This window comes from Varanus komodoensis, unplaced genomic scaffold (assembly GCF_004798865.1).
Source record: "Varanus komodoensis strain SLA01 unplaced genomic scaffold, ASM479886v1 scaffold43, whole genome shotgun sequence".
NCBI lineage: Eukaryota > Metazoa > Chordata > Lepidosauria > Squamata > Varanidae > Varanus > Varanus komodoensis.
Window position 1 is genome coordinate 6869796 of NW_025335985.1, and position 140788 is coordinate 7010583.

The following is a 140788-nucleotide window of genomic DNA, read 5'->3' on the forward strand; positions in this document are numbered from 1 at the left end:
GCTCAGCTCCCTGGGCTGCAGTCCCCTGGGGAGGGGCCCTGGGCCGAGCCTGGGGTGAGGGTGCCCGGCTCTTGCAGGGGCTCACCGGGAATCGCGCCCCATCTGCTGTGCAGGTGGTGCACCTGTCACGCATCAGGTGCAGCCACCGTTTGCGCAGCTGCCACGTCCTGGACCTTGGGTTCCCTGTGGGCTAAACAACCCACAGTTGTTCTGATAACGAATGGTTCAGCCCGGTGAATCCATACTGACCAAGTTGCCGGTTGGGTGTGCTCCGGGGGATGGCCGAGGGCAGGAGAACTGGAGGGATGTTGTCCGTGGGCTCACAAGGAGTCGGGCACGGCTTTGCAGCTCAACAACAACAGCATACAAATAGGCCCACTGTGCTTGTGCAGAAGGCACTCGACAAAGGGCTGGTCGCAACCTCTCTGGCCCTAACTGGCTTGGGACCAGTGTGTCCGCAGGAAGACCCCAGCCCAAATTTAGCCAGACGGGTATTCGCACTGCAGCCTGCAGCCTTGCGCAGCTGCCCCAGAAAGTGTGTCCAGGTGATTCCGCTGCGCGCCCTTTGCAGGCGGCGCCCCAGATGTGGAACGTTTTCCCCTTTCCTGCCCTAGGTGCCTTCTGAACCGCTTCTGGGACTCTTTCCTGCTGGGGGCTTCTGCTTGCTTTTATGAGTTTGCGATGGCCTTACCTTGGTCGCTGGTCCTCCGTGCGGCTTTGCGGTTGCGTTGCAACGGCCACTCCATTTCTCGAATGCTGTTCGCTGCCCAGAGAACCTCGGCTGTGGGCTGGCTCTGCGAGAACCCCGGACACAGTCACACCTGCACACCTGGCCGGCCGGTGCCGACTGCCGGCCCGTGCGGTGCCTGCACACCCTCTCTGGGCGGCCGCATGAGGCCGCGGCTTGTGCTCCATCTCTTAAGCCGCCCCGCGACGGGAAAAGCTCCGCTCTTGGATTTCTCCCTGTTGCGCATATATTAAAGGCCTCTGTCAGAGAAAGTGATATGAACTGTAAAGCTCATTACATTGTAAAGCTCCTATAGAGTTATAATAATGAAGTTAATAATGAGAAGATAATAACGGGATAAGAACTGGCTCTCCTCTTTGAACAAAGGAAGGCATTCAAGGAGCGGAGAGGCAGCTCCGGGGGCTGCCGGTGCGGGCAACCGGGAAAATTTGGGCACGAGGGCCCCCCAGGGTTCTCTGCTCGTTGCGTGGCTGCCCCCTCCCTCCTCAGGAGCCACGCGGAGCCTCGCCGCAGGCAGGAAGGGCTTCCAGGCACTAACCAGCTCTGCCCGGGACCAGAAAGGGCCACGGCAGCTGAGGCTGGTTCCTTGCCTGGGCCGGTGGGAGAGGCCCACCTCTGCTTGGGGCTCCGGCGTGCTCCCCGGCTCTGCCCCCTTGATTCGGACCGCTGGCACAGCGCGTGGCTCAGCCCTGCAGAAGGTGGGCTGCTTGGTTAAAATGATCTTGAAGCTGGCTTTGCCTGGAACACTCTTGGCGCGTGCAGATGCCAGCCCACTGCAGGGGTGCAAGGGAAATCAGCGCGGATGTATCCAGCAGCGGAAATCCAAAGTCACTGGCAGCAGAGATTACCTGCAGAGACCAGTGAAGAGCGGAACTGACCAACAAAGCTCGCTGGTCGGGTGGACGGGTCCCCGGAGCCTTGCGGGGCCCCTTGAGGAAGAGACTGCCCAGCACTGGCGGGGTGCAGGGCCACCACTCAGAAGCCTTCCTGTGGCCGGCCGGCCTGCTTTTGATGGTGTGCAAGTGGGAGGGCGCTGTCCGATGACCCTGCAGGGTGGCCGGCTTGGGAGGATCCCCCGTCGAGGCGGACAGCTCTGTCCCGCTGCACAGGAAGGGCTCCCGAATCAGCCCACTGAATTACAGCACTGAAGCAGCTGCCCACTTTATTTATTTTCCAATTTATAGCCTGCCTGTTTCCTGCAAAGGGCTCAAGGCAGCTTACATCATTCTCCTCTTCCACCTTATCCCCACAACAACAACCCTGTGAGGTAGGCTGGGCTGAGAGCCTGTGACTGGCCCAGAGTCACCCAGTGGGCTCCATGGCCGAGTGGGGACTTGAACCCGGGTTGTCTGAGTCCCGGTCCCAGGCTCTTCGCCACTGGGCCACACTGGCCACACTTCCAGCCTGCTTCAGTGGGGCTCGTGCAGGAGACCTCTGCGCTGGATCAAGCCCTCTTAAAGGGTGTGCATCCCGGGAACCCCTTGGATTCCCACTTCAGGCACCAAAATGTGCCGGGCCAACCCGGCCTCGGCCCCACTCACTGAGGGTCCGTCTTCCTTCCCGGCCTTCCGGATATTGCGGAGGCGCCTGTAAGCGGGAGCCCACGGCGCTTGAGTGCAGCGCAAATAGACAGAGCCCCAAATCACACATTTTACCAGAGGGCTTTTAGCTCCGCGTAATTAAAACCAAACAACAGTCGCCCCGACGGCTGCAGGGATATTTGTACAGCCTAATAGCTATCCGGCAGATACGCGCGGAGTCTGGCGGGAGAGCGAGCGCGCTGGAGGGCCCTCTCTGCCACAGCGTAAGCGGGCGATCAGCAGCGGAGACAAAAACAGCGGCCCTGGTGCTTGGGGGGGGGGGCTGAGAAGGGGGGCAGCGCGCCCCTGCTTGGCCCTTGCAAGACAAGCACCGATGCGCAAGCGTGTGTAGACGTGCGCCTGAGCAGCACTCCTCACGCTCGTGAGCACCACCGTCGCTCATCTGAGAACGAGGAGGGGGAGCTGGAACAATCTTGGGGTCAGCCCACGGTGAACGCGCCTGCTGGGACGAGCCAGCGAGATCCTGGCGGACGAGAGTTGCTTCTGCATCTTTGGGTTATAACATGCCTGCACCCCTTTCTCAGGAAGCACCCAAAAATATTCAGCCAGGTTTCTGTTTGGCATTTGCTGTTCCTTGAAAAGGGGGACCTGATGGCTCCCCCCAGAAGCTGCCAGGGCTGCTGTTTTGCAGACCAGTGAGAGCTGGTCAGGCAGCCTGGTTCATGGCATTGCAGTCCCCCTCATTGGCATACAAGACCCACAGAAGTCCCATGATCCTTATCTTCATATCCTGCCACCAAATGCCATTGGATTCAGCCCCCCTGCAGCCCCCTCGCCTTCTTCTGACTGTGTTCCCCTTATTTCGTCATCTGGGCCCATGTGACTCGGAATCTCTAAAACACTCTGTGTATGCTCTGAAAGCTTGCAGTTGCCAGTGGAGACCACTACCTGGTCGGATGCTGTCGTAAGTCACTGCAGGGGGCCTGGAGGGTCTCATCTATAAAAGCTCAGGGTTCAAGGTGCTCCCGTCTTCCCTGCGGGTGCTGTTCGCTCATTCTCGCCATCGGTGAAGCAGCTCGGGCTCGGCCTTCCCTACCTGTGACAGTTCAAGAGTTGGGATGGCAAAGAGGGACCGAACTGGCATCCAGCCTCAGGCCATGCAGGTGGGTGGGGATGCTGGCCATCTGCATCAAGAACTGTGGCCATGTTGCATGGGGATGCTGGGGGCTGTAGTCAATGCACCTGGAGGGCCGAGATCGAGGAAGGCCAACCTTCCCTTGGTCATTTTTAATTTTATTTTTAGCAGAAATGGTCACCATGCTGTAGGCTTTCATTGCAGAGGAAACTCGCCCTCCCGTGGCAGCCAGTTGTGGGGTGGTGGGGCGGGGCGGGGCGGGGCGGGGGGGCAATGGGGCTCTGGGGCCAGCCCTGTTGCCTCGGACGGCTCGGACGGTTCCTCTAAGGACGTGTGCAAAAGGGCCTGAAGCAGCAGCAGACGGAGGGACGCGGGAGGGCAGGACGGGGTGGGCGGGCGGAAGCGCAGGACACTCTCCCTGCCTCTCAGCACTAATTTCACCGTGCCAAAAAAATCAAAAGAAAGGAGGCAGGCCCTTGGTGCCGCCTGCCCGCCCGCCCCTCCGTTCAGTGGGCAGAGCTCTGCAGGTGGGGCACCCGGTCCCTCTGCAAGGATGTCGGGGCGGCGACTGGGAAGGCAGCAGCTGAGTCGGCAGGATCGGGCCGAGAGCGGCGGGACGTTTGCCTGAGGAGAGGCTGCCAGGCTAAGCCAGGGAGCAGCGCTGCCACGAAGCTCCGTGGAATCCGGCCCCCAGCATCCACGCCCTTCCTCCGGAGCGCGTCTTCGCCTCAGCAAGCGAGCCAAGTGAGCGGAGGCCTGCAAAGGGCCGGCGGCCGTCTTGCTCCGCACATGCAGCACCAACCGGGTTGCCGCACGGGCACAGAAGAGGGGTGCCGCCGGGGCAGCATTTCGGCTCACGTGGCACAAACGCTGGGAGCGCGTGCCGTGACCGAGCAGAGCAGGGCCTGGGGAGCCGAGCCCGGGGAAGCCGGTGGACCCCCACCCGCAGAGCAGACTCCCCCCAAATCCCTGCCTGTCGGGAGTGGGGACGGTGGTGCCTGCCGGGGCGCACATTCTGAAGGGCTGCCTGCTGGTCTCCCGAAGAAGAAGGGGGAGATGAAAGGGGGGTGAGGCTGGGCACGTTGGTCCTCCTAAGGCCCTGTGGTGAGGGAAGGGGCGCCGCTCGCCTCGAGGCCAGGCTCCCAGGAGGGCAGGCAGCCCCCAGGGGAGCCGAGAGGTGCAGCTCTCAGGAGAAGGCTTGGCACAGGGAGCTGCTCAGGCTCTTGACCCCACGAGGCCTCGCCGGGGGAGGAGGGCCCCCGCTCAGAGACTGGCGCGCAGGGAGGCGGCAGCCCTGCTTGCAGAAGGCCCTCTGGGATGCCCACAGGGAAAGCGCCTGGAGGTGAGCACTAGATTGGGTTCACCAACCGCCCTGTGCAAGCTCAGAGGTTCACGCTGGGCGCCTTGTGCTCTGGGTCGAGGAAAAGTCGGTGGCTCTGGCTGGCAAAGGAGGAACCCGGGCTCCCAACAGACTGGAGGTGATGCCTTTTTCGGGTCTTTGCTGCACCGTGTGATCCCGGCTGAGCTGGCCGCTGGCATGCTGCACCGGTGCTGCTGCTGGGCAGAAGGGACCGAGCAGCGGGCCCGCGCCTTCCGCAGCTCTGGCCACGGTTCAGGTTGTCAGGGACGCGCCTCGGAGCCCCGGGGAGCCTCCTTCGGAGCAAGCTGCGGGGTCTCCGCAGAGGAGCCCTGTCCAGCCGAAGACGGGCAGCCTGCGGGACTCTCATCGATGCCCTCGCATGCCGGGCCTGGGTCCCCGGACGGGTGCCAGATCCCTGCCTGCCCGGCGGGCGCCTGCAGGCCCGCTGCCTTTGGTGGAGGGGGTGTAAGCTATAGAAAAATATATCCAATAGAATCCAAGCAATGACGATACGGGAGGCAAGGTACCAAGCAGAGAAGTTGAATTCGTTCTTGCAAGAGCAGGCGCCCACCACACAGGCAGCGTGCCGTTCACACACACAACATTTCTTTTTATCCCCTTTTCCCGGCTCGCAGATCCTACCTCCTTTCCCCCGTTGGCTGGGCTACTCAGAGGGCAGTCTTCTCCGTCCGCCTCCATCATACGACCCCTTGATGTGCTCCCCCTCCCGCTCATACATCCCATGTTCATGCTAATGAGCCCATTACCTATGAGAGGGGTGTCAGTTACTATTCATGAGCCTATTACACGTGCATAGTAGGCCTGAGGGTTCAAACAGTCAAGATGGCCTTGAGGACTCTTCCTGGATGCCAATTTGCTCCTTAAATCAAAAATGGGGAGGATGAGATAATGAGAACAGGCCCTTCTCCAGGCTGTTATCACCAGCTGTAAAGTAATCCATTGTCTGCTCTCCTCCACTGAAGGGGACAGTTTTACCACTGTCCCCCAATTTTACCCCTCCTGGCATTTTTCAGGATGTTGAAGTAAGAGACATTATCAGTACAACTGTTGACACGTTTTGATTCTCAGGCTTTTTGGCCTTAAGAGACTTCAGTGACCCCGTCCTGATCCCGTATTTCACCTTAACACTTAGTAACAGTCGCGTTTCATTGCTCACAGGGGCAGCCCGTGCCTAGCAAGACGAGCAGCCACGGAGGCCCTCCTCCTCCCCGAGTCTGTCCAGCCCCTTGCAAAGCCGTCCGAGTGGGCGCCGTGGCGGTGAATCCCACCGTTTGACTCTACGCTTTGTGCAGAAATCCTGCCTTTTATCTGTGCTGAGCCGCCCACCCATCGGCCCCATGGGATGACCCCGGGTTCGAGGGTTATGGGAGAGGGAGGGAAATGCCTCCCCCTGCTTTCTCCACTCCAGGCATCGTCTGAAGAACTGCCACCCCGGGTCCTCTGCGTTGCCTCTTTTCTGAGCCAAGCCGTCCCAGATGCACCTGCCCGGCACAGGGGAGCCGCTCCAGCCCCGGGGTCGCTTTTGTCGCCCTTCTCCGCACCTTTTCCAGCTCAGTCATGTCCTTTCACATGCGTGGCAGCCAGAACTGTACTCAATATTCCAAAAATGGTATAAAGGGAGTTCTACCTTGGCCTTTTATTTTCAGCGCCACCCCTAATCGTAACGCTCAGAGGCTGTGCACTGGGCTGACGTTTGCATCGAGGTCTCCGCCCCACTCCCTGCCAGATCCCTTCCTGGCTCACTCACTGCTAGCTCAGATCCCATCAGCTTATACGGCAAGTGGGAATTTTTTACCCCAACTTTATGCTCGCTTCCACTGAACTGCATTTTCCAGTGTGACGGCCAGTCTTCCAGCTGGGAGGGATCCCTTTAGTTTAATCACTCTAAGTAGTTTGGCATCCTCAAAAGATGTAGCCACTTCCCTGCTTACTCCTAGTTCCCGATAACGTATGAACAGGCCGCAGAGCATTGCTCCCAGTAGAGAACACGGTGGAACGCCACTGCTTGCATCCTTCCACTGGGAGGCATTTCCCTTTCCCCCCCTCTGCTCTTCAACCAGTTGCTGATCTATAAGAGGCCTCCCTGCCAGCCACATGCACTGCTTAGCCTTTGGCGGGGGGCTTCCTCAAAATTCCCCTGGAATCCAAGCAGACAAGGTCTAGCAGCTCGCCCTGGCCACGTGCTTCTTGACACTCTCAGGGGACTCCGACAGGTTCCTGAGGCAGGACTTCCCCTGGTGCAAGCCATGCCGATCCTTTCCCAGCAGGACTTGTCCCTCTGTGTTTTTACAGTCCCTATCTTTGATCATGCTTTCAATCAATTTGCCCAGGACAGACATTAAGCCAACCAGCCTGTCACTCCCTGGATCTCCCTAGCTGTCTGTTTTAAAATGGGTTTTTACATTGGCCACTCTCAAATCCTCTGGCACAGAGGCCATATGTCTGAAATGCTTCTGAAATGCTTTGATAAGAATGCCAGCAATTTCATCTCTGAGATCTTTATGACCTCCAAGATGGATATCATCCTGGCCTAGTGATGTTTAACTTTCAGTTTACCAATGAGGTTGAGAATTTCATCTTTTGTCACTACTATTTACCTTAATTTCCTAAAAACCTGTCCCATAACATCTGCTGTCAGGAAAAATGAAAGATATGGCATTTTATAGTATCTATCTACTGTTTTTATGGATTGTTGCAAACTGTCCAGAGAGCTTTTGCTGTGCAGCAGTATAGGAATGGAATGGAAAGGAATGAATGGCTAATGGAAGGAACCAGACCACAAAAGCGCGCTTTATTTGCAACTTATAGGAAGTCAGAATAGGATTTAATTCTGCCATATAAAGCAGGTTGAGATGCTAAAGAAGCTAAGGCTGCTTAGCGGATGAGCAGAGCGCCCCCCAGAGGAGCTGGGCTGCTCTGTGTCCCCGGGAAAGACACAACTCCTTTGAGAGCCCTTGTGTCACCTGAGGGTGTCCAAGGACAGGCTGGACGTGCACATGGCGGGCAGGTCATGAGCAGCCGGCTGGAGCTGGGGGTCAGACTAGATGGCCCGGGAGGCCCCTTCCGACTCGCTCTGTTTCTCTGTTTCTATGTCCGAGGGGCAGAGCCCTCGACGGCTCCTGGTCTCTCGTTTCCAGCTGACCGTGTGCTGAGCAATCTGCAGAGGGGGCCCAGGGTGGTGTGCAGGAGGCGGGCTGCCACCCGAGACCCCCCCCCCCCCGCCGGGCAAGCCGAGGGCAGTCCCGCGCGGGTTTAGGAAGACAATGTCCTACAACTCCCAGCATGCTCTGTCCAGCCATGCATAAGATCGTGCCTTGATTTACCACTCACCGTGGAAAGATCATGTCGCTTGCAAACCGACAGGTGTAAGTTACCTGCCATTCCTGGAGACAAGGAAGGAGACTGTTTTCTCTCCGCAGTTCTGGGAGTACAAATTCTTCTTCAGGGAATTGCAACCTTTTGCTGTGTAGCAGGCCTCGCATTTGTGGTGTGTGTGTGTGTTAGCCCCAGACTGCAGAGATCTTTGCCTCTCCACCCAAGAGAAGGCACGCTTCCTCTTGCGCTATTTCCCCAAATGCCAGGACGGTTTCACATGTGCTTCTCAGCTAAGGCTCTTCCTTGCATCCCGTGATGGTCTGATCAAGCAGGGGCTTTGGGCTCAGCCTTCCAAGCATTCATTCCCGAGCAAGGCTGTTTCCAAAAGGTCTCCCAGCCTGACAACTCCTTCTCTGCAGGCATCCAGTAGAGTCGGCTCCGTCTAAACCTCCATTCGTTTCATATCAAAGTCCTGTGCTGATGATTTGCTTACCTTCTTGAGCCTTCTGTGATAAGACAGGATGACAGGTTAGTCTGCCTTGCATGAGTCCCATGACAGTGAATGGGAATTCGTTGTGGCTCCCATTCATTTCAGTGGGGTTGTGCAGGAGAAGTTCCCGGTTGCTTCGGAACATGGGAAGCAGCCTTATTCTGACCTGGCTCAGGACTTGGTCATGGGCCCTGGTGCATTTCTAACCTTTCTGCACAAGCAGACACAGGCCGTGCAAACCCCCATTCTCTTTCTGGGTCCTGGGGTGTGTGTGTGTGTGGGGGGGGGGAGAGGTCAGCAAATGGTTTTGCCCAGCACCACCACTGGGGGGCGCAAGAAACGCACCGCAGGAATTCCTGGGCGAGGTGAGGCATCCGTCCTCAGCAGGGCCGCCTTCCCTCCGTCCTCTCGTGGTTCCTTCTCGCCAACCAGACCCCCTCGGAGAACGCTGATGTGCAGAGCTAGTTGTGCCCGGCATGATTTGTCCTGGCACATCCCCTGGCTTCTCCAGCCCCCACGATGCTGAGACGAGAAGCCTAATGAACACGGAGACTTCAGGCAGAGCTCTGTGACAAAGGCGGAGACCCCGGAGAGCCGTCCCTCCGGCCGCACCACGGTTCCTCGTCAAGCTCCGTTGGAACGAAAACATGATTTATGAATTGTATGTGTGTGTGTGCGCCGTTTAAGATCTGTTCCTGCCTTGCCATCTCACTCACCACCGGAAAGGAGGGAGAGAAGGAAAAGGCTGGAGGGCTCCGGCTGCTTTGCCGCGGACTGGCAGGCTTCTCTGGGTGCCCCGTCTCACCTTCCTGGGGGTCTCCACCCTGCGATCCAGAGGGCAATAAGAAGAGCAGGTGCCTGGCCTGAGCCGGTGGGGCAGGAAGCGATGCAGCCCCCCCCGAGCACGCGCTGAGTTCTTCCCCTTAGGATTCCTGCAGAGAGTCGGGACTCGGGGTGAGGTGGAGCTGGAACCAAGCACGGGGAGGGCATTTCCGTACCCATTCGAGCTGGCACCTGGGCAAGGCGGGCTTCCTTGACCTGGCTCCCTCCCGGTGTGCTGCACTGCAGCCCCATCATTCCCAGCCAGCACGCCTGGGAGTTGTAGTCCAACGCGCCTGGAGGGGGCCAGGTTGGGGAAAGGGGGTCTGTGGGGGATCCTTTCCTTCTTGTTCCTCCAGCATTTAGGCCCGCTTCCCATGAAACCAGGGCTCCCAGAAAGCCCTTCTCGGCTTCCATCGGCCAAGCCATCTGCCTGGCTTGTGATGTCAGGTTCCGCCATCAGTGGGGAAAGGGAACGGCCCCCGCGCTTTCGTCCCCCGGTCCCTCAACTTTGCCATCCGGTCGCAGCAGCACCTTCTGAGGCTTTCTTGTTGAACAGCCACTCTCCCCCCCCCCCCCGTTTTGTTAGCAAGGCGTAGCAAACGGCTCGGCTCCTTTTCAGAGCTGGTGGAGCTGAGAAAGAGAGGTGCCCCTTTCGAGGCACCCCCCTGGGCCATTCCAAAAAGGGGGGGCTTGTTCCGAATCCCTAACAGAGACATCACAGTTGTCTCAGGCCCAATCAACATGCCACCTCTCCGGAAATCTCTCCACACCGTTTCTCTGTTTCACCTGCCATGTCCTTTCCTTTCTTCTCCTCTCTCCCTCCCTGCCGCGTCTCCTGTAGGAACAGCTCTTGCAAATTTTATGGGCATTGTAAAAAGCATCCCTGCCTCCCATGTTACCTTTTCAAAGTGCTGATGCACGTTTTGCGGGGATGGAAACTCTCCTGCCCTTTTGTAGTTCTGCTTCAGAGGGCAAGAGCGGCAACGGAGCCTTGCTTCTTGGTATTTATGGGCTGGAGCCTCCCACCTTTAAAGGGGCACCATGAAACATCAGAGATGCAGCTCACACCAAGCTGCCCTCCCCCCCTCCATCCTTCCCACAACCTGTTCCGCAATTTAATACTGGCATCTGATACGAACAGAAGAGTTTGCACACCAGGTCCCATATTCTTTTATCTGATATCCGATTTCAATATTCGGCCATCGATAATGAGGGCTCTTTGACAGCTGTCAGGCAATGGCATTTCGCCTGTGATGACTAGCGTATGAAGTCAGCGTGTGTTTGATGAATGAAAGCAAGTGCCACTTGCTCTTTGACACCTTCTATTGGATATATGACAGCGTGATAGATTGGGTTTTGCATCTGACAATCAGCTGGCGAGTTATTTCACAGCCTCTAAATATTTCTTAGGGGCACGTTTGTATTCCAGTGCCAGCAAGCCCCAAACGTGGAGGCACACGGCATCCTGTGCAAAGTGGGGGGGGGTAGTGGAGGTGGCCTCCCCTGCCCCATCCGCTGCCCCACATTTCCACTGCGGGGCTTTTTGCCCATGGGACTGTAGCATCGTGAAGCAGGAGGGAAAGAGGCCGGAAGGGCGACAGGATCCCCAGCACGCTGCCCGCGCCTCCCCCCCCCCCCTTTCCGACCCTCGCACACCCTCTTCTTGCTCTCCCTGAAGCCCCGTTCCTGACTTGAGAGAGCCCCCTTGACCGTTCCTTCTGCCCCAGCTCCAACAGGTGGGGGGAAGGGTGGAGGGCCAGTTCCCAGCTCCAAGGTGGGAGTGCTGTCTCCGGACTCAGTTCTCGGAACCTCACCTAGCCGGTGGCACCTTGCCCCCCCCCCACAAGCCATTGGATGGTTCACTCCAAGAATGTCAGGACCCCAAGGGTGCGGAACGGGCTTCCACGGGAGGAGGTTGAGGCCCCCTCGGTGCGGGTGTCCAAGGATAGGCTGGACATGCACATGGTGGGCGTGTCGTGACCGGAGCCGGCTGGAGCCGGCGGTCAGACTAGATGGCCCGGGAGGCCCCTCCTGGCTCGCTCTGTTTCTCTGTTTACCCTGCCCCTCTGGATTTGATTCCCCTTCCCCAGCAGATGCAGGTCTTTATATAAACTGGCTGGCAGGCCATACTGAATACCTGAAGCGCAGCCTGGGCAAACGGCGGCTCTTTAGACACTCTGCTTGCTGAAGCTTTGCCCACCCCCTGACTTGGCCGTGCCTTTTGCAGAGTGGCTGCCACTGGGATGCGCGAGGATCGTGGCCATTGGGAACTCCAGTCCGACCTGCTCTGAGGGACACACCTCACCATAAGGTGCACCCCAGAGTTGGGCTCCCACTCAGATCTGGTGCGCCTGCAACTGGAGCCTTGTGCTCAGTTCTGGGCCCCTCATTACAGGAAGGATATAGCCAGGTTGGAGTCAGTGCAGCGCAGGGCCACAAGGTTGGTGGCCGGTTTGCAGGGGATGCTGTATGAGGCGAGACTGAGGGAACTGGGTCTCTTCAGCCTGGAGAAGAGGAGACTCGGAGGGGATCTCTTGGAGACATGCAGGTATGTGAGGGGGTGTCACACGGACATGGGTCATGACCTTTTTTTCCCTGCAGAGGAAGGCAGGATGTGCTCCAATGGAGCAAAGCACAGGGAACCCAGGCTCCATTTGGATGCCAGGAAGCACTCCTGGACAGTCGGGACCCCGAGGGTGAGGAATGGGCTTCCACGGGAGGTGGCTGAGGCCCCACCGGTGAGGGTGTTCAAGGACAGGCTGGATGTCCACATGGTGGGCATGTCGTGAGCGGAGCTGGCTGGAGCCGGGGGTCAGACTAGATGGCCCGGGAGGCCCCTTCTGACTCGCTCTGTTTCTATGTTTCTATCTCATGGGTCTCCAGATGTTCTGAGCTCAAAAATGAATCAGCCTATTGTTAAACATCTGGATTTTCAAATAACGATGTGGGTCCAGAAATGTGTTGTTTTGAGACAGAAATATTCAAATACACGTATCGAAGTGCTTTTAAGTTCGAATCTTCATGCAGAGTTTTTTCAAAGTAATTGCAGGCTGGTGCCCAGACTGGGCAGGGTAGGTTTCTGTTTGAGCCCCAGCAAAGGGGACACAGAGGTCAAATATTCCGTTTGGGGTCTATTTGCCACTGCCCTCTCTTGCCGCCCCCACCCCACCAGGCTGAGCTGTGCTTTATCACCCCAAACTGTTCGGTACCTGGAACAGGAGGAGATGGCTGTGCCCCCCCACACCTGGCACACCCTGGCTCAGCGGGCGCCAGCGTGCGAGTCCTGAGCTGCTCCATCCGCCACAAAATGTTGCAGGACCTTTCCGTTCAGGGCAGCGTTTCGGCGTCGGGATGAAGCGAGGGGCTGGCATGATAGAACATTTGCACTGCTTCGAAAACAGCGGACTAAGCATGTTTCGCTTCCAGATAAGTCATGCTGTGTGGGGTTTGTCCAGTGCGATGCTTTTAGCCAGTTTTCATCTGGGACATTAATAGGATACTTTATACTTATATTTATTTTCTGTTACCCACCCTAAATCTCCAGGAAAGTGCAGGCTAGAGATTCATAGTTTTGCGCTGTTCTTGCTTTTATGTGAAATGGCAGAAAAGAATGTCTTCTGAAAAAAGCAGCTTAGCATCTGCAAGGATGTTTTCGAGATGGGGCAATGGAGAACGTAGAAGTTTTCAGACCACTTACAACGATTTCATCACATTAGTTTCTTCCTAGGCTTTCCCTCCAGCATGTTGCAAAGAAAAGTTGGAAAATGGGCCAGTAATTTCCTTTGTGGCAGAAAAATCATCATTGCCCTTATAGGTATGAAGCTGCCTGAGACAACGCGGTACCATCAGCCCCCCCACCCCCACCCCCGCCGCCTACATATTTGCCAAGACTTCGGTGGCGTTTTTCCTGTCGCCTGCAACCCGGGATCCTTTAATTGGAGGTGGAGCCAAGGACTTTCATGCAAAGAATATTTGCACTCGAGCAGCGAGTGGTGCTCGTCCTCGTGGGAGCAGGGGCCCTGCTGAGGGCCCTGGCCATCCCCGCTATGGGAAATGCTCCGGAGCCAGGGGAAGGACTGGGTGGGGGGCTTGCACTCAAGGTGTCCCCACCCCTCCCCAGGATGCCTGGCTGGGCCCCGCGCCTGCTTCCTGCAGCCCCAGCACTTACCAAATGGAGCCCGAGCTTTGCTTGAAGGCGATTTATGTAGCGTTCAGACCCAGTGATGCCAATTAAGAAAATCTGTACAAAATTGCCTCATGCGCCTGCAATGGCCGATTTGCTGGGCATTTGCCACAGGCCAGTTTGGAAGCAGGCAGTGCTCAGCAGCACTGCCATGAGAGGTCTCTGCTCTTGGGGATGGATGTCTTGTTTTTGAAATTCAACAACAGGGCAAATGGGACCAGGCTTCTCATGGAGCCTCAGCACGGTCTTCAGCAGGCTGGGATGCTCCCTTCCCTGCAGGGGCACTCGGCTCGCTCGCTCTTCACCTCCTGGAATGTGTCCTTCAGCCCAGGACAAGGTCTGCCGGCTCTTGCCGGCCCGCCGGTCCTGCCGGCTCTTCCCCCACCGTGGGCACTGCAGCACGGCGAGCTCCTCGCCTCCACATTCCACCCTGGAGAAGAAAGGTGCCAGGAGACAGATGGCTGGGGCCGGGCCAAGGCAAGCCCCCCGCCCACGACTCCCCTCATCGCCTCTCGATGGATCCCTTTCGGTGGAACCGGGCCATGCAGAAGGCGCCCTAGCCCGGCAGGTGCAACCGGCTGTGCAGCTTATCGGAGGTGCTGTGCTCCAGGGCCGCCCCAGGCTGGGGCAGAGCAGAGTCCCGCGGAGCAGCGGCGCCGAAGGCACGTCTGGGGGAGGCTGTTGGAGCGCTTGGGGCGAATTACTCTGCGGAGCCTGCGAGGTTTGGCCGAAGGCTTGAGGCCCACCGGCTGCCACCTGGTGCACGACTTGGAGGGAAAGGATTCCAAGCCCAGGAACTGGAACTGAGGGCCACAGCTGAACCCTCAGAATTCCTCTCCTGGCTTCCCCAAGCGTCCGTAAGTCCAGCCGCAGGCGCCCGGGAGTCCAATGCTCTTGCGCAGCCCTTGCCCGCATGATGCGCATCCAGAGGGACCTTCTGCTCCCCCGTCCCAGGGTCAGTCGGTCCTGAAGACACACGATGCTGGAGATGCTGGCCTGGTGCAGACCGGGAAGGGAACCTGGGATCCCCACTGCCCACGGCCTTGAACTCCGTGGTGGCAGAACGGCGGGACCTTGACGCACTGACGTGTAAATGATGCTGCTGATCCTGGTAACACCATTCCGGCAACACGTGCGTGACTGGATGAGCTGGACCAGTCCATGCTGAGGGTCCCAATCCATGAGGTGCATCCCCGGTACGGAGCCCTTCCCTGTGAGGGCTGTGGGATTGTGGGAAGGCTCAAGGAGTGTATGGAGGAGACGTGGCCAGGAATGGACTGAACAGGGGCCAAGGGGGTGCTCCTGTGCTCCTGTGCCACCCGCTACGGCAAGCAGGGTGCTCCTTTCACCTGGTCCAGTGTGGCTCTTCCTCAGCTTCCTCAGCTCCCGCTCCTGCAGGCCTCACCTATTCCTAACGCGGAAGCTCTTTCAGACTACTGACCGGGATGCAGGATGGTGATCCAGAGCCGCAGCCTTCAGCACGTCCAGATCCAGAACCCCGCCTGAAGCGAGCAACCCACCTGCCACTCCTCTGAGCATTTTTATGTAACCTTTCTTGCCTCAGCAGCCCGCCAAGGTATCCTCCCTTCTCTGCCCCCTCCTCTTCGCTCCCTGCCCCCAGAAGGCTCTTCATGCCGCTGCGGTGATCCGTGTGAGGCCAAGCTGCAACGGTTTGGGGGTCTCAAGTCATCTGCTGAAGCCCAGGGAGTTGTATGTGGGGAGAGGCCACGCCAACGAAAGGTGAAAGAGCAAACGCCACCCTTGGTTGCATAGCCAGAAGTGTGGCTTCTGGATCGAGAGAGGTGTTACTGCCACTCTACACGACTCTGGTGCGCTCGCAACTGGAGTATTGTGCTCAGTTTTGGGCCCCTCGTTACAGCAAGGATATAGCCAGGTTGGAGTCAGTGCAGCGAAGGGCCACAAGGTTGGTGGCCAGTTTGCAGGGGATGCCGTATGAGGCGAGACTGAGGCAACTGGGTCTCTTCAGCCTGGAGGAGACTCTGAGGGGGTCTGTTGGCAAAATACATGTATGTGAGGGGGTGTCACACGAAGGTGGGCAGAGACCTGTTCTCCCCTGCAGAAGAGGGCAGGATGCGCTCCAACGGAGCAAAGCTCAGGGAACCCAGGTTCCATTTGGATGCCAGGAAGCATTTCCTGACAGTTGGGACCCCGAGGGTGTGGAATGGGCTTCCACGGGGGGTTGTTGAGGCCCCATCGGTGCGGGTGTTCAAAGATAGGCTGGACGTGCACATGGTGGGCATGTCATGAGCGGAGCCGGCTGGAGCTGGGGGTCAGACTAGATGGCCCGGGAGACCCTTCTGACTCGCTCTGTTTCTATGTTTCCTCATTCTGCAGTGCTCATTCAAGGCTGGTCCTTCAGTGCCTCACACCAAGCAGCTGGTAAGAGAACATCTGGAAGACGGGGGAAAAGGCCGGAATCGAGGGCAGAACATCGTCCTTCCCCTGCTAAGGTGGGCAAGTGTCAGTGGGAGGAAGGACTGGGGGAGCTGCTGGGATATAAGCTCCATGCAGAGAGATGGCAGCAAAGAACGCCCTCGGAAAAGAACCTCTGGAAAGTCAGGAGATGGTGCTCAGAGATTGTTGCCTTTTCTTGAGGCCGTTAGAAGACTTTTCCCTGAGAACTTAGAACACGGAGAAGGGTGGCCCACTTGGGCATCGCCAGGACAGCAGACAAACGTGGAGATGGATCTGCATGATCTTTGCACATTTGGAATGTATACCTGGAAACTTAGAAATCAGAGGAACGCAATAAGCTTGCCATGGCAGGAAGTGTGTGGCCAGGTGGCCCAGGAGCCAACGGGGGGTGGGCACCTTCAAGGCCTCCACAATCCGTCTCTTCCTCTTGTTCTTCGTCCCTGAAAAGGCCTTGGGGTGGGTCACCCTTCGAATGAGCAGCTTCAAAGAGAGGACCCTCCTTTGCAAAGCTGGAGAGCAGCCACCCGTGAGGAGGTTCCAGCCTTCTCTTGGTGAGCCTGTGGGGAGTCAGGGACATCATGTGGGGGAAGTGTCTCCATTTCCTCCATAGCTTTGCGGGACCACCTCCTGGTCGGGACGGGGGCCTCCGCCACTGGGCGAGGCATGGGCCTCTTGGGGGCTCCATGAGTGCGATCTTCTGGTGCGGTGAGGAGAGCTGAGGAATGAGGGCGCAGCACCACCAAGCTGCCACCAGGGTCTCCCTGGGGAACCTGACCCCCCCCCCCACACACACACACACCCAGGGCCTGCTTTGCCTTCGGTGAGGGCGGATCTGCGGATGCTGTGGCCAATTCCCATGGAGTGGTGGGAGGGGAGAGGCAGCTGCATCGGCTTTGCTTGCGCATCTAAGCTGTACTTACCTTTTTATTTTCCCGTTATTTTAACATTTAATTGGTTTTAATGTGTTTTATATCATTGTATTACTGCGTGCAGTGCCATTTTACTTGCATGTTGTAAACCGTCCCGAGTCGCCCATAGAGAGACGGCCTATAAAAGCTTCAGATGAATGAATGAATGAATGAATGAATGAATGAATGAATGAATACTGTGATTCCCGGGGCTGGGGGAAGACGGAGCCCTCCGGAGCTGGGCCCTGCCTGCAGAGAGAGCTCCCGCCTGCTTTGCCCTCTCTCCGGTGCCTGCAGCGGCTCCAGCTCCCCCTCGGGAAGACGAGTCACCTGCACCATAAATTGCCATGTCAGGAAGTTTCCTCTGGACATTCTGCCTGCGTTTCCCTTCCGCCACTGCTGCTTATTCGCATTCGCTCCAGGCTTCTCGTGGAGACGGAGCGAGCAGCTGTGCTGCGCGTCGAGTTGCAAAAGGGCCGAGTGGGTAGGAGAGCATGTTCTCCGAAAGCCCAAAGACGGAGGCCAGCCCTGAGCGCTGGCTCAGGATGCGAACGAGCGACAGGCTTGGCCCGGCTGCCGCTCGCCTGGAATACAGATGGACCGGCTCCCCGCAAAGGGCTCGGACCTCCCCCCTCCGGCAACGCTTCCGTGGGCCTGCACAGCCCTGATTGTTCAGTGCAGGCACGAGAAGGTGCCGGCAGCGTGATTCGTCTGCGGGGCTTTGTGCCGCTCCCTGCCAGGGCTCTGGATATTCACCTGGAATATTGTCTCCAGTTCCGGGCACCAAGATGCAAGGAAGATGCAGGAAAATTAGAAGGGGTCCAGCGGAGGGCAACCAAAATGATCCAGGGTTTGGGAACACTGCCCCATGAGGAGAGATTGAGGGAACTGGGCAGAGAAGACTGGGGGGGAGGGCATGGTGTCCCTCTAGAACTCCCTCCAAGGCTGCCACAAAGAGGAAGTTCACAGTCTCTTCTTGCTGATGCCAGAATGTAGGACACGGAATAATCAAGTCAAGCTGTGACAACCCAAATTCAGGCTGGGCATCTTCCAAGCTCCCTCACTGTCAAGCAATACGGCAGTGGGACCAGCTGTCCGGAGAGGTGGGGGACTCTCCCACAGTGGAGGCATTCAGCAAGAGACTGGGCGGCCCTCTGAGTGCGACGGTGTGGCTTGGTGTCCTGCAGCAGCAGGGGGTGGGACTCGATGGCCGCCTGGCCCCTTCCATACTATGATTCTATGGAGACAAGGGAAGAAAGGGAGAGAATGCAGGAGAGGCTGGCTTGGCATCCGGGTAGGGGTGGGGGTGCCTGCTGAGGGCCCCACCCCCTGGAGGGGCTCGCGCACAGACGCGTCCTGCACCGGGGGCTCGTCACCACTGCAGCCTGCTTCTCCACAAGCCTCTTGCCCCGGCCCAGTCAATTGTGGGGGTGAGAAACTGCTCCTAGGGGGTGTTCTCTGGCTTCGGGCCCGTCAAGCGAACAACTGGTGCTGGCCACGGGCAAGAGCAGCCGTTGGCACAGCCGTGAGAGGGGTCCATGGGGGCTTTTCATCCGAGGCCCCGGGAAACCCGGTGCTCGCCTGGAGCCTCGGACACTTTGGGCAGAGCCTGCTCCATGAGTGCATATATATTTGGCATGACTCTAAGCCTGATTTATCTTCGCAACTGCGCTGTGAGGCAGGCAAGGCTGGGGTGTGGGGGGGACCTTGGCTCAACGCCGCTCTGGGGGGCAACGACCTGCCTGAGCAGGCCTTCCCAGCTGGCTCACCTGGTCCGGATCTGAAGATCACCCCTCACTTTGCATTCACTCTTCCCGATACCGGCACAGGCCGTGCAATGCCCGCCAAGTGGCAGTGGCTTCTGAGCCGTCTGGTGATGGGTTTCAGGCCGCACGGATGTGGCTCGTGGGCCTTCGGCAGCTCTCGGTCCAGGACGAGCTGGGAGCAAAGGCTCTGTGCGGAGCAGCCGCCTGGAAGCCCACGGCTGCTTTCTGGGGCAAGGAGACTTCTGCTTATTTGCCGACTCGTGCAATCATCAAATGGCGCATCTCTGTTTGGCAGCGATGCCTTTTAATCCCTTTTAATGAGTTTGTGCCCTCCACCTGCAGGCAGGAAATGCACTGCGTGGCAATGAACGGATCTGCAGAAAGTGGCCACGACGAGGAGGAGGCGGCTGGCCCAGACAGCGGGGCCTCTCCGGCTTCTGTCTGGCTGCCCTTCCACGTGAGCTGGCTCCATGGTGGGTGTGGGGAGCCAGGCAGCCCCCCCCCCCCGCCACTCTCATCTGCAATGCGGAGATGCTGGTCTGAAAGGGAGCATCCTGAATCTTCCCAGGAAAGATGCTCTGGACTCTCCCCAGAGTGGGCGGAAGTCCTCAGAAGAATCCCGGGAACGCCGGCAGCATGGGAAACGAGGCCTCCCCAAGCCTTTGGCCCAGGCACAAGTGAAGGCCGAACAGCACATGGTGTGGGAGGATTTGTGGCCCGACCTGAACCCCTGACGGAACTCGGTGGGCATTTTCTGCGTATGCCCCGCGGGGGGCAGTCTGATTACCACCACAGGGGTCTGGAAGGAATTTGCCCCCACAGCAAAACTGGGTGTCTCTCTCTGTGACCGTTCCCCCTTTCCCTTTATCAAATGGAAGAGCATCATTGCAAGGTCCTTGCTAACAGGTGGCATCTGCTGGCGTGAGATGTGGTGACACAGCCCCCACGATGGGCTGAGAGCAGGGCGGGCACTGCTGGGGCCTGGGGACCGGTGTTGCTCCTCTGGCCTCCCCGTTGGCCGAACTCGGTGCATCGCCAGGAGGCAGTGATGCTGCTCTGCCACGGATCGTTGGTGTAGCTCCGTTAAGGAAGCCAAGGTGGAGGTGCAGATAAAGGTTTGCCTTGCGTGTGCATGCTAGATTTCTCTGACTCTAGGGGCCGCGCTCGTCTCTGCTCCAGCGGCAGAGCCAGCATTGCTCAAGGACGCTTCCATGGTCGTGCGGCCAGCGTGATGGACACTTTGTGCACGGAACGTTGTTACCTTCCTACCGAAGGGGTACCTGTTCATTGACTTGTATTTGCATGCTCCTGAACGGCTAGGCTGGCGGAGCCGGGGCAAGGAATGGGAGCGCTTTCTGTTACGCGGCACTAGAGACTCGAACGGCCGAACTGCCAACCTTCCGGATCACAAGCTCACGTCTTCCCCGCGGAGCCACCGTGCTCCCTGTTAAGGAATCCTGAAGCGCCCCAGATCTCGCTTGTTTCAAGTGAGAGCCATCCATTTCGGGCTTCCATCCTGGTCTGGAACCACCACGAAATCACGGCAGACCAGTGATGTTTTTGTTGCTGCGAATTTCGGCAGTGGGGCTGCCTTGGGATGGGGGGCAGGTGGTGGGACCCACATGCAGCTCGGGTGCCTTCCCCAGGATTGGACAACTGCAGGGAGCAGAGCAGGCCTGGCTACTGGTCATGTGGCTCAGAGGTCACGCAAGTCCTGTGGTGGTGGGCAGGATGAGGAGGGGTGCTCCTCCCCTCCCCTCCCCTCCCCTCCCCTCCCCTCATGTCATTCTGTGCCACCCAATCGCCAAAGCCCTCCTGTCAGGTAGCGAAGGGAAGGAAGGCAACCCGATGGCCCCTTGCGCTGGCCCAGCTTCAGGGCTCTTGTGTTCTTACCGGATTCATTTGTTTGTTTGTTTCATTTTCATACCGCTCAACGGTCAAAAGGCTCTCTGGGTGGCTAAGAAAGCTTTTAAAAATCACATAAACAGCAAGAACCGAAGCACCACATCGCAATAAGACAATGGAGCCATGAAACCAATGAAACAACCACAGTAACAATAGTACAGCCACAATAAACCCACAGCCACTGCAATTGAGTTGGCACATAGGTAGAGCCGCAGTACACAATCAAATAAAATATTAAAGCTAAAAAGTTAACTGTTAGAATACCTTGAAAAAACAAAGGTTTTCGCCTGGCACCAAAACCCCAAAAGAGTAGCTGGCAGGCATGCCCTTTGTGGGGAGCTTGGGTAGGTACCTCTGGGCTGAGGAGTTCCTGTAGGCAGCCTGGCCCCGACCCACTCAGGGCTTGAAACACTAATGCCGGCACTTCCAATGGGGCCTGGACTTCAGCTGGCAGCCGGTGCAGCGGAAAGAGGGCTGGTGTGATGTGCTCTCGCGGGCCAGTCTCTGTTAACAGCCGTGCTGCCCCTTTTGGGATCAGCTGAAGTTTCGGGACCATTTTCAAAGGCAGCCCCACACAGAGCGCATTACGGGAGTCCAAATGAGAGGTTACAGCACACGGATCACTGGGGCCACGCTCTGCCCGTCCAGGTGGGGTCAAAGTTGGCATTTCAGCCTACCTTGATGACAGGTGCTCTGTGCCACTGAGTCCCCCTGAGGCCCAAGCAAGCCTTCTGGGCCCATGAGCACCCCCAAACTAGTGCAGGGCGAGGATCGCCCAACTGGCCAGGCGAGCCAGCCGGAGCCCTGGCTTCCTGGCCCTCGTCCAGCCCGTCCCTGAGCTCAGCCACTGACTGAGAGCAGCCCCGGCCCCACCTGGGCTGGAAGGGAGACCAAGGCAGAGCTGCACGCCACCTGCCCACCGAAGACACCACGGCCCGTGCCGTGCTTTCACGTAGGTGCTAAATAGGATGAAAGGAGGCCCCGCGAGACCCCTTGGCGCAATCGCCGTGGGGCGGAGCAATAGCCCCCCGCACCAGCTCCTGGGATCGGCCAGTCAGGGAGGAGGGGAACCTCCGCCAGGCAGCGCCTCCTGCTCTTAGCCCAGTTGGCCCGTCCACAGGACACCGCGGCCGATGGCGTCAAGGGCTGCTGGGAGGCCCAGCTGAATGAGCGGGGCCACGCTCCCCCGCCTCCCTCTCAGCAAGGGGCCTCCCAGGGGACACCGAGGCGCTTCCATCCCACGGTCAAGCCCGGAGCTGGACTGAAAAGCTTCCAGAGAACCATTTCAAGCAAGAGCGCCTGGGGCTGCCCAGGCACCTTGCCCAGGAAGGGGACGCGGGCCAGTGGGCATCGTTACGCGCATACGGTTAGTCACGTCGTCCGGGTCCAAGGTGGACCGCTGAGCAACGGCTTGATCGCAGCCTCTTGCAGCGGGGCCTTGACAGCCTCCTGCACCCGGGTGCGAGTGCCCACCGTGGTTCCAACCATAATCCATGATGGACGAGGATCAAGCGTGCGGGGGGGGGGGGGGGGCGGCCCTGACCAAGCGCCTTGCCCACATCCTCAGCCCTCGATGACCGGCGTTCATCCAAGGAAACTGGACCAGGCGGTCTCTGGATCCCTCTGCCAATGGATCTGCCCTAATTAAGTCGTCCGGCTCGTGATGAGTCCAAGCGGCTTCGTCTTCGCGGTGCTGTGCCGATCCAGCGCAGCGAGCGAGGAGGGTTTCACGGCCCTTTGGCTGGCCCCGTTGGTGACAGAAAAGTGCTGCGGGACAGGACCGGGAATGCGGCTGCTGGCACTGGCTGCCCCCTCCGCCGCGGGGCAGGCGCAGCGGTGAGCTCCAGACCATGCTCGCTCAGACTCCCACGGGTCTCCTCGCCCACGTGCTCCAGCCCTGGCCCCCCTGGCCCCCACTGGCCGGGCTCTGCTCGAGGGGAGAGGGCGCCTGGGGACAACTGCCTCCAGCGCCGGAGCCACCTTTGCGTTCCGCAGTGACTTGGGCTTCAAGAGGAGAGCCCGCCATACCGGCCGGAAGCTCCCCAGGGGCCCTCCGGAAACCATCAGGACCCATGAGCCTCTGGGGCAGGCTGTTCAAGAGGTCTCCCACCCCTGCAGAGGGGAAACGGGGCCGAAAGTCTGAACCTCGGAAGAAAGCGAGCTGACCGTGACAACGGCGTGAACGCTAACCCTCCGCTGCAGCCGCCCCCACAGACGCGCATTTCCAGATCGCCACCTTCCTCCCCAGTTGCGAAACCCAGGTTGAGAGTGTGCTCTTTCACACGTGTTGGGCCAACAACCTGCTGAGACGGCCCCATGGTTGTCCCGGCCATCATGAAGGCCTGAGCTGCCCCGGATGATGCAGCCTCAGCGTGGAGGCTGAGAGCCCTCAGAACCATCATCCTGGGCGCCGAGACCACCTCCCTCAGTTCAGGCAGGGCGTCTGATGGGCGATGGCAGAACACCAGCAGAATCCTTCATCTGCCTCGCACAACTGTCCGTCTCGAGGTGCAAACACTCAAGACCTGCACTCGGTGGGCAGGAAGCCCCTAGAGGGAGACGGCCACCCCCACTCGCGGACCCTCGGGACGATACGCAGGTGGGCAGACCTGAGAGAGCGACCCCTCCTATTCTACCCCACCCCCAGGTCTCAGTGATACAGGCTGGGGTGGCTCCCTCATCCCTGGTCAAGCTGGGGATGAGGGAGATCTCATGTCGGGCCAGGCTGGCATTCAACGGCGGCCCCACCAAGCCTGAGGAGAAGATGCTGCATCTGCCAGAAACCATCCATCTGGGAGGAGAACCAGCAGGCGTCTGGCTCGTTGGTCCTCCAAGGCCATGTTCCCCCCTACCCGTGACCTCACTAATGGGGGCACCCCCTTGCTCCCCAGAATTATCCAGGGACATCTAAAAATGCCCAGGAAAAGACGGGACAAGCGGCCAGCTGCTGTTCCTACAGCCCTCAGCCTCGGCCACCGTGCGGCTGCCTTCCCTCCCAGCCAAGGCTGCAGCACCTGAACGGATGTCGAGCGGGTGGCGCCGGCTGGGCATCCAGGCTGGGGCAGCCCCTCCTCTCGGGCCGAGGTGCAGCTGAGCCGCTGAACCCCAGAGCTGGGACCTCCCCCCACGCAGCCATGTGCAGTGGAGCCACCATATCCCTCCTCTCTCCCCACCCCAGAGGCGGCTCCCAGTGCCTTGTGCGGGCACATGGCCGTGGGGTGGACACGGTGGGGACGGCATCTTATGTCGGCGGAAGTTCCCGGGCTTTAGGAAGCTCTGTGGGTTCCTGCTGCGAGTGACTGACGGAGCCAGCCATCTGGGAGAACCAAGCACCTATTTGTCTGCCCTGATTAAAGCAAGAAAAGCGAGAGCCCCCCAGCACAGAGTGCCTCACGTTTTAAGGGCATGATCCGACCGCATCCGGGCTGCAGGAACAGAGCGGACCTTGCTTCTGCTGGCCCGATGTGGAGCATTTTTACGTCAGCTGCCGGAGGGGGCAAAGGCGTTTAAAGGGCCTTGGATAAAAGTGCGTGGACTGCCACACGCTTGCAGTCCTGACTGGTTCCAGGCTGCAAACATTTCTGTGAGAAGTTAGGGGGCCTTCGCTGACCCAGGAGGTGAGCCTGGGAGGGCTTGGTGCAGCCCCCTCACCTGTCACCCTCTGGGGAACCATTCGGGGAGCCCCTGGGTTGCCAGAAGATCCAGGGCTTGGATCCATAAGCCAAACAAACAAACGAAGGCGCAACTTGGCACAGAGTGTCACGTCTTTCTTCTTCAGAGCCGGGCGAGAAAGCGGAGGGCCCACGGCAGTGATTAAAGGAGCCACTCTCTCTCCACAAGATGAAAACCCGGGCCGGTGCGGGGGGCTCCTCTAACCACTGCGGCCCCCTTACGGCAAGCTGCTTCCAGCACGCCCCCCCCCCTTGCCCCAGCATCTGGTGAGCATAGGCAGCCGTGCAGCTCGTGGTGCGGCCCACCCCAGCTGCGCAGCCAGCGGCATCCCCGGCCTGCTGCCTTCTCCCAGGGGCTGCAGTCACGCTGCGCTCGGGGGATTCTGCTTCCGGGCATCCTGGCGGGATGAGAGGCACCCCAGGCTCCTTTGGCCCTGTTGTGGCACGGTGTGAGTCACTCGGGGGGCCCCTGTGGGTGGAAAAGCAACTGATAAGTGCACGCTGCAATTCCTACTGGGGAAAACCGGAAGCAGAAGGGCAAGGTGGAGTTCTGTGATTCTTCGGCTTTGCAGGCTGAATTAGGAGAAAATGTTTGTGTGAATTCTGTGCAAAGCACTCGTGCTGGTGGTATGTGCCTGTGTTGATTCCGAGGATCCCGCCCACCCCCCCCGGCTTAACTGGAAACCCCCCCTCCCACCATGGTAGCAAGGGCTTGGGGAAGACTCCTAAAATAGCCCCCCCCCCGGAGGTCGCCCCAGGGGCCCCCCCCCCCCCGAAAGTAAGAAAGGAATGATCCACCCATGTGCCACACCTGCACACACAAGTGTCCTCCACGTGGCAGCTTGTGGAAGTGGAAACGGCTCACGCGTGGTGTGAAGTTCTCCTTTTATCTACTGCAAACTTTTGTCCATTCTCCTAACATCATAAGAAAGGAAAAACCCTCTCTCTATTCCGCATGATTCATAACCTTATATAGCTCAGGTGATCCACTTTTTATCTAATGCCGTGACACAACATCGGGGTGATATGTCCAGGACCTCAAACCCACCTTTTATCTGATGAAAGGAATAACGTATTGTACTAGAAACACGGAGCCGAAGACGATGCATCTTCTGTTGGGTTGAAAATGCTAGAGATAAGCTTTTAAGTTACACAAAACTCCGTAAATACAGAGATGTTCAAACCAACGTTAGAGATTATTTTACAATGATGTTGTCCTGGAGAAATTGATTTTTCCTGCGAAAATGGAGGAAGAGATAGAATTGGACCCAGACGAGCATCTCGTGAACACCCAGAGTATGCCTGCACGCTGCGTCCTTCCTGCATCGACCCCCTTCCATGGGGGCGGCTTAGGCTGCTCTGCAGGCCCAAATCGCGTCCCCAGAGGGGAAGGCTGGCCTCGGCTGCTGGTCCTGACGGCTATGCGCGGCTTCCGCAATTAGGAACAGTGTGCCTGGGTGCTCTGGTTGCTGGGGAACATGGGTGGGAGGGCAGTGGCGGTCCCCTGCTCCTCGTGGGGCTCCTGGGGGCCGTGGCACGGCCCCTGCGTGAACCGAGTGCGGAGCTGGATGGGCTCCTGCCCGATCCGGCAGGACGTGTCTTGGCAGTGGCCTTGGGTGGGAAGAGAGGCGCCCGCCTCTGCCAGGAGCTGTGCGGCACCGGCTGCACTTGCCTGTAGTCGGGGTCGTGCGCCGGAAAAGCAGGGCCTGGTGTTGGTTTTCCGAAGGGCGGTGGAGCACATTTCCTTTTCCCACCTCACGCAGTTAGCAGAACGTCAGCCCACATGTGGCAAGCATTCCAGGAAAGCAGATCCGCCTCCTTTGAGTGGCTCTGGTTCCAGGAGCAATAAATCATGCTGCCACAAGTGCTTAGATCTCTGGGAGGCGGCGGGCTCCTCCAGGATAAAGCACTGTCTCGATCAGGATTCCGGTTGCCGGGAAGGGCAGCCTTTTGCGAAGCCTGGGACACACGGCTTGCAGCCGGCTGGGTGCGTTTCCCCCCCGGGGTGCCACAGGGAACAGGGAAGATGTAGCAAGGCTTGATTGTGGGGTCAGGACCGAGAACCTCCTGGCTTAGCAACCTCAGGCCATAAGGCCAGAAGCAGGGGATGAAGGCTGCAGGGACCCCCTGGGTGCTGGGATGGGGGCCCCCCCTCTGCCAAGCCTGCCGTGGGCTTCTCGGGATCAGCCAGGGCTGGGAACGCAGCCTGAGGGCTGGACCGAGCCTAGTCTTCTCCAGAGAAGGAAATGGGGTGCGGGGTTTCCAGCCTGCAGCCCCAGCCTCGCCCACCCGTACCCCCAACGTGGTCCTCGGATGCTCCCTTCCCGTGTCCTCACTCCTCCCCACCGACTACCGATTGTTGCGGGATTCCTTGGATTTAGCGCGGTTTTTCTATTCTATTCTATTCTATTCTATTCTATTCTATTCTATTCTATTCTATTCTATTCTATTCTAGTCTGTCCTATGGCTTCGCTGCTGGCAGAAAGAGCCTTAAAGGAAAGATGCTGGAATGCTTGGTCTTCGGGCCAATCTCCTCTGTCTCTGCTCGCCAAGCCGAACGTGATCCTCCAGATCTGCTGTATAATTTAATTTGGACTTCGGGGTCCAAACTCAACACACCTCTGCCTTCTGTACTGCAGAACCTTCAGCACGCAGAAGAAAGCTCCAGCCGGAAAGGCGCAGGCGCCGCGGCCTTTTTCTTCTTCCCTCCCCGGCTTCGGTGGGCATCGGATGGACGCAGCTTCACGCCAGCGCCCAGGAAGCCCTGCTTGCTCAGCCCGGAAGGCCCTCCTCATCCCGTCCGGTGACCACGGGGAAGAGCGGCTGAGGGGCTGAGGAGGCTAAGCTTTGGCCGTTGGGCAGTACGGAAAGAGGCAGAAGCAGAAGTAGGGGCCGTGGCAGTAGCAACAAGCCACCTGGCTAGGCAGATGTTGCGCCGCACAGCGCAGTTGGCTCCCCGCACCAGGCAGCCCTGCACACGGCGCCAAGGGCTTCCTCTTCACAGCCCGGTGGCATCGTGTCCCCTGGCCTTGACCCTCACTCAGGCCTGCGGAGATGAGGAGGCGGCACCTCCCGGAGAGACCCCATCCTCGATTCCCTCCAGGCCAGGGGAGGTCGTGTCGGTGGGTCCTAAGAGACGGCAACGTGCTCTCATCACAGCCCCTGTGGTGCCCCCTGGAACTCCCCTCCCAACCGCAGCCTTCTCAGACAGACGATCAAGAACCGGGCCCACCTCTGATTGCAACCTGAGAGGAGCCTTCGTGGGGAAGGGACTTCTCGGTGGTGCCCCCCCCCCCCATAGGAAAGCTCTCCACTCAGGCAGGTCAGGCACCAACTGTCATATCTTTGCAGTGCCAGGGTTTTAAATGCAGCTTTCCAATTGTACATCATAATTTATACGATGTCTTTAGAGCTATTTATCTATTTATATGCATGTTATATTGCACTGTTATTATATTTTATGTGTTGCTTTGAACTGCCCGGAGAGATTTGGCTATTGGTCAGCAGAGAAATAATTGATGATGAGGACGGTCTCACGGCTGCAGAAGAAGGCAGGGGCCTGCTAAGGGGATTTCTGGATTTTGAGGAATCCACCCAATGTCTGTTTCACATCTGTGTTGTTCGTTCCAGCTCCTGCTCACAGATGGATTTGATTTTCCCCCCGGTGTGTGGAAAAATATGCAAAAAATTCTACTAGAGGTTTTGCTGCAATTTACATAATTTAGACTAACATGTAGCAGTTAGTTTAGCTCTCCTCATCTCCTTCAACTTTTCCTGGTCTATGTGTTTCCATACTTTTCCCAAATGGCATATGCCTCAGTTTAATTTGTATATTTTCTAATGAATACATAGGTGTAAATCAAAATGCTTTGAAAGCCTGCAGATTCTGTGTGGCCCGAGGAGGCCAGTCTACCCCAGAGTCTGCAGGTTGGTTTACGAGAAATCCAAGTTTATTGTAGTCTGGCTCAGATTTCTCCAATATCCCAGTCAACAGCAGGACTAATCTCGCCGTTCTGCAGAAGGCCTCAGAAGGCCTCTGCACCTTGCTGAAGCAACAGCTCTCCTGTGCAGGAGAACGCTCCATCCGGCTTCCTGAGTGCTTGTCCAAGGTCTTGGCTGGCTCTGCCAGACCCTGCTGGATCTGCCTTGATCTCAGCTTTCGAGAGGTGGCTCTGCTTTATCCAATTTCCACTGCCCTGCTCGCATTTGCCGTTGTTTGTTTTGCTTCCCCAGAGAACTCGGAGCCCAGGCAGAACAGGAGGGGCAGTTCCAGACATTTGCCACATGAAAGACACAATGGCTTTCAGGCCACATGCTCACAGGCCGGCTCCTCAGTATTTCTTCAGCTGAGTGGCTGCCCTTCTTATGGACCCAATCTTTGCAGAGGCGGGTTTGTGTGTTGCTGAGGCCGCTGAGGGTCCTTACTCCCCTCTGTGGGATCCTGTTGGTAGGGGCCAGAGGCCCAGGCTTCAGGACGGCCTCACCGCATTGTGTCCCCCAGGGCAACGTTCTATGCTTCCCATAGAAGTAAATGACAATAATTCACTTATATGGCAAAAAAAAGGAAAGGAATGGAGCTGAATTAATCATATGATTGGCGCAACTCACTGTCTTGTCTCACTGTCAGCATCTCTTAGGGGCCCCATGCTGGGGTCATCCCCAGCCCTGCTGCTTGAGAAGAACTCAAGATTGAAAGAGGTATTTTAGATCAAGAGATGTACTACTACCGCTCTGTATGACTCTGGTGCACCTACAACTGGAGTATTGTGTTCAATTCTGGGTCCCTCATTACAGGAAGGATATAGCCAGGTTGGAATCGGTGCAGCGTAGGGCCACAAGGTTGGTGGCCGGTTTGCAGGGGATGGGGTGTGAGGCGAGACTGAGGGAACTGGGTCTCTTCAGCCTGGAGAAGAGGAGACTCAGAGGGGATCTGTTGGCGACATGCAGGTAGGTGAGAGGGCGTCACACAGAGGTGGGTAGAGACCTGTTCTCCCCTGCAGAGGAAGGCAGGAAGCGCTCCAACAGAGCCAAGCTCAGGGAGCCCAGGTTCCATTTGGATGCCAGGAAGCATTTCCTGACAGTTGGGACCCCGAGGGTGAGGAATGGGCTTCCACGGGGGTTGGTTGAGGCCCCATTGGTGAGGGAGTTCAAGGATAGACCGGACATGCACATGGTGGGCATGTCAGGAGTGGAGCCGGCTGGAGCCCGGGGTCAGACTAGATGGTCTGGGAGGCTCCTCCTGACTCGCTCAGTTTTTATGTTTCCAAGTTGCTAACTCACCTGGGCATGGCAGGGATCTACTGCCCTGCTAAGAACCTGTCAGCTCACACCCAGCTATGAAGCTGCTTCGCAGCAAGTTAGGCCCGTGGTCCAGCAAGGCTAGCATTGACCTTCTCTGTAGGGCAGGAGGTCTCCAAAATTTCAGGCAGGGGTCTTCACCCTCATCTGACGCCTGGGGTTCCTTTCAGCTGGGATGCTAAGGACTGGCCTTCTGCTCACAGCCCTGGGAGCACAGGGCCTCTCCACCGGGCAACCCGCTTCCATCTCCCTCTCCTTCCTGGGCTCCACTGCTGAGGCCATGTTGACAGACATCTAGACAAGCCACCCAGGGCCGAGTCCTGGCGCTGGAAATACATGTGGAGGCACAGCCCCGCCGTCAATCAAACGGCCTGGAGGAGCTGCCGTAATCCTTCTGGGGAGCAGCGGCTCCTGCTGTCCCCCCGCCCCGTGCTGTGCCCAGCCGCACACCAGCCCGCCTGCTCCAGCCCAAAATCTCATTACGGGGCCGCGCGGTGCTTCTGCTAAGCAGGCAGGACTTTGCGTGGACTTCCAAGCCAAAAGCTCTTTTCCTTGATTCAGAGATCTGAGTTTTAATTAACGGAAAGCGGCCCCCGTTCTGCTCAACACAGCACTCCTAAAAGTTCAATTGTTGATTGAGGCGAGAGCCATTTCTCACCAGGTAGAGAATATGAGACGCGGATCGGAACATAAAAGATTGTTTTAATTAAACCTGGCATTTCCAAGGCTTCTGCTGACAGGAGGATAATAGTGTAACTGGGGTTCAAAAAACGGATTAGACAAATTTATGGGGAATAGAGACATCGTGGCAATTAGCCAAGATGGGCTGCCGACGGATTTGGAAATGGCTCACCTTCCTGAAAGCAGACTTGCAAAAACACCTCTTTTTATCATGCTCCATGCTAATTTCCCACTTCCAAACAAGGCTCCACGTTGTCGCAATGCGATTGCATGTGGACACCGGTTTGTGTGATTCTTTGCAGTGACATCACATCCACGTGCAACGTGGAACGCGGTTGGCTGATCAAAGCTGCCCGGTGGAGCACACAAGCGGTGGCCCCGTCAGCAGTGGCCCGGGGAGGCCTCCTTCCCTGGAGCAGAAAAGGGAGGCTGGCACGAGATGCCACTGGAGGAGATGGCCAGCACCCTTGCCGGTCCGGCGACCTGAAAGAGCTGCTGGTCCCCTTGATGTGGACATGGCCCCGCGGGATCACTCAGGTAATATTCTGATTTTGTCGCCATAGGTTTGTAATGCTCTAGGCCAGGCATATGCCCCCCCCCCTGCCTTTCTTCTGTCCGATTCTGGTTTACAAGTTTAATTCACAAAATATTAAAGCAACTGGTGTTCAGAGGAACCTTCCCTGGACAGCGTCTTGGATGCATGGAAGAGCCTTTTAATCACTGTGAAGGCACCCAGTGTGGAAGGAGAGCCTTTCTCTTCCTAATCCCCTTTCTCTTCCTAACGTCTGATTGAACTGAAATCAGACAAAGACTGCTGCGATCCTCGATATTAAATGCTTCCTGCACATCGCGGCAACGTCGAGGCTACGGGGGCATTGACGTGTGAGGAAGAACGAAGCAGAAGCTGGCGACCTGAGCTGGAATATTAAACCAAACAATCTAAATGAGCCGTCCATCTCCCACCTGCGGCTGTTACACCCGCGGTGGCAGCAATCAGAAGAAATCAGAAAAGCGGTTTAATCAATGCAAAGGGTATTATTACATGGTTAGGGTTAACCATATGCGTCAGCGGAGAGACCCCCAAACACCCTGCCTCGTGACAGAAAAGCAGCTGACGCCAAGTCACTGGAGGAGCCCCAGGCACCAAAGCGAGGGGCTCTCGGGTTGCACCAAACTTCGTGAGGCCTGCGTTAGGAAGCTGTGTCAGGTCGCACTTTGGCTCTGGGACTTTGGAGGACGGGCATGGTTTACCCACCAGGAACCCCTAGGTCTCTGGCCGTGTTTGTGCTGCGGACGGCCATGGATTGGTGCCACCCACTTTCAGACATGCTACTGGGTTAGAATCATAGAATAGTAGAGTTGGAAGGGGCCGGAAGGCCATCAAGTCCCACCCCCTGCTGTTGCAGGGCACCAAGTCACACCCTCCCACTCAGAGGGCTGCCCAGTTTCCCCTTGAAGGTCCCCAGTGTGGGAGAGCCCCCCACCTCCCCAGGCAGCCGCTTCCACTGTCTCATTGATCTGACAGTGAGGAAGCTCTTCCTGATGTCCAGCCTGAACCTGGGTTGTCGCAGCTTGACGATTATTCCGTGTCCTGCACTCCGGCATCAGGTTAGTTCTCCTTGGTCAGACTAGATGGCCCTGGAGACCCCTTCTGACTTGCTCTGTTTCTCGTCTCCTATGTTTTCTTTACATCATTCACATAGTTGCGGGGGAAAGGAAAGTAGACGGCAACCTGGCCGCTGGTCTCGTGTGCGACCATCTGCGCCACTGTGCTTAGGTACCGGTTGCGCTCTCAACCCTGAGGAGCACCTGGGCATTCTCTCGATCCCAGGGCCTGGCCCAGCCAAGGCGCCTCACTTCCACACATGCAGCTTTCTGAAGACAATGCAGAACAGAAGCAAGCCAAGGAGGCTCCTGCTCCCCTTACCACTGGCCACATGTGCTCCCCGAATGGGCCAGGGATGCCTGTGGGCCTCCGACGTCGCCTACGCAAAGAGTACACCGATTCTTTCCCCCAAAGGAGAACAAATGATGAAGCCTCTTGCTGCGGGCATTGTAAAGTTCCTCTCCCCCGTTCGGTTGTAACCCTCCGTTCCTGACAGACGAAGGAGAAACAAAGATGTGTCAATAGAGTAAACAGTTTCAATTCTCACTGCAAAAGCAGCTCTTATCTGAGCAGCTCCCAGGCAATTATCTCTGGTGTTTCTCCTAAGAAGCCGAAAGCTGTAAGGCCTTGGTATGGTTCCGAAAAACTAATGGCCGTTGGGAAGTTCACTGCCCCGGGGAAGTTCAGTGCCCGGTTGGACCTTGACAGCCTCTTCACCAGACTTTCAAGAAAGCGACCCAGTCCAGAGGTTGGACCTTTCAGCACAAAGCCTGGATTCCATTCGGAGAACTCTTGGAGACCCCGTTCCAGTGGTGGGTTGAGCCGGAAGCAAAAAGTAGGGACAGAAACAACAGAATACTCGAGCTCAAGGTGCTCGCAGCCGGTAACAAAGCCTCGGGAGAGACATTGCAGAGTTTTAGGATGCAGAGAAACTTGCTCCGAGGTCAGGAAACCACACCGTGCATGGCAGTGGGAAGAATGGGAGTGGGGCCAAGGGAAAGCTGCAAGACCTCTAGGAAGCCCCTGGTGGCTAGGCTGGGACCCCAGAGGAGCTGGACCTTGCCCCCGGCTTTCCCCTGATGACGTGCAGCAGTAACAGGGCTGAGCTGAACGTCTGCTCTGATTTTTGCTGACCTTTTCGGCAGCCTTGTTATGACGGTTGCAAAGCTCTGGCTGAGCTCCACCGGCGTGGCAGTCAGCATCCGTGTTGCTTTGTAGAGGATAAGAGACAGTGCCCTGCCCCGAGGAAGCTGCAGCCCCAAGTGCAACATGGAAACGAGGGGGAAAGAGAACTCGGCTCCTCCCAGCTGCCTGCCCTGCCCCTTCCGGTACCTCAGGTGTCCCCATCCTGGCTGGGGGGCAAGGGAGCCAGGGAACTGAACGAAAGCAGAGGTGGGCAATTTCCAGGGACCAGCGGAGCACGTGGCCCCTCCAGGACGGGCCTCAGGCCTGCACCAACCCCTGCCACTAATTCTGCCCCCACCCGAGGACGACCAACCTAACTCGCGGCGGTTTTGCAGGTGTGCGAGGCATGCAAGGACGAGGGCCTTGTGTTAGAGGCCTTGAAGAGAAGGTAGTCCAGAAGGAGGCAGAGGTGGCATCCTGTGGACCCCCGCCTGCCGTTTGGAGCACGGAACGTGCTGGGGGCGGGGGGCAGGGTCCTGTGAGCCACTGGGGTCATTGGAGTGGAGGAGGGAATGCCGTGGGCTAGGTTTTCGCCTCCCTTGGTATTGGACCAATCCTTTGCACAAGTTCTGCATTCACTGAAGTACATCCAGTACACACAATGTCTCCAGAGAGAATCTCTGAGCATGCACAAAGGGGTTTCATAGACTCATATGATAGTAGAGTTGGAAGGGGCCAGAAGGCCAATGGGTTCACCTCCTGCTGTTGCAGGACACCAAGTCACACCCTCCCACTCAGAGGGCTGCCCAGCTTCTCCTTGAATGTCTCCAGTGTGGGAGAGCCCCCCACTTCCCCAGGCAGCCGGTCCCACTGTCCTATTGCTCTGACGGTGAGGAAACTCTTCCTGAAGTCCAGCCTGAATCCGGGTTGTCGCAGCTGACTTGATCATTCCGTGTCCTGCACTCTGGGATCAGCAAGAAGAGATCCTGACCTTCCTCTCTGTGACAGCCTTTGAGGGACTTCTAGAGGGGCACCATGTCCCCCCTCAGCCTTCTCTTCTCAAGGCTGAACATGCCCAGTTCCCCCAGTCTCTCCTCCCAGGGCTGTGTTTCCAAACCCTGGCTCATCCTTGCTGCCCTCCCCTGGACCCTTTCTATTTTTTCTGCATCTTTCTTAAATCTTGGTGCTCAGGACTGGGCACAGGACTCCAGATGTCGAACCCAATCTAACAACTACTTCCAGAAACCCTCCTTTTGAGCATGTTGGGGCCGATTCCTTCAGCAGGGTCCTTCCAGAAGTGAGCACACCTTTCTCTGTACACCGAGCCTCTAGTTGGCTGGCCCTCCTCTCCTGACGTGGCATCATGAGGTCGAGAGCCATACCGGCCCCACCTGACTCCAAGAGCTCCTCTCCCAGCCGCCACCTGGCTGACGTACCTCCTGGTGGCTCCCGGAGCCTGCTGGAGCACCTGGGGAGTCCGGCCTCGGAATCAGCGCCTCCGCTTCTCTCACATCACAGCCTGACCTGGCCGCATCCCCAGGCCCTCGGATGAGCCTGGCTCGGCTTGAGTGAGGATGCGCTCCAAGATCGACCGCCCCTCTCATTCCCAGCAGCGAATATCATGGCGGAGCTGCATGGAGGCAGCTGCCTCGCTCTTGTTGTGCTCAGAGGACCTTGCTGTCCCTTGGTCGTGCCAGCTTGCAGGTAAACCGGGCTGGCTATGTGCTGCCACGAGGCTTATCTGGGAGGCACATGGTCCTGGAGGGAGCAGCTTGTGCGGAGAAACCCCAGCCTGGGGAAGCCGTGCGCCACTGCTGAATCGAGATGGGGAGAGAAGGGGCGAGCTCAGAGCATTTGGGGGGAAATATTTCTGCCCACAACTCCCTCCCTCCACCTGAAGACTGGAACTGGCTGCGCTCAGGTCAGCCTGGGGTCATGACAAACACAATAATGTCAGGTAGTGTACAAAGTAGTGATATGCAGATGTGGAAATGGACGTGAAGGATTCACAGCTGGCTAACACTGATGCTGCCCCCCACCCTTTCTTGCTCTGTCTCTCTCATACACACTCACTCACACACACACACGCAGAGTGAAGCCCTACTTTGAATTGTGCACTGGAAATAGGACTGAGCTTCAACAGGCTTCCTGTTCGTGCGGCTACTTTGGAAGGCTGCCCCTCCATCACCGGAGGCTCCAGGTGCCAAGACATGTGGGCTGGCCCTGCCTGGCGTTCAGGCAGCGGGGGGCGGGGGGCTTCCTTTGAGCCAGAGACGCCCTTCGGTCCTCCTGTGTGTGTGAGCACGTGCAGGACAATGGGAGGAAGGCCAGCCATGGAAGCCGTGAGCTCCAGGTACGTGCCCTCCAGGGAGGGGAGTGTGCCGCTGGCCCTCGGCGTCCTGGAGGCATCGGCTGTGCCGCCGAGGGGCACTCGGCACCAGGGTGCAGAGGCCCCGGGCTGGTCCCTCTCAGCGCCGCTCTTGCCCTCAATCCCCCCTGCCCGTCTTGTGTCCCGGTCTTCTTCCAGGGCCCGTGCTCCAGCGGCCAGGTGTGGTTCATGGAGATGCCCCGGAGACGCATGTGAGAACCCCAGCCAGTCCAGGATCCTTGCTCCACGATCACCGCATGTACACGGAGCCCCACGGTTCGGAGCGTGAGTGGGGATGCTTCTTAGGTCGGGGTCGGACTGCCTGCAGTGGGAAAGCACGGGGCAGGCTAAGCCCCTGGCCAGCCGGCCGGCCAGCAGCAGCATCTCCAGCCAGGGCTCCCGACCCCATGGAAGGGGGTCCTGGGGGCAGAGAGGCGAGGAGAAAGGCACGGCCCACCTCCAAAGGATGCTGGGGGTCCCTCCTCCTGGCAAGGAAGCCAAAGAGGAAGAGGAAGAAAATTGGTGACTGATTCTGGCTGTCTCAGCGTCTTGGAGGGCAAGGGCAGAGCGAGGGCTTCTCCCCACTCCGCTGGACGGCTGCCACCCTCCAAGTTGGCATCAAACGGCATCCTCAAGTTTCAGAGCATTGCTTATTTGTTCATAGATTTAAAATTTTAACAATTTTAAAGGGTTCATTGGAAATCAGGCTTACTACTTATTGATGATGACTAATTGATGGTCGATTATCACCAATGGAACCACTTCATTGATTTCTTTACATTTCTAACATGAATCTTATGATGGAAAAATGCACAGTAAATGCCCCTAAGTAAAGAGAGGAGAAAAAAGCATTTTTAATTTCACCCTCTCAAGCTGATGCATGAACTGACACTCAATTATGCTTCAAAATTTTCACTTTCCCACTCGCTTCAAATAAAAATAATGTGCATATTAAGAGAGTGCACACACAAAGCTGAACAAGTTTGTGAAAAGAATGGTAAAAATGCAGTGTGTTAGGGGAAATGTCCACCAAAAAACTGACCATGACATAAAAAGGCAGACATGCCAGGGGTGGAATTATCAAAGGTTGGGAAAAACTGACCTTAGGATCCGGGAAAAACAATTAAAAAACAGGAAACAATGGCAGAAGTGGAGAGAAATCCAAATTCAGAGATCCACCCACCCAGCCAGCCAGCCAGCCAGCCAGACTTGGGGTTTGTCACTCCCTGCGGGGGCGAGCACAGCTGCCGCCGGCTCACCTGGCGTCCCGGCGAATGGTGGCGAAGTCCTCACAGGGCTACCGGCTTCGCTTTGCCGCGCCTGGCATGCAGCATGGCATGGTGAGCCCGGGCAGGGCACAGTGTGCCCCGGGAGGGGCCATTCATGCGAGCCCGGCTTGGGCAAGGTCGCCCCTGCGCTCGAGTAGGGGGGCCTGCATGGGCCTTTGTGTGCTCTGCAAACAGGGCGGTCGCATCCGGCTACCAGCGCCGTCTGGGCTGTCCCTGCGAGACGCTTTCGAGGGTGCAGGACCCTCGGTTTGTCCGCCTGGGGCACGCGGCTGCGTCTCTGGGGCAGGGCTGGTCTGCGGGATACTTCTCCTGGCGGCAGGTGGCTGCCTGCAAGGGGCGCTCGGCACGGGGAGGGGACCACGTTGCCCTCTGCCATCCACGGAGCCCAGGACTGCGAGAGGCACAGGCCGGCGGCGGTGCGCAGTGGTGCAGGCGTGCCCACAGCAGTGGTGCCTGGCAGTTGTGGCAGCTAGTTTCATGCAAGCAGCCCCAGCCGAGTCCATCGCCAAGAGGCCCGGGGCTTCTGCGCCACTCCGGTGCCTCCCTCTCCCATTTGAGAGCGATCTACCCCAAACACTCCGCATTCAAGCAGGGAGAGGTCTCCACGAGGGATGCGGAAGGGATCCCCCGGGCTCCCAGGGCTGGGCTGGGCCGGGCCGTCGGCCGCATCCACATCGCGGTGGCCCTGAGCCCGCGTCCCTGGCCGGCACACGCAGCGTCGGCAGGGCGCTCCCCAGGGATGGCGCCCCACGGGGGGTGCAAGCAGCGCCCCCTTGCATGCTGGCAGCAGTGGGTGGGGAAGAAGCGTGGGCGCCCGGGATGGCCCCCGCACACCGCTCTCAGCACCGCCTCCCGCGTCCTGCAGCCGCTCCCGGGAGAGGAGGTGGCCAGGCGCCCGAGCCACGCTCCACGAGGGCTTGCTGACTTCGGTGGGCTCGGCTCGGCTCGCTTCGCAGGACTGGAGGGGGCGTGAGAGGAGGACGGTGGTGTGGCAGCGACCGAGCCGAAGGGGGCCATCCCAGCCCTACTCACAACCATGCATGGCTGGTGGACGCAGCCACCTCCCCGGGCCCCCGCTCCCAAGAGACCTGCACCGAGGGGGCTCGGGGGGGCGCATGGCCTTGCTGTGGCTGCTGAGCACACAGCCATGGCATCTTGACCCTGTGATCCTTGGCCCCTTGGCCCCTTCTGCCACTGGTGGCTGTCCTGGGCGGCTGGCACGCGAAAAGGCAGGGAAAGAGCCACGGAGTCGAGAGAGCGTCAAGTGATGCCGCCTGGCCAAGATCCTCACCGGGCAGCGCATCATCGCTCAGTCCGAGCTTCCGGAAAGGCCTCCGGGTTCTGGGGATGCAGCGGGAGAGGGTGGGAGCCGGGCACCCCCCCCCCCCACAGCTGCTCGGTGAAGGCAGGATGCCCCCTCTGCAGGCCGCTGGGCACCGGGGAGGCCTTGCCCGGCGTGCGCGGGGATAACAGGGCTGCCAACTTATGTCCGCTCCTTTTATGAGGCGTAATTGGATCACTTGACAATGGGATTAAGGCAACATCATTCCAGTGTCATGGTAGTTTTCTGGAGCAGGAGACGAGGCCATTATTACATTCTGTCAACATATCGCACTTCTCTGAGCATCTATTTCTATGCAAGGCGGAATCCTCTGGGGACGGCGGCAAACAAAGACTCCAAAGAGACTTTGGACTCATGTTTGCCTCTCAAGCAAGGGAAATAATTAGTGGGCATTTGAAAGATGGAAACACAATCAAAGGGGGGGGGGTGGCAGCGGTGGTGTGGGGGGCTGGGGGGAGGAAGGTGAGAACAGGCTGCTCTGTGAGGGGAGGAGGAGGCATGCTGGCCTACAGTTGCCACAGGGAGAGCGGCGAGTGCTGGTGCTTGGCCAGGGAGGAGGCTGCTGGTTCGGCCTGGTGCTCCGTCCACTCCGGGATGCAGAGCGCCAGGCCACAGTGCCAGAGCTGGGCCCCTGGGGGTCTCTGGCATGCCCTGCCCCCTTTCTCTGGCCTCACTCGCTGTCTCTCTCCGTGGGCAGTTTCCTAGCCCTTACACAGCTCTTTGCCCCTTCCAAAAGTGTGAAAGGCTTCCAGGATCGTGGCCAGCACGATCTCGAAGCAAAACCAGGCTGGTTGGCTTGGCATTTCTGCCATGTGACCCCAAGGGTGCTTCTGGAATGGAAGCTGGGAAAGGTTCTCTTCCAGGCTCAAGGGCCAGCCAGCGGTTGGGGTGGGGCGAGGCCGAGGCCGAGCATCCGGACTGCGGCTGGCGACCCAAGCCGCCTGTGTGGCCTTGGCTCCCCAGGTTGCCCCGATCGAGGGCATGAGGAGCTTGCGCAGCTGGAGTGGCTCCCCGTCACCCCCGGGCAGGATTACGGTCTGCAGCTCAAACGCCTTCTCTGCGCCTTCTTGGTAGGCATGTCATGAGCGGAGCCAGCTCGAGCTGGGGGTCAGACTAGATGGCCCGGGAGACCCCTTCCGACTCGCTCCGCTTCTCTGTTTCTTCCAATCTTCCAATTCCAATCCAAACCACCTAGACATAGTCAAGACACAGACGGCCTGCAAGCCACACTAGCCCTCCCCTGCCCAAGGGGTCCCTGCTGGGGGGCGATCCGGTGCTCTCCGAAGTGAACGTCTCCGATTTGCAGAAGCCCCTTGGGGGGTCCTTGGGGTGCTGTGGGCAGACCCATCTCTTCAGGATGCCGAGAGCTCCTCCTGACTGAGACGAAGGCTAAGCCAGTGCCTGATCCAGGTGTCTCCAGGCGCACACCTTGCCGGCTGCCAGGTAAAGAAAAAAGGCTGGTCCAGGAATGAGCTGCCCTCATGAAGAAGAGTCTCCTCATCTCCCCACGGCATTTCTCCCAGGCCTCTGGGAGCTCAAGCGGAAAGGTCTGGGCTGGGGCAGTGGGTGCCTCGGCCTGAGTGCCGCTCTCCAAAGGTTGCCTGGCGTCCGCTTCTTACCCAGCTTCTCTGTGAACTCAGAGGACTCCAACCCTCGGATCGTCTCCAGACGTGGCCTCCGAGCAGCTGCACGGACCAGAGCTGCCCCCTTGGCGGGCTCCGGCCCCCGGCCTGCGATGCACTCTGCCTCATCACATGACCTGAAAAGTTTCGGCGGTGCGGCACCAAAGGCTGGTGGGTCTCACTCGACGCGGGTAGAAGGACACGCCGGCCACTGCTTTGATCCATACACCCGCCCGCCATTCCTGTGCACTGTTCCCGGGCTGCTGCATTTCTCTCTGGAGAACAGAAATCTCTCCATGGGAGCAGGAGCTGAGCTTGGCACCTGCTCCCTGCTCTGTTAAGAGTTGGGGGCTCTCTTCCTGGCCCCTTCGCCCTTGGCCCCGCTCCCCTGAATGTGTGAACGAGGTGGGCCTGGCTGTGCGGGCCGCGGCTGCTATTTCGTGTCGAGGCTGCTGAAAGGGCGGCCCCTTTGGGGCCACGAGGCTCTCCGGGCGATGCACATCAAAGCACCGTCGGCCTCCCAGGAAAGCATTCAAAATGGATGCTCCACCCGAACGAACGCAGGCCTTTGGCAGCTCAGGGACTGCCGGCTGGTGATCAAGGGCACACAATCCTGCAGCTCAGAGCGCCTGCATGAACGAGCCCCGTAGGGCTTGCCTGAGGGGTCCTCCGGGAAGGCCCCTCTTTGCCACCCGATGCCACGGGTGCAGCCCATCCCCAGCAGAAGCCCGGCGCGGCAGAGCACCTGGATCCGCGAGGGCCATATGTGGAAAGGTACCAGAGCTTTGAGGGTGAACGGCCAGGGCCTCTCGAGTCAGCAAAATACGTGTCTTGCTCTCCCACAGCAGAGCTCCGGGTCAAGAGTCCCTCCCCCACCCCCGCAAAACCATGCAAAATGCAAGCAGCCGGGACTGGGGGCCCCACGGAGGCATAACTGAAAGCAAGGTCATCCTGTAGATTTGCATAGCATTTGCATTTGCTAATTCATTGCGTGTGTGCGCACGAGCGTGTGTGCATTTAGAAATAATTATTAGAATTTAAACAGAGCTCCATCTGACCACGGTGGGGAAGGAGCTGACCAAGGCCTCGCGTGCCCACGCCGCCTGCCATCCAGGCCCCCGTGCGCTGAGGGGCCGCCTCAAGCGCCACCCGCTCCCCCTCCGCGCGCCCCTCTGCCTGGCTCCAGCCTGGCTCTGGACCGCCCTGCGGACCGGACCGGCGTCTCTTTGGGCAGCCTTTCAGCAGAGCTGGACACACGGCCAGGCCAGCAGCCCTGCGACCTGCAGAGGGCCGTGTCGGAGACGTGCCGAGACAGAACAGCTCCGGAGCATCCCCAGGCACGGGCGGCAGAGGAAGTCCTCTGACTTCCAGCCAGCCCTCGGGCGCCAGCCAGGGCAGACTTTTCCTGCCTGAGGATGCATCGGATGCTAAGGAAAAGGCTCTCACCTGACAGGACAGGTGGGGTCTGCGCCAGGCCCGCTTCTCTGGGAAAGCATTTCATAAGCAGGCTGCCACCACCGGGGACACCTTTCACCTGGGCTCCAGGTGAGCATCTCAGATTGCAAGGAAACTGAAGATGTGCCCCTAATTAAGGATTTTAAGGTGCAGCCAGACAGATGAGAAGAGAAAGGTGACCCTCCAGGTACTCAGGTCCCAAGCTAACCAGTTCACCATGAAGCGGAATCCCCTGCACGAAGGTGCCGCCCCCTCTCCTTCAGGCAGGCCACGTATGGGAGCAAATACCTCCCCCCCCTCTTTTTAAAGGCAAAACCAACAGTTTGGCCTGGGCCCAGAAATGGACCAGGAGCCCATTCAGTTGCCCAAGTATGTAGTCTTGTGGGTTTAGTCTGAAAATAATGCCAGGGTCCACGGAGGCCAGCGCGATCAGCCGTGGTGCAAACGCTCCTCTCGAGTCCAAGTTTGGAACTGGCTGGAGCTCCCACGCAGCTTTCAAGGGTGGCTGCTTGCACCGAGCGGTGGCAACACGGCGTCAGTGGCCTCCTGGCCTGACCCAGCGTGGCTCGCCTTACATCCTGAAGTTCTTAGTTAAGTCCCCCATCAGGGGAATAGGTCAATCCGCCCGCAGCCGCCTCTGGTGGAATTCGACTGTTTGGGAGTAGCCCTTCGCAACCCACAGAAGAACGTCACCGTGCGGAGAGGTAAAAGTGGGGCAGGTGAAAATGTCCCTTTTGCTGGGTGTGGGGAAGAGCGTGTGACCATTTGCCGGTGCCTCCCGGTTTGGGAAGAAAAGCCTCGGAAGGATTTGAGTCACGGCCTCCTCCATGCAGGCTTCCTTGAGGACCTGGAGTTGGCAGCTCCGTATTTCTGCGGCGCTCCCCAGCTTTTGCTGCTCTGGGGTCTGCCTAGGTACAGAGCTGCCCAAAAATACTGTCTGTGCATAAATAATGCAGCCAAGGGCATCTTTTCCACCACTGAGGCAGGCCAGACGTCAGGGTCTTCTTCGCGCTGGAAAAAGCTGCATGCGTCGAATCCATCCGGTGCAGAGGATCTTGCTTCTTTCTTTATTTCTGGATTAGAAGTGACCATATTCACAAATGCCTCCCTATCTGGGATGGAAAAGAATACTGACGGGGGAGAAGGCAAAACTGGCACATTAAGCAGCCTATTATCAGCCCTCTGGACCTGAGAGAAGGGCTCCTCCTATTTTTTTATAGCTGCCTGGACGCTAAAAACATCATGGAGTGGCCTCCTCCATCAGCCTCCACCAAATATGGTGAGAAGGGCAGCTATAGCAGAGAGGCCTTTTCGGTGGTGGCGCCCATTCATGGCCAGCATGGAGGGAGCTGCTTCCCTGGAGGTGCAGCGAGGCCTTGGGGGGCAGAAAGGGGGCGGCCTAGTGTGGGGAAGCCAGGGCTGGCGACTGAGGCCACTCAGCCCCCTGGGCTCCTCCCGTCCAGGTGGTCCTCAGGGCTGTGGGTTTCCACCAGCTCCTGCCGTCCGTGTCCTGGATGCGCATCAGCATCAGGTTCAGAGGCCCCGAGGAGAGCGCCTGGTGAACGGGGCACTGGACCCATGCCGCTCACGCACCCACGCCTGCCCTCGGGCGCCCCGTGCCCACCCGCTGCTCCAGCCGAGCCGGGGGTCCTGCAGAAGGCGTGTGCTGAAGGGGTTAAGCTCCAGCCCCGTGACGCACGCCCGGCCTGCCTCTCCGAGGAGCCACCGCGCAGCCTTTCCTCTTTCAGCCCAAATGCTATCAGATTAGGAATTAATTATAAATGTGAATAGGAATCGAAAAACGCGTCCTTTGTTTAATTCTGTTTAAAAGGAATATCAGTGAGCCACATATTAAAAGCAGATTATGCTATCCCAGCAGGTGAGGCCCGGTGGATACACCGGCGGCGTGCAAAGGAGGGGGAGCCTCCCGTTCTGCCCGCACAGCCGCATGGGCATGAAACCACAGGGCTGCGCAGCCGGCGCTGGGGAGCGCCGGGCACGGGGAGGGGGTAGGCCCTCACGGCTCGCTCCCCAGGCACGCCGGACCCGGGGGTGCCGAGTTCGCGGCGCCAGCCATCCGAAGCCCGAAGGCTGTCTTGGGAGGGGCAGCCTGGGATGCAGCTGAATTCGACCTCCGCTCTGCGGCCCGGTGAGCAAATGTTGCCCAGCGCATGTGCGGCGTCCCTGCGCTTTTAGCTCCGTTCCACTTTGACACAGCCCAAGAGCCAGTGGGTTTCAGGCAGCCGAAGGACAAAGCCTGGGGCCAGGAGGCACACCGATGCGGTAGGATAAAAGCGCCCGCTTCAAACAGGAGAAAAGCAACGCTGCACGGAGGTGAACACCACCGGCAGTGCAAGGACCGGACGGTGCTCCGCTGCAGATTTTAAAAGCCGGGGGGCAAAAGCGGCTCCTGCAAAAACAGCAAAGGGTCTTTCTGAGGCTCTGGAAAGGGAGCAGCGCAGGCAGCCGGCGGAGCTCCCCAGGGAGGCTGTTCCCCCGCAGGGGGCCACCCCCGAAAAGCCCCCCTCCCGCCCAGTCCTTCCGCACGGGGAGGGCAGCGGCGGCAGTGCAGACCGAAACACAGCACAGCCCCCACTGCCTCGCCCGGGGCCTCGCTGGGGCAGGACGGGGCGGGGGGGGGCAGCGGAGGCCCCGCTCCTCCTGACCCCCCCCCCGAAGGCCGGCCTGCTTCTTTCTTAAGAGAGCAGAACGAGCAGCGTGAGCCAGCCACCCGCAAAGCGGGGCTCCTAAAGCGGCGTCACATGTGGAGTTTGAAAAAGGAGAGAAAACGAGCAGCGAGAGCGAGCTGATTTCTTCAGCCCTGCAAAGCACAGCATAGTGTCCTTCTTCTGGAGTGCCGAGCACTTCACACTTTTCGACGTGTTTGCTTTGAGCAGCATGTGCTCCCACCGCGTGCAGCTGGGTTTGCTTTTTTCCCTCGTCGCCCGTTTCTGGGGGCTGTGGACATTTAATTCTGTTTTAAGCAACTGCAAACCTGAACCGTAAGGATGCAATCCTGTACTAGTTTAGATGAAAAGAATGCCCCAGCCAGTCGGACAGGGAATTCTAGGAGCTGTGGGCTGCTTTTTCTGTCTAAATTTTCATAGGATTGTGGCTCAAACCTTAATTTGCAATGGCATTATTTACACTCTTCCCGAGTTTGCACCTGTCCTTATATGATCTCAATCTCTCTCGCTCTCCTTTCGTGAATCTTCGTGCCCTTCTCTGCCCAGGACAGTAGTTCCCTTCTTTGCCTGAGCAGCAGACATGAAGGACTCACAAGAGCTGTAGGGAAAGTACTCGCTCTGCAGGTAAAGGTGAGAAAGGGGGGGGGGGGGGAGAGAGAGAGGGAGGGAGGGAGGAATGTATCTGGCTAAAAGTCCTGGCAACATTGTCCTGCTTCTCTCTTGATCCCACCAGGAATCCATTTTCCTGTGAACTGGATTCAGAGGTACCCATGCTTAGAGCACACCCACCGGAATCAACAAGGCTTAATTTAATCATGGCCGAGGTACGTCTCATTCATTGCAATGGCTCTCCTCTAAACAGGAGCACCTCCGAAGCGAACCCGTGGCTTTTGGCCAGCTGGGCTGGGATGTCCATCCTCCTGAGCCCGACCTTGCAGGGAAGGGGCTTCCCAAGACGGCCCCTTGCGGCCACCCCGTGAGGGGAGTCGCTCACTTCCCCGCGCAGTAGTGCCGGGCCCGGGGACACGTGGCTTGCTCCGGGAGAGCCGGTGAGCCGGGGCGGGGATGGGCTTCCAAGCTCTGGTCGGGCTGCCCTGCCCCAAGGCGCTTGCAAGTGTGTGTGTGTGAGAGAGAGTTAGTGGGTATGATCGCAGCTGTCAACCGCTTGTTTCTGTTTATTCTGGACAGAGGATCACGAGCCCCGACTTGGGGCCGAGTGAGACTAGAAACTTGGGAGAGGCACCCCAGCGCCAAGACAGCGAAGCCAAGCGACCGTCACGCCAACGCCGGGGAGCGGCCCTTCTCACCCGCAGGGACGGGAGGCCAGACGCGAGAGCCGCCACCGCCGCGCGCTGGGCGAGAGGAGCGTTAAAAACAAGCCAAACTAAGCAGAGCTGGCATAAAATCCATGCTGCACATTGAACGGTAATGATTCTGACAATAAAGCAAGCCAATAAATATCATGACATGAAAACAGCCCGGCGGGAGCGCCGCATCGATCGGCTGGGGCAGCGTCTGCGTGTGGCACCGTCAGGCGGGGATGCCGTTCTCGGCAGCATCCCTGCCTCTTCCGCGGGGCGGCGAGGCGACGCCTGAGGGGGGCTGGGGTGGGCCCGCCGGGGGTGCGAGGCGGAGGCGCATGGCCCACGCTGCGGGGGGTTGTCCGGTGTGTCCCCCAAGGCCCCGCCGGCCTTGCCAGTGAGGGATGCGCTGGGCTCCGTTCCGACCACCCTCTTGCGCCCAGCCCCACGGGTGGGCGCCAGGCAGGGCTGCCCCGCCAGTCCGTCTCCAATTTGCATGTCTGTGCACAAACGTCTAAAGCAGCTTTGTGTGAGTCCGGGGGGTGGGGGGATTTGCAGCTGAGGGGATGTGTCGGCATTTGGGGATTTTGATGCAACGTTCCCATTGGATCTCAGTCCTCCATGAGCATGAAACAAGGAGCAGCCGAAAACACCAGGAGGCGGGGGATGAGCATTGAGTTGATGCTCAGAGAACTTGGCCTGCTCCAGCGTCCCTCGTCTGTGCCCGTCTCTCCCCGTTCAGCAGCCCCCTTCGTGCGCCAAGGGGAGAGGAGACGGATCAGGATCACCGAGCGCGAGGGGCGGGCGGCAGAGGACGCCCATCTGCATAAAGCCGGCGCGGGCTGCTTGATATGTATGAATGCAAACTGGGGTCGTCACCTCCATTCGCTCCAAGAGACAGGCCCCCTCCCCGGAAGGGGGACGGCAGCGAGCGGGTCGCTGCTGGGCCATTCCAAGCCACCCCCTTGGCCCCCCTTCTTCGGCTTCCGTGATCTTAAGCAAGACTTGGGCTGAGCAACCCTTGTGGGAAGGACGCCTTCAGGCAGAGGATGTGGCTTGGATGGCCCTTCTGCGGAGGACCGTCCACTGTCTTTAGGTCATCCCAAGCCCGGGGCAGCCCCCTCTCCAGGCGCCCCAGCCAGGGGAGGGCTTCCTCACCCACCGCTCCGGTTCTCTTCCAGGCACACGCAGATGACCTGCTTCCCCGAGTGCCCCGGGGGCAGCCTGTGCCCGCAGGCGTGCCCGCGTGGCCTGGGGATGAGAGGGTTCGCTGGGGCCAGCCCTCGCTTGGCCAGGAAGCCCTGTGGCTCACAGGGAGAGCCGAGGGCCGACCATGCCCTCCCAGTAAAGCCCCGCCCAGGCCAGTCGCCGCTTCTGGGGGTGCGTCAGACCCTGCGGGATCCATCCATCCATCGCGCACTCGTGGACTTGCTTGGCCCTGCCTTGGGAAGCGGGCCAAGAGGAGGGCCGTGGATGCCCGCAAAGCGGAGGCCCTGCCCCGTAGCTGCACAGGGAGCCGAAGAGGGGCTTCGCGGGGTGCTCCTTTGCAGGCAGGGGCTTGCCGGCCCGGAGTCCAGAGCCAGGGCCAAGACAAAGCGGGCCGCAGACTGGGGAGCCAAGCCAGGGGAGCCAACCGATCCCCCCCTCAAAAAAACCAAATTGCAAAAGAAATCCTTGCAAGTCCGCTGCTGCTGCACGCGTGGCATGGAGCTGGGAAAGCCGAGGCCGAGGCGTGCGATAAATCCATGCCATGCCATTGATTGTGGGATCCGTAGTCCTTTGATGCAGGGAGCGTGGAAGAAGAGGAGGAGGCGGAGAGGGCAGCCGGGTGCAGCGGGATTCCACTGGTGGCGCAAGGAAAGAGGGCGCCTTCTCCAGTGATCATTGGAGACTGTGACGGAGCCCTGCTTTGCCCACCGAAGGCCCCGGGTTCGATCCCCCCAGCACCTCCAGGTGGGGCTGGGGAGAGACGTGCCATCACTGCAGGCCAGAGTTCTCCCACCGGGCGCCCTCCAAAGTCCACAAGACTCGCTGATGGGATGCAGCCGTCCCGGGAAGGATGGGGCCAGGGGGGATTTGGAGGGGGTCTGCAGCTCAGCAGCGGAGCACCGCTTTGCCCATGGTGCGGCCGGTTCGGTCCGCAGCGGCGGGGAGAGCCCAGCCGGAAGCCCTGTGCCGCCAGGGCTGCCGGTCCGTACTGAGCGACCGCCCCGGGCTGGAGGGGCCCTGGCTTCCCGAGTTCGCATCTGGCGCAGAAGGCATGCAGTGGATGGAAGGGGGCTGCGTGGGGGGGGGGGCCCTCTCCTGCCGCGTTGCGCCCCTCCCACTGCTGGCTGCAGCCCAGGTACTGCTGGCAGGGGTCACCCTGCCCTGGGGGGATGCAGCCCTGAGCAACAGGACATTTCCCACAGGTGGGGGGCTGTGCCAGAGACGCTTGCTATGCAGGGCATGTGCCCCCACCCGGGCGCCTCGGCCAAGAGGAGGGGGCCGCTCCCTCCCCGGTGTCTCGGCGCTCACGCTTGCCCTTTCGGGTTTCGGGCCAGCGCTTTCCATGGATTCAGGGACCGGTTCCGTTTCCTTTGCTTTGCCAAGTCTCCCAAAGTGTCCAATTTGTTTTTAATGACCCCATATGTTAACCTAATCTCTTTTCTGTTTGTGGCAGTTTTCCATTAATTCTTCTTTCAGTTCTGCTTTGTCGATGTGTGTCTTGCTTTTCCATCAAGCAGCGCTCTGGCAAGGTCGACGCCAGCAAAACCGCTCGCCACCGGCGCATGGAACACTATTCCCCACCCTGGTGCCCTCCGGCCGACGCATGGGACTACTATTCCCAGCATGTCCGCTCAGCAGGGCCACTGGGGCCTCTCCCAGGAACTGCAGCCTGGCTGGGGAATTCAAGCGCTGTAGCTCGGTCCATCTGCTGGGACCACCAGGCCGGGCATGTGCGACGGTGGACCCAGAGGGGCCCCGTGGCCGGCAGTGCCCTGCGCCCCACCTGCCCGCCATCCGGAGCAGGGCCGGGGAGGAGCTGCAGCCCGCCTGGCTAGCTGGACCGTGGAGGAAGAGTGCCGCTCCCCTGCCGGCCGTGCCCTGTTCTTTCTTCCGTCCGAGCCCCCACAAGAGGCTCGGCCGCAGCCGGTGCCACTCCGCTGCAACGCGGACGCCCTTCCTCGAGTCGGGAGAGGCGTCGGTTCCGGGCTGCCCTCCTCCGGCAGCTGAAAGGAGTGGGGCTGGCATGGCCCCCCTCCAGGAGGAAGAGGGCGGAAGCGCCGCTGAGCCTCCACAGCCAAGGCCAGGAGCCCCCGGGCGATGCTCATGGCTCCCGCCCAGGGACGCCCCTGTCCCTCTCCCCCGTCCCTCCTCCTCCGGCTGCCAAGGGGCGCCCCCTCTTAGAAGCTTCATCCAGACTCCCCGCCACCTCTTCCTTGGGCCGCCTTCCCTGTGCAGCTGACGCTTCGTGAGCCGTTTCGCACCTGGGCAGACGGAGTTATGCTCTGCCCCAGGCAGGCAGGCAGGCGACAGTCAGCGCTGCACTGGGCGAGGAGGAAGAGGGAGGCCCGAGGGGGGTGCCAGCAGGTCTGGGGAGGGCCCTGGGGGCTCCCGAGCACCGCTGGCCCACTGCTGGTCTGGGGCGCCTTTGCCGGTCTCCTGGGAATGTGCTCGGCAGCCTGGGAATTGCGTGGTTGGCTCAGGGGGCAGAGAAGACACAAAGCCCCGAGGAAGAGGAGGGCTGTCCCGTCGGGGGCCGGGCAGTGGGCAAAGGGCCCCCTGGCAGTATTCTTCCCGAGTTGCTCCTGCTGCTTTCTTGTTTGCAATCCACGTCGCTTGTCTTGTCTCACAGGGGAAAATGGGGCAGAGGCACAAGGCGTGAGAAGGTGAGCGAGAGAAGGTGAGCGAGTCATTCGGGGGCTTTGCTTTCTAAAAGTCAACACGGAGAAAGGGCAGGAAATGGAGGGGGAAGGAAATGCGTTTCATGCAGGCTTCTGCAGAGCAGGCATTTGGGGGCCGAGGAGGATTTTGTGGGGGGGTTATTTCTGCAGGGCGACTCCGTGTGCTTTTCACAGCCGCGTCCAGGGGCCGTCTTGAGCGAAAACACCTTTAGCGGTGAAGCAGGGCGGGAGAAGCCGCTGCGGGAGCCTCTTAGAAAGGCGATTCCGTTCCCTTACCATCTGCTCATTGCTCAGTGGCCTGATTGCACGCACCACCCCCAAAATTACCATCGTATCCTAGCCAAATTTGGTTTTCAAAGAACCCTTAGCCCACTTTGACCCCCTGTGCAGCCCTCTCCTCTGGGGTGGACCACTGCTGCAAAAGTTTAGAAATATGTAAAGCAGGCACTGAGAAGGGAAAGTGGCACCGCCGAGAAGACCTGGTTTCCGGGAGACATCACCGTTTCCGGGCCTTCGCAGTTTTAGGTTTAAAGGAGAGGAAAAGCAACCTAACCCCATGGAAAGGTTATAGGACCTGCCGCGGTGGCATCATGAGCAGCAGCTGGGGAGCGAGGTCTCCACCAAATTTCTGGGCCTGCAGCGAACCCCAGATAGTGTGGAGCCGGCTGCGTGTGGGTGGGGGTGGTCTGTAGGACCCTCCTGTAGGATCGCAGGAGTCTGGGGTGCGTTGCCTCACAGTGGGCCACTGTTTTCAGCCTGGTTGCACACCTCTGGGGTCTGGTGTACACGCAGGCTCGCACTTTTATTGACTCCGTGGAGTAAGGCGACCGGCCAGGGCCAAGATGCCGCATCTGTCCTCCGTGCGTCCCGTTCCAGGGAAGCAGGCTTTGGACGAAGTTCCCATCCGCTGGCTGCAGAGCGCGGTTGCCTTTTGTGCTTTCATGGGCAGACAGAGCAGGCCCGCCGGTCCTCCCAGCCAGTGGGAATCTCCTCGGAGAGGAGCCGCGGCCATGCATCACCCTTGACAGCCTAATGTGACAAGACGAACGAGGCTGAACTGACCCGAAACAAGTGGCGCTGTTCTTGTCCGGAACAACATGGAGTGAAAACAATAAGCAGAGAGACGGTTCTGAAGCTCCGGGTTTGCTCTCCTTGCGTGGACCGGCGTGGGCTGCGAGCGCCCCTGTTGCTGCGGAGGCTGGAATGAAGCACATGGGCTGGTTTTCTTCCCCAGTTTTGGTGGGGCAAAACTCTCCCCAAGTCTGGGGGATGGCTGCTTCCTGCCGGGTGTTCAGCTGGCCAGAGGGTCGACAGATGAGGGCTGGATGAATGGGCCAGGGGTCTTTCTTTGCCCCTCATTTTATTTTTTGTAAAATGGAAAGAAGCTGTGTTTTGCGGAAACTCGGCTGAGCATCCCAGCTGCTGGACCGTTTGGGAATTTGCTCAGAATGTCCCATCCATCGCCAGGCGGCTCCATCCCCGAGGGCATTCCTGGGCGGGGGCGGGGGCGGCAGATTCCAGGGGGCTTTCTGGACAGCTCTGCAAGGGGTCAGCCGCCGGACTGCCCTGCCTCTGCCATGGGTCTAAGGGCCTTAGCAGTCTGCAGCCCGAGGCTGCAGCTGGGCTCGCCCTCCTGCCACGTGCAGGGCGTGGCATTATGGGCTGGCTCACGGGCTGGGTGCAGGTCCTGCTCCAGGTGCTGGCCTCAGCTGCTGGGGTGCTGGAGTACATGGAACCTGCTCCCTCTCGCTCCCACGGGCCACGCCTGGGCCACGTTCTGCTGCCCCAGTCGCTCCCGTCGCTCTCCCGGCCCGATCCAAGGGAGCCCGCCTTTCCCTTGAAAGCCCCAGCGCCTCTCCTCCTACGGTCGCTCTGCTCCCCCCTCCAGCTGCGCCCCACGCCGGGCTGTGCCCTCTCCAGCCCCATCTCTCCCAGCATCTGAAGGGCTCCGGCCACCCCAGGCAGATCCACCCGCTGCTGCCCCGCTGCCACTCCCAGAACGGCAGTGTCCCCCTGGATCAGGCCAGGAGCCGTCTAGTGCAGCTACACCGAGGTAAGGGAGCTGCCGACGCAAAACCCCCACGCGGCGCATGGGCCCACAGCCCCTCTGGCATTTGCCGGCTCTTGCCAGCACCCACCTCTTCCCCCAACTGCACCACGCAAGCCTCGCTCGCCGTACCGCGTGACGCTGAGCCCGTGCGCTGGCCGGGCCTCCCCTTCTCCTTCCGCCTTGCACTGAAGGTCAGTCACAAGCCAGGCGATGCTGTGGTGCTGATGAAGATGAGAATCCTCGTCATCGTCATCTTCTTCAGGTGAATTTGTGGCAAACGGGGGAAAGGGCCCTCTCGCCTCCCCCAGCTGGTGCCCCCCGGAGGGTGCACAATCTCGGCAGTTCCTCCCCACCCGTCCCTGTCCTGAAAGTGAGTCTGTGACGTGTCTTGATTAGCAGCCTTGGATAACATGGTCGGCTGAGCCGGACCACTGGGCGTGGGGTGTGAGTTTGGAGCAAGGCCCGGAGTTCCCCCGGCGCAACCTTTCCTGCCTATCACAGCTGGCAGGCCTTTAGCTGGCAGAAAGCAAATTTCCCCGCGGGCACCTCGCCTCGCCCAGCCAAAGGCGCTGCTCATCTTGCGCTCCGAGAGGTTTTCCGTGTCGTGACAGCCGCTTCTCTACTCGTGGCCTCTGGATGCCTTCCGACGTCGTGAGCTCAACCTCATTTTTCCAGCCTCTCTGACACCCGGGGAGCCAAACGCCTCCACAGAAGGTGCTATCGTCTTCACAGGATTACTGGCTTATTTGCTCCATGGCACAAAAATCCATCATTAAAAGAAATAAAACGTAAACGTGATTGCAGCACGAAGCCAGATGTCCTGGAACACGGATTGCTTCGTCAATGGATGCCGCTTCCATTCAGAGCGGCTTCTTTCCGAACAAAACCCTGATTGCAATTTACCAAGCTGTGTCTCGGGAATGCAGGCGGCCGCCTTGTTAGTCTCTGCTCTGGAATTGTTCCTGCAAATCGCTCGGCCAGGGAAGGAGATGGGCACCCCCGAAGCCTGGCGGAGCCAAACAGTGGCGCGGAAGGGGATGGAGGCCGCGGCAGGCGATGCCTGAGGGCCCGGGAGGGGGCTGCTCGAGAGGAACTCTGGAGAGTCGTACCTGCCCTGCTGCGAAGTGCCTTTCATGAGCAATCAAGCGGCATGCCGACTGCCTGCTCAGCCCTCCTGCGTGCGTGACAGCTTCATAAAGCACAACTCGGAAATGGATCTGAGAGAACACACAAGCGGGCGGGAGTGCCAGGCGTGAGGCTGTGGCCAAGAGGGGTGAGGTGACCTTTGGAAGGATGAAGACAGTGATTATTCGTATGCCTGCAAACGGCACTGCCCGGAGGCTGCTGCGGGGACAACCTGCCCTGCTCCCATTCCCAGGAACCAGAAGGGAACTGGGGAGCAACCTGGCCCAGACGCCAAATCCTTCAGCATTGCAGAGCCTTTAAATACAAACTTGCACTATTACAGTAACAATGGTCCTGTTGGCTGGGGTGATGGGAGTGGGAGTTGGATGCATTTGGAGGGCCCAGGGAGGGCACGGCAGAATGCAAGGCTGTTTCAGGCGATGGCTTAACTGCCCCGCGGAGAGTCCCCAGGGAGCCACTTGCTCCAGAGAAAGCCGGGGCTGGCTGGGACCCTGCAAGTGCCCCGGTTCAGCCCACCCACCCCCGGCTGGGCCCTGTGGCTTCTTAAAGGGACCACCCCTGGGTGCCAGTGGCACCTTCCGTGCCTCTTGGCAACTTCTCGGCTGGCACCGAATGGGTAGCACAGTGGGGCAGGGGCTTGGGCTCATAGCAGGGCTTGCTTTGGAAGGCTGGGACCTGGTGCATCCTGGCCAGGGCCGTTCCCAGCCCCTGGAAACTGGCCTTGCTCTTCAGCCAGCAGTGGGTGGCCCCGCTCCACGGGCGCCTTCTCCTCCACCTCTGAGGGCTCAGCAGTGCAGTACATTAAAGAGCTGGGCTTCACCTCCAAGCGAGCAAGCAAGCATGCAAGCACGCATGCGCACATGCGCACATGCACAAAGGGCCCTGATCCAGATTGGGGCTGCTGCACACGAACCTTTCCACCCAGCCATTTCCCAGTCTAAGCATGTCCCCACTGCCATGGTGGTGGTGGTGGTGGGGGGACTATAAGGCATGCAGGATTGGGGTGGAAGGGCCAAACTCCCTTTGCGTGCTTCACAGTCCTGAGCAGAGCACCCGGGCCTGGCTTCAAGGTCAAAAAGCCCCATTCAGCCCTGAGCTCTGGCAGCCTCTGGAGGCTCAGGACCTCGCATCTTCTCTCATTGACTCAGGAAAGCCCCACCGGTGAGGCCGTTCAAGGACAGGCTGGACATAGAAACAGAGCGAGTCAGAAGGGGCCTCCCGGGCCATCTAGTCTGACCCTCAGCTCTAGCTGGCTCCGCTCACAACATGCCCATCATGTGGATGTCCAGCCTGTCCTTGGACACCCGCACCGATGGGGCCTCAGCCACCCCCCGTGGAAGCCCATTCCTCACCCTCGGGGTCCCGACTGTCAGGAAATGCTTCCTGGCATCCAAATGGAACCTTGGTTCCCTGAGCTTGGCTCTGCTGGAGTGCGTCCTCCTTCCCCTGCAGGAGAGAACAGGTCTCTGCCCCCCTCCATGTGACACCCCCTCACATACCCGTATGTCGCCAACAGATCCCCTCCAAGTCTCCTCCAGCCTGAAGAGACCCAGTTCGCTCAGTCTTGCCTCATACGGCTTCCCCTGCATGCACATGATGGGCATGTCGTGAGCGGAGCCAGCCGGAGCTGGGGTCAGACTAGATGGCCTGGGAGACCCCTTCTGACTCGCTCTGTTTCTGTGTGTCTATAACTCTGAGCAGAGCCAAGCAGAATCCAGGGCAGAGAGTTTATCCCCCAGGATTGCCTCCACATCCCCCGCACAGGCAAATCCCACCTAATTGCGTCTCTTCCAAATTCCCAAAGTGGCCGTCTGGTTCATCCACTTTTCCCCTGAGCTGCGTTTCAGTCCCTCACCCAGGGAGTGCTCTGGTTTTGCTTCTCAGGTCGGCTATCCCATTATGCATTTTTGCAATATCTTCCCCTTCATGCTTCCCACACTTAATCCTCTTCCGCTGAGACGTCACCGACTCTTGTGAAGCCTCTTCTCTCCCACCAAAGACCACTGAGCGTTTGTTCCTCTGAGGCTTCTGCATGTACCTTTTCTGAGCAACTTGGACAGAGCCAGCCAGCGTGGCTTAGTGGCTGGCGTGCTGGACTGGGACTCAGCAGATCCGGGTTCTAGTCCCCAGGTGGCCATGGAGCCACCTGGAGACGTTGGGCCAATCACTCCCTCTCGGCCTGACCTACCTCACAGGGTTGTTGTGAGGATGGCATGGAAAGGAGGAAGGGGTTCATGCAGTCTGCCTCGGGTTCCTTGCGGGAAAGGGGGCAAAAGAGCTAAATAAACCAGGAAATGCCACTCTGGGAAGCCTTGGGCAGCTTGAGCACGTCTCCCTCTGTGCGCCAAGAGTGTGAGCCCAAGCGGCCGCCAGGCAGCTCTTCAGCGGGCAATTAATAAAGGGATGGTGGGATAAAGGGAACTCGCTGGCCTTTGTCAGCAGTGGGATTCTCAGCAGACGCCCGCCACTCAGCACAGAAAGGCAGCATTTTAAAATACAGCTCCTTCTGCTGGTTTCTCACGGGGCGCTCATCTGAGATTGCTCCTTTGACAGCTATCACTTTCAGGAGAGAAAGGCTCCACGGCGCATCTGTGGGAGCGAGTCCTGTTGAACTCGGCAGACAGTGATGCAGCTGGAAGTCTCCATCAGGGATGATCTTGCAGAACAGATGGAAACAATTTCAAAGGTGATGCCCCTCTCGACTCCTTTGCTTCAGCACTTGGAAGGCACCTGATTATATTGCAGAGGAAATGGCCACTTGCTGGGCTTCTGGATTTCACCAGGGTGGCAGGGAAGGGCACGGCTAAGGACACCTGCCCCCCAACAACATGGCCAAGGTCGAGCATGCAGGAAGTGCCCCGGGCCCTCAGGGGCAAGAAGCTGCCCAACATCCAGCTCCCTCCATCACTAGGATGAATGAAAATTAAAGCAGCCTTCCAACATACAGGCATGCATTTCTGGCAGGCATTTTCCTTATATACTTTTGATGAACGTACACATTCCTGAACAATATTTTCCAAACACATGTGTTTTTCTATGCACCTTTCTACTGGAAGCTCTGGGGAAGTGTGAATTTTGACAGAGAACTGAGTTTTGGATTGCATATTGGGATCGAAGTGTAAAGTTAGGTGTGCTCAGTGCTTTTTTTCTAAGAAAAAAGGTGCCGGAACTCATGAAATTATTTTCCTTTCGCACGTAGTCAATCACTGTACACACACCCACACACGTCAGTTGTGTAGCGAAACATAACGGTCGCCGCTTGCAGAAAACACTCAGCGTGCGACCACACAACCAATCACAAGCTGAGCAGCACCACAAGCCGAGCAGCGCCATCACAACCGGCGCGGATGAAGTGCGCATGCATCGGACTCGACACACAAGCAGCCCGCATGCACCGTTTTAATGATTTTGCCGCCGACCTGCTACGCTCGACAGGGCGATGCAAATCCACATGGACCAAACATCAAATTTCAACAGTTACTTTTAAAACTTGGAAAACCTGTCAAAAAAAGGTGCCGGAACTCCATTCCAGTGTGTTCTATGACAAAAAAAAGCCCTGGGTGTGCTCATATTGAAAATGCAAATTAAATATATTTTCCCCAATCTAACACTTAATCTTGCTCTTCCCTTTTTATCTTTCTTCCCATCAAGTCACGGAGGGATCTCGTTCCATTTTCACAAGCCCAGTGCACACGACCCAAAACTGTTGGAAAGAGCGACAGCCAGCCATTTGCTAAGACGCAGCGATGCCAGGCAGTTTGACGGTCCCCTTTAAAGCATCTGTCTCACATGTGGTCAAAAACTCAACAAAAGTGGCAGAAATGAAGAACCAAAGGTTCATGCAATCTTAGACCAAGCAAACAAACAAAGCCTACAGCCACAACTGGACTGGGATTTGTGGGCTTCTGTCTAAGTGTGTGCATAGGATTGTGCGCTCTAAGCGCACGTCAGAGTTTCCCATGTGACGATGCAGTGGCTGGATAAGCGCTCAACCCAGAAGCAAGGCACCAAGGTGTCCATCTTACTGCAAACCGAACACTGATTCTGCCATCAAGCAAGGCCAGAAGAGTCCACCAACCCAAATGCCCTGGCGTAGATGCTTGGCACATGTTGCGCTCACATAGAATTCGGGGCCTCCTGCCTCTTTCTTTAGGGGAATGTTTACAGCAAAGCACCCGGCTCTTAGAAGTACGCCCCACTTTCTTCCGTGCAGTTTAATCCTGCGTGCAGCCCCCATCGCAGCAACAACTGCTTGCTTTGGGGTTCACCCAGCTCAGCCACGTTCACATGGATGGGCAGAAGTTCTCCGGGGTTCTCCAATGTGTCTTTCTTTCCCTGGGGCTGCGGGGATTGGAGCAGGGTCTTTCCGCATGGAAAGCTGCGACTCAGAGAGGGAGTTGTCCGAGAAGGCCTCGGCAGGTTCAAATGAGTCTGAAGGCTAAGCGGTGCGATCCACCCTGGACCAGCTTCTTCAGAGCCATGCCAATTTCATGGCCTTGTGGACTGGTTTCCTTCTTGGCTGGTGGTGGAGTTTTGTGCTGCTTTGCACGCTGCCCAAACTCATTGCCGCGCACTAGTCAAATCATCCACATGAGTGTATTTGCACAAGCGCACTTTAGTCCAGAGACTCGCTTGTGCTAATGCACGTGTGAATTAGTGTGAACTAGCACAAGTAGGGTGAAATTCTAGTTTTAAAAGGGCAACTCCATCTAGGAGTTTATGGCAGAATGAAAGATGCCTGGCATCTATGGAAGACAGGTGGGGCACATCAGATAAATGCTGTACACGCCTTTGCTGGCCCTCCGGCACAATATAAACGGGTGCGCATCGCAGCCACAGAATCCTGACTGCAGCACAGGCCTGGGCTGATTTAGGAAGACTTGGGAGAAGTCCAGACCCACACAGGTCTCCTCCAAACCAGATCAACTCCGAATCTAAACCCTCTCTGAACTTCAATAGCAATTTAGAGGGACACAAAGTCTGCCTGCAGAAAAGCATGCATTTCCCCAGCAGTTCGACATGCACGGAAAATGCCAGGGGGAGAGTAGGCAGGGGAGGGAGAGGTTTCATTTTGTGACTGACAGTTCTGGCTTCCAATCACAGAGGAGGCTTTTGCCAGCCAGAGTGTTTCGGAGGAGGATGCTGAAGTCCTGGATCACAGCACGTCTTGGAGTTCCTTGATCCTTGCAGTTTGCTCTCCCAGGAGAAGGAATGTTGCAGGAGTTTTTCTGGGACCCAGGCGGGAGTAGACCTGGGTGCTTTCTTGGAAAATGCTGCATGCTCAGGTCCTTCTGCTCTGTCTCCGGATGCTTCGCTTCCACCACCCACCTTTGTCTTATTGGCCTTTCTGTGACTTTTGTGCCAGTTCAGAAGAAATAGAGAGTGGCGGTTGACGCCTAGTGACGGACTGTATGGGCAGGTAGCGTGAAGCACAGGAAGTCCCCCCCCACCCCCAGCAGCGGAGGAGCTCCTCAGGGCACTGGACGCTACAAAGGCACTGGGCCCTGGCGGGTTACACCTGAGTCTGGGAGTCTGTGGAGGTACTCTTCCAACTCTTGGCCTCCATTTTTGAGGCCTCATAGAGAACAGGTGAGGCTCCAGAGGACTGGAGGGTGGCATCTGTGGCCCCAATCTTCAAAAATAAGAGTAGAAGGACATGGGGAATTGCAGGCAGGTTAGCCTTACGTCTATTGTAGGAAAGACAATGGAAAAGCTCATGATAGCAAGAGATCTAGTGATGCTAGATAGGGAAGGGAGCTTGGCGGCCATGCATCATGTTGCTATGAAGGGGATCAGGAAGGCTAAAGCCGAGAAGGAGGCATGCAAGAGATGCTAAAAACAACAGAAGAGCTTCTTTTAGGTACTTGCACAGTAAAAATTCAGAGAAAAGAAAGCATGGCTCAACTTTTCAGTGAGGCAGGCAAATTGGTAACAGATGACCAAGAAAAGGCCAAAGTGCTCAATTCCTACTCTGACTTAGTCTTTTCCCAAAAGGAGGTCAATGACCCCCCTGGCAGAAATGAAGTAGAAATGAAAGCGTCAGGATCGAAGCTTGAGATTAATAAACAAACGGTCAAGCAACACCTAACTTCTTTGAATGGGTTCAGATCTCCAGGGCTCAGTGAGCAGCATCCCAGAATAACAAAGGGGCTGGCAGAACAACTCTCAGAACCAGTATCCACTATCCACTCTCTTTGAGAAACCACGGAGGACGGGAGAAGCGCCTGGTGACTGGAGAAGGCTAAAAATGTCTCTATCTTCAAAAAGGGCAACTAACAGGATCTGGGGAACTGCAGACCAGTCATCCCTGCAAAAATTCAGGAGAAGATAATAAAGCCCATCTGTAGGCACCCTGGAGACAACGGAATGATTCCATGGGGACAGCATGGGTTTATCAAGAACAAATCTTGCCAGCCTATTCATACCTCGTTTTTGGAACATGAACCTCCCTTGTGGACTGTGGGGATGCTGTGGACCTCATCTACCTTGGCTTCACTAAAGTGCCCCATGACGTCCTGATCAGCAAACTAGCTAAACTTCCATGTAGCCTGAAGGGCCTGATCATGCCTCATCTTGGAAGCTAAGCAGGGTCAGGCCTGGTTGGAATCTGGATGGGGGACTTCAGTGTTGTGAACCACCCAGAGAGCTTCAGCTATGGGTGGTATAGAAATATAATAATAATTATTATTAATAATAATAAACATAGGCTAGATGGAAGCAGGTGGATCTGCGCCTTCTCAGACTTGGGGGAGGTACCCGGCAGGGGGCCACAGGGCTCAGTCCTGGGCCCAGCCCCCTCCAGCATTATTATTAGTGATCTCAATGAGGGGGTACAGGAATAATGCTCAAATTTGCAGAGGATGCAAAACTGGGAGGGAAAGCCAATACCCTGGAAGACAGAAGCAGAGTTCAAAGGGATTGAAGTTCGATCTAACGGTTGGAGTGCTGTACTGAAAAAGCAGGACGAGTCAAATGGCAAGTTATAGAAGTCGGGAAAAGGAACCGAATGCTTGGTTGCAAGATGGGGAATACCTGGCTCAACAGGACTTGAACAAGCAGGAAGGATCTTGGGATTACTGCCTACACTGTGCCAAACATAAGCCCCCAGTGTGATGCCAGTGCTATTTTGGGATGCATTGATGTAATCAAACCAGCACCCCATCACGTGAGGTACTGGCCCCCCTCCATTCAGCTCTAGTTGGGCTCCATCTTGAATGCTGTGTCCAGTTCTTGGCTCCACAGTTGAAGAAAGTCGCAGACAAACCAGAAAATATTCAGAAGAGGGTGACAAAGATGACCTGTGGACCGGAAACGGAGCCCTTTGAGGAGAGCTGGGCATTGGTCCAGCCTGGAGGAGAGAAGACTGAGGGGAGACGGGACGGCACTCTTCGCATACTTGAATGTACTGTCAGAGGAGGGCTGTGTCTCATTCCAGCGCGCAGGGCATGGAAGCCAGATTCTGGCTAGACATCAGCAAGAACTTCCTGCCCATGAAGGCAGTACAGCCATGGAGCCCGAGACCTAGGGGGTGGAGGGCCATTCCACATCAGAAGCATTCGGGATGCAGCTGAGCAGCCCTCTGCCAAGGACGCTGTAGTTTGGAGTCCAGTGCGAAGCAGAGGGTTGGCCCTGAAGGCCTGATGGGCCCTTTCCAACTCTGCTATTCTGGAAGTCTACAATTCCTTGAGGGTCCATGGGAGGTGCAGGACCAGAGCTTTGGGGGTGCCCTCCTGAAAAGCACACTCAGCCCACAGCTGAATTAGCTGGCATCCAATCAGTCCATGACTAATCAGGCTGTTTCCCAGTTGCCCAATCGAGGGCCAAATCAAACACGGCAATAGCTTCATAGCAATTGCATGAATGCTTTGAGCTGAAAGCAGGTAAGTACGGCGAGCATTTCCCTTGGACTGGAGCACTTCGGAATCAAGCCCAGGAGCTCTGGGCTGAAGGCGGTGATGGTGCCGTTCACGCACTTGAAGCCGTACGAGGAACAGCAAGGCTGACCTCTCCGGAACAGAAGCGGCAGCAGATGGTCCACAGAAGAACTGACGAGCGTGGAATCTTTTACAGGAGCCTCGGCTGTAGCCTGGGATACACGTGTGGGATCCGAGCCAAAGAGCCCCATGAAGGAGTCTTGCGCCGCCCCGTTTGCTCTCGGTTGAGCAGTTCAGCACAGGCTGCCGTGGGCCTCTGAAAGGACAGGCGGACCAGAGGTGAGTGCGTCCAGACAGCCGGCAGGTACTTCTCCCGTATTTGCCTGGGGAAAATAGCCCGGCGTGAACCTCTCGCCGCTGCCAACGGAGCCAGATGCTCCGATTCACAAGGCAATCCCTGCAGGAGGCAGACGCACTAAAGCAGGAATCGCCGCCTCGACCGCAGTCACATGCGTCCTCCTATCGGCCGCCGGGTTCCCAACCGGGCACCGAGGCCCCTTTGCAAGGCAGCGAGCCCTGGATCCATGTACACAAGTTGCCTGGCTGTTCTTACTGTTGCGCAAGTCAGGAGAGCAGTGTGCCGGCGGGGCCCGGCTCGCCAACTGCTTCGTGATCGGCTGCTTGACACGCAGTCCTGCCAGGCTCTCACGCACCAGCGGGCGATGTGCTTTGCATATGAACTGCAAATGCACACTGCACACACGTAGGCCGAGCATCCGGCCTTACTGAGCCATTTTCACAAATGGCCCAGTCAAAAATTCAGCTGCCTTGTTTTATTATGCAGCAATAAAGAATGGGCTTGTTTCATTATGCAGCAAAATGTGCCCCAGATACCATCCCCAACCCCATAAAGACAGTTTTATGGGGCCTAAAAGGCCCCAAACAATAGACCCTAAACAAAGCAACAGAAGAAGATTAAGTACAGATCATTTTAGTCTCTTTTGGAAATGAAGATCCTGAGCGAAAACCTCCAAAAATGAAAATCCATTGAAGCAAAATGCTTTTGTGCTTCCTTGAAGTTTGTAGGCCAAGCTATTGTTATCTGGAGAAAAATTTAATGCGCCAAGGATTGTTGTGCAGGTTTTCTTGTTTTTCATAGCCTTGGGAAGGATTGCCCTTGCTTGCTAAAAGCTGAAAACTATTCTAATTTGGACTGTAACCACCTGTGGGAAATGGTCACCGAGAACAAAGGCCTTGAGACAGAGCAGTTGCCTTGCTTGACATGCTTTGTCTGGGGTAACAAACTCCCCCCAGGTGCAACCAATGCTAGTCCCGGGCACAGGGTGAAGGCCAAGAGCCGATGAGATGCCTTGCTGAAGGCAAGAGGCCAAGGAAGGAGCAATGTGAGAACGTGAGGTGTTCTGGGGACAACTATTAATTTTGCTGCCCTTTGCTCAGCTTTGCTTTTTGTATTGGATGCAGCAGATACGATCCCTCTGAACACGAGCTTGCAGACATGTGCTGCGCAGGGCAGGCCATGCTTTGCTGACAATTTAGTCCACCTGCCCGTTTTTGCTGCACAAGAAGGCTGACGGAAATGAAGCGCTGGTGGGGGGCAGAATCTAATTTAATACCAATTCTGTGCTGAAAAGCTCTACCTGGCAGGTTTTTTGGTTGCCGTTCAAATAAATTTGGGCACGTCTATCCTGAGGGTGCAGTTTTGGATAAAGGACCGGATAACTCACAGATTTCCTCCCGTTTCCGATTCCGCAGCGCCATCTTCTTTCCTCGTGCCGTTTCATCTGTTATTTTGAACCATCTCGGTGCCACTTGTCACCGCACAGAGTCCTTTGATTCATTCCTCAGGGGTCATTCTTAACAACCGCTGTGCACCAGGTAGAAATGATGCAAACGTTCAGCTCGAATTCTTCGCTCTCGCTCTCTCTCTCTCAGAATTTTTATTTGGACTCTCAACCGGGTTAGCCTGGAGGGAGTTCCTCTCTGAGTCTTCAGAAATTGAAAGGCTGTGGTGGGGGTGGGGGAGAAGGAAGGCCGCTTCGGAGCTGGACTCCAAGGTTCATTTTCACTGAGCTGGCACGGGGGCAGCTGGGCCGTTCAGTGGTGCTGCAGGGGGAAGCAGCGGCTCTTCCTCTCCTTGGGTTGCCTGGGATGAAAGGAGCCTCTTCACTCCTGCTGGGCAGAGCCGGACCAGGGAGGTGCCTACAGGCCACCAGTCCAGGGCCAGAAGCATGGAGGTGCCCCTGAACTTTAAAGGGGAGCAATGCGCAGCTTCCTCTGAGGCCCGCATGTGCTGCTGGAAAGCAGGAGTGGAGAGCGATGCACAGCAACAAAGAGAATGGCAGAAAGCTCGCATCACTGGCCTTGGTCTCACTGGGGAAGCCGCGTTGCGCCTGGACTGTGCTCCTTTTGAGCTGCAGACAGGAGTGGAGGTGCCTAATGAAATGCTCGACCATAAAACGGAAGAGGAAGTCCCTGTGTGTGGCTAGAAAGCTGGCGTGTCCAGCAGAAGTGTTCTAATTATATTGCTCCTGGACTCGTTCGTTTTAAGAAGGCAGGGACTGCTCAGTTGGACGGGAGCAAAGGCCCCCCACGTCCAGCACTGTGCGCTGGCCAGCCAGCTGCCCACAGCCCCCCGCAAGCAACAGTTCTGCAGTGAGCCGAATGTGGAGACACACTGCTTGAGGTGCTGGGGGTCCTGCAGGGCCAGGCAGGCCCGGGCCACTGATAGTCTCCCATAATTTGCCCAGTGCCACCCAAATTGGGGGCCACCACTGCATCCTGTGGAGCTGCCTCTGGAGGTCCCCCACACCTGTCCTCCACACCTGGGCAGACAGCTCCGGGGGCTGAGTCGCTGGGGCTCGGGGGGGGGGCCTGCACCGCCACCCCTGCCCATTCCGTCCAAGGCGGTGGGACGGTGTGGGACGGACGGCGGGGGCCAAGCCAGTCTGGGATTCTCCCCCTCCGGCTCAGGGCCGTCCATCAACCTCTCGAGGCACGACGGGGGCGCCCACCCCACCAGCCCGCGCCCGCGGGAGCCAGGGAGCTGTCCGGCCGCTCTTCCTGGAGAGGCTGCCCTTTCCTGGCGGTGAGGGACGGGGCGCCCTGCCCGGTGCTGACCAGGGCGCCCCGCTTCCCCCCGCCCACCCGAGGCCCCTGGCGCCCCGCAGCACTCCTGCGCTGCCCCAGGCACGTCCCCGGGGGGGAGGGGAGTGGAGCTGCAGCTGCTGCAGCGCCCCGGCCCTTCTGGAAATGAGGACATTGCATGGCAGCTAATGAGCATGCTCCGAAGACGTGCCGGTGGAACGGGGACATGGCAAGATAACCCCTTTTAGCTTTCGAAATTTTGACTCGGCCGCGCGCTTGGCTTCCAGAGCGCAGCCCTGGGGCCCCTGGCGGCTCCATCTGGATGCTGCGCGCCCGGCTCCGCAGGCTCGCCGGCTGCATGCGCGCAGCGCCCCGGACACGTGCGCGCTGGCCCGGTGCCCCCCCCCCCGGCCCTGCAAGGGGGGCCGGCTGCTGCCTGCTTGGGAGGCGCCCCGTGCACGGCGGGGCGGGGACGGGGGGCGGCCACCATTGCTCTGTGATGTGAGAAAGATGCGCGTGTGCCAATGCATGTGAGGGGGAGAGCTCATTCCTGTCAGGGTACCAGTGGCGGGGGAGCGTTGCAGAAGAAACTGGCATCCCCAGCAGGCCTCGAATTAAAACTGGAACGACTGAGCAGAAAGATTTTCACGGATACCTTGCATGTGTGCCCTGGCATAGCCGGCCCGCATCTTCAACACCCGGACCGGGATCTCACGGGCATTAAATTGCAGCTCCCTCTGTTCCTGACAATGCGGACGCATCTTCACCCCTTACGAGTGAAGTCACCAGGAAATGTGTTCTTCTGTGCCTTGATTAATATTTGAGAGGGCTACCGGGGGCTACGAAAGTTGCCAGGAGGGCTGATCTGTCCCCGAACCACCCTGCAGGTGCGAGGCCTGGCTTGGCACCGCCTCTGTGCATAGCACATGTTGGCGCCACAGCACAGAGGGGTCTGCGCTCGCCCCCCCCGCCCCTTTGCAGGACCAGCACGTGGAGCGGGCCCTCCTCTGGGCTGCAGTGGTTCTGCCCCGTGCAGCGTTGCCTCTGTCACAGGCGGGGAACGGATGCCAGGAGAGGGCCGATGGCACGCCAGGGGCCACCTGAGGGGCTGCTCCGAGCCACCGCTGCCACGTCCTGGCACAGCCGCTTGCTGTTTTCCTAGCAACCTAGCACCCTCACTTTTTATCTTCCTTTTTAAGATGGCATGTCATCCTGTACTGCTGCTGTGCTTTTGTGCTGGTTCAATTGCAATTGCTGTGGTTTTGTTGTGTTATGTGAATGCGTGTGTGTGTGTGTGTGTGTGTGTGTGTGTGTGTGTGTGTTTTAGCTCTTGTTAACCACCCAGAGAGCCTCGGCTATTGGGCAGTATAAAAATGAAGAAGAAGAAGTGGTCATCTAGGAACCAGACAGGTGCGCAGGGGCTGGTACAGGTGTGGCTATGGGGGGCCCCCTGGGCGCTTCTCTTGGGGAGCACATGGGAGCGGGATTTTTGCCGGGACTGAGGCGGGGGGGGGGCAGCGTCTCTGCTCCTGCGGCTGCCCTTTCCCTAGGAGGAAAATGGCTGCGCTGCTTGCCTTTCTCTCAGTTCCTCCAGCTGCTAATGGCTCATCTTTCGAAGGCACAAAGGCACCCTAAGTCAGGCCTGAGAATGGGGTTATGGCCTGTTACCGGACTGAGCCAGTCCACAGCTGGGGCAAACCCGGGTGCACCCAGACCCGAGCCAAAAGGAGCCTGAGACGAGACTTGGAGCCAAAACCAGCTTTATTCTAGTGCACTGTAGAGTAAAGGGAGTCAAAAGGGGACATTCAGCCCAAAGCAGTGTCTCGAAAGTTGCGCCCCAGGACATGCATTTGATACCCTAGGGAACCAATTAGGTCACCTAACACACATCTAATGCATCGATACATCAACGGATGCACCCCTCCCGGGCTGGAGAAAGAGTCCTTTCTTCTGTCAAGGACCAGACAGTTCCCATGCCTATTTCTTGTCCGCTCGAGAGTCACACGGGCTGCCATGTTCTTTCTCCCTGCACATGTGCAACTTCCATGGCGGCTGCAACCCGTGTCCACTGCCCCTTTGATTGCTGCATTTGAGGCCAGGCTGGCGTGTTAGCTGAGGGTGACACAAAGCTCGTTTTGCTCTGATCCGCCCTCCCTTCTGGGACAGCATCACTGTGGTGTTTTTACTATGGGGCCTTCCTCTGGCCAATTGCTTCTGAGGTGTTTTGGGGTGCTGCAATTGGCAACAGGTCCACAAAAGAGCCCCCTCCCCTCCCCTGCCGTGCACACACACACACGGCCAAAACGGGCACCATGTACACTGCGGCAACACCCGAACCCACGTCTCACATCACCTGTGGTCCGGGCGACAGGTTGGTTGCCAGATCGGCCCTCAGCTGGGGATGCGTCAGCGATTCAGCCCCCTTCATTTCTGGCCAGGATTTCCCCAGTCAGCAATTCCTGTCCTCGAAGACCGAGCAAAACTCAAAGTTGTGGGTGACGTCTGCACGTATCCGAGCCTGCAGCGTGGTCTGGGAAACAAAAACCCGCTTTCCACAGTGTGCCTCTCCAAAGGACACAAATGAAAATAGGCGGGGATTTTCATGTGGACATTAAGAGGACACGAGGAATTTGGTGAGCGTGGGCTCTGCATGCACCCCCGCCCCCCCCAGCCTTGGAATTCGGGAGCAATGTCCGTGAAAGGCTGGGAATAAGCCAGCCAGGACGGTGTGCTGCTCCTACGGGAAAGACGGGAATGGAGGTGACTAGACGGTGAGGTTCTGTGCCTTCTGGCCTGAGCGACTCCCACTCGGCCTTTAGTGCCCCACCTGTAAAACGGGAACAAAATTGGCCCTGCGGGCAAATGCAGGATGCAGTGTCCGTTTGCCCAAGCCCACAAAAGAGGCCCGAGAGCGGGAACCCCCGAGGCTCTTGCTGACCTAAACCCAACGTTCTTCCACTGTTGAAGGTCTTGCATTTTAAACACACGCACTTGGCTCCTTCCCCCTCTCCCTACCTGCTGCCCTCCGTGTGTTTCAGACTGGAAGCTCGCTTTGGGCTTTCTCTAGAGCAAGGCAAAATCAGCAGGCAGAGCACTGAAGATGGTGGCCCGTGGCAACAGGGGGCCTCCTGAGCCCAAGTCGTGGAGGGCTGCCAAAACCGCGGTCGCTTCAGCCTGCAGCGCAGGCTTCACAGGCGGCCTCTGAGCTGCCCCCTGCCCGGTTGGGGGGATCCGTTCTGCGGCCCGCCCTGAATACAGAAGCTGGCGATGGACGTGGGAGCTGATGGGGAGGCACAGATAAACCTGATCGCAGCTTGCTGGCTGATGAGCCGTCTGGATTCGGGACCATTTGGCTTCCTTCCCTGGGGAAAGAAGGACAATTTGCTGCTGCGGATTAAAGAGGAGTCGGCTCAATGTGGGATTTGCATGCAGATAAAGAGAAGCCCGCGGCCCCGACATGGGATCCACTGTGGCTGGGAAGGCTTGGTTTTGGCCCGCAGCACACACGGGCTCCATTTCCCACCCCAGAGGCCTTCTTGATCTGGTGGCCGAGGCCCACCAGAGTCACTCAAGGCTCGCACCTGGCAGTCCTCCAGCCCACAGTGCTGAATGCAGAGAGGCCACACACACAGGGGGCTGTATGTGCAGCTTCAGAGGGGACAGTCCTCTACCTGGCATTGTCCTCTGTGTGAGGGGCTTTGCAGTCCAAGGCTGCTGTGGAGGTCAAGACCCTTCAGCAGGAGAAGCTGGGCCTGCAGGTGGACTTGGATGGCAGCCCGAGCAGGGCAGCTGGTAATATGCGCTGCCCTTCCGTTTGAATTAGACTCCCGGTTTCTGAAGCACAGAAAGACTTCAGGTGCGTCAGAGTGCTCTCCACTTCCCGTTTCTGGCGACTCATTGCCTCTGTTCTTGTGATGCCTAGGTAGCTGCGAGGAGCGAGGCCAGGGGTGTGTGTGAGGAGTGTGACTGGTTCTCTTTGGCGGAAAGGCAGCAGGCAAGTCGTAGGCCTCCTGAGCCGCCACTGGACAGGGCAGCTCAGCGGATGCATCCCAGCTGAGTGCCAGACTGCCCCCCACCCCACTTGCACTCCAAGGACCCCCCCTTCAAGGATCCTGCCCGGTGCCTGTGATCAGATTTGATGCCACGCAGTCCTGCGAGCGACATGCATAATGCCTGGTAGAAAGCCCGTTCTGGCAGTGGAGCCGAGCGGGGCTTGGAAGGGGTCACTGACCCAGGCTGAGGGTTCTCCTGGATTCCTGCCTAGGGTTGGGCAGCCAAGCCGCAGGGGCACCCCGTGCTGGCTTGGCTCTGCTGTGCCAGTCCCCACATCAGCCATGGCCGCAGGACACCGAAGCTGCCCTCTTCTCCAGGATGTGCTGAGGTGGAGGGGCTTCTGAGAACCGTTCCCACAGCTAGGAGAATCCACGGAGAGTCCAACGCAGCCCAGCAGCTGTGCGGATCCCGGCCAGCAAACCAGCCCCTCTCACCCCCTGCTGTCCTCCTCTCAGTGGGAACAGGCCTGCGTCTTCATGGCCCGCTCCAGACCAGGCCCCAGAGAATGCTGCAAAGGCAAGTCGCTTCCCCGCCCAGAAGAGGCGTAGCCACTGGCTCTGGTGCCTCCATTCCAGGAGTTGTACTGAGCCAGACAGTCACTCGATGAGGCCAGCACTGCTGGCACGGACTGGCAGCAGCAGTTCGCCTGGTTTGTGGAAAGGACCTTCTCCAGGCCTGCGTGAAAGTGCGGCTAGGGAGGGAACGAGGATCCTGTGGCGTCCAAAGCAGGGCCGAGCCACCGGGCAAGGACCGACCGCCTGCCAACCGCTGCTTGAGGCTCCTGAGCTGACCATGGTGCTAGATGGCCCAGAAACTGCAGCATTCCGGGGCATGCCATGGAGACTAGGCTGGGCTCGAGACCGGCTTCCTTTGTTCCTGCCCATTTACACCCGCTAGTGTTTGGCCTTGGAAGGACGAAGGAATGAGAGAAATGTGGCCCTCGGATTCATTCACATGTGCGGAAATGAAGGCAAGTTCCTCAGTCCCGAGCGAGGCCATCCCGCTCCGGCTCTCGTGCTGGGCGACTCGCTAGAAACAACCAATGCAAAGGAGAGAGATGTGTACAAATGGCCATTCAGCGGGCCCACGTCCCTCCTCACTTCCCCAGTAACGCTTTCTAGAAACCCCTTCCCGCTTTACTGCCCTCCTCCTGTCCCCTCCCCACACAATAACCCCAGCGGGTTCTGGCTCAGCGCCAAAGTCCCTCTGCACCACTTCCCTACCCCGAGCCCGCCAGATGAGTCCGGCTATAACTCTGGCCCTTCCAAGCCAGCACGGCCTATGGCTGCTGTGAATTCCACACCCACGTGGGGCAGGCTGTTTCCCACAATGCCCCAGCAGATGCTTCCAGGAAGCCCAGTGGGCACAAAGGCAGCAGCCCGACCCCGAGCTGTCTTCTTAGCCGCTGACGTTCAGTACTGCGTCGCCACGGAAGACTGTTTGAGCCACCACCAGAAGAGGTGCTGTCCTTCACCCGTCCGGAATCGCCGCCCTGCCTTCCTTCTGTCCTGGACGGGGATCAGGAGGCAAGGGGTCCAGAGGTCGCATCGGCTGAGCACGCTCCCATGAAGCAAATACCTCTGGGGAGGTCCGGGGCCGTCCTGAACCCTCCCGTGCTGCACAGAGACTCCCTCCTCCCTCCAGACATGGGAGCCTGAGAGGGGCACCCGGGAACCCACGGGGAGCTCGTGCCGGGAATGCTGCCTCCGCCGGCCCTGGGAACCCGCAGCTCTTGCAGGGGGCTGGCACTCAGGGCTGCGGCTGTGCCGGAGGGTCTCCACCCCAGGGAGTCTCCGGCTGCGAGGGCCTGCAGGTCCTCGGGGGTGCTCGGACCCGAGGCTTCCCCCGTTGGTGCCATCAGTTCCGCGGGTGCAGAGCCCCGTCGCGGCGGTGCCAGGCCACCTTCTGCCCCCATGTCGGCAGCTGCATTCAGCACCAGCAACACTTCCAAGCAAAGGGAGCCGTGGGTCTCCTCGTGGGCAGGGCCTGGGCGGGTCCGCTTCCTTCTGGGCATCAGGAGGTCCCCCACAGCCATCCAAGCAAAATGTGCTGTGTTTGTGCCCTTATCCAGCCAGCGCAGAAAACTATGGAAAGGAGCATTTGCCATTGGAGAGGGAACTGGCGGTGCCTCCGACTCAGGTGTTGGCTGTGTGAAGGAAGAAGGGGCTCGGGGTGCAGGAGAGGGCAGAATGGAGGAGAGGAAGGCGAGAGAGCTGCAGCAGCAGATGGGGAAGGGAGACGGAGCACCGGAAGAGGAGAGGTGCTGCTGACAGAAAAGGCAATTAAGATCCAAAGAAACAAGAAAGCGAGAAGCTACGAGGTAACTGAGTAGAAAATTAAAATTATTCAGCTACAGAAAATGCATATAATGACTTAAAGACAGGCAGGCCTGCGGAGGGGAATTTGGTGCGCTGGCTGCCGGTGCAGGTTGAGAGCTCATGGATGTGGGGAGAAGGAAGCAAAACGGATCCGGAGATGGCAAGGTGAGGATGAGGAGCCTCCCGGGCGACTGAGGTGTCAGCCTCGCTCACCGTCAAAGAGAGATGAAAATGAGCCCCGTGGAACCAGGAGGAGCCGAGTGATGCGACCCAGCTTTGGCAGAGGCTCTGCCTGGGTAACAGAGGAGGTGGGGGACGTGAGCAGGGGGCCTCGCAGAAGCAGCGCCACCCCCGACTGTGTGGCCCACGGGGCGGCGGGAGGCAAGACCCTCCCGGGGGAGTGAGCAGAGTCCCTGCCCCGTCCGCAGCCCCTTTCCTCCTCCGCTGCTGCTGACGGGACTGGACTGGGGCTCCTGTGGCCAGGCCGGGGGGTGGGGGGTCCCCCTGAGGGGGGTGGCTGAGGCAAGCTCTGCAAAGGCCCTTCGAGCTGCTGGCCCAAAGCAGGGGGCTGCTTGGCAGGGCTGCCCCTAACCTCTCTGTCAGCTGGTCTGCTCTCCCCCCAAGGGCCTGAGTGGGTGCTGGGGATGCTGGGCAGGGGGCCAAGCGTGGGACCTGCGAGGGGCAAATCGGGGCAGTGGCGGGCAGGAGGGGCGAGAGCCCCGGGAGGAGGGCCACCCGGGTAGGGTGGGCATGGCCCAGATAGCGAATGGCTGCGCCCTGCTCTAGCCCCCCTCACACGGGCCCCTTGGCAGGGGCCCCATCAGCTTCCCGTGGGTCCCTGGACGCCCAGGGCGGTGCAGCAGTGGGTGAGGCAGCCAGACTGGGACGGAGAAGCAGGATGCGGCCGAGCAGGCAAGGAGGAGCTGGTCTTTCCGAGGGGCGCCCGCCGGGTACCTGGGACAGCCCCAGGCAGTCTCGAGGGCTGTGGAGAGGCTTGCCCTGGCCTGCAAGGACTCCCTCCCTCCCTCTCCCTCCCTCTCTCATTCCAGGTGCCAGTCTGGAATGGTCGCAGCTTGTGCTGGGACAGTGGGGAAGCTGGGGGATTCTGCTGGCATGCCATCTGCCCTGTGACCCACCGGTCTGTCCATCTGAGCCGACAGAGGTGGCCCCAGATGTGATGCTGAGAGTCGCTGCTCTCGGTGGGCATCAGTGCAGGCCTTCATCACTGCTGCGGCCACAGGCCTGGCCTCTGCGGCTTCTCCGCTGTCCATCTTCCACGCTCAGGCACAGTGCGGGACAGGCGAGCCACTTCTCTGTCTGGCCAGAGATGGGGATGGTGAGGAACTCGCCGACGCCGCTTGATCTCTGCGGCTTTTGATGCCACGGCCCCGGTGTCCTTCCCAGGCAGCAGCCCAAAGGAGCCGTGGCGGGCCCTGCGCTGCCCAGGAGCTGCTCCTACTCGGACGCTCAGCTGCAGGAGGTGGAGCTAGACGAACGCCGCTCAGCCCCATGGGTTCGGCCGTGCTGGGTTCTCCGGGGTCAGTCCTCCGCCCCGTGCTCTTCAGCACCTACGTAAAATCCCCGGGGGGGGGGGGGGGATCCAGCGTTTTGGAGTGCACTGTCACACGTAAGTTGATGACCCGCCCCTCCAGGTCTCTTTGCCCTCTTCCCCTGGTGCGCCGGCTGGATTGGTGCAGCTGCCACAGTGGACCGGGTGAGAGCGAACAGGCGGGAGCCCAGGCGAGGCGTGTCCGAGGTGCCACTCGTGGGTGTCTCCGCCGACCGAATGGAGGGAGCCAAACCTCTTCCGGATGGGGTTGAACCCCGCAAGAGGAGCCGGCTCATAGCTTGGGGACTTCCCGGGGCCGCCTGCATCACGCGAAGCTCAGGCGGCCTCGGTGGCAGGGAGTGCCTTCCTCCGGTGTCGGGCACTATGCTCTGCTCAGGCCACTGCTGAAGACAGAGCGGAAGCCGCAACTTGTGCAAAATGTGGGAACGGGAGATCAAAACATACAGTGCCAGTTCTGGCCCGCGGGCATTGGCTGCCTGCACACTTCCAAGCCCAAATCAGGGGGCTGGTTTTAACCCATAAAGCCTTACCCAATTCGGGACTGCAGTGTTTGATGACATGTGCCCCCCCCCCCACTTTAATCCACCTGGGCACTAAAATTTATTTATTTATTTTCCGATGTCTATCCTGCCTTTTTCCCCAAAGGGCTCAAGGCAGCTTACAACATTCTCCTCCTCCATCTTCTCCCCACAACAACAACCCTGTGAGGTAGGTTGAGCCGAGCATCTGTGACTGGCCCAAAGTCACCCAGTTCGCTCCATGGCCTAGCGGGGACTCGAACCCAGGTCGCCTGAGTCCCAGTCCCGTGTTCTTAACCACGACGCCACACTGGCTCTTATTACCCTTCTGGTAATAACCATCTGAACATGATTCCTTTCTCCATGTGCTGTGGCATTTAAGGACATGCAAGGATTCTTAACAGCTGATGTTTTTAGCAGCTCTACGTTGAATTTTGTATTTTATGACCCTGTTCTAGCAACTGCTCTAACTGAACTCAGAGAGCTTTGACTGCAGGACGGTATAGAAATGCAATCGATGAACGGGGGACCAGAACCAAGGCCGCGGTGGTCCCTGGGCCTGCTAGAAGCCACGGCCCCATTCCATAAGTCCGGTAATTCCAAGCAGATGTGGAACTCCACGGCTCCCTTCCGGGAATCCAACACGTGCAGCTGAACCAGAGTTTCATCTTTTTTCGTCTGTGGGCAAGAAGGAATGCTAATATCTTTATTAGCCCTGTTGGGCAATGAGCTTTCTGTGGCAGGAAGCTGGACACAGCAAAGGGCTGTTGCCCCTGCCTTTGTGTTGGGGGACATGGTCACAAAATCATTTACATGTGAGAAACAGAGCCACACAGGCTGCCAAAATTTAAAGGGTAGAATCCAGGCTAAGTCCCACTTAGAGAGGCCTATTGCATCGACTAGGGCTTGTTAGTCATGGTTAATGCACTTCCTGTCATTTCAGTGGGTTCTCTCTCAGTAGTATTTATGCTGAATTTTACTCTAAACACTTATCCCCCCCACACAGTCTTATTCCTCATCCCAAAATTATATGTTTTACACCCTTCCGGCTGTAAAAATCATGCTTGGATCCACTCGCACATATATTTCTATGACAAATGGAAATGGTGCCAGCAGAATCTGCCCTTATGATTTGCTGAGACAATTATGGGTTATTAAATACCTCCAAATGTTCAGATTCTGCCTAAGAGCAGAGCAAGACGGGGGCTCTCCCTGACCATCTCCAAGAGGCTCTCGGCAGTCGCCTTCCTCTGGAGCAGCTTCCCCAACAGGGCGTCCTCCAGATGCCTTGGACTACAAGTCCCATAATCACAGCCATGGAGTAATGGGAGTTGTAGTCCAACTTATGTGGAATGTGCTGTGCTAGGCTCTCTCAAGAGGCTCTTGGCCGGTCTGTCAGCAAACACCCTGGGAAAGGAGAGAGAAGCGGACAAGACGCTGGAGGCATCACTGCCCTTCAGACGTGCTCCCCCCGCTTTGTGGATGCGGACAGGGGCTTTCCGTCCGCGGTGGCTCTTTGCCTGAGCAGCCTCCCCAGACAGGTCGGCTCCCCGCTCTTGCCCGGGCAGTGGCATTCGGGGCCTCTGCTGCTGGCCAGGACCGTCACTTAGGAGAGCAGGCCTCCCCTCGGCCTTCCGGTGTTCGCGCAGGCTGGCATCTCTCCGTCTCGCTGCATGCGAAGAGGTGGGCGAAGGTGTCCCGGGCGGGTGCTGCCTCGCTGCCGACCTGCTCCAGGGAAGGGCAACAAGGTGGCCGCGCGGTCTGGATGCTGCCCGGGCCAGGACCGGAGGCCGCGTTCGGTCTCGGGCTCGGAGGGGCTGCGGCGCTTGCCACCGCTTGGGGGACGTGTGCGCATCCGCATCCGCCTGCGTCTGCCCACCCCTCCCGCCAGCTCCTCTCATACACGCGGGTCAAGCCAAACACGATGTAGCAGACATCTGAAGTGTTTGTTTTCCAATCAGGTAGACAGCAGAATCTAATTGATCTGAATAGTTCTGCTTGTTTGTTCACTCAGACGCGGTGCAGCCTGCAGCTCCCTTGGATGTAATCACACCTGAGGTCGGTGGGGAGGGGGAGCGCCTCTCCCCCGGGCTGCTTGTTGCCCAAAATCCTTTTCCTGAAAGTGGTTTGTCACCTAAAAATAGCTCCCAGCTGTTTTTCTCTGCAGGGGAAAAATGTGGAGCTCCAGCAGCTTCTTTCCTGCAAGAAGAAATGCAGCTTGGAGAGGACAACCGTGGCAAGAAGGCGGCCTCTGGACAAAGGTCTGTCTGTCTGTCTGTCCGTCCGCTATACCGCCCAGTCGCCACAGCTGACCTCTCCTCCTCTCACGGCCACTGTGAAGTTAAAATAAAAGGGGTAAACCCTTCTGTACCGGGCTCAGCAGCCAGCGTCTTGGGGGGCGGGGGCGTTTCGTAGGAAGACACTGCTTTCTTTCATGGGTTCCTGCTTCACAGTTACCTCCTTGTTTACTTAATCACTTTCTCATACTTAATCATGTGGTTCTCTGGGCAACTCACAGCATAAAGTGATAAAATGCAATTCAAACGCAATCTCATAAAATAACAGTTTGCGGCATACGTCCCCGTCCCCCCCACGCCACCCCTCGCACCACCCTGCCAGCAGAGAGGCAGGCAACTCAACCGGGGCACACGGAGAGTCGCTCGGGTCTCGCTTGGCCCCGAGCACTTCTGCAAAGAAAGGGGTGCTGCCCCCACACCCGAAGCCGCAAGTGCTCTCCTTCCGAGGAGGCCAGCCATGCAAAATGCGTGGCCCCGAGCTTCCTCCTGCTCAGGAGGGCCCGGGACGAGAAGCGGATGCGTGTGGGAGGGTGCGCAGGAGTGCGAGCGGCCAGGGCCCGGCAGCCCCCTGGTGCTGGCGCGCTTTCCCGGCCTCACGCCACAGTCCAGCGCCGCGTCCGTCTCCGTGTGCCAAGGCAGCCCGGGGGGGGGGGGGAGGTGGAGACGAAGGCGAAGAAGCATCGGGGCAGCGTGAGGGAGGAAGGGAGCGGTCCGCCGGTCCCGGCTGGGGTGCACGAGACCTTGCAAAGATGGATCGCTTTCTACTTTTAATTTGCACAGCGGCATAAGACAAACAGATGAGGCTGCAGAGCAGTGCGTCCCATTAATCAGGGCTTTGACAGCTGTGAAGCTGGACGTTATTCATTTCCCCTCCCTGACAGGCCAAAAAGGGTAATAATTACACTTAGACAGTGCATGGCCCCCGCTTCCACTCCCAGGCCCGCCGAACTGCAGCCCGGGATCTCTCTCACACCAGGAAGCCCGAGCAGCCTCTCCAGCTGCTGAGTGGGGAAGGGGTGGCAGGACCACACGTGGGCTCCACCGGCAGCGAGACGGAGACGTTGCTAGGAGTCCCCCGCAATAGTGAGACCCCGTCCAGGACGTTCGTGGGAGCCAGTGGCCTGCCATGAAGCAGGACATTAGAAGGTGTGACAACTCCAAGCAGCTCTTTCTCTCCTGCCTTCTTTGCTCTTAGGAAGCCCAAGGAAGCCAGCATAAGGCTCTTCCTCTTCTCAGTCTTAACCTCACAACAGCAACCCTGCGAGGTGGGCTGGGCTGAGAGTGTGTGACTGGCCCAAAGTTACCCAGGGAGCTCCACGGCTGATGTGGGACCCAGATCTCCTGGGTCCTAGTCCCACACCCTTAACCACTACACCACACTATCCATAGAATTGCCTTCGACCCAGTCTGACGGTTGGACACACAGTGAATGGTGATTATCCGACTTGAGTTTTTAAGCAGACGTCCTTCCCAGCCCAGCCTGGAAAAAGGGGTGGCTGAGAATTTCACAGGCTGATGCTTTTGATATTAGGAAAGCTACTCATCAAGAAGAAGGTAAGAACTTGAGAATTTTAAAAAAGAGTGAAGGAGAAAATGGAAAGGCCAGATGTCTGCCCAAGCAGAGGGACCCGCGTGCTTTGAGGCATAACCTCCAGCCAGCTTAGCCAGAAGAAGCGCCTGCGAGTCCAGTGCGTCCCAGCTGGGCTGTACTGGGAAGCGGAGGCCTTTTTCCGGGTGAGCTTGCATAGGATCTCCCCTTTATTGATTTATTTCATTTAGTATAAACATGTATTGCACCTCATCTGCAAACAGATCATGGCAGCTAAATGACTGAACCGTTTGCCTCTGTAACTTAACACACAAAAACCCTGCAGAAAGAGATGTAGCAAATAATAATCATTAATAATGCAAATAATAATCATTAATAATGCAAATAATAACAAACACACCACACAGTGAGCAATATGAGACTGGATGAAAATGACCTATGGATGGAGCATAAAGCCTTGCCTGCTCCTGGAAGGGCTTAAGGAGAGGTCTGCCCTTCCTGGGAAAGGAGTTTCCGAGCTGAGCTGGACCGCTCCATAAAGCCCTTCCGGGTCCCGAGGAAATGCACCTCTTACGCGAGCAACTCTGCCCGGGAGAAGGCAGTGCTTCAGAGGGACTTGTCCCGGCTTCCCTTTCGAAGCGCTGGGCTGGACCCCCTGTGCATTCAGCTGCATTTGGGGTCTCCGTGCGGTGGGCACCACTGCTTCCCACACGCCCGTCTTCAACAGCCACGTGGCAGGCGGGGGGACACAATCCGTTCCGTGCTGGAAATCGCTTTTCCCACTGAATTTGGCTGGTTTAGATGGGTGAGAATTGGGTTTTGTCGGAGAGAGCATCCAAGGCAGACACGATGGATGGAAGCAACCCCAAGTTAGGAGTGCACGTCTGTTCGTTCCTGCCAGAGGGGCCGGGACCCAAACCCAGGAGCTTGTGCCCCAGAGCGTGGCTCCCCCTGCCAGCCCCGCTCTGGCTCCGGGCGCTCCTGGGCGGCCGCACCGCCAGCGCTGGGGACTCGTGGGACTGCTCTGGCCGGAAGCGAGCGCCTGCCCACGAGCACAGGGTGGGACTCTCACGCCACCCAAGGCCACATTAATTACGTTTTTATTCCAGTCGTGGATTATTAGTGCTATCAGTGTTTGGGTTATCTATATGATATTTTATAGCACTGTATTTATTGAATTATTGTTGCAAGCCATCCAGAGACACGTAGTGATTGGCGGGTTAGAAGTACCCCAAATAAAGAAATAAAGGCAAAGGGGCAGGCCACGACACCAGACATTTTTATTTAAGCGGCATTTTAACTGTTAATATTATTGGATTTTATCTGGCCAGGGCGGCTTATTTTATATTGGTATTTTTGTATTTTTAATCTACTGTTTTTATTTTTTAATTTAATATTCTAATTATTTTTTAACTTATTGTTGTAAGCCGCCCCGAGGCTTTGGCGAATGGGGCGGCATAAAAATGTTTTAATAAATAAATAAATAAATAAATAAATAAATAAATAAATAAAATGGCAACCTGGTGGGCTGTATTACTGGTCGCAAAGCCTTAACAGAGGCACTTCAGCCTAACAGGAAAAAAGCACCAGAACCTGAACCAAACCAAGAATACAGGGCGCTTCCAGATCAGCAGCACTTGGGAGAAAGAAGGCAGTGGTTGTGAACTGCCCAGGCAGTTCGGCTGTTGGACGGTATCAAAACGTCTCCTTCCGTACGTGCTTCCCCACCCCTTGAGATGTGGGGCGGAGGTCCTTCCTCGGGAGCCCTCCCTGAAGGAGGTTAGGAGGGTGGCTACCCAGAGAAGGCCTTCTCGGTGGTGGCGCACCGGCTATGTAGTACGATCCCCAGAGGTTCGCTGACTTTGTATTCTTTTCAGCGCTAGGCTAAAACCTTTTTATTTTCCCATTATTTTGAAAGTTGATTAGGTTTTATTGTATGGTTTTATTATAGGATGCTATGCTTCATTTTTTTCCTATTTTTATTGTAAGACTGTCCCAAGACAGTAGTAGTCAACAGGATAGAAAAAATTAAACGAGGATGATGCAGCCACCCAACCAATCCATTGATCAGCCAGTGAGACCAGGCCTGGAAAGGGGACTGGTCACCCAGAGGGCTGGACTGGGGCTCCGGGCAGGCCGTCTTTGGTCCTCGGGGTTCAGTGCCCGGCCCAGGAGGTGCGGCCCCTGATTTTTCCATTTAATCTGCCTCAGACACGGTGGCAGCTCTGCCTGAGGCCACTGCTGTCTGCTCCCCATCAGACCCAACAGCACCCGTCCCGGGCAGCCCGGACAGAAAGGCAGCAGCGCCTTCTGAGGAACCTGCTGTTTCCTCCCAGACTTTGCAACACTTCGAGCCTGATGCATTTGCGCCTGCCAAAGCTGAGTGGAACCCTTCCCTCCATCCCACCAGGAAAACACAGTGTTCACACCGGGAGGCTTTTGCAAAGGGATGATATTTCAAGGCAAGGAGCCTGAGAAAGACCCGCCGTCCTGGGAGCAGGCTCACAAACGGCTGAGCTCAGAAGGAAAGCTGTTTATCCTTCCCTTAATTCTGTTGTGCTTCTTTGTGTTCATTTTGCAGCTCATGTAAATACCAGGTTGAGCTCTGCTTCTCCGGAGGGGAAGGTTTTATTTGACAGCTTGCCATTAGAACATCTGAATAAACTGACATTGCCCTTGGCTGCAGAGGAACTATCCAGTGCCTAGTTAGAAAACATGTGAGAGTTTCTGGCAGCAGCGGGCACGGCTTTACCTCTTGGCTTGGATGTAGAGACGGGCATAGTTGTCAGTTCCCCTTTCTCCGGCCTTCAGACTTTGAAATCTCAAATTCCTCCTCTCCCTAGGATGCCCATTTTGGGAGAGTCTTATTAAAATCGAACTGAACTGAAATTCTCACTGCTCTGCACCAGCCAGATTCAGTCGGCACAGCTATTCTACAATGGAGAACTGCCAGCCATACCAATGTTAAAGACAAGGAGCCTGCCAGAAAAACAGGTAGCAATTCTAATGTGGAACCAATGCAGCCCAATATGCAAGGATTCAGACTCACAGTTCTTCGAGCAAAGCATGCAGAGGCCTGGGCTTCATTGGACAAATCCGTCACACTTGGTCTCTCCCACATCCAGATTTGTGTCATCTCGAGTTCATTTTGTCCCAAATATAGAGAACATTGGAGCATTCGGTACATTCTAAGTGAAGCGTGATCCTCTCCTTCTGTAATTGGGAGTATCCAGTCCTTCCTGAAGGGGAACGGCAGGAAGGCGGGAGATCGTGTGAGATGAACGGGCACATTGCGGGTTTAGGTTGCAACTCCTCTAACACGAACAGAGTCCTGCTCGGCGCTCCGTAACCCTTTCTCTTTCCTCCCCACAAGTCCTTGGGGACCCAGCACAACCTGAGAGGCCCTGCTGCTTGGAACACAGGAGAGCGGATATTCCCTGTTGGGGTGGGATTGCCCTGCCCGTTGCAAATGCCCTGCATATCGCTGCTCCCCCCAAGGCATCAGCAGTCCAGCGTGGATGCAGCCCCCCCCCCCGGGCTTTGCCTGGCGCATGAGCCTTCCTTTGACCTTTGGCTCACTGGCCACCTCTCTCTGGCTCGCGCTGTTCCCTCCGACCTCCAAGAACGGGAGCCCATGAACCCAGCAGGGGGGACCGATCGCTGGGAACCTGCCACTGGAGTGACTCCTCCGGCCGCCGGGCATAACCCTGGACCTCAGGCCTCTTTCCCATTTTTCTACTGAAATTGGAGCCATTCCCCCGCACCCCATTAAACCGAAAACACAACAAAGGGGAAGCGGCCTCTTTCCCCTGCCCTCCCTTGCAGGAGGTTAATGCGTCAGTCATTTCCTGTCTCTTACAAAGTGATGGTGCCTGGATTTTATAAACCTGAATTCAAATTAACTCTCAATTTAGAGGCTTTGTGTGTGGGTCATGTTTGGGGGGAGGGGGAGGTCCCCAGGAGTGGGAAGGAGTGAAGTTAAGTAGTTGGGCAAACAGAAAGGGGACGGAGGTGGGGGCATCTCATCTGCTTTCCGGGAAGCCTCCCTGCTCGGAATATCTCCAAGGACAGGGGCTGAAAGCAGCCAACATGAAGCAGAGCGATGCAGCCCCCGGCGGGACCCCTCCACAGGGAGTTGCTTTCAGAACGAGGCCCAAAGGGTGTGCTTTGGATACCCAGCCAGTTCCGAAAGTCTGGAAGTTTTCTGCAAGTCAGAAGTGGCTCAGCACCACCACACTGTTAACTATGGACTTTTGGAAGATTAACCGCTGGCCAAGCAGGGACTCTCATCCAGGAGGCCAGAAATGCGATCCCCATTTCCAAAGACACGATAGTAAGAATTACCAGGTCATCTCCTTTTGCTGGAAGCCCAATTTTGAGGCAAACTTGAAGGATCTGGCTTCAGAAAAGCCAAGGCTTCTGTGACCTTTCTCCAAGGACTGTCTGTGCTTCTGCCTCACCCAGCCCTCAGAGCCACAGCAAGAAGGGGGTTGTTTTTCTCCTTGATTAATGACGGAGAAAGAGCAGTGCCAGGTGTGGTGCTTGGGGCTGAAAAGGCCCTGCGTCCCCGGTGCAAAAGGCCAGGCAGGAGGCAGGAGGTGTGCTCAGGTCAGCTTGAAGGGAGCAAAATCTTCCTCCATCCTTGCCAAGATGGCACAGCAGCTTGAGCTGAATGCAAGCTGGCATGTGGCACACACGCCCAGGGCTGCAAGGGGCTTTTGGGTAATCCCCTCCCTGAAGGGAATTCTGGGAATCTCCGCATACATTCCAGGACCCTCAATATGCTGCTTTAGGGGGAGGCTGTGGGGATTAAGCCAGGGCAGCCAGAACCTCGGGAGTAATTCTGCAGTGGGGCATGGCTTCTCCTTCTGAGAGGGGCTTGTCTGTGGTTGTCGGACCCCCAGCGGGAGGTGCCACCCTGAAGTCCAGACTGAGATTCTGCCACGTCCACAGCAGGGCAAAGCAGGGCGGTTCTGCAGCACCTCGGAAAGCTCCTGCCTGCCAGGGGCTCCCCCCGCCCTGCCTGGGGGTGCGGCCTCCCGTGGGGACACCCCCCGGCCTTCTGGCCTCTTGCTGCCCTCTTGCCCGGTGCATAGGCCCTGCTGCGCTGTGGGACCGGAGCCGCCTGGCCCTGCCGGGGCAGGGGACTGAGCGGTGGCCCGGGAGGGCCCTGGCCCAGCTTCCTGGATGCGGCCCCCGGGCCCTGCTCGGAGGCGTCGTCCCAGGTCTTGGCAGCCTCTCCAGCCGGGGCCACGGGAAGCCCTGTCCTCGCGGCCCAGGGGCCCGTCCTTGCGCAGTGTGTTGTCCTGCCCTGCAGGCCGACTCCGCTGCTCCGAGGCGCGACCCTTCCGGGAGCCTCAGGGCATCCTCTGAGGGTGACAGGCCTGCTGCCCCGCGCGGGGTGGCCGTGGACGGCCTCCCAGGGTCAGCGCGACCTGGATCGCGGCCCCTCCACCTCCTCCTCCACCTCCTCCTGCTCCTCACATCATGGCTCTCCGTGATTTATCCCTTCAGATTATTTCAGGAGCATTTCCTTCCGCAAGCTCTGGGGCTGATTAATACCACTTAGCACTTTCCATCTGCAAAGCACTTTGCAAGCATTTGCTAATTAATCCACCCCCCCACCCCCACCTCTGCTGCCCCAGGTAGGGAAGGCTAAGCATCCATGCCTGCTTTTGTGCTGGGGGGGGGGTCACAATGGGTGGGCTGCCTTCCCCTCCCTGTGTGCCTCCAGGCGCTTTGACTAGAACTCCCAGCCTCCGTGACCATTGGCCATGCTGGCTGGGGCTGATGGGGGCTGTAGCTGCAGGCATCATCCCCAGCCAGCATGGTCAAGGAGGTTGGCAGTTGCCATCCAAACCACCTGGCAGGACCAAGGCTGGCGAAAGCAGCCGCGCCGCTCAGCCGTCGTCCTTCCCTGCAGGCAGAGGCGATGGGTGCTTGGACACCCGGGGAGTGGCCTCCTGGAGCCCCGTGCGCTCTGGCCACACCAGGGGCCAGGAGGTGTCTTGTGCTGGCTGCGCATTCCCTTCCAGGGCTTGCGTTTATCCGCGCAGTTCTTAAAGGGTCGGGTCTGGAACCATTTTGAAAAGGAGCAGGTGCTGGGGGCGACCTTTCAGGCAAGAGAACCGGTGGGACCCGCTGCCCCACCTCCGCTGGAGGCCTCTTCGCAGGGGCACCATGCTTCCGACTCTGCCAGGGTGTCCACAGTCGCCAGATATGTCCAGTGACGGTTGAACTTGCCACGAGTGCATTGCTGAGCTCCTTTACTCGGAAATCTTGCTGCAAGTCTACACATTTTCCTGCACACACAATGCCAAGTTGGATTGTGGGATCTGTAGTCTGCAGTGGAGCATCGCATCACATCACACACCACCAAAATGCGCAGGGCCAGCTCCGCATGTCTGGGATCCGTGATTGTGCATAGATCAGCCTCCTCCAAGCTAGTGCCCTGCCCGAGTCCCTGCCTGGCTGAGGCTGATGGGGCTTGAAGTGCAAAGATTTGGAGAACATCAGTTTGGGCAAGGGTAGTGCCTCCTCCCCACAGAAAACTAGTGAGAGCTGAAACTAATGGGGCAGTGAATGGGCCTGGACTCTGCACATCCTCAGAGTTCCTCTTTGCTGCTTGATTCTCTCGTTCGCTGTGGGGATGAAGCCGAGGATTCCCAAGAAGTTCTGGAAGGCAGCCATGTCTGCTCAGCACAAACCCCATCGCTTCCTCCTCCACAGGAGGGGCATGTGTGCCTAGCCAGCCAGATGTTAAGCTTTGTTCATCCTGGAAATGAAATCCATTTTCTGCAGAAGTAACTTTTCTTTTACTAAAGTGCTAGCACTTGTACTAAACTACCAATTTTTCATAATAATGCAGCAAACAACCCCTCACAAAGATCAGAGGCATGGAAGAGAATTAAGGTGATCCAACGAAGATTAAGTGGCTTTCAGTGTAGTTGTTTATGTCAGATTTTTAAAAGTAATGTGGATGGATAGAAGAAAAAAAGTGGGCGATCGTGGTATAAGCACAATTGCTCACAGCGGTGTCTCCGGCACCGCCAAGGAGCTGGGCTTCTCAAGGGCCTCTTACAGATCGCCAGACCCTCCAGATCGCTGCAGGGGAGTGTCGCGGCGGAGGCAGCTGCACGTGGCCCGCACAGAGCTCGCTGGAAGTGTTTTCTCCCGCAGTGTTGCTTCTTATCGTGTGTGGACAATCCAGCCGCCCAATCCCACTGCGAATGGCTCTCCTTGTCCTGCAGTCCCTCCGGTGTGAGCCCTTCTTCAGCCCAGCCCTTCTTGCCAGCAAGCGCTCCCGCTGCACCCCGGATGCTGGAAACGAGGGTTGCCAAGCGGGAGGAAGAGGGCTTTGGCACGCAGGAAAGAGACCGCTTTCCACAGGGGGAAGGGGGAAGGCAAGACAGGCTGGGACGTCACCCCGTTGCAAGAGGAGGCGAGGGACGGGGAGCTTCCAGAAGCAGCCTTGCTCCTTGCAGAGAAAAGGGGCGGTCTAACTGCGACAAACAAATACGGATCAGTATTTGTATCCGATCAATACGTCGTGCGCGTCAGTAGAGTCATCCGAAGCGCAACTGCTGGCTGTGGCGTAGCAGAGGGAGAACACGGGGAGCAGACCCCCAGCCCCTTTCCCGTCGCCCTCCGTAACTTGGGCGTGTTTGCGCTACACAGGGCGGCAATTGTACCGGTCCATCACAGGCCGCTGCGGTCTCGGCCTCGCCTGGAGGGCGCGGCTGGGTGGCCGATCAGGACGAGCACCGGCACTTGATGTTTACTTCCGGCCTGTGGACTGTCACTGCCCAATTCACCAGCAGAAGTTCAAAACGCTAGCATTATTTTTAGTACACGGATTTCTGAAACTAAAATGACGAGCAACACCTTAAAAATTTATGCTATTTGTTTTCTGGGGTTTTAGCATTATTGCCGTCTCTTCGTTAGCTATTCATCTTATTATCGTGGTGTTTTATGGTTTGCAACTTTATGGCTTGTGTAAAGCAGCCTGTATCCCAAAAGGTGGCCTGCGAAGGAAAGGAGCGTCGCCATCTTTCTCTCTCGCACGAAGTGGGAAGCCGTTTCCGGAAGCCGGCTGCTGCAACCATGGGCTCTCTGGTCAGGGTGGCAGGGTGCAGCCCGAGCTGGATGGGCCACATTTCTCCCGAAGGCTTGGATCCATCGCTGCCACAGAGGCGCCAGCGGCTCCGCGGTCCAGAGTGCCTCCTGCCCCTTTGGCTGGTGGCTGAGGCGCGCCTTCTCTGGGCGGAGGCTGCTTGGCTCGGGTGCTCCGCTCTCGGGCAGCCCCCGAGCTCAGCCACTCCTACAGGAACATGCATTATGCCGGGCTGCCTTTGCAGGTGAGAGGGAGACCCCAGCCTGGGAGGAGGGCGGCAGCCAGGTGAGTGGCTGAGCAGGTGACACCTGTGTGTTTCTGAGCCCAGTTCAAGGTGCGTGGCTCAGGGCCCCGGGAGCTGGAGGGGGACCGTCCTCTGACCTGAGGCTGAGGGCTGAGGTTCTTCTCTCCAAGCTCCCTCTCAGAAATGCTTGGAAGGCAGCATGGGGGGAAAGGCCCCTTTCACGACGGCTCCTTGACCACAGAACACCCCCCTGGGAAGCCCCTGTTCTCTGCGCCGGGGGAGGCACTTCCCTTCTGCTGGACTTTTGAGCCGTCTGCAAGGATTGGTCCCGAGGGCTCTTTCGCTTGCTCATTCTGCACTGGATGGGGGCAAGGGGATCTTTGCAATGGAAATTGTAGAACATTTGTTTGGTTTAGCCGAGAATGGTATTATATATGGGAGAGCCCGCATCTTATCCCTTCCATAAATTGCTTCAGGACTCCTTTTGGTTGTGTGCCGCAATACATCAATTTAATAAACTAATCTAAGGCAAACATGCTTGCATTGTCTAAAGACAAAGCCAGCACCCCTCATGATTAATTCATCAGCTCGGGCTTCTACCGTCCTCGGCATTTACCAGTATGTCCAACACTCGGGTAGGTAGAAAGGCAGGACACTGTAATAAATGAAGTGGCATGAATGAACTGGCTTTTATTGGGCAGTGGGCGCAATGAATGGCTGGTGGAGGATTGAGAGAGGAGGGCCCGCTCCGGGATTATTATTATTAGTAGTAGAACATTTCTCTGCTGCCCCTTGCCGAAGCCTCGCCCTGATCACGCCCACTGGCCCTCCTTTGGGCTTTCCGGAAGGCGTTGACCCGGAGCCACCGGGAGCAGCGTGCGGCTGGGTCAGGCCCAAGCATTGCTGCCACGGGCTGGCAGCAGCGGCAGCAGCGGCCTCGGGTTTCGGGCAGGGCTCCCTCCGGGCCGAGGACCCCAGGATTTCTGCGTGCAAACCAGCCTTTGGGTCAGGAGCTTTGGGCACACGTTCTCCAGGGCTGCTGGCTGGCCTTCAGAGGAAAGAAGGGGAGCGTGTGAAGCCGCACTGGGGGGATCCTGGGAAGGAGGGCCGAGCCAAGCCCCTGGATGAGTCCCCGGGGGGCAGGCAGTCGCTGCGAAGAGCCAGGATGCACAGCTGCCGGGGGGGGGGGGATGGACTCAGGGCAGGGGCGTTCCCAGACCCAGGCCAGGCAGCCCTGGCTTTGGCCCCACGAAGCGCCGTGGGCGGCTGGCCTGCAGCGAGGAGGCGTGCTGGCTCCTAGAAGGAAGGCCCCTCCAAAGGGATGTGGGCCAGGCCTGCTCGCAAGGAGAGCTCCTGGAGGAGGAGACCAGACTGGGTTCAACAAACCGCTCTGTGCATGCTCAGAGGTTCCCTCTGGGTGTTCTGTGCTTCTGCTCGATAAAGAACACTCTGCAAGGAAAGCGGTCTGCGGCTTCGATCGTGCAAAGCAGGAACCCCGGCTCCCGACCCTCTCTGCACCGAGCTGGGCCCTCCCCAGCACTCCCTGCCAGTCTTTGGCAGCAGGGAGGCTTCGAGCCCCGGGGGTGCTAAAGCACCGGGGGGCGGGGGCACCGGAGGCAGAGCGGCAGAGCGGCTGCCACCTGCTCAGGGGGCGGTGGCGGGTGCTGTCCTGGGTGGGGATCAGCAAGACAGGGGATGTGCCGTGCTAAGAAGATCGCCTTCTGCAGAATGCCAGAACGAGCGGCAACAGATCATTCAAATTAAAGAGTCGCATCTGGCGGTTTTCCTCATTACATGCTGCATCAATCATATTTACAAGTTTCTTGCAAAGCACACGCAACACGCACATCAGGACAACAAAGAAGCAAGACGGCCGCAGAAATGCACCCCCTGCGAAGGCGGCAGGGCATCTGGCAGAGCCGCCCTCCCCTGCGTCGCCGGCCCAGCCTTCCTCTGCCTCCCGGGCCCCATCGCCGGGCCCCTGCGCGGGGCTCCACTCTTCGGCAGGCCTCCATCCTGCGCATGGGCCGGGAGCCTCCCGTTCCCCGGAGCGCTTGGACTCGAGGTCTGTCGGCACCGGCCGGCCGGCCGGCCCACATGTCGTCCCTAGGGTGGTCCCTGCCTGGCGTGCAGCTTCCAGACCGGGCCCAACGGCAGCCCACCGCTGAAGCCCAGTCCGTCCCAGATTACAACACGATTCACGCCAGCAAAAATGCATTGGCAACACGTGCTCTGATAAAAGCGGCGCACGGGCATGACTTTGACCAAAGAGAAAGAAGTGAGCGTTTCAAAGATGCGCCCGGTGGATGCAACCATTTGGGGGAAGACCCATGAAAGCTTGGACCATTTTTCCCGTGGAAAGAAGACACAGCCCACGGTCTGGCGTGAGCTTGAGTGGGATCGAGCTTCTGGGAGGGATTTGGAAAGCTCTGGTAAGCTCAGGGGCTTCTGCCTTGCATATTGTCAGGGGATGATGTGCATTGTGGTTCCAACAAAGTCTGGCGCACCACGGATGTCCCCCATCCCAGCCACAGGTGGCGAGCGGCTCTGGGAATTGTGCCAGCCCACGATCGGAGACCCACTTAGTCTCTTGCCGAGACAAAAAGCCCCCCGTTGAAAGCAGGTGACCCCCATGGGTCCTGCCCTCTTCCAGGCCCAGATGAGCTGAATCCACTCCGGCTGCCCAGCACACCCATCCCCACACCTGCCCCCCTGCAGAACTCCCTCTGGTTGGGTCCTGGGCCTCTCGCATTCATGCCCGCTCGGCTTTTGCTTCTGGAATCTGGGCTGGCAAAGACGCGACTCTCCAGCCCAAATCGGGCGAGCACCAAGCATCCCGTGGCCGCGAGTGCTGGAAGGGAAAGCAGCTCCAGCGGAAAGAGCGGGGCCTCTGCTACCTCACCCCCCCGCTCACCCTTCAGAGAGCTCCGTTGGAGCCCGCCGGAGCTCGAGCGTGGGTTCCCCTCCTTTCCAGGTCTCCTGCTGGCCAGAGCCCCAGCACCATCGGGGGAGGACGCAGGCTCCTGCAAAGGCCAGCCCCCCACCCTTTCCACCGGCCTGCTCCTGCAGAGGGGGCCTAGTCACAGCTGGGCTGCCACCTGCGCCGGTGCCCTGCCTAGCGGCCACCTGCCTGGAGCACCTGGCAAGCAGCGAGCCCTCCTGCAGCCATTCCCCCATGGTGGGCCGGCTGGAGAGCTTCCGGGACACCACGGCTCCGCTTTACCCCGTCTCCAGCTCCTGCCTTCCTGGGAAGAGTTAAGAGCCCTGTAAGAATTAAGTCCGCCGGAAATGCTTCCCTGACCACCCGTCTCCCACGGGAAGATTGTTTTCAGCCAGCCTGGGCTTTTTCCAGACCTCCCCCCCCCGCCCGCCCTGCAAAAGAGCCATTTCCGTCTTTCATCCTTACGAAATGAGCAACTCTGAACAAGTTACTTAAAAAATGGAGGCCCAAAAATAAACCACAGAGAGATTGGAAAGCCTTATTATTATTTCATTTAGATAAAAACGGGATTGCTTGGAGCGCCTCTCTTCCCCCAGGCCTTTTCATCAGCACAGCTGATCAACAGCCATCTTTTAAGTCGCCCGTCTGCACCTCGCGGGAAGCTCAGGGGAGACGAAGCTGACCGACCGCAGCAGAGGCAAAGATGCCGGCATCCCGCGGCGCGTTCGGCTCCCTCCCCTCCCGGCCCCCACGGAGTGTTATTTCTGAGAGCCATTTGCATGGAAAGTGGAGCGTCCTTTGTGAAGATTTGCGCGAGTTCCTGCTGCTTATTCCCCATCTGGAATCTGAATCCCCCAGCTCTGACATCACAGCTGGTTGCTGTGGCAATCGGAGCCGCAGCCGACGTCGGGAGCAGGGCCGCGCGCTGGGTCCGGAGCAGGGCCGCGCCACCCCTGCACGACTCCAGGCTGCGGCCAGCGGACCGCCCCTTGCAGCTGGCAGGCCCAGCACCTTGCAGCCCCCCAAGGCGCGAGTTGCAAGCCCACTGTAGGTGCCAAACAGCTGGGGGGGGGGGCGCTGAACTCTCCGCAGCCCGTGCTCTGCCCTTCACGACGGCCTCCCCACTTTGCTCCGCTTCTCCTCGGACAGCTTCGAGGCTGGGAACGAAGCCAAGTGGGGCGGCTGGGGAGGAGCCACAGGAACGGGGCATGTTCGGCCTTGAGGAGAGAAGGCTGAGGGGGGACATGGTGTCCCTCTGCAAGTCCCTCCAAGGCTGTCACAAGGAGGAAGGCCAGGATCTCTTCTGGCTGATGCCAGAGTGCAGGACACGGAATAATTAATTCAAGTTGCAACAACCCAGGTTCAGGCTGGACTTCAGGAAGAGCTTCCTCACTGCCAGAGCAATGAGACAGTGGGACCAGCTGCCTGGGGAGGTGGGGGGCTCTCCCACACTGGGGACATCCAAGGAGAAACTGGGCGGCCCTCTGAGTGGGAGGGTGTGACTTGGTGTCCTGCACCAGTAGGGGGTGGACTCGATGGCCTTCTGGCCCCTTCCAGCTCTACCTTTCTATGATTCTAGGAAAGAGCCTGGGGCTGATGGGAACTGATGTTCCTGAGGGCGCCGAGTTGTGGGCCCTGCCCTGGTGCAGCCTGAACTACTCAGCCCACGAACTCCTCGGGACCAGCGAGGGAGGAAGAGTGCGGCGAGCTCAGTAGCGGAGCTTCTGCTCTGTGCACAGAAGGGCTCTGGCGTGGTCCCGGGACCTCCACTCACCACGGTCTTGGGAGCAGCCCCCAAGGCCCCACAGAGCAGGGAGAAGGCGCTTCCAGAACAGAGCGTTGTGCTTGCCAGCCAGGGGGTGCCGGCCAATGCGGAGACAGCCCTGCGGCCCTTGGGGAATGGAGATCCTGCAGGCGTGCCTGGCTCTCCGTTTCTTACTTCTCTGCTGTGCTTTATTCCCTCTCCAGTTTAGTGCTAAGCTGCTAGTTTAGGTTGGTCTCCTTTGCACAGGTCTGCTTGATTTAGTTATTATATATTTGTCTACTAACTGTAACGGCTCCTGATGCGTGTTCTTTATTTATTTCTTTTAATTTCTGCACTGCCCAACAGCCAAAGCGCTCTGGGTGGCTCACAGCAATTAATCAAATACAAAGATGCAATAAAAATACAGATGCAGTAAAACACAGCACAAATTCCAGCGCGCAAATTTAAAACAGCCAAAGAGTCCTTTGATCCTCTGTCACATTACTGTTGTCCACAGGATGTGAATTGTAGCCCAACCTACCTCACAGGGTTGTTGTGAGGACGAAATGGAGAGGGGGAGGGGGGCTGTGTGTACCACCTTGTGTTCCTTGTTGGAAAACACCGGGGAAGAAACAGAAGCCTTTCCGACGGCATTATATTGACTGCTGCCCCTTTGTTAGGCTGTGAGGGTCTTTGAGCAAATTGTATGCAAAAGCGGCATACAAGTCAACAGGTGGTGAGGGATGGGCCGGGAGGCACTCTGCGCCAGGCCCGAATGCAGTTCACTCGGAGGAAGGAAAGGCCTGGCATTATTCTCTTGATCGGAGGCAGCTCATCTCCGCCACGGGCGGCCCGAGTCCTTTTCTCTCCTCCGATTTGTTCTCACAGCATGAAGCTCCTCGCTGTGATCCTAGAATGATCTCCTCAGGAAAGTGGCTCCAGCAATGCTCGGTGCACTCCAGAGCGGCCCCAGCCGTGCCGAGAAAGCAGATAATCCAGGCAGATAGTGAATAAATATGCAGAAGGGATTCAGTCAGTGGCGAGAAAGGAACTGGTGCAGCCGGGCTGGCCCTGGAGACCAGGACTTGCAGTGACGTCGTTCTTCGGAAGCTCGTGGGCTCGGGAAGAAGAGATGTCAGCGACGGTCAGGCAGGGCCAGCTCGATGGCCCACGGCAGCTCCTGGTCTGGGGGTACCTCCGCCGAGCCCCCTCCTGCGTGGCCAGCTGCTCCAGGTCCCCCTGGAGGGCCAGAACGGGAGTGATTCCTAGATCACCCAGGCGGCCCGTGGCCCTTGCTGCATCGGTCCTGTTCGAATCAGGCGGCCCCGTGAGGTGGGCAGAGCACGGAAACGTCACCAGAGCACCAGTCTCCCAGGAGGGGCAGTCCCGGCAGGGTGGACACCTCCCTTATGCGCTTCTCCAGCAGAGAAGCGCAGGCCAGCGGCCACCTGGCCCCCGTTCCATCTCCTGGAGAGCAAACCTCAGGATCGCTGCCCGGCAGGATGCAGGGGGAGCACGAGCCGGAGGGGCCACGAGCTGCACTCCTCTCTGGCTCGCCCGGCATCCGTGGGGCGCTCGCCAGGGATGGAGCCCACGTGCCGTGCCAGCAGCGCCCCTCTTCCATGCCCACTGCTGCCTGCGGGGGGAGAGGGTGGCCAGACCCTTCGCAGCCCCCCTTCCGTGCACACCACTGCCCGGGTGGGGAAGAGGGGCGGTGGCGGGAATGGTTCCCCAGGGCGCCCCTGACGGGAAGGGCTGCGAAGGGGTGCTGTGCAAGCGCTCGCGGGCTTCCTCTTGGCAGCCGGCTCCGCGGGGCCGGGTGAGCACGGCAGCCCGTCCGCAGGTGCCGCGAGGCGGCTTCTGAAAGGCGCCATCCCAACCCAAAGCGCCAGCCTTCATTTTCAAAGTATGAATGGCTCCCTGCGCATTTTGGTCCCAAGACACACACACGCCGGCTCATTATGCATTTCTGCAAGCTTCGTTTGTTTACCTAGACGATTTAAAAACCAGGATGGGCATAGTTCCTTTGATTAAAGAGATACTAGATAAACATAACTACTTAATAGTGTGCTATTGCAGACTGAAGTATAACTCAGCATCTGCAGAACGTGAACAGATGTCCGTGACATTTTAGGGTTCCCATGTATGTGTTTAAATGCATGTGCAAAGGAGGTCCAGTAGACCCCTCCACGCACGCGCACGTGAGAGACCTGGTGAGCCAGGGAAGCAGGAGCTGACACCTGAAAATCGGCAAGTCCAAGACTTCATACAAGCAACGTTTTCACACGGCATCCTCCAAAGGAAAAAGGGTGCTCATTTGCCAGGGCCGGAAGAGACCAAAAGGCAGGAGCAGTTGCTATGTCAGCCAAACACACCGTTGACCGAGGAGGGATTCGGCTTCTACCTGTCCCAAGCCTGGGGTCCTCCGGGGGGGGGGGGTGCTTTGCCCTGCCATCTTTGCTGCCTTCTCCCCTGTTCAGCTCGTGTGTGCACAGATGCCTCAGAGGTCTACTCAGGCAGGCGAGCGCTTACACTGCTTTTCACAGCCACTTAAAATATTGTGCCATGGCCGGACCTGGTTAGGTAGGAGTCCATCCGTCCGTCCGCCCGCCCGCCCGCCTGTCCGTCCGTCCATCCATCCAATTTTGATACAGCCCAGCGGCAAAGTTCCGGACACGCAGCCATTCCGGGCTCACGGTCTCCTTGGGATGGGCAGCCATTCCAGGCCCATGTTTTCTGCTGCCCAGAATGAGCAGGGCATTCATGGGAACGGCTGACGCCTCACCATTTGTGACGACCAGCATGCTAGAGGTATGACACAGTAAACCTCAGGATGAGGGAGCATTTCATTCCTCTCATCTCTCATCTCTGCATGAATTTACCAAACGTGACAAAGAATGGAAAGAATCTGAGATTTTTTTAAAAAAGAAGAAATGTGAGAGAAACCAAAAGGACACCTTCGTCTTCCTAAGCCCGGGGCTCCGAGTGCCCCTGAGATGGCATTAGTGCTGGACCGTGGTTGCCCAGCTGCTTTTCCTGGCAGTCTCCTCTTCTTCACCTGCTCTTTCAAGGGCAAGCAGGCACACGATGCCCCCCCCCCACCCTCCCAGGAGGAATAGCTTGGGCCCACTGATGCTGGCATGCCCACACAAGTGAGAATTTTGTTTCAGTCCACGTTTGATCATTTTCCCCCTAAAATGTGTCAATTTAGTCATATTCAAGATGGAAAGAAGTTGAGTTCTGAAAAACCTAAGTGCAGGAGAAAAACCTGACAAATTTGTAGGGATGGGAGAACGGGGGAAAAGAGTTCATTGAAATGTTCCCAAGTTTACTTAAAAGCTCAGTTGAGCTCACGCCGATTCTTATTGGAAATATGCTGCTGGAGGAATGCTTTGCAAATACCCAGAAATGACAGAAGGACGAACAAGTGAGATCAAATCGAGCTAGAACTTAGCCTGGAAGCCAAATGACAAAACTGCTGTACTTTGGACACATCACGAGAAGGCAAAACTCCCTGGAAAAGACAATCATGTTAGGGAAAATCGAAGGCAAAAGAAGGGGAAGACCAGCCAGGAGATGGACTGACTCCACAAAGGAGGCCGCAGTTCACAAGAACAGAAAAGGGCCAGCAGCAGCAAGACTTTTGGAGGGCATCCATTCACGGGGTCTCCATCAGTCGGCGACAACCTGAAAGCACATAAACAGCGTCTGTTGGATTGTTTGAATGTGGAAAACGGTACATTTTTCAGCAGTTATGTATTTTAAATTACTGCATTTGGAATGCATTTTCAAAGTTGTTTAAATTTAAAGTCATGCTTTTCCCTAAAGTTGTATGTTTCTAAAATTGTATACTTTCAAAGCTGCACTTTTTAAAGTGGTGCACTTTTTAAAAAATGCACACTTTAAGTTGTACTTTAATAAGGATGACATTTTTCAAAAGTTCTGTGTTCTTCAAGTTGTGCAGATTTTAGAAAGTTATACATGTTTAAACCTGTGCGTTTTTCAAAAGTCGTGTGGGTTTAAAATCTGTGCATTTTTAAAACTGCACCTTTTGGGAATGCGAATACCTTTCGGAAGAACGCACCCTCCTGTTCGTGTTCAGGGTTGTGAAAGGGGTATCCTTGAACTGGAATTCCCGGGCATCCTTACAGATGTGCCAGCGCACCGTCTGGAGGTGGCTGCACTTGCCTGCCTCACTGCTTTGGTGCCTTAGGGTGCACTTCAGCGGGACTGCCTGCAGCCCTCTGGCCATCCTGTGCTGAGCAGGGGGATAGAAACATAGGAACAGGGCGAGTCAGAAGGGGCCTCTCAGGCCATCTAGTCTGACCTCTGGCTCCAGCCGGCTTCGCTCACGACATGCCCGTCATGCGCACGTCCAGCCTATCCTTGAACACCCGCACCGATGGGGCCTCAACCACCTCCCATGGGAGCCCATCCCACACCCTCGGGGCCCTGACTGTCAGGAAGTGCTTCCTGGCATCCAAATGGAGCCTGGATTCCCTGAACTTTGCTCCGCTGGAGCGAGTCCTGCCTTCCTCTGCAGGGGAGAACAGGTCTCTGCCCACCTCCGTGTGACACCCCCTCACACACCTGCATGTCGCCAACAGATCCCCTCTGAGTCTCCTCTTCTCCAGGCTGAAGAGACCCAGTTCCCTCAGTCTCACCTCATACGGCCTCCCCTGCAAACCGGCCACCAACCTTGTGGCCCTTCGCTGCACAGATCGCAAAGGCGGAGGTATCGTCTGGAGTCTGCCTGTGCTGCCAAGCACCTGGATCCCTGATTTCAGCCACCTAACTGGGACACTTCCAATGGGGAGGAAAGGAGACCGAGAAACCCCCAGGACGCGTTCCGGCAGAGCCAGGCCCCTCCCCTTCCCCCAGAATGTCCCCTGAGCCCCTTCTCCGAGGTTGCCTTTACGACCTCCGCGAAGCAGGCGGCCCCAGTCTTTGCACCCCGTCTCTGAGCACAGACCTCGAGTTCCAAGACCGGAGCCCTCTTCTGGCTCTAGGTCTGGAACGTCCAAGGCCCCACGTTCCCCCAGACGCCAGAACCGCAGGACTGCTCTGCTCGCAACTTCGTGGAACGTTCCACAGACCGGCCTTGGACGGATCTGCTGAACCGGCACGGCACCTTGGCTGATCCGCCAGCCTCCTCCTGCGTCTTCTCTCACTTTCTCCTCTTCTCTTCCCTGCTCGCCGGACCCACAGCCCAACGTTCGCCAGCCCCAGAGCAGCTGCCATTCCGTTCCTCCCGCCTTCCCTCTGGATCATTCCTCAATCCCAGCTTTCCGCTCCCGCTGAAAGGCGCTGGTGCCAAGCCGCTACCTCCACCGCAAACTGTCATCACCAAATTGTTCGAAGGATAATTACGGCTTGATCGCTACATGGCAGTAACTCTTGGTTTTATTGCCATTTTTGTTAAATATAATTGCCATGTAAATTATAGTGGAGGAAAGCACCAACCGTAAATGATTATGGAGCGCTTGCGGTGTGTGGGAGTTGGGGGCCACGGGGGGGGGGGGGGGGGAGGGGGGGATGGGGGGGGGGGGTTGATCCCGAAAGCGGGGCGGGGGCAGCGCTTAGGCTGGGGTGGGGCTGGGACGTCGCCACCGGCCTGCTAGATGCCCCTACCTGAGCTTCCAGGTGGCGGCGGCAGAGGGCCCCACAGGCAGGCAGACAAGGGCCCAGCTCAAGCTCACGGGGCCCCTGTGCCACACCCAGGATGGCTTCCGCCTTAACCTGAGGTCAGGAACGTGGATCCAGGAGGTGCCGTCTCCCGGCGGATCCTCACGGGCTTGGGAGCCACGAAGAAGCGGGGAAGCGGGTGTTCGTGGAGCCGTGCAGCTGTCGAAGCCAGAACCTGCCCGCTGAGGATGATGAATGATGCATGTTGCTGTTCAGACTGAGGATACGCGGGCATGTTTGTGTCCACACAGGCACACGTTTGTGTAACGCATGCCCCGTTTTCGCTTCTGAACATGGCTCACGACAGGCAGGACAGGTGCGCTGCGACTTTGGGTTTGCCCTGCAGAAGGAAAGCAAACCTGAAGGGGGGGGGGGGTCCAAGTGCCCCCTCACACAGGAGGTAAACCTCCAGCTCTGAGTGCTGACTAAGGCAGCTTTTGGTAAAAAGCCAGCATTTCACTAAAAGCCTGAATTATGGAAATTGCAGGTGATTCTGGCTTGTTTCTGCAGAGATAAATGCCTTCCGAAGGAGGCACGCGGGCGCTGCCCGTTCAGGCCCCCTGGAGCGCTCGATGCGCTTGCATGTGGCATTCTCACGGAACCCTACAACAGCCTGGCAAGGTAGACCAGCTTGGCACCCCTCCAGCTGCAGAGGTGGGACTGCGGTGCCGCCCAGCCAGGTTCCTGGCACAGGTGAGGTTCGACCAGGCGCTCGCCCTCGGCTGCCATGGACCTGCTTGCCCCGGAACAGAGATGGACACTGGCTTTCTGAAGCCTGGGGAAATAGTGCCCAAACTGTGTTGAGCCCAAGGAGAGGATGCAGTATAGAGAGAATGCAGTATGTATTTCTTGCTTTTATCAGGAGACAGTTGGAAGCGAGCCAGCTGAGTTTTCTCCAGCACACACACACGCTGGCCACGCAGGCCTTTGGGGAAGCAGCTGCCAGTGGTCCCTCCAGGAAGCCTCTCTGTGCCCCTTGCTGCACAGACGGGGGAGCCCGTCCTTGGGCACGGCACGGCCCTTTCCTGGGCGCTGGATGCCTGGGATTTGGGGGATGTGCCTTCCATGGCAAAAGCCTCTGCTTGGAGGGCAGCCCTCCCATGGATCGACTGCTGACTCCTGCCCCTGAGCTCACCCAGGAGCTGGCACGGGTGCGAGCGAGGCATCGTGGCGCGGGCGCTCGGGGGACGGCCGCGCAAGGCCCTGCCGCAGTCGGAGGCCGCCAGCTCCCCCTTTCATGTAGGCAGCCGGAATGGAGACAGAGCGCCCGTTCCTGGGAGCTGCCTCCCAGCAGATGTCTAATTGGAGAAGAAAAATCTGACCTCTGCAGACCTCCAGCAGAAAAGCAAGCCTGGGAGCCCTTCGAAGAAGGTGTGTTGCTGCTGATTTAATTACAGCCCCGCAAGCCTCAGGAACAAGTTTCTCTGCTCTCCCTGCGAGAGCTGTGCTGTCTGGGCACGGCTGTTATTATTATTATTGCACTGGGAAGCTGGATGGCTTCCAGAGTCTTACATCAGGCCCTTAGCTGCACTTAAGCTAAGCTCCACAACTTGAAGGCTTTTCCTTGCTATTTCAAGGACCAAGCTGGGCTGAAAACATAAAAGCAAGCAAGCAAAGATCCCGCAGCAGCAGCCCTTCTCTGGAAAGAGGCTTCTGAGCCGTGGGCATCCATGGCTGCTGCTGCGTCTGGAGGGGCTTGGCTGGGGCCGTGACCTGCGAGGGGCCGCCCCGTCTTTGGAGCTTTTGGGAGCTTGCGGGGAAAGCCTCACAATGCCGTCAGGTCTCTGCGGTGCCCGGAGCCTGCAGGCAGCCGTCTCTCCCGTGCGCCGGCAGCTGCTATTCAGAAAACACTTCCCCAAAGCTCCGGTTGGGGAGGATGCCCGGGTCAGCGGGACGAGGGCCAGGCCCAGATGGGGAGGGGCTGATGGGGGGCAGCCGCTCCGCACGGGTCTGGGGTGACCTTGACTTGGCTGCCCAGCAATTCGCACGTTTGGACTCGGCACCCGTCTGTTTGTACCAGCTTCACTCCTGCAGGAAAACAAACTGGCCCAAGCTGCACGTTCTTCTCTGCAAGGCACATGACACTCCGTGGAGGGATTTGGAGTTTTTATTTTCATATGTTTCTGTGGCTAAATTCGTGCAAAATGTGAAAAAAACGGTAGGCTCGCAGACTCTGCAAGATGTGGGAAAGCCCATCGTGCAGCAGAAGCCCTGGAGCAGACTCCGAGGCATCCTGGCACGTTTGAAACTCCTGCCTTGCCTGCCGTCCCCCTTAATCCGGCGCATTTTGCAAGGTGCAAATCTGCCTTGAGCAGTAATATAATAGCCCTGCCAGTCCTTCACCTCCTCCAAAGAGCCGGGAGAGCCTGCCTGGTCCCCCATCCCGCGCACCACGGGGAGCGGGGTCGTGAGGTCGTGACTGGCCCAGGGCCCTCCGGGGCGCTTTGCCCCAAAGCCGGGACCAGAGCCGGCCCTGCCAGGGCCGCTTCTGCTCCAGCAAGCCATGGGTCGCTGACTGCCCAGCCGCCCCCTGTGTGGAGGCAGCACTTCTAAGCCCCGCAGAAGCAGCCGCGGGGTGTGCGGACCCCGTTCCGGCGTCCTGGGAAGTGCCGTGAAAGCCGCGGGCCCTTCGGGGCGTGCTTGCAAGATGCCGCACCAGCACTGGCTGGTGCTGAGGGGCGCTGAGGCCCGCCACATCGAAGAGGAGCCAGGTTGAGAAGGGCCAGGCATCCGGTCCTCCCGCCCCGCGTGGCCCACGCCGGGTGTGTGGAACATCTTTCGGCCCGAAGACCAAGGTCCTGCTGGAGAAGGTCACGGGGTGCATTCCAGCGCGAGCCGAAGGGCTGGGGGCCCCGGAGGGGCGGTGCAGCTTGCGCCTCGGAGGGTCTGTGCCTCTGGGCAAGGCGTCTGGCCCCGGGAGAGCGCTGGCCAACGAGGCTGGCGTGGCCTGCTCAGTCCTGATATTTGTGCAGGAGAAGCTTGGCTGCGCCTGGCCTGGCCCTCCTTGGCAGCCCTCGCTCCCCAGAACAACACAGAATAACACCCAAGGAATCGAGGAGTCTTTGGTTCCTGCTCATCCAGTGATTCTCATAATCTAAGGGCATTTGAATTTGCAATTTCCTTTCAGAGCGTTGTCGAATATGACGTGAGACCATTTGACTGCATTTAATTCAACTTCATTAAATGGCCACTTACAAAGCCGGCCAATCACCCAAAAAGATTGCATAAAAGGTTTTTTGTCTTTCTATTTTTTTCTATATAAAATCCAGGCTCATTCTGCTTCCTTGGCTTCCTTGTTCCAGAGGTACTTCAAGACCAAATTAACCGTAATCCAATTAACAAGGCTGGCCAGAATCTCCCGGCTTTCTCAGAGCAGCCTGCGGTTGCAAGAATGGACTCGGCGGTCCTTCTCCATCTGAATATACCTGTGAGCAATGCGGAAGAGTGAGGAGCAGCAGCAGCAGCAGCAGGGGAACAGCCCTTTGACCAGGATCGTGCCCCGAATCCTGCGGTTTCGGGGCTCGCGCTCACTTCTGCTGCCGCCGCGTCCCCTTTGCCGTTCCTCACTATAAAGTCGGGGCGGCAGCCCAACCCTGCCCACATAACGGGCACTCGCCAGGCACACGAGGGGCACTCAGCAGACCCTTTTCCCTCACTTCTCCTCGCCACCGCCTGCACCCCATGTCCAGCCAAGAAAGGGGGGCATTTGCAGGTGGGAGATGCTAACCCTCACCGTCAAGAAGTGCTTCCTGGCATCCAAATGGAACCTTGGCTCCCTGAGCTTGGAGCGTGTCCTGCCTTCCTCTGCAGGGGAGAACAGGTCTCTCCCCACCTCCGTGTGACACCCCCTCACACACCTGCATGTCGCCAACAGACCCCCTCTGAGTCTCCTCCAGGCTGAAGAGACCCAGTTCCCTCAGTCTCGCCTCAAACGGCTTCCCCTGCAAACCGGCCACCAGCCTTGTGGCCCTACGCTGCACTGACTCCGACCTGGCTGTATCCTTCCTGTAATGAGGGGCCCAAAACTGAGCACAATACTCCAGTTGCGGGCGCACCAGAGTCGTGTAGAGTGGCAGCAATACCTCTCCCGATCGAGAAGCCACACTTCTGGCTATGCAACCAAGGGTGGCGTTCACCCTCTTGGCCACCGCATCACACGGCTGGCTCATGTTCAGCCTGCAGTCGACCAGCACCTGCTCTCCAGCCACTTGTCCCCTGACCTAAAGAAAGGGCGGCCAGAAGGGGGTGGGGGGAGAAGTGGAAATTCCGGAAGCATGTCAGGAAAAGGGAGAATTCCAGAAGGGGAGGCCAAGGAGAGAGAAGACCCGAAAACTGTGCGCGCGAAAAGGAGCTGTGAGGACAAGCACCCCCTCGGGCCGGAGAAAAGAGCGGCTTGTCCGGGGGGGGGGGGTGTGCCCACAGGCCCCTGCGGTGGAGAGCACACCCTCACGCGTGGATGGCAAGCTCTGTGCAGAGAGCGCCATCTTCTTCTGCTCCTGTGTGCAAAGTCCTCGCCCCCACCGTGCGACGCGGCCCCTCCAGCGCAACGGGGGCGCCTCGCAGGGGTCCCTCAGGGGGCAGCCTTCCCGGGGAGCTCCAGGAGGACGAGCGCCATTCGGATGCGGAGCACGGAGCGGACTCGCCTTCTGGGCTGCTGGATTGATTTGGCTCAGGCCCGAGCCTGGCAGGTTGGGGGGCAGCCCAGCTCCGCTCTGACAGGCCTGGGGGCCGTCCAAGCCCGGATCGAAGTCGAGGAACCAGGGGCTTCCCACTGGCTACCAGGGGAGATCAGGACGGCCGCAGCGTTTTTATGTTGGTCGGGATTAATTACTTTGGCTGGTGCAGTGGCTCCAGGGGAGGGTTGGGGGCTGCACGCGCCAAACGTCGCAGGTTCTCCTGCTTGGCACCTCTGTGTGCGCACACACGGCGATCAAGCGCTCTGCTTCCTTGCGAGATCGAATGGGATTTGTAAGGACAGGTTCCTCTTCTGAGAGGATCAAACACCTCCCCGTTCAGAAGAATCGGTTCGGGGCCTCTTGCAGGAAAGGCCTCAGCATTTGACGCCACAGAGGAAACACTCGCCCTCTGTGTTCTGTGCAGACTATTATTCTGAACATTTATTTATTTATTTTATTTTTTCGATTTATATCCTGCCTGTTTCCTACAAAGGGCTCAAGGCAGCTCACATTCTCCTCCTCCATCTTATCCCCACAACAACCACCCTGTGAGGTAGCCTGGGCTGAGAGTCTGTGACTGGCCCAAAGTCACCCAGTGGGCTCCATGGCTGAGCGGGGACTAGAACCCAGGTTGTCCGAGTCCCAGTCCCAGGCTCTTCACCACTATGCCACACTGGCTCTCAAAATGGCCGCGAGCCCACAGTCACCCTAAACGAGAGATCCTCAGAGTCCCGCTCCTATGAATTCAGAGTTCACCTATTGTCTGGATTGGAGTGATCTTTCTCCCCTCCCTCCTGTTTCTGGGGGCCGTTTGCATGAAAATGGCGCCCATCTCGGAGGCTGTCCCCAGGCGAGTGTCCGAAGGATAGGTGCAGGGGGGAAGGGGGCCTGCTGACTGAGACCCCGTTTAAGGGTGCGATTCTAGACACATCAGGAAGCGGGAAAGCCCTGCAGTTCCCAGAATTGTTGGGAATGCTGGGGACCAGTGTGCCTGTTCTGCCTAAACGTGCATTGGATTGCCCCGCCAGTCTCTTTCAGGGTGAAGCCACGGAGTGGTGGGCACCTCGCGGAGACTCAGGCGGGGGGGGGGATTCCTGTCACTCCACTGTGCTCCCTCCCCTCCTTGGCCTTCTCTTCCTGAGGCCAAGCATGCCCAGTTCTGTCCACCTCTCCTCACGGGGCTTTGTTTCCAGTCCCCGGAGCATCCTCGTTGCCTCCTCTGAACACTTCCCTGCTCAGCTGCATCTTTCTTCAACCGTGGTACCCAGAACTGGACACAGTACTTGGCATGGTCCGAGCCAGGTCCTCCCTTGATTTGGAAGGGGCTGATGCAGCCCAGTATAGCACGGCTTTCTCTCTCTCTTTTTTTGGCCATCCCATCATGGACTCATATCCAACCTGTGATCTACATCACTTCCAATTCTCACTCGCCCCAAGTGTGGAGCCATATGTTCCCCGTCCTGCAAGGAGGCATTCGGTTTATTTTTCCTGGGTGCAGAACTTGGCTTTGGTCCCGACTGAACTCCATGCTGTTATTTCCAGCCTCTCAAGATCACCTTGAATCTCCTTTCTGTCTTCCAGGGGATTTGCTCTCCCACCCAGTTCTGTGTCATCGCACAGGAGAGAGAGAGGATGAGAGCAAGAGAGCATCCGCTTGCGGTTCACTCCCTCCTCTCATCCTCACGATCAGGACTATCTCATTAGAAGTTGTAAATCAGAGACTGGGTGTCTCGTATTTTTCTTCTGGGAAACTGAGGTGGAAACAGGTGCAGGAGTTCTGTGCTTTTCCTCTGAAAAATGGGCTTGACAAATCAGAGCTGTTACTGTCTCTTCCTCCCTCTTCTTTCCCTCCTTCCTTCCTTCCCTCCCCCAACTTCTTTTTCTTACTCTTTTAGAGTAGAAGTTTTGATTGGAATCAATCTTATATTTTATGAGTATAAAAAGGGAGTAGTTAAAAGTAAGATTTATTCCAAATTCATCTTATCAGCTCACAGACATTCAATTTCGTAATCAATTCCCGCTGGGTCCTTACCAAGAAACCCACATTCAGAATCAATCTTGTATTTCATTAGGTTATTTCTGGTGTTAAAAATATGATTGATTTGTACTTTATGTTATAGTGCTCCTGCAATTTATTTTTTAATGATATGAGGTAAGAATCAATCTTGGCTCGAGCTTTTTCCCTCTTTTTCACCCCTGCCCTCTTTCCTCACACTGGAAATAGAAAGGATTTGCAGAAGCCTTCAGGGAGGGCCTGGGGGTGTGCTTTGCCTGTCCCCAGATTTTCACGCTGCAGGACAGAGACCCCTTTTCTGGAGGCGAAGGACCCGCCCTCTGGAGCAAAGCGGCCCGGCTGGCTCTCCCCTGATCTGGGCAGGTGGCGAGCGCAGCTGTCCCAGGGCCTCCACGCAGGGACACGCTGTTCCCGCGCTTTTCCGTTTGGGGACCCCCATGTCCCTGCCTGCTTCTCGGAACTCCCTCTGGGCTTCGCGGGGCCCTCAGGCTGCTGGCAGGGAGTTGAACGGCGTGTGGGCGAGACTCCGGTATGGCTATTAGTACAGTGAGCAGACCGCTAACAAGGAACAAATAGTTAAGAGCGCATGGGCTTTAAATGAGAACAAAATATTTTCTTCCGAATTTGCACTGAAGTCAAAAAATGTTTAGCATCCTTCTTAGAAACAGAGGATGAATCATCCCCTCAGCAGAAGGATACCAGAGCTTCAGAAGAGCATCCCAGAAGGGTTCTTGGTAGGCGAGGAAATGAATTTTCCCAGCAAAAATAGATAGTTTCTTGTTGTAACGTGAAGTCTTTGGGGCTATTTTGCTTTCGAATGGGCAATTGAGACCTACTCGCTTTATAAGTGAGATGGAGGGGAAAATTGCTCAAACTGGTTTGTGGATACAGATCAATGGAGCTGCCCGGCATTTGTGATTTTCCTTGGGGTTTGGCTGGAGGGGCTTCTGCGTGGAGTCTCGGTTCTTTATCACCAGTCCCTAGCAGCTGCCTGAAAAACATGGTGCTAAGGAACTTGGAACTGAGTGTGCAGACGGGCAGCAGCGATCTCCTCCCGGACTGCAAAGTGCTCCCCGCCAGGAACGGGTAGTGCTGATATCGGACCGCCCCCCAGCCACGAACTGTGCCCCCCAAAGCCCTGGCCACCCCCTGAAGCACCTGTGATCAGGGCCGATCAAAGAGAGCTTGCTTGTGCCAGGTGGGATGAGGAAGCGATGCTGGATTATCCGTGCCTCGTGTCCAAGGTACGTTTTGATGAGGCGAATCAGCCAAAATTAGAAGATGCGACTCGGTATCCTAGAACAGCAGAGCATTTGTGTGAATTTGCAATGTTGCGTGCACAGCTCAGAGAACAAAGGAGGGGTTGCGGCTCAGGTCGGGCCTGCCGTCGCTTGTAATCTCTTCTCCCAGGGAAGCACCGGCTGGAGACTGGCTGGAACCAGCTGGACGCCATCCGGTGCATGGATGTAGAAGGACTGCATCCCACCTACGCAACTGGGCGTGCCACATATGCTGCCGTGCACTGATGCACACTAACCCAAAGGCGTATTTGCACGTGGAGCCCCTCGAAGTACAGAAGCAGAACCAGTCTGCAGGTCCGCACCTGTCAGAAAATCAAGGAATCTCAATTCGGGAGGAGGGAATAAAACTTGGGTTCGTGGGAAAGACCAGGCGTCCAGACCATCTGAGGCTTTATTGTTTTACCCCCAGGTTCCCGCAGTACTCAGGATAATGCATGCATTACCGGGCAGGCAGAGGGGGACTCTGCTGCAAAGCTTCAATACCATTGCAGGGCATTTATGGGTACACAGGTACAGGGCAATTGATGACAGAATGCAGAGATTACAATAAGATTCTGAGGTCATCACATGCAGAACAGATAAAGGAATGTCAGTCAGTCACACTGTAACAACGAGATTGCAATATTTCTAATTGCCTGTATTGGCACTTTAGTTCAGTAGCTTGAACCCATCTCCAGGTCTGCTCAGACATGTAAATTCAAGCTACTGAGAAACTATGCATGAACTCAAGATTCTTATCCAGACTCTAAACATTCTGAATTGACCAGGGCACATGGAGCCTCTGGGCTAGGAAGATGCTTCCTTGAATTCCAACAATGATTATTTAATCAGTGTGAAGGTATACAATGTAAATTTGGACTAAATGGCCTGTGTACTGTAGCTTAGAGCAAAAGATGAGAGAAAGGAGTGGGGGAGGAAGGCCATTTGAAACAGTGACTTAGCTTGGTTTGAGAAGTACAGGATTTGATCCCACAATGCAAAAAGCACACAGAAGTAATGCTTTTCAGACAGGATTCATCCAAATTTTCCCAACACACAACTCCGGAAAATCTGGTCCACGTGGAATCCACAGGACGGAGTCCTGATGCACGGGATGCCTCGCGGGCGTCTCCGGCCCCGTGCTTCAGAGGCTGCCTGTTGCCCGGGGCTGGTCTGTCAGGAGTCTCTCCTCTGCGGCATCCGTGGGGCTCGGACAGGAGAAGAGCGAGGCCCGGGCGGCTTGGAGAACTGCAGAGCTCGCCGCGAGTCCCCTCCGCACCTGAGCGCATCCTGCAGGAAGGTGTGGCTGAGGCCTGCCTGCCTGCAGGGGGGGGCACATGGGCCACTGCGTTCTGCTCGCCTCCAGAACAGGCCTGTATCCTAGGACAGCGGCAGTCAGGCGGGAAGGCGGCTGCCTGCTAGCAAAGCACCCAGCCGTTGCCAGGATCCTCGGAAAAAGCATTAAGAACTGTATCAGGCTTTGGCTCGGCTCGAACAAGGCCTGCCTGGAATCAGCCACACGCTGGCCGGGGACCGACACCTGCCAGAACCGCCCCGCAGGCCTCCAAGCCAGCCCTTGGCTGCCCTCCGCCGAAGTCTGACTGGGGGCTGCGCCCGTGTGGTTTGGCCCGTGGCTGCCTGGCCGGGGCTCGGCGGATAAGGATGAGGACGGGCTGCTTCCTCCCCCGGCATCCTTTCGTGCTTGCACAGCGGCCTGTGGAATCCCCCCTCGTTCTCTAGCCGCCTTCTTCCCCAGCTTTCCCTTTCCTTGGGATCCTACCTCGTTTGGCTTGGATCAGGGTGTGCCAAAACAGCCGGCAGCCTATCCATTTCCCTGCAGTTCTCCTTCCTTCGCTCCCGCTCTCTTCCTTTGTGTGGGTGTGTGTGTGTGTGTGTGTGTGTGAGAGAGAGAGAGAGTTTTAATTGTTGTGCATTTTCTTCCTGCCCGGGAAGGAGGTTTTAGGATTGCAGCTTGGGGAGGGCCGTGAGAAGAGCTACCTCCGCCCCTCCTCCCCAAACAGAATGGTGGTGCCTATGGCTCCCGAGGAGAGGAAGGCTGTCAAACGGGCCGTGGCACCGAGCGGTTAGCGCACTGCAGCCACGGCAAAGGCCCCACTCCCTCCCGCACCTTGCATGGGCCTTTGACGCAACCTGGGCACGATTTGCTCTTGCCAGGTGGATGGTAACGGAATCAAGATCCGTGTTCGATCCATTCTGTTGACCTCCTGGATGCGCAGGCCAATCGAGCGTCAGCTCAAGGGCAGCCTGCCTCTTCGTCCTTCGGTGACTCTTGCCTTCTACGCTCCCCCGGGAGCTCAAAGCAGCGTGCCGGGGGTCGCTCTGGGGGGTGCCGGAGGCTGGCAGAGCAGGACTGGCCCAGCGCGCTCGCAGCAGATCAGGGCTTTCAGGCCGGGTCTCCCGTCCACTGCACCTCACCGGCTCTGCCCCGGACCCGAAGCGTCACTGAAGGATGTGTGTGGCCTCCTACGTGGGAGCTGAAAGAGGGCCAGGTACCTCTTGCGCTGCCCCCGGTGGGCTGGCACAGGCGCCCTCGTCACGTGCTGCACCCGGACGCGCAGCGAGGCGCCTTCTGCCGAGCCGGGCTGTGGTGGCATCGTCCGGCTTGGTCTCCGGGACAGCAGGCGGGAGTCTCCTCCGGAGATGCTGGGGAGGGACCCACGAGTCAGGCCTTCCACACAGGCAGTGTGAACGCAGGAGGAGCCTCACCGCTTGCACCGAGAATTTGCCCGTGTTTCCCCACTAACCACAAGAGTCCCTGGGGGCGGGGCCTGAGTTTAGCCCAGCCCACTTAAGAGGCTACCCTGTTGCAGAGCCTGCACAGCCCCACTTCTAACTTCGAACCCCACAGCATCCCCAGCCCTCCAGCCTTTCAGTACGGAAGAGGAGATTTGAATGGGGTCGAGGCACAAACTGCTTCCTCGGGCCAGAATAAGGTACTAAGTGTCCAGGGCATTCCCAGTTTGAGGACACCGCCCTACATCGTCCTCTAGCTCAGCAGGTGAGTTCCCAGAAGAGCCTCCTTGCCCCCAGACTTGCTGAAGTATCAGGTGAGAGCCTTTACCTGTCTAATCACCTCTACCGGTAGGGACAGAGAGGACCACCCCGCAGGCCATGTCAGCCCCCATCAGGCTTCAGTGAGCCTTTGCTCTCTGCTGAGACAACATCCTGCTAATGACCTAGGAGGAGAGGCAGCTGGCCTGCAGGACCTGTCAGCAGCTGCCCAAGGTCCTCCTTTCTCCTGCTCTGATCTGCCTTCCTGCCTTAAACTTCCACAGCTTCCCCTGCGAATCTCAAGGGACCACCGAACAGGGCACACCCAAAGGTACGTGGCATCCCTCCCAGCAGCCACCGGGAGCTGCCCACCCGTCCGATTTCTCCATTGTGTCCTGGGCACTGCCGCAGAATCATAGAATAGTACAGTATAGCGTTGGGAGCCATGGGAACTGCTTTCCCCATGGCTCTTAAAAACATCACCCACTGTTTCTAATCCTAGAATAATGCAATCGTTTCATGGCCCCCGCTGTGCGGCTTTCCCATTGCTGGTGACTTTGGGGAAAGGAAAACAGGTGGTGGGACATTCCAAGGCAAAGGATCTGGAGCATCTTCAGATACTCATCACTGAATTGCGGCACAGCTGAACCTTGGAAGGGGCTTTGGAAACCCTTTTAGAAAACCTGAAAAACAGATCCAACTAGGATAGCTCACTCATCTCTAGCTGAAATGACTTCTGGCTAAGCTGCGTCCACTTTTGCAGTTCAGCAGCAGTATCTTGGTGCCAGGGAAGTACTTGACTGCTAAAGTTATTGCAGAAAACTACAGCTGCATGAACAAATTGGCATTAAGTGTTTTGGAAAGCAGCGGTGAAAATGCTTCAAGAGATAGTAGGGGAAAGAATAACCTTCCTAGAAGAGTTTGCGTTCTCAAACGATATTGCAGCTTGCATAGTAGATAAAATGGACCCCAGCGATTAACAAATTAATAGCTGCAAGAGCAGTTATAGCAAAAAATGGCAAATTGAAGCAGAAATATCGCTCACAGATTGAGCTGCTCTAGAAGACCTGGAATGCAGAGATAATGAAAAGGAAGCCTACGATTTCCTCTTGTTCTTTAGCAGGCTAAACACAATTCATAAATGTGTGATTGATTGTGAATTATTGATTAGTTTTTAAAAGATCAGTCCAGTGACTGGCAATTACTGGGACACTGTTGTTGGCTGTGTGGAAGGTTAGAAAGGAGCTGATACATAAGGATTATTCAGAAATGGATTCTGTTCAGCATTGTTGTTGTACTTAAATCATATCACTTTCATCCTTTTGGTTAGGTAATTTTGCTTCCCCCGAAGATGTGTTTGGTCTAGAAACATATCCAGTGTAACATTCAGAAGAATAAATTACTTCCATATTAGTTTTATTTAATATGCTTGTTTTTAATAAAATTTTAAGCATTGTTGGTTTTAATTTCTTGTAAACTTTCCAGAGCCTTTGGGAATGGAGGGATATAATTTTTAAGTAAATTAATACATTCTGGGGTGTCACTGAAGGAACCATCTTGGAGCCCCCTGCCCATTTCTTAATTTGGAAGAGGCATTTGCGCTGCACGGGGCTTTCTGGCTGACGTGGCCGGTGCCCTCGGAGGCGGCACCAAAGCCGAGGAACAAGAGCCCCCGAGTCCAGGGACTGTTCCCCAGCGGAATGGAGGGGAGCGTGGAAGGTGGGCTCTGCCGGGGCAGCGGGCGGTGAAGGTCAGCCAGGGAGACGGAGCGCATCTGCATATCTTTGGAGCTACGAAAGGAACAGAGTATTCTGGAGAAAGGCTCCTTTGAATCCCAAACAATGCCAGGATATGAAATCCCTGCTGATCTGCTGAGCAAATTGTTGAATTATCTATATGAAGTTGTTGATGAATTGATATGGAAATGGTAATTAATTTGCCGACTGCCACTGAGATGACAATCGCCTGTTATTGGAATTACATCTGGCTGGTTTCAACCACATTTGGGGTGCTGAGACATTTTCCAAAATGATACACTAGTGCTGCATGCAGGAAGGTTGTTCCACAGATAATTAGATTTTTTAAAAAGTTTGGAAGGCTGTCCATCTTTGTGGCCGTGCTAGAAGAAAGGCGTTTGGAGCCCCTGCACGATGCCCGATGCCCACGGCCCGGTCTCGGCACCCTGCTGGGGCCGCTGCTACCGTCCCCATGGCCACAGGCAAAGCTCAGAGGGAGGGGCAGACTGGGGGGGGAGTGGAAGGCGCAGTTTATGGGCGGTCTTACCTGGCTTGGGACCTCAATACCTGCTGGAACACCTCTCCCAGTGGCAGCCGGCTCAGCCGCCAGGGCCTTCCCCGGGGTGCCAGCGCCAAGGCAGCAAGCAAGCGGGGGGGCTTTCTCTGGGGTGGCCCCTCTCCTTCCCGCTGCAGCCCTCCCAGCACCAGCCTTGCCGTGGTCTCATTGCCGGGTCAGGATGACCTGCAGCTGAGCTTTGCGGGGACGACCTCGGTGTCCAGGGGTGTGAAGGTCCGGCCACCCTGGCGGCCGCTCTTTTCACCGGGTCAGTTCTGAGCGGCGTGTTTTAGCTGTTTTTAATTTTCAGTGCTGCGTTGATGCTATGGCATTTGCACTGTTTTATTGTTGTGTGTGTGGGGACGGTTGGAAACCCCCGGAGAGCTCAGCTGTGGGGTGATATGGGAATGAAATTTTTAAGAATAGATGGGCAGCGCTACCTGGAGGCATAGCAAGTGAGCAGGTGCACGGAGCCACTGCCGAGCTGCCTTCCTGGTGGGAGGGGTCCCATCCGCCCTTTCCGGCCCCCCCTCCCTCCGGCTGCCTCACCCAGAGCCCCCAGACCTCGCTCAGACTGGAATTCCGCCCTTGGACCGAAGAAGCGTCCGCAGCCCATGGCAGAGCCGGGCACCAGCTTCCCTGGCCTGATCACAATCGGAAAGAGCTTTTCCTACTTTGATGTGTCTATACTGCCTGTCCCCATAGGCCCTGGGGGTTCTCAAGAGATTTAAACAACAGCAAGTCAGTACCTGCAGTGCGACTGAGCAAGCCACGTCCAGGAGCAGGTCCGGTAAACCGAGGGAGTCGCAGCCCAAGCCCAGCCCAGGGGACGCACGAGCTCCCCCAGCCTGGCCAGCCACAGGGGCACGAGACCCCCGCTGAGGCGGGCCTGGTCGCTCCTCTCCTCCAAGGGAGGGGGGTCCTGCAGCCGCCCTGGCAGGCGAGTGACCTCGAGGCTCCTCTGGGGAAGACGGTCCGTCAGGGGCCCGGCCCAAACCACCCAGGCCTCTGCCAGGTAGGACCAGCACATGGCACCTGCTCCCAGGCCATCTGGGGCTCTGCAGGGCCAGGTCGCACTTTCAAGTCGACCCATCCAAAGAGTGCTTTGCAAACGAAACTGGAGTGCAGGTTGACCATGAGCCCATTGAAACAAGAAAGGCATTCAGCTTCCCCGGATCTGAAACGACCAATGTGGTGACCACAGTCCTGCGATCAGAAGACGCACAGCCCTCGGAAGAACCGCGATGTCCGGCACGAATAACATCCGGAAGAGTAAAGATATCAGCCTCCCGACCAAACGCAGACTAGTCAATGCAATAATTTTTTCCAATTGCTACGTTTGGCTGGGAAACTTGGACTCTGAAAAGGGCAGGCAGTAGAAGGGCGGGTGCTTTCGAATTGTGCTGCCGGAGAGGACGATCGCGCATCCCACGGGCTGCCAAAAGCACCAGCGAGGAAGTCCCCGACCAAGCCGCACCGACAGGACCGGCCGAAGCCAAGATCGCCAGACAGGGCTGCCACACGGGGCCCTGCCGTGATGGCTGCCTCGCTCGAAGCCCAGCGTGCCGGGAAGGGGCTCCGCGGCACCCGCTGGCTGGACGCCACGAAGAAAGACACGGGGCGGACGTGGCGGTCCTGGCGGAAGCCGTGCGAGGCAGAGGGGCACGGGCAGCAGGGATCCAAACCGTGGCCGAGGGCTGGATGCGCCTGACTGGCTGATGACGATGACCCTTGGTATTGCTCCCACAACATGCCAGGACGTCGCGTGGGTTCCCTAGGTACAAAACGATTGTTGCAGGAGGGCTTGGTTAAAAACGCCCCTCTATTCTGGGCCTACAGAGCTTCTTCAACGCCCTTCAAAGGCAGCCCCACAGGCAGCCCTCCGACCCTGGCATTCCGAGAGCGCAGGATCCCTGCGGCAAGGTCACTGTTTCCAGGGAGGGACACGGTGGACCCGCCGGCCGGAGCAGATGCAGAGAACTTCGTGCCAGAGATCCTGCTTGAATATCTGTGGGGAAGGCTAGCCGCCAGTCCAGGGCCCCCAAGGGAGAACGCAGCCCCACCCTGGGCAGGCAGTCGAGAACACACATCGACACACTTGGAGTTGTCTGGGGGGGGGCGACAATTTATCAGGCCTCCCCAGCGCAGGACTGGCTCCAGGTATGCCTTCAGCATGGCCAGTGCCGCCTGCAAACTGGGGAGAAAGGAAGCGAACAGGAGCCACCGGCCCTTCCGCGACACCTCACCTGCAGCACCCCCACAGAGCCCCCGGGTGGGCTGGAGCCCCCCCCCCGGATGGACGTGCCCCGTGCCGTATGTGGGACTGCCTTTGCATGTTAACAAGTTTGGCTGTTCCCTTTGGTTTGCTGGCTGAGAACCTGAGATGGTTTCAAGTTAGTCAAATAATTCTATAATAGTGCAAGTCAATAAGAAGAGAAAATATAATTAGCATATGATTAAGATGCAAAATGGTATCGGTAAAAACAGGGTGGGTGGGTATATTTTGGAGCAAACAGGTGTGAAGATTACCTTCAAGTGCACTGTTTATGCTTTGGGTTAATGGGTACCTGGGTGCCTTCCTGCCTCGGACGTCTTTCGCCTTTCGCGATTTTGCAGCCTTTTGCACAGGGCCAATATTCCCCGGTGCTCAGTGGGCTTATCCTCAGAGAAGCGCACAGGATTGGAGCCAGGATGAGTAATCGATGCTCCAGCGCACTGAGGGGATGGGTGGGGGTGGGAAAGAGGGAGGGGGAGGGAGGCAGGAAGATGCCTGATGCTGCTAAATCCGGCCCTTGGTCCACGTGGCCCAGTATGACCAACGCGGACTGGCAGCTGCAGCCTCCCCAAAGGCGCATCCGGCCGGGGGCCTCAATAGCCCCACCTGGGGCTGCCGGGTGTTGCCCCAGGACCCTCCACATGCCAAGCGGAGCTCCCTGAGGGGTCCCTCGCCGTCCCCCCCCCCCCGCCCCACCAGGCCTGTGGAAGGCTGGCTGGTTCTCTGTCCCCTCGGCCGGTGGAATTCAATTAAGAGGCCACTTTCTGCCATGTGCGACTTAGCCAAGAAAACTGTCATCCTTTATTCATCCAGTCTTTGTCTTGATGTTTCTTCAAGGTTGTTGTTGTTGAAGTAACTAAATTTGCAGTTATTAATAAAGCTGAAAGAATCGAGCCATGTGGTTTTAATACACTGGACTGAGTAAGGTCTAATAATCATTTTGGGATTAGGGTTAAGTCAGACCCAGTTAGTCTCTTACATGCATGAGCATAAATCCCTCTGCATTCCGCAGAGTTTACTCCTAGGTCAGTGTCTCTAGGCTTGCAAGCTTGCTGCCTCCTCCTGCCTGTTTCCCGAAGGCTGGGGCGGCAGGGCCCGACGGCTCCGGTCACAGCCTGTCCATGTGGCTCCCCTGCACAGCTGGGCGCACGGCAAGTGCACCGGGACGGGCGCTTGTTCCAGCAGTGGGGCCAGGGACAGGAGAAGCCTGCGCCCACACATCTCCTCTGCACGCAATTTCGGCCGTCCTGATTTCTCCAGGGTATCATCTATTTCTACAGACCCGTAGAACGCTTTTCTACCTGCCACATTTTTCTAAGGTACATGTTCCAACATGTGCTAAACTTGTGGCACTGATGAGCGGAGAGGAGGGGCCGCATCCGTGGGTGGAGGGCGAGTCTGACTGCAAGGGGAATTTTCTCATCAGTCCTTGACCAAGCAGCAGCGCCTTGGAGAAGGCGACAAGCGGTGGGGGGGCTTTCCTTTCTCCTCGCCCCCACCCAGAGCTTCCCCTTCTCCCTCTGAATTGCCCAGCGCACTGGAGAGCACCTGCAGCGCTGCCTCCGCTTCTCCTTCTGCGCAAGGGGCGAGTGGATGCCCATTCTGAAGGAAACTGTGTTCTCTTCGATGGTGCTTCCTCAGAAGTAGGTCGCACTGTCTGCTCTGGCTCTTGTCCGCATGACTCCATAGATGGAAATCGTGCCGCCCTCGCTGACACTTATTCCAGGGCAGTTGCCACGAGAGTGGGAGTGGGACCACACGCACGTGGGGTGGGAACGGGGCTCCCCGGCTCCCCCCATCCTGTCTCTTCTCCGTGCTTTATCTTGTGAGGGGCAGCACCTACAGCAAAAATACCACCACTGCTTCATTTCTTCCCACTTGCTCATGGCTTCATGGGTGGAAAACAGCAAGGTTTTTTTTAAGAACTCTCTCCCTGCACACATCCCCTTCCCAGTTCCTCCTGTTTTCCCACAATTGCACTTGTGCGTGACACCCGAGCAGGAGCACAGCGGGGGCCATGCATGCCCTGCACCCGCCTGTGCCCCAGCCTGCTTTGCACAAATGCCACGAAGATGGATGCGCTCCTGGGCCGTAGGGTGGACTCCTGACACCCCCTGCCCCCTCCTCCCTTAAGATAAAGGGCCATGGGGGGGGCGGGCACCTGGCCACCTAGCCTCAGTTCTCCCCCACAGTGGGGAGGTGGGCTATGCTTCCATCGGTGAGAGCAATTGTTTGCACGCATGAGAACCGTTCATGCCCCTCTCGCGCCAGCCGGATCTTCCACGGCCTCCCCGACACCAGTGGGCGAGTCCTTCAAGCCCGCCTTGGATGGAAACGGTGCAGAAACAGATGAATATGCCCGGGCTGGTGCCTCTTTCTGGTTTTTTTCTTTCTTTTGCTATTTTCCCATTCTTACCATGTTCCATTCCAAAGTTGAAGGTGTTTTTTAAGCCTGGATAAAATCATGTGTGTGTCTGTCTGCATTTCTCCTCATACCGGCCCTTTTTGCCATCAGTGTGACTGAAGGGACACATCTGCACAAGCACTTTTCCCAATATAATGCATCTTGGAACGCCATTTCACTGACAGGCACGTCTTTTGATCGAGGACGCCGCTGCACGATGTGGGGGAGTCGCATTTTCCCCATAACTGAATTTCCATCCGCATGGAAATGTTGATTCATGTTGATTCAGAAGCTGAAGTGAATGAATTTCTCCCACTTATCCCCAGAGACAAGTTGCCTCTGGAGGATCCTTCGCCTGTTCAGGGGAATATACTTGCTTGACATTGTGCTGCTTGTGGACTATGAAGGCAGCCCAAGTCTCTAGTCCTCTCTGCTTCCTGTAGCACCAGAACTTCCCTGGTTGCACAGGGTTTGGTCCTATTTAAGGCACCAGAAGCGCGGCCAGTCACTCCGGTCTGCACACTCTGGGGACTCTCCTCGCTTCAGGGCTGCGTCAGTCCTGAGCATCTCTGGTCTTGGGCCTCTGCGTCGGCCAGGGCGACCTCATCGGCCTGCCACTGCCCTGGCTCCTCCCGAGAAAGTGGCAGTCCATTTCATTCCATTATCATCTCTCCCCATCTCGCTCCCTCTCCATCTCTTTCTCTCTGCATTTCCTTCCCATGTTCTCATTACCTCTCTCCATATTGCCAGGCCGCCTCTTGCAATGAAATGCGAATTTGATAAAGCCGCTTCAGCGCTGGTGTGCCAAGCCGGGCCTGGAAATTAGGCCTTTCCAGAAAAATAAAGGACTTTTTTTTCTCCTCGTGCTGCATATGGGGAGGGAAGGAGGGGTAATTGATTTGCTTCCAATGCTCCCACTCAAAATGAAATCCTTCCAGCAATTACAGGAAGATAATGGCCTGAAATTAAACAGTGTTCCTTGCTTTCCAACTGAAGAGGGTTTTTTAAAGAAATGAAATGAAATGAAATAAATAAAATAAAATAAAATAAAATAAAATAAAAGCACCGAGTGCATAATAATCAGCACTACGTTAGAGAGTCCCTCTCCAGTTACCTGGGGTAATAAAGCAAAGCATAGATTGTAGGGCCATTATAAGCATTAATGTTAATTATGTGAGATTGTCTTTCTGACTGATGAACAGACAGAGGAAAAACAACAGCCTGCGTCACACCAGGAGCACGGGCCCCGGTCGCAATCCCTCTCTCTGCGGGGAGAGAGAAATGGGATGCCGCCACAGGAAGAGGGATACCCGGCACACGGGGTCTGGGTTCGAATCTACCATAGCTCAGCACCCTTTGGGACGGAGAAATACACTGGCGGCCCCATGGAGGCATCTGTCAGACCAGCAACAGAGAGGACGGCAGGGTGGGGTGGGGGCTGCCTCTCCCCCCACTGCCTGCCCTGGCCAGGCTTCTAAGCGGCCTGGGAGAGGGACCAACCTGCTGACTGGAACCCTGGCTGGCCGTTACCTCTGACTGGCTGTAGGGATTCCCCAGTGCCTCTCACCCTCCAAAAACGCAGCTTAAATCCCCATTCGCACTTTAGAGAAAGGAGCAGGGGTCCCTCTGTTCATGCCATCCTGGTGGTGGTGGTGGGAGGGGCTTGGGGAGCAGAGAGGACAGAGCCTAAGGAAAGGCCCCCACCCTTCATGAGCTGACTGGGGAACCTGGCTGGAGACTCCCGTCCCTAGTCTAAAGACGAAAAGGAGGGAATTTATTGTGTGTTGCGTCGCTCGGAGAGCTGGAATGGAATAGGTGTAGCATACAGTTAAATGATCCTTCCATGTTTATGTTTGCATCTTTGAACATCATCGTCTCAGTACCTTTGTGCATTCTATTATTAAGTGGAAAAATCTCAGAACGGACCCCCTGTGGTGTCTCTGTGGCCTGCACTCATCCTCGGGGTGGATTGGTGCACGCGCCCGGCTCAACCTGCCCGGATGGCCCAGAGGACCTGCGCATCCTTGGCCCTCTCGCTGATGATTTAAGAGCAATGGGGAAACCTTGGGTCCGTCATCGCAGCCTCTGCAAGCAGCCCCTGGAAAAGCGAACTCGGTGCGCGAGGGGCCCCTGAAGGACACGGCGTGGAGGAAAAGAGTTGGAGTCTCTCAAAGACAGACAGATTGCCCAAGCTGGGGAGCGGGGTGTTGCATTGCTTTCCGCTTGCATGTCTAACATTGCACCTTGGGCGCCAACTCTTCTGCGGTGAAAGGAGGGAGGCGCTTCCCCGAGCTGGAACGAGGGGCTGCAGGATGGCTTTGGCAGCAAAAGCTGGCAGAGGTCAGCACCAGCCGCTCTGCCTAGAAGGGGGCATCCAGAATCCAGGCAAGTGAGCAATGAGGTCAGACTCTGGCGAGAGGGTTAACGAGATAGCAAATATCCAAGAACCGGTGGTTATAATTTATTTAAGCTTTCCAAAAGCTTTTGATAAAAAAAAAGCCTCAGAGGAGGCTATTAAGGAAACATGCTTAACCACAGGATGAGGGGGAAAGCCAAGTCACGGCCCGAAAATGAGATAAGCGCTGGAGAGGAGAAGTGGGGAACAAAGGCCAACTCTCGAGGGAGGCGGAAGTTAATAGAGGAGCAGCCCCCCCACCAGAACTGGGGCCAGGCGCTTATCAGTGCCAGTCCAGGAGGCGGTGGGGCGGGCGCAGTCGGTCCCTCCGCGCCACGCCTGGCAGGCCCACAAGCCACGAGGCCACGCGGGGCTTCTCCCTGCAGGGGTGCCACGTCGCGACTTCCAAGCAGGGGCCCCCCAAAAGTTGGGGCAGCCCCTGGAAGCCCTTTGAGCCCAGGGCTGCCCTCGGCAGGCCAGGCACCCGGACTCCAGGGCATTCCACATGGGCCCTGGAGCCGGGTTTCGGGATCCCTTGCCGAGGGAGACTGGCCACGGACGAAGCGGCGGGATGAGCCGTGGCGGCGGCCCTGCCTGGCCTCGGCTTTAAATCAGCGGTGGCCGCGAGCCAAGCTCTAAGTGGGAATTCCAGCCATAAAACTGCTGCTGGTGGTAAACCTCTGGACGAAGGCTGAGCGGAACGGCTCTTGCTAATCATCCCTTAATGAGGAGCGGTGGGGTCGTGCGCCCGGTGCCCGCCAGCAGCGCTGGCATCAGCAGAATGTCCAAAGTCACTTGAAAGAGCTCCACTCCTCCCGACAAGCGGAGCATCTCGCTCAAATGGCCGGACTCCAGGTCATGTCCTGGCTGCTCGCTAATTGTACGCTAGCCAGCAGGCAGGCGGGTGCCCGGCCTGACAACCGTCTCTCCCCAAGGTGACCTGGACACCAGCCGAGGCCTCCGCACCCCACCTGGAAGACGCCCTCCTCGGGCAGATTGGTGGCAGGACTGCGCATCTCCAGGGGGAAACTCGGCCGAGGGAGGGAGCAGCCCCTCGCATGGGAGGCCGGGGCCCGCCTTCAACTCCAGCCGGGGCCCGCTTGCTGAGACCCCTTGGCCCGACCCAGAGTGCGGCCGAGAGGAGGCCACCTCGCTGGCCAGCTGAGCTAGAGCAAGGCACGCTATGTTAGCCCTCACGGTGCCCCTCTGGGGACCGGCCCCGGGGACGGAGTGGTGCTGAGGCTTCTGGGGATGCGCCGCGGGGAAGTGGCCTTGCACGGGCATTTGAGGCTGCTGGCCTGGGGAGGACGGACGCCCTGCTGGGACCCCCGAACTGGTGGGCTTCGGGGCTTCATGGGGCGGCCCTAGCATGTCGTGGCGGGGCACGCGCCGGACCTGCTTTTTGTCCCTTTTCTCAGGGGGCGGGGGAACGTGATCTCACGGTGGGGACCCCGAATCGTTCCCTTGTCATGGCTGGTCACTGCCTGCAGGACTAACAGCGCCTCTTCCCCTCTGCAGGGTGGGAAACCCCCTTAGAGGGCCCACCCCGGGAGGCAGAGGGGTCCAGGGGTCCCCAGGGATTTTCTGGCTGCCGTGGCAGGTAGTCCAGCTCTGTGGCCAATGGATCATTGCTCTGTCTGGCTCACTTTTTGCTAGTGTGCTAATCGGGGAATCACGGGGCACTTTGTCAGAAGCTTTGCCGGAGTCCAGATAGATTATGCCCGCTGCCTTATCACAGTCCGCCAGGGAGGCGCGCAATCGAAAAATGACATCAGATTAGTCTGGCAGGATTTGTTCTTGAGGGATCCATGAGGGCTTCTAGCAATCACTGCGTTGCTTTCAAGGTGTCTGCAAACTGACCGCTTTATGATCTGCCCCAGAATTTTTCCAGGGTCTGATATCAGGCCCACTGGCCTGTAGGTCCCGGGTTTTTCGCGGTCCCTTTCTTGAAGAGAGCAACCTCTGTCCTTCTTCAGTCATCTGGCGCTGCCCCCGCCCGTCTCTCAAAGGTAATTGAGAGTCTGAATGGATGGTCATGATCCTGCTTGAAGGGCCTCTGTGCAAGTGGGTTGGCGCCGGTGCAAGCGGGCCAGAGCTGGCGCCCTCCGCCTGGGCCCTGTGCTCCCGGTTATCAGCCTGCCGGCCGCTCATGGGCTCACGTCTGGGCTCCCCAAGGCAGCCCCATGGCAGTGCTCTGGAGCGATCCAGCCTAGAGGCTGCCAGGGCAGAACTGGCTGGGCCAAGCGACCCCTGTCCGGAAAGAAGGCCGCAGGGCCAGCAGCGCAGGTGGCTTGCGAGGTCCTCCTCGTCTCCATTTTAGCCGTGCTACACAACAACCCTGTGAGGTAGGTTCGGTTGAGAGGCTGGGACTGGCACCAAGTCACCCAGCAGGCCTGGAGCCAAGCGGAATAGCTCAGAAGACACGCCACCGGCAGCTTCCTTCTGGGGCGCCCAAGTGGCTGTTTAGCGGTACAGAAATGTAACAAACAGAGTACTTGCATTTGCTAGAATGCTTCACTTCTGGAAGATGTATACGAACCAGCTTTGCTCCATGGGGGAAGACTGCGTGCATTTAAAAGCTGCACCGAATCCACACATACTTTTTTGGAAACTGTGCACAAAAATATGCAGGGCGATGAACGTGAAAAGGAAAACAAGGCTTGCACCTTGATGCAGACTCCAGACAGAGAGTGCTTGTGGAAAGGGCAGCATGCCTTGCCGCCATTCCCACGGGCAGGCTTTGGGTGGGGGTGGTGCTGCAGTGGGAAAGGGGCGCCTGTTTAAAGTGCAGACCCCCAGGCCTGCTCCTTTCCTCCACGGACTAAAGCAGGGAAAGCACCCGGGTAGAGCGCACTGTTCCAATTCTGCTAATGCCATCATAAGCTCGGGATATGCGAGTTTTCTCTGGAAAAGGCTCTCACGTTCAGGAGGAGCAAAGCCGCACGTGTGCGCATGGGGGGGGGGTGGATCTGATGGCCAGTGAACTGGAACAAGGTGACCCTACATCGCCCGGGACAGCGGGGCTTGCCTGTGCAGGGAGGAGAGGCTTGCCGGAAGCAGCCCGGTGAGCTGGCTGCTTGCGCTGCGTCATTTCTTCTCTCGACTGACGGGGACGCTCCGTGCTCCCCGCAGCAGCCCCCTGCAGGCCCCGGGCGCTCTTGGCCCTCTCCTCCAAGGCCGCCTTGAGCTTCCCGCAACTTGGGGAGGGGCGAGCAGAGAGTCCCCGGTGGAGCAGGGTCCCTCCAGCCACGTCCCTCCGGCCTGCCCTGTGCCCGAGAGACCCCCTCCACCTCGCGCACCTGGGAAGCCTCGCGCTGAGCCGGGCACTGATGCTTTGGAAGCCGCAGCGAGCAGCTTGTTCATTGCACCCCTGTGAGTGAACTGGGGGGATCCCAAAACAGGAGGAAGAGGCTTGGGAGAAGCAAAAACCTCTGAAGCAGGGGCTGCCAGAAAAGCCCCAGCAAAGAAATGGAGAGCCAGCTGCAAGGCGGGGGGAGGCTGGGGGGAAGGCGAGAGACAGGGGATTGTGGGATACTGAGAAAGCGGGGACTCCCCCCTCCCCTTAATGGTGCATCCTGGACCATTGCTTGGAGCCCAGGCTTCTTCAAAGCCCCCCTCACCTTCGCTTCACCTTCCCTGAGGAGGGGAGGGCCAGGCGAGCCCGGCTCCCAGAGATGCTCTTCGGACTCAGGCGTGATGCGCAGGGACCACTAAGGCGGGGGGGGGGGGGGCGGGCAGGGAAGCCCTGCCTGCCCCTCTGCTGGGAGCGCTCCGCCTTGCTGGGGAAGGGGGAAGAACGAGCGGGGAGCTTGAGTTTTAGCAGATGGCTGACAAGAAGCAGCCATGGGGAGCGGGGGGGGGGCTGCTATTTTGCAGGCTTGCGCCGCCTCCTCTCCCCAGCCCTGGGGATACCCAGTTTTCGGTCCGTCTGTTCCGCCTGCATGTCAGACTGTCAGGCGTCTTTCATTTTGTCAGATTCCTCTGACAGAACTGGAGTGTCTCGGCTTCTCCCCGGCTCTCGTTCCACGAGTACAAATGTGACTGGCACCGATTTGCCCTTGTGCTGATCTGCGTGAGCGATGCTTTGCGCGGCACTGAAAGCACATGAATGCGGGCATAGATTGCCACAAGTGAGAGTCTTCGCCGGCTCCCCCAGAGGCCCAGAGCTCCGGGAAGGCGGCTCTGAGGGAATCTGCCGGTCCGAGTGACAGTGCTCTGAACTCCTTTGAATCCGCCGCAGATTCCTCCGGGCCTCGTCCCCTCTGCCCGTCCACGAGGACATGCCTGCAAGTCCCTGGTGCTCCCTCCTCACAAAGAAGCGGAGCTGAGGACGCTCATTTGATGCAGGCTGAAGGGGCATGCGGAGCAGTCTGACAAATCCTAGCCAAGCTCAGGATTTGCTCCGCTCCAGATATGTTGGTGCCGTGACGTGTGCTGGACCCTTCACTTTCCAAGCAGACCTCCTCCCCCACTCGAAAGGAGAAGGTCCAGAGATGGGCAGAGACCTGTTCTCCCTGCAGAGGAAGGCAGGACATGCTCCAATGGAGCCAAGCTCGGGGAACCCAGGCTCCATTTGGATGCCAGGAAGCACTTCCGGACAGTCAGGACCCCGAGGGGGTGGAATGGGCTTCCCCGGGAGGTCGTTGTGGCCCCATCGGTGCGGGTGTCCAAGGACAGGCTGGACGTCCACACGGTGGGCATGCCGTGAGTGGAGCCGGCTGGAGCCGGGGGTCAGACTAGATGGCCCAGGAGACCCCTTCTGACTCGCTCTGTTTCTGTGTTTCTATGACCCCGTGGCTTTTCTGTCCTTAAACGCAGGGATGAGGGGACGGCCGAGGATGCCAGAAATGGCTGCAACTTCCCAGCCGGGAACAGAGCAAATGTGAGAGAGCTGCAGAGACGGGAAATGTCGCGAGCACTTTTTGGAGCTTGGCAGGAAGTGGCTTCTGTGTGCTTCATGAGAGAAGATGAAATCGCTAAATATGTCTCTCGGTTGCCTAAATGCCGCCTCGCAGGACCGACTGATAATAGCTGGCAAATATTTGAAGGGTGGGAAGAGCCAAGTGACGGATAGATGGACGGCGAGAGAGCTGGTGGAGTCATCACAGCCGCGAGGGACCGTGCAGCTTCCCTGCCGGCCTGCCGGCCTTCCGCGCATTGCGCAGCCAGGGGGAAGCTGGCCGGGGCCCTCCTGTCATGGGGGCTCCGCACCTGCTGGGCACGGCGGTCCTCAAGGAACTCCGAGAAGCCGGAGGGGGCGAGCGACCCGCCCTCCACGCTTGCTGAGGAGGCCCAGTGGGTGCGACCCTCTGCCCAGGCCCTGGGGGCCCCGCTGCGGCCCACCTCCCCTGCCTCATGCCTGCCGTTCCGGGTGCGTCGGCCAGGTGGCCCACGTGCTGCGTGCTGGAGAGGCACCTGGGGAGACACGGCTTCTGACCCCCACGGTTCGGACAGTGGCCATCCGCCTGGCTGTCCTCACACGGCCTTGTCATTCTGCCTGCTAGCCAGGCTACCGGGGTGGTTAGCGAAGATCACACCCCTCAGTGTTAAGGTGTGCACTACAGGTCAGGCAGTATGTCACACCTTATATAAAAATATGCAGGCTTAAACACAGGCAACCCACACACAGCAGAAAGGCGGCATCGTCATCCTCACAGGATCGTCTGGATGGGAGGAACCAAGCCTCTTCCAGGTGAGGTCGCGCCCCCCGAAGGGGCAGCCGTGTCACGTGGGGGAGTTCCTTGAGCCATCTTTGTGACTCGAGGCCCGGGGGCTCGGAGCACCTTCCTCCAGGTGTGCCCCCACCTGGGCAGAGCGCTCTGCTCTGGTAGCCTCTGCACTGGACTACTGCAGTGCCCTCTGCCTGGGGCTGCCCTTGAGGGCTGTTTGAGAGCTGCGGGAACCAGAGGGTCTGAGCACAGAACCCCAGTCCAGGGAGGCGCTTTACCCCAGAAAGCCCTGCATGGCCGGGCCACCTCCCCTGCCGGAGGGCCTCTCCAGCTGCCGTCTCCAGAACGCCACGGTCACGACCTGGGGTCTGCTCCATGGCCCCCTCCAGGGGAAACATAGGAGCCTAGAAACAGAGCTAGTCAGAAGGGGCCTCCCGGGCCATCTAGTCTGACCCCCGGCTGCAGCCGGCTCTGGGAAGATCTGCTGGTCACAGCAGGGAAGGGCTGTGTTCCCCAGAAGTGGAACCCCCTCCCCATTGAGACCCACTTGGCACCAACTTTAATATCTTTTCAGCACGAAGGTCAAACCGTCTTCCATTACAGGGCATTTAATTAGTTTGCCATCATATGGAGCTTTATATGCTGCTGAAAAAGATTTGATAATTTAAGCTATTGTGGCTTTTCTATACTTTAAATTCAGTTTTAAAAATTTATGGCAGTATTTTATGCTAGTTTATTGCTGTATTTCATTCATTCATTCATTCATTCATTCATTATTAGATTTACACCCTGCTTTTCTCTTCCAATGAACTCAGAGCAGCTGACATAATTCTTCTCCCCCTGCTCTCGATCTTATCCCCACAACAACAACCCGATGAGGTAGGTTAGGCTGAGATTGTATTTTTATGAGCTCCTAGAAAATGCCCAGAGTGCTTTGGCTACTGGGAGAGGTAGAAATGAAATAAACCCCTTAGCTCTCATGAAAATGCACTTTGCACATGTTTGAGTGGTTTTGTGCGACTCGGACTCTCACAGGGCCAAACAAGACACGCTATGTATCGTTCCGCTCACCCTGGTACTGTTGAAAGGAAGGAAGGAAGGTGGCCTGCAAGCGGGATCAGGACCCTGGCGGGGAGGGGCGCTTCAGCCTCAGGCCAGAGAGGGGGTCCGGCAGCAAGCCCAGGCTGGCCCCCTGCAGCCCTGCGTGTGCCCCTGCACCAAGAGCCGCATGCAAGGAGCATAGGAGCCTTATTATTCTACCTGCTCCCTCAGAAACCTCACGAGGTGAGTGAGTCACTGTTAGGGCCATTTTACAGAGCGGAGGACTGAGGCGGGAAGCCTTGCGGAAATCCCTAAGAAGCACTGAGCTCCAGAGGACAAGACAGCTCTCGAGGCCTTTGCTAGTGGCCTTCCCCAGCTCTCCGTGCCCTCCTCATCCATTGCATTTCAACTCCCATCTTCCTCATCCTGCATGCTGGGGATGATGGGAGCTGCAGTCCACCACCAGGTCGGGGGAGGTTGTGCTCAAGCCATTTGCCTTCATTTGGAAGCGCCTCCGTGTGCCACCCACTTTTCTGCAGTGCAGCTGTTCTCTGGCTGGGTTGCCCAGTGGTCGGAGCGGTGCGGCTCCGTGGCTGGCCGATGGGTGCTTTTGGCCTCCAGCTTTCGGCGGTGCAAGTGGGGGCACCTGCGCGCATTGGATTTGTGTCCTTGTTAATGCTCCACTTCTGTGCGTCTCCTCAAAGGGCCTTTATCTGTGCAGAACCGTCCCCCCACCCCCCCACGACCCCGTGCCTCTTCTGCGGCTAATTCATCTTTCCCCATTTTGTGGCGTTTGTCATCTCCTGAGTGCTTAACAGGCATTAAAAATACATCACAGATGAACTCTTCCGCCACAGTAAATACCCGCTCCCTCGCCTTCATCTTCCCTTTCAAGCTCCGATGTGCTCATCGTGCCCCTGTAGGAACCTCCTCTTTGAACTCCCGAGAAAGCTGCTTCTTCGTAAAAGCCACTGCAAGCACTTTCCTGTGCTCAGCCCCGGAGCCTGGCGCGGGGGGGCACCTGGTGGAGCAGCCCTGCGGAGGATTCCCGAGCGGGAGCCTGACGGGGAGGGCTTGGGAAAGGCCGGCTCCTGCCTTCCGGAGCGCCGGAGGGCTCAGCTGCCGGGCCGGGAGCGCAAGGCCCGGGGGAGCTGCCCCACCAGCGGATGAGGCCGTGCAGGGCGGACCGCATCCTGGCTGCGCACTGGGTGATGCCGAGCGCGGCGGCCCGGGGTGCTTCCTTGCGAGGACTCGGGCCCTGGCCCCTCTGGCGTCCTCGTGGGACACCTCACGGGGGGGGGGGGCAGCGGTGCTCCAGGCAGGGCTGGGGGGGGGGTCTGCAGGATCTGTCCCTCTGGCGCTCTCAGCCTTGCTCTCGCGCTCAGGCGGTCTTGCGAAGAGAGCTGAGCCCGGATGGCCACCTCCTCCGCATGGAGTCATGCGCTCGCAGAACTCGGTGCCGCTGCACGTGACGTGCACCAAGGGGTGTGCTTGTGCTGCGCCCGTTCCTGACAAGCACCATGCGAACGCGGCGCACGCTCACGGACGCACGCCCTGGCAAAGCTGAGCAGAGCATGGGCAGCTGCGCCTAGGCTCCAATACGTTCCAGCGGCCATAATGGCTTCCTCCTCTCTCCGTGCTCCAGGGCTTCAGGCAGGTGTCCTTCTGGGGCGTGCCTGGCGAGGGCAGAGGTCAGACGGAGGGCCTGCCGCATGCGCCGAGCTCAGGCCCTCCACACTGGCGCACTCCTCATCCCAGTGAGAGGGTGTCACTGGCTTCCCGCAGAAGTATTTCCAGCCCCGTTGGGGGTGCTGCTGCAGACAGGGCCCGGGGTCGTCCTCACCCGAAGCAGCTGCTCTGCCACAGAGCCACGGACACCCCGGGCACGGTCCCCTGTGGACATCCTCAGGGGCCGCCTTGCTGAGGATGTGGCATCTAAGGCTGGCGTCGCAGCGCAGCGTTTCTTCGTGCTCAGCATCCTGCCAGTTGCAGACTCCCATTTCTGAGGAGAGGAAATGCCAGGGCTGGTGGCAGGGTCGGGATGAGCCTGAGTGGGATCCTTCCCTCGGCCCATCCTGGCAAGCAAGCCAAGCCGAGAGGAAGTCCCAGGGCGCATGCCGGACGAAGCTTCGCAACTGGCAACCCCCTTCCATGCCCGGAGGCCTGCCGCAGGTGGCGCAGGAGAGAGGGGAGGCAGCGCCCACGGGCGGCTCTGTTCCTAGCGAGCCCCCGCGAGCACCGCAGTGCGCCTTCCGCATGCCTCGTGTGGCGGGCATTCAGATGCTGCACATGTCGCGGCGGAGGGAGGCCGCTAGTGGCCCTGCGGGGCTCGATTCCTGGCGAGCGGCCCACGGAAGATGGGCACGCTCCCCGGGAACTCAGACTCATGGCCAAGCTAGAACCGACTGGAAGGGATCCAGTGGATTTCCACCCCAAACGGATTCCTCGGACGTCCCGCCAGCTTTGCATGCAGAAGGCCCTGGGTCTGATCCGCAGCATCTCTGGGCAGGGCCCGAAACCCTGGCGAGCTGCGGCTGCCAGTCAGTGTGGGCAGCACTGGTCTCAGTGTGGGCCAAGGGCTCGACCCTGCGCAAGGTGCTTCCTGTGCTCCAGAGTGAGGCAGGGAATGCAGAAAGGAGGAAAGAACCAGCGGAGGAAATGCCTCATTAGTGGAGAGGGTGGCCAGGTGTCCACTTTTGCCAGGGTCTGTCCTCTCTTTGAAGGCTGTCCAGTCTAAGTCCCATTTAAAGGTAGCAAACCGTCAGAAGGACAAATCACGGAACAGGCACAGCAGGTGGAGTGAGAGGCAGATCTCTCAGTCACAGTTCGTTCCATTCAGAGTATAATTAGCCAGGGCAAACATTGTGCGAACCGATGTGGTTCACGTTCTGCTCTTCGGCGCTGCGCAGGGGCCTCCCTCTGAGGGCTCTTGGCAGATGGAGGTGCTTGCGAGGGCATCCCCACACGTTCAAGGCCGTGGCTCCTCCTGGAGCCCCTCCATCTCTTCGTCGCGCCTCCCTTTCTTCCGCCTGCGACTTTCCCAGCATGAAGACCTTCTCCAGGGAATGCTCCTTCTGTTGATGTGTCCAGGGACAGCCCAGGTTTTGTCATTCCTGCTTCTAGGGGAAGCTCTGCCCCGACCGGATGGGGGACCCCTTGCTCACCTTTCCGCCTGCCCAGGGCACTTGCAAAGCTCTCCTCCAGCACCATGTCTCAGCGCCTCGATTTTCTTCCTGCCAGCGTTCTTCCCTGCCCGGCTTTCACGTCCGTACGCTGCGTGGATGGCCTTGGTCTCCAGCGAAACGCCCTTCTCTTGGACGATTTCTTCTTGTCCCTTCGCTGCTCCCCTCCAGGGCTCTCCGCAGAGTCAGCAGGAAGGAAGAGGACCCTCCCGGGCCCCATTGTCATTCCGCTCACTCCCAACATCTTCTGAGATCCCCAGGTGGGATTGTACGAGCATTTCATTGCAGACTGCCAATTGCTTGGTGATGCACACATCACGATCCCAAGCATGAAGAAGTACAGCAGCGCGGTTCTTCGGAAATGTTCACAAATCCCCCAGATGGTGTTCTGAAAATGCGTTCTCGAAAAATGAGAGTTTCAGGACGGGTTGGTGGAGCTCCCTCCTGCCCGGCCCACTGAAGAAGTGAGCTTTCCTGCCCCGTTGTGGTTGTCTCCTCCGGAAGCACTGCATCTCCCCTGCACAACTGACGGGCACCTTCGGGACCTGGTGGTGTGGAAGAGAGTCAGTGGGCACATCGGCATCCCACTGGATTCACCCCAAGAGTAACACTTTCTCAAAAGCCACACCTCTCCCCATTCAGAGCACCCAAAAACCAGATTGCAAATGAGAATGGGAGGGTGTTGAACTGAGCTTCGAAGCAAAATTTGGAGAATTTCAGTGAGTCCTGAATGGTCCCTCATTCTCCATCCCAGTTTGGAAGGTGGCTGCTGGTACGACCAGGGGGTGGCTTTGGGCTGGATGGGTCCATAGAGAAAGAGTCTTTCAAGAATAAGGAAAGCGCTTTCATTAAGGGCGTAAGAAGAGCCCTCCTGGATCGCCCCAAAGACCTTCGTAGCCCAGTTCCTCGCAGCGGCCCAAGCCCTGCACGCCGTGCTGGATCAGACGAAATGGCCACCTAGTCCAGCACCCCCCACACACCGTGGCAAACCGCTGGCCCCTCAAGCAGGATGGGTGCGAGGCCTCCTCCGGCCAAGCCGCTCGCAGCCGGTGCAGCAGGTGGCCGGCAAGGCTAGTACCCACTGAGAGCCCCCCCCCCCGTGATCTGCCCGTGTTGCAGCAAGTCCAGACTGGCCATCGCCACTTCCCGTGGGAGCAAATTCCACCGTGTGACCATGTGCTGTGTGAAGAACCGCTTCCTTTTATCGGTCCGAAACCTTCCGCCAAGCGACCTCATGGATGACCCCGTTGGGTTTGAGCGCTATGGAGGGGAGGGGAAAATGCCTCCCCTCCACTTTTCCACACCACGCATTATTTTAAGCATGTCTCCCCATGTCTCCCCTTACTCACTATTTTCTAAGCAGAACAGTCCCAGTTCTTTTCACTCCTCAAAAGGGAGCTGCTCCAGCCCCCCGGGATGCTTGTTGCCCTTCTCTGTACTCTTTCCAGCCCAATAACATGCTATTCAGGTTAGAAACATAGAGAATATAGCAACAAAGTGAGTCAGAAGGGGTCTCCTGGGCCATCTAGTCTGACCCCCGGCTCCAGCCGGCTCCACTCATGACATGCCCACCATCTGGTTTGGCAACCAGAACAGAACACAAGACTCGAAGTGGAGTTGCACCAACGGTTTGTATAAGGGAAGTAAGATAGAAACAGAGAAACAGAGCAAGTCAGAAGGTGTCTCTAGGTCATCTAGTCTGACCCCCCGTCTCCAGTCAGCTCCACTCACAACCTGCCCACCATGTGCTGTTGTCGACTCAGTTCCTACTGCCCACCGCTACCCCAGGATGCCTCTCTCACTTGCTCACTGCTAGTTCTCCATCCCAATCAGCCCGTGCTGGAAGCTGGGGTGTCTCGCCGCGACAGGCACCGCTCTGCACTCGCTTCCGCTGGACTGCATTCGCCATGTCGATGCCCCTTCCGCCAGCTTGGAGGGATCCCTTTGGAGTTCCTCAGAGTCCCTTTTGCTTTTAACTTCCCAGAATAGTCCGGTGCATCAGCAGACTTGGCCACCTCACGACCTGCTCCGGATCCCAGATCATTTATGAATAGGTTGAAAAGCACCGGTCCCAACACAGAGCCCTGTGGGACTCCATCGCTGACATTGCGAGAAGTTGCCTCGATTCCCACCCTCTACCTTCTCTTCTTTCACCAATTAGCGATCCAGAAGAGGCCCCCCCCCCCCGCCCAATTCCTTGACTCTTAGTTGCCCAGGAGCTTTTCAAGAGGGACTTTGTCAAAAGCCTTCTGGAAGGCAAAGCAAAAAATTTCTACTGGACCGCCCCTGTTTGTTGGCATTCTCAGAGGACTCCAACAGGTTAGTGGGACAAGACTTCCCCTAGCAGAAGCCATGCTGGGCCCCCCCCCACCCCCGCCCCACTAAAGCAGGGCTTGTCCCTCTCTGTGCTTACCGAGCCTATCTTGACTGAGGCTTGCAAGCAGTTTATCCAGAACAAATGTTAGGGTTAAGCAAGCTGGCCTTCATTTCCTGGAAACCTCCCCCCCCCCCCCCCGCCCCGATCTCTTTAAAAATTGTGTTACATGGACCGTTCTCCAGGCCTCTGGTGCAAGGGCTAAAGTTAGGGATGTGTTAAATATCTTGATAAGAAGGCATCATTTTCATGCTTGAGTTCTTTGATAATTTTAGGATGGCTGCCATCTGGACTGGGTGATTTGCTGACTTTCAGCTTGTCAGTCAGGTTAAAAATGTAATCTTTTGTCACTACCGTCTGTCCTGATTTCTCGAACTCCCTTCCAGAATAGGCAAGTTCAGGGGCAGGTACCCCTTTGCTGCCAAGTCTGATGAAAACAATCTGCTCAGCCTCTTTGCCATCCCTTGGCCGCCCTGACTGTTGCTTTAATTCCATTAGCATCCAGTGTTCCACCTGCCTCCTTAGCCGCTCTGCGTCCTCTGATTTATTTAAAGAATTCTTTATTGTCAGCCCTGATGCTGTTAGCTCTGTGCTCCTCAGACTGTCTCTCTGCTCCTCTGATTGCCTGCCTGCACCTCCCTCGTGCGAGACTGTGGTCTCCTCGGCGTGCTGTGGGCTCGCACTTGGATAATGCGCCTCGGGCCTTAAGGTGCGCAGCTCAAGGCAGACCATCGGGTCGAGTGAGGAGGACGCCTCGGGTCGCTGCGTCGGGAAGCCACGAGAGGCCAGCAAGTGGGTAGCGATGCCGCTTTCTATCGTATCTTGGCTGCGCGAGAGCAGGAACCGGAGGTGGCGTGCCTTGAGCCCTAGGCTAGCTCAGCTAGTCTTGGGTGCTGCCTGACTCCAACCAAAGGAGGATCTGGGCGGGTAGGATAGTCCCCTCATGGGGACTCCTTCACTGCCTCCCTCCTTCCCGGCCTGGAGGATGCCGTTGATGCCGTGCAGGCCATGTCATCCCTGCAGGAGCGAATGGCTGTGCTAGCGGCCCTTCGCAGGCACTGCTCTGAGGGGGCAGGGGCAACAGGAGGGACAGATGGGCCAACCTTCCAGAGGCCTCGGCCTCTTGCTGAAGCAACAGCTCCCCCTTGTGTGCCCAAGGATGCTCCCGTCTGCACCGCCCACGGCACCATGAGCAGCACTTTGCAACCGATTCTCTGCTGCTGCTCCATGGCTCTGCAGTACCTCTGTAACACTACCCGGCCAATGAGTGTCTTGCCGCGGATCAGCTGCTCCTCTCGCTTGGACCTGCAGGGGAGTTGGGGAAGAGGGGAAGGAGTGTCCCCCGCCAATTGCCTTGGGACAAAGTTGAATTCCACTGTTCCACAGAGCATTTCATCTTGGAGCTCTGGAGCGGGTCCTGCTTTTGACGAAGCCTTTGAGCCATGCCCGAGAGTTGGCTTGCTCGCTCACTCTTTGGTCTACATAGTTGTTTATTTTCAATTGTTAAGAAGAAAAAGATTAGGAGTTGGATATTCAAAGCAGGAGCCATCAAAACCAGCACAGAAGAGAGAAAATGCAAAATATAATTAGGAGTATCAAAGTTTGCAAAGCGAGAGTGAGTCAGAGGAAAGAACAATGGCTCAGCACACACCTGCCCATGCATACATTCCGCCTATTCATGACGGAGTGGGGAGGTGGGTGAGCTGAAAGGCCTGGCTCTGTGGAATTGCTGAGCACACGCGGCGGTGGCGGCAACAGACCGACACAATCTATGCAGTCGACAAAACACGGGGTCCAAACAAGTGTAAGCTGGGGGCTCGTGTTGCCACGCGTCCTCCTTTGCACGCCCACGTGACGGTGAGTGTATATGTGTGCAACAGCGGCTGAGACCGGCGGGAACTTCGGCAGAGCTGTGTGCTCTCCATCTTAACAAAATGTGGATTAGCTGCATCCGAACTGAGAGACTTAATGCAAATGACAGTCAAACCCCCCAAGCAAGAAAATCTGTGTTGCCGTTTATGTTCTTAGTGCACATATACGCACACATTACAGAAACGGCTCAGTTAGTCTCCTTCCTGCCGAGCGCATGGGTGGGCTGTGGGGGGAGAAATGGATGGGGTTACGAGGAAAGGGGGAGACACCGCACAAGCCGTCTTAATGGCTTGACTTCAGAGAAAGGGGAATTGGAAATGCTTCATGGATGGCTGCTAATGGTTAGAAAATCCTGTAGGTCCAGGCCAGCCTCAGGTGTCTTAGCATTTCGCTGCAAATTCTGGAATAGGACAAAAGCCCCGAGTCACTCGATGGATAATTGGCTGCTCACCTGATCTACAAACGTCTGAAGGAAATGGTCACAGCACCAGGAGCGGAAGTGGGAGCTTCCAGCCTGCGCTGCATCACACGCCGCACCCGGCCTTCCCCAGGGTGGAGGCTTTCTCTCTGGCTGTGCAAAGCCCAGGAGGAAATCGGGACTCCGGGTCATGACAGCCAAGGGCAGCTGCGACCCGGTGGCCTCGGAGGCGGAAGCACCGGCCCTGCCCGCAAGGGAGGCTGTGGACCAGGCACCATGGTGGAACCAGCACCCCAGAACCAGGCAGTCAGAGCGGCCTGGTCCTGAGGCCCCTGAGCCTGGACTAACGTCTGTGAAGCCCAAGCTGAGCCCTGCACAGGCTCAGTTCCCCCTTCCCCAAGAACTGATCCATGAAGGCCAGCAGCCCGCAAGGGCCGTGCTTCCAGACGTTTTCCTGGGGGTGGAGCCATCTGGCCGTGGGGTACATGGGGACACCCAGCGGTTTCCAGAAAGCAAGGAATTAGCCCTAATACTGGCTTGTGTGTCCAAATTCTCTCTTTCTCCAACAGCAATTCTGTGCTGTTGTCTAGTTAAATTAATGCGTGTATTCAGTATATAAAAATGATGTCACAAGGAGGCTCCCAGGAGCTTCGACCCTTTTAATGGTGGCGCAGGCAAGCTAAGCTTGTTGTCCTCTCGGAGGAAGATTACCTGGAGGGGCAGCAGAGATGCAAAGGCCCTGCGCAAGACGAACGGCTTGCAGAACTGCAGGCTGGAGCTGCGGTGACCTGCCAGGCCTCCAACGCGATCCGTGCGACCCAGAAAGCCCCCCAGAGACCCCAGGTAAGAGCGAGAGGAGCGAAGTGAGCTGCGGGGGAGGCAATGCCTGGCTCGCGTCTCCCGCTCGGGAGCGATAATGGAAGTCGGCTGCTGCTCCTTGCAGGTCGTGTGTCAGCGGGGCGGAGAAACACTGTCAGGGCCTGACGAGCAGGTACAAGGCCTGGGGCAGCTCCTTGGGGGGGTGATGACAGAAGGGAGACACAGCACAGCTAGAGGTGGTGCTTCGAGAGGAGCTCTGCCTCCTGCGAGCTCAGTACCGGAGAGCTGCACACCGGTGTCTTTCCAACTGGAGCAGGCGGCGTGGGTCGAGGCTCCCCTGAGGGCCAGGATCTGACCCCGGCCCACACAGCTCCGCCGTGTTCCAGGGCTCCCGGGCAGGCAGGGCGCTAACCTCGCAAGTTGTGCCTCGGACTCTTGGCCTCCGAAAGAGGGTGAGGGTCGGGAAGGGGGGCCTGGAGCCTGAGGCCCGGGGGCCAGTCGCATGCCATGTGCTTCTGCGATCGCCCGCGTGACCTCAGTTCACCTGCTGCCTCGTGGTACAGGGGGCAGGTGCGCTGGAGCAGCTCCCGCTTGGCCAGTGGCGACCCTGGGAGCCCTCGCTTTCCCCCTGGCTCCCCCCCCCCCCCGCCAGCTGACTCCTCCTAGCCCAGTCCCCCCCCGATCTCGCCATGCGGGCTGGCTTCCTCGGAGTTTGCCACTGCACCCAGCTCGCAGCCTGCCAAGGATGCAAATCAGCTTCAAAACAGCTCAGGTACCTGCTGCATAATTTTATTGTTTGCAGGAGTGTTTGCTTCGTTTATTTAGATTTTAATCTGCTTCGCAAAGGCTTGGGGTATGAAACAGCATTTAAAAGAAATAGGACAGTATTGAGAATATAAATTCCGCACACTAAAGTGCAGTGTAAACATTGCATTTGCTCACTGTGGCTTCATCCCCTGCCTCCGACTTCAGTGCGATCTGAAACGCCTTCCTGTGTTTGACATTCAGACAAGCGCCCTGCAGCCTTCTGTCAGCGCAGGTCTTGTGGGCATCAGTTCTCTCTACGGGGGAGTCATGGCCTTCCTCCAGACTGCCAGCCCCTCCCCACGCGGCTCCCCCGGCCCACAATCCCGGCTGCTGCAGTCACTTGCTTGCCTTCAGAGCGGCCGCTCCAGCTCCCCTGTCCCTCAATTTGCTCGCAATGCCTCCGTTAGCAATTAGAACACTTTGTTTAAAGACAAATACGATTTAACACAGCCCGGCTCCTTTCCTTGGCAGCCGTCGCCAGCAGAGCTGCCGCCAGTTGTGCCGAGCGCGAGCCTTCCTCTCCCGGCACGGCGTGTTTGGGCGCACCTGGCTCTGCTGCCGCTGTTGGCCTGGTCAGCACTACACTCGCTAGAGCTGGCGCATGGAGGGCGGACCGTGGGGGCTCCGGGACCACCCCCCTACAGAGCTGCATTGAAGAAGGGCACAGGCTGATGCCCGCGTCCACAGAGAAGTTGCGTGAGCTCCGCGTTCCCCGTGTGGCCGGCTCAGCGTGCCCTGGACGGCTCCTTCGGCCCTGGCGCTGGCCGTCCTGCAAGGGATTCTGGGGACAATTGCACAGCGAGTGGGCAGCACCGAGCCACAGCCGTGACACTGAGCTGATGCAGAAACACGGAAAAAGGTGAGTCAGGAGGGGCCTCCCAGGCCATCTAGGCTAGCCCCCAGCTCAGCCAGCCCTGCTCATGCAACGCCCAGCACACGGCTGCACAGTCTTTCCTTGAATATCCTCACTGATGGAGCTCCCACCACCCCCATGGAAGCGCATTCCATATCTAGGGGCCCTGACCATCAGGAAGGCCTTCCTGGCATCCAGCCTGAAGCCAGGTCCCATGAGCTTTGCCCCAGTGGAACACGTCCTGCCCCACACGGCAGGGAAGAAAGCTCACAGCCCTCCTCCACATGACGTCCCCTCGCATACCCAGAAGTTGCTAAAAGATCCCCTCAGAGTCTCCCCTCCTCCAGGCTGAAAAGGCCCAGTTCCCTCAACTTAGTTCCCTCAATAAAAAGCTAGTGGTGGAGGGGAAATATATTCAGCATGCACTGCAATGGAAACGAATCTAATTTTGCAGATTTGAACTGATATGTAGACTTGAAATGGAGTTGTCCTTTGAAATTTTTACATCTCCGAATCTGGCCACTTTGGAGCTCCTCCAGTCACAAAATCAGATTAAAAAAATGTGTATTATATTTTATGAAGTGCATATATAACAAATGTTAGCATTCATTCTATTAGGGATATTGTATGCAAAAAAAGCTGTTTAGGCAAAATGGCATAGAAATTGTGCATAAAAGGGGGGAAATCAGCTTGAAACATCTTACTGTTTGGAAACTTAAAGTTGGGGGGATTCTCAAAGCTTGGAGCCAACCAAATTTAAGACTGGGAACCTGAGGACTCAGAGGCCAGACTGGGCAAACGCGCACATCCCTGCATGATGCAAATAAAAGGAGTATACACGTGAATGCTTTTGGTATGCAGAAGCTGTGAACCTGAGCCAGCACAGGCTGGCCTCTGGGGCAGGAGAGAGCTGCTCCCATGGCAGTGGGGCTGGGTAGCCCCTTGGGGTTTAGCCCAAGAGGCAACAGCGCTGTCCGTTGTCCTGATACGGCGGCTCCACTAATATTTAGAGTCTGCTTTCACTCTCGAAAGAACAGGCTTCATTTTCCCCCCAGTCCATCCCTTTTGCAAAACACTCTGACTCCTTCACCTTTTCCGGGTCACTACTGGAGATGCACTGGGACTCCTGCAGACCTTTCTCTCCGTGCTGCTTCGGTGGGACCGGTTCCGACCAGAGTCCACGCACTGACGCCGAGAAACCTGACTTGCTCGCGCTCAAGAGACTCCTTCTCCTCACCTGAAGTCAGCTGAGCTGGTGGGGTGGCTTCCATGGAGTTCTGTCTCTGCACCTTTTTTTGTGAAATGCGAAGGAAATTAGTGCTCATTGCGAAATGTGCACAAATTAATTTGCACACATAGCAAATAACAAATTGAAAGCTGGAAATTACACAATCTGGCACAATTAATGCACAGTGTGCTAGAACTCGATAGTTTTCCACTTCCAGTTTCTGCAAATATTGCAGATCATGGGATCTGTGCAAATTTCATCCTGCTCTAAGATATTTTTGCCGAAGTTCAGCCAGAATCTGGCTCTCTGTCATTGAGCCCGTTATTCCTTGTCCTGCCCTGGGCTTATTCAGGAGAAATCCTCGCCCTCCTCCTCACGCTTGACAACATTCAAGCGCCCGTGTGGTGCTATCGCATTGCCGCCCGGTCTCCTCGAGGCGAAGCACCCGCAGCCTGGCCATCTCTCCTCATGGGACTTTGTGTTCAGCCCCTGCACCGTCCTTCTTGCCTCCCTCTGAACGTTTTCCAGCTTGTCTGCATCTTTCTTCAACTGTGGTGCCCAGAGCTGGACACGGGACCCCAGAGGAGGCCTCATCAGTGCTGAGAAGAGGGGAACTGGGACTTCACATGTTCTGGAAGCGAAGCTTCCGTTAGTGCAGCCTAAAAGAATATATGCCCCTTTCTACAGCCACATCCTGCGGCCGACGCATTTCCAGCTTGCGAGCGACAAGCCCAAGGCCCTCCCTGCTCGCAGTCCCGCTGAGGCAAGTGTTCGCCATCTTGTAACGATGCCTTTGGCTGCTTTCTCCTAGGTGCAGAACTTGGCGTTTGGCCCTGTTAAATCTTACCCTGTTGTTTGTCAGTCTAGCGCTGCCAACCTGTCAAGGTCACCTTGCATCTCCTCTCCGCCTTGCGGGGCAGCAGCCGTCCCACCCAGGGCAAAGGCAAGGTGGGTGCCACCGCTCCCTGCTTGGCCAGACGGGTTCTGCGGGCTGGGCCGAAGCTGCTCAGGGAGCCCCCGTGCGCTGCGCAACCTTGGCAGAGTGGGAGAGACGCTGCGCTAACCTCGGGGTATTTTGTATGTATAAAGCTTAGGACATGCATAGCAACGGAGGATGCTGCCGTATAAATATCCATGCTCTGCAAGGCTGCGAGAGAGCGATTTGTTCAGCATTCTAACAGCTTTTCCTCTCAAAACGGGAGCAGCTTAGTGACTAACGTGATTTTTTTAACGGCTATCAAATCCATGAGTGGAAAGCTGCGAGAGGGAGGTTGCCTGTGCCTAGGCTTGGCCTCCCCATTATGGTAGGGACGGCTGGACTGCTGCGGGGCTTTCTGGCAGGTGCTTGAGCGGGTCGCCCGCCGATCGCAGCTGTGGAGCGGAATGGTGTGTGTCGCAGCGTTGTCCAGAGCCGCCCTCCTGAGTCGCTGGCCTGCTGCTCTCGCAGAGGAAACCCAAGGGAGCTTGGGCTTCCTTCCTCTGAACCTGACCTAAACGGCATGGGCTGGCCGTCAGAAGGGAGCGCGTCCTGGCTGGAAATGCGGCCACTCGAGCAGAAATGTATTCCAGCCCCTAAGCCTGAGCGGTTTTTGCAGTGCACAAAAGGAGATCTGATCCTTCCTTTTAACTGGAACTCTGAGCCAAGCTTCTCCTTGCCTGCAGCCCAGGCCTGCCTGCTCTCCCCACGGGGGAATCCACGCTGTCAGATATCTTATCCTTTAGAACCGCTTGACATATTGGCCCTGAATACAACGGTAAGTTTTGCTATTCCATGACATGCGGTCTTAACGGCACGGATTTCCTCCACTGCTTTGATGGGCAGCGTTTAACTACTCGAGCAGAAAGGAAGCCCAGCACAAAGTGCCAGGCTGAGCAGAAGGTGCTGGGGATGCTGCCAGAGAGACCCACTTAATCTCCCGTGAAGGACGGAGCCACGGGGCTCGGGGGGCCCTCAGGGGATGGCGCAGCGTGTAACAGCCTGAGCTTCTCCAGGACCTGATGGCTTCACCTTAGCCTCTGGGCACGGTGGGCTTTGCCAGAAGCTGCGGACAGCCACAGCTAAGCTGACGAATCAGACCTGGGGAGAGATGCTCTTGCATCCTGCCGGACGCCAGCCCCCCTCCAAGCTTACCATGAATGTGCAGTTCACCCCAGGAGGGGGAAGGAGGGGGGACGGCAGGAAGGAGGGAAAAGTTAGACCAAGCCCAAGAGAGCTTAGCTAGCTGGTCAAAATGCAGCGCACGCGCTCGTCTCAGGCGTTGCGAGAAAGCGGCTTCAGAGAGGTTTTCCTCCTGCTCTCGTGCTATCGGGACACAGTGGCATCGTCCCGTGGAGCTGGGCTGCAGGAGACTCTGGGCAGGCTGAAGAAGACCCTCACCCCAGTGCAGTTAAGTGGGGAGGTCTCTGCCAGGGGGAGGGGCGGTGGCATCCAACTGGGAGGGCTTCAAACGGGGACTGGCAAATCCCGGGGGAGAAGGCTGCCCGTGGCCCCCAGGCCTGGTGGCTCCACCCGGTCCGCATCATCAGAGGCGGTGCGCCTGCATGCGCCAGCTACTGGGGAACACGGGTGCTGTCCTGCTTGTGGGCCTCGCATGAGCAGGAGCCTGGACACAGCATGGCTGCTCCGCCTCGTAGCCCCTGGTGCTTGCTTTTGGGGAGAATGGGTTTGCTCGTGCCCACTGGAGAACCTGAGCAGCCGTATCTGTTAGTTCCACACCCTCCTCAGAGAAGACGCGCTTCGTATGTCCTCTGCTGCCTCAAAATTAATGGATTCGGGGGCATTTCAGCGACACTTCACCGTCGTGTGTCTCTGCCAAGTGTCCAGAGTGCATTGCTGAGTTGTGATCCTGACAACAACCCCGCAATCCGTCAGCAGCGCTTCCGCTGAGGGGGAGAAACGGGGGCTCCCCGAAGGCCAGCCAGGCACGCAAGTGGAGGCGATCTGCAAGCCATGGGAGAGTCTCCTGGAACGAGCCACCCGGCTGGGGCTGTTTGGGGCCGCCAGCTTGGCACCGCCAGCCCGCGTCTCAGCTGCGCCCTCTCCCTCTGGCCCGGCTCCCGTGGGCGACGCAAGCAGGTCCAGCACCTCCGCGCACTGATGAGACATGAGGCTGGCCGGATCTGACTATGCCAGGAGATCGTGGGAGTCCCCCGAGAGGGAGGGAGGTGCCCCCAGGTGGGCTGCAGGGGCGACCCCTCCAAGCCGTGGGTGGAATGACACCCGTGCGCACATGGGCAGCCAGATGCAGCTTCCCTGGAGACAGCGAAGGCCGCGGAAGAGCGCACATCCGTGTCAGGAGCGGCTCCGAGCAATTTTCACGGAGCATCAACCAGCTGGCAAGGGGGGTCCTTTTCCGCCATGTTGGTGCAATTATTGGCAGGACCTTGTCAGGAGTTTTCAGCGCAGAAGTAGTTCTGCAGAGAGAGAGAGAGAGCGTGAGAGCGCACAACCCCTGTCCCTACGAGCGAGGAATTCCAGGGAGATGATTCAGTCAATTATCTTGGTTACTTCTGTGCCCCTGCGGCCTTCCTCACATTTGACTGTCCATCACTTCATCTCACGAGGCCAGCTCCCTTGAGAGCATTCTGCCGCTCGGTCCGCCGTGCCTCTGATGGCCGCTTTTCCCTCGACGCAACCATGAACCGGCTCTCCATTTGTCCGGAGGATTTCCTGCTCAACGCACCACGGAGAAGGACCTTGGCCGCCTCTGTACAGGCACTGCTCTTCCGTGGAGAGCCTTTCGGGTCCCCTCAGCTTTTGATTTGGTCTGGATCAAAACCAGGCTTTCAAGGGAGTCCAAGAGTGGCCAGACAGGGACAGCAGTGCCTTTGGGTGCCAAAATTGCCTGAGAAACGACTTGCAGGAGCTCCGTTTTCAGATCCTGGGGGAGTGATGGATCCCTTCAGAAGTAGCATCCTTATTTATCCTAAAACATGTTGTCCAGTTTTCCAATTAGAAATAGCAGGTTGGCATAAACATCAGACATTTAAAGAACCCTTCACATTTATTGCTCGTTACCCTTTCCACTACCTTCCCCCCCCCCCTTTCATGGGCTCCTCGTCTGCCAAATTATCTTTATTTATTCTAGTCTGTTCTCTCCTATTCATTCATTCCATTCTCTTCAATTAAATTGGCAACCAAATGGCTTATGCATGCAATAGGATTTCATATTAAAATAAAACTACAACTCAGGTTTCAATTAAAATCTATCAATCTGTATCCAAGTTCCTTGTGAGAACTTTTTTAAAGAAATTTAAAACGGGGGAGGGGTTGCATTTCTGTTAAATGCCCGGCGCGTCAAGAGCATGGCCCTTGAACGGTAGGAATGCACCGGTGAATTCCCAGAGTGGAAAAGCTGTGCACGCACAACTGAAAGGTGATGGAGGCTTTAGTGCACATCCTGCAAAAACCAGATACACTACCTTCAAAATAAGTTCGAGACCACATGATCACCTGGTTCCCCTCCAAAATGCACGAGGCTGATCCAAATTTCATCCACTCCAACCAGAACTCAGCGCTAAGAAATTCTACCCAGGCACTGCAAGAGGGACTGCTGACTCCTATGTCACTGGGGCTTCTTATCTACTGCAGCTTTTATTTTGGCCACTCCCCAGAATAGATTCACCACCATGGAGCACCATGGATAGCTCCCATAAAGCTCAGAATAAAGACTGCAATGGCTAGGGGTTCCCACTGACACAGTAGTCAACAGCCCCCGACAAAAATAAATGAATAAATAAATACATTCCATCTGGAAAGCCAACAGATATCCAAGAGACAAATCAATTTATTATGGAGTCCCCTTCATCAGCTCCATAAAGCATTTTGTTGCATTACAGGCACATATATAGAAACATAGAAACAGAGCAAGTCAGAAGGAGTCTCCTGGGCCATCTAGTCTGACCTCCGACACCAGCCGGCTCCACTCACGACATGCCCACCATGAGCGTGTCCAGCCTATCCTTGAACACCCACACCGATGGGGCCTCAACCACCTCCCCTGGAAGCCCATTCCACACCCTCGGGGTCCTGACTGTCAGGAAGTGCTTCCTGGCATCCAAATGGGACCTCGGCTCCCTGAGCTTGGCTCTGTTGGAGTGCGTCCTGCCTTCCTCTGCAGGGGAGAACAGGTCTCTACCCACCTCCGTGTGACACCCCCTCACATACCTGTATGTCGCCAACAGACCCCCTCTGAGTCTCCTCTCCTCCAGGCTGAAGAGACCCGGTTCCCTCAGTCTCGCCTCATACTGCATCCCCTGCAAACCGGCCACCAACCTTGTGGCCCTTCGCTGCACCGACTCCAACCTGGCTATATCCTTCCTGTAATGAGGGGCCCAAAACTGAGCACAATACTCCAGTTGCGGGTGCACCAGAGTCGTGTAGAGTGGCAGCAATACCTCTCCCAATCTAGAAGCCACCCTGCTGGCTATGCAACCAAGGGTGGCGTTCGCCCTCTTGGCCACCGCATCACATGGCTGGCTCATGTTCAGCCTGCAGTCAACCAGCACCCCGAGGTCCCTTTCACAAGCGCTGCTCTCCAGCCACTTGTCCCCAAACCTGTACTTATGACAGCTATTCCTATGCCCCAAGTGCAAGACCTTGCCCTTATCCACACTGAACGCCATCCTGTTGTCTCCTGCCCACTTCCATAGTCTGTCCAGATCCTTTTGGATCCGAAGTACCTGCTCCTCAGTTGTGGCCACTGCCCCCGTTTTAGTGTCGTCTGCGAATTTGATCAGCAGATTGTTCACCACTTCTTCCGTGTCATTGATGAAAAGATTAAACAGGATCTGCCCCAGGACAGAGCCCTGGGGGACCCCGCTTGTCACTGGCCCCCATCCCGATGATTCCCTGCTAATGGTTACATGTCGGTCCCTGTGAAGTAGTGCTTCGGCCGAAGGGGTGGGACTGAGAGGGAGCAGGGCTGTGGGAGGTTTTAACCCGAAAGAGCCAGGGACGAGGCCCCTGGGCACTCAGCCCGGTCAGACTCCCACGCACTGCCTCGGAAGGCGGTGAACTCGCACGTGCCATCGAGCTGGCATTATATTCCAGGAGCCTGTCGATTCTGCGTGCGGAGCGGATGCTCCTGTGTCAGGGATACGCAACCCCGTCGTGGAAGATACAGTGGATTCTTGTTTGAATGTGTTCTTAGAAGGACACTTGCACTCTGCAACTCTGCGAGCGACTTCCGCGTGGGTGCCGCTGCCGAGGACCTCGGCACACCAGCCTTTGTGTTTTGCAGTGTGCATAGTTGCTTGTGTTATCTGTTATAGAATTGTGAACAAGCAGAGATTCATGTTGTGAGATTGTGTTTGCAAATGTTCATGACTAGATCTCTAAGCAAACAATGCCCCGTAGAGCCTCCCAGAGTTGCACACGAGAAAAGTTCATGCCGTAGTCCATCTGCTTATTCTTGGTTCGCTTTCGCTAGCACAGACAGGGGCCTCCAAGGCCTGTTATGAGCCAGAAATCCTGCACAACGGGCAAATGCGTGTGGCCCCGCAAATAAGGCCGACCTGCAGCAGGAACGGGAGATGTTTGTGCAAAAGTGTGTGTGGGACGGCATCGTGGTGCCGCCCAGAAAGACCGGGCACAGAGCGCAGGGTCAGACGCTTACAGAAGCCAACAGCAGTACAGCTGACGCAACAGAAAAGGGAACGGCTGCCTGCCCGGCCTTCCTCAGTGCGGGAGTCGCGACAGGTTCCATTGGGGTGTGAGTAGCAACTGCTCAGTTCAGAACAGCCCCTATTGTGGGCCTGACCCAGTTCTGGGAAGTGAGCCTTGTGACCTGCATCAAGATTACGCTTTAGTAATATCTAAAACTATAGATTGCAATAGGCAAGGCATAAGTCTGCTGATCAAAGAACCTCAAATACCTCCTAGAGTCAATATTGCCATCTTTCACACATAATATCCTTAAAAGCTGAGAATGAACAAATAAGCTGTTTCCAGCTGCCTTGGAAACTCGAGACAAAGACACAGAGAGAGCCTCTCAGAGTCAGGCTACAGGTGTCATTCCAAGCTCCCCGACGCCAGGCAGAGAAGGCATCTGTGTGCCATCATTCTGATCAAATGCGATGCAGGAAATTCTTGGTTCTCGGCTCTGGAGCAGACCTGGAAAGCACTGCACCATCCCTGGATGCTCTGAGGAACAAAAAGGCTTCAGAGATCAGTTCCTCGCCTACATGAGCACTGGGGAGAACAGTAAGAGGTGCTCAGCTTGCATTTTTCTAAATCACCCCCCTGCAGAAGTCCTTCTGTTCTCGCTACAATAGAAAGCAGAACCCTCTGGGCTTGCTCCAAACTTCCTCTAATTAGGGGAGAGGCGACCAAAGAAATATTTTCCAAGGCTGCTGGTGGGTCGCTTCTTGTCTGCAAGGGGTGAGGGTTCGACAAAGACTTGACAACAGTCCGCGGACTCCCGCGTGCTGCGTGTCTGGCGGAGCAGCCAGGGGAAATTTCCCACGATCTTGGCTCTGCCTCCTTTAGCACCGTGGGCTCCAACGTCAGGTTGACCGGTTACCAGTGGCCCCTGGTTAAGCGGCGTCCGTCCCACGGCTCGCTGTTGGCGGGGTCTGAAGAAGCCTCATGAGAAGCTTTCCCTCTTCCTCCTGCCGCAGAATCCCCACTCGGGCATCCAACTTTCTCATCTAATGCTTTTCTTCTTTCCTGGACTGCGGCTTGCAAAGACTTTTGTGAAGGCCAAATGGAATTACAGCTAGAAACGTGCGCAGCTCAAGCGCGGCCTCATTTCCCGAATATCCATTTGGAAAAGGTATAGGAACCTATGGCAGCTGGCTGTCTCCTTTGGGCACGAGCAGACGTGCCCTAATTGAATCTGCAGGCCGGCCCTGCCTCGGAGCATCCCTCCCTCCCGACCAGCAGCCGGAGGAAGCAGCCGTGCCTCCAAAGTGAGGCAGCTCGTTCCTGCAGAGGGTGCCTGATGATCCAGCCCAGAAATCCGCTGCGTGGAGAGGTCGGTTTCAAAGCGCTCCTTGCAGGGCTCCG